Below are 144,179 nucleotides of genomic sequence, written 5' to 3' on the forward strand. Positions count from 1 at the left end.
GAAAGGGAAAGGTTGGTATCATTGCTGCTGGGTCTGAGAAGAGGGCAATTGGAGTAGGGTTTTGGCGGCTAGGTTTGGGAAGACTTAGGGTTTTATTTTCAAAAGTTAGGGTTAGGGGCATTATGGTAATTTTCGATAAAATTGTGGACAATATAGTAATCGAAACCCAAATTAAATCCAACACTAATTATATATAGAAAATACTATTTGCTCATCAATTTCACAAATTATTTTCCACAAAATGTCCCAACCAAATTAATTAGAAGTAATATACTTAATTTCTTCATTTTCCAAAATGACAGTATTAATATTTAAAATATTAATTACTTAGTCCAAATCATATAAAATTCTTATTATTTCATAAATATCAACTTTATAATTAAATATAGAAAATAATCTAATAATTATAAAATTGGATAATAATCATAACTTGTCTCAAATCCAATAAATCAAAACTTGTCTTAATTATCTTTAATAAAATAATTTCTGAAATTAAGGCTATAAATAACGATATGATTTAAGACTTAATAATAAAAAGACTTTTCAAAGGTTCTGAGTCTTACACTTGTTCTTTTTTTTTTTTTACGAGCTATTCAGAAATTAAACCCTCTTCATGCACGTTCTTCGATGGTCAATGATCGCTTTTTTATGCTCGCTGTTAGTGCTAGTGCTAGTGCTCACTGCTAATGTTTTGTGTTTTTATTGATTAATGATTAAGTGATGTGATGTGTTGTTGTTGTTGTTTTTTTTTTTTTTTTTTTTTGAGTTCATTATGCTTAGATTAATTGTGCTTTGATTATTGATTGATTATTAATTAAATGTTTCTTTGATTCTTTCTTTCTTGAATTCTACTTAGTGAGTACTTATTGCTTGTTTTTAGTTAATTGGCTTTGCTCACTATTCGTGCTTAATGATAAATTTTAAATTGATAATTTTATTATTACTGGTTTACTGCTTGATGAAAAATTACATTACTTGTGTTATTGAATTACTGCTCATTCTATTATTGTGTCTTGTATTTTAATTTAAAATAATATTGGTGCTATTTTTTTGTGATGTGCTTTGATTATTGATTGATTATTTGATTAAATATTCCTTTAATTCTTTTTTTTTTCTCGAATGCTCAGTGAGTCTTTAATATTTGTTCTTGGTTAATTGGCTTTATTTATTGTTTATGCTTAATGATAAATTTTAAATTAATAGCTCGATTACTGGCTTACTGCTTGATGAAAAATTGTACTGCCTATGTTACTATTTTATTGCTCATTCTGTATTGTATCTTGCTTTTTTGTTTAAAATAATATTGGTGCTAGTTTTGTGATGTGATTTGATTATTGATTGATTATTGATTCAATATTCCTTTAATTCTTTTTTTTTTCTCGAATGCTCAATGAGTCTTTAGTGTTTGTTCTTGGTTGATTGGCTTTACTTACTATTTGTGCTTAATGATAAATTTTAAATTTATAACTCTATTACTGACTTACTGTTTGATGAAAAATTACACTGCTTATGTTGTTGATTCACTGCTCATTCTATTATTGTATCTTGCATTTTTGTTTAAAATAATATTGGTGCTATTTTTGTACATGTTGCTTCAAAATTTTGTAGAATCTTCAAGAACAATTCATTGATTGCCTTGCACTCGAATTTGGGTTGTTGTTAATTGTTCCTGTTATTAACAGTTGGGTTTTGTATTGTTGTAGTCATTCAAAGGCTAAAGACACTATAATCCTTTTGTTTCACGTACACAATATATTGTTGTATTATATATGAATCTCATTTTGCTTCATTTATTTGTAGTTTTTTTTTTGTTGTTTGACTTGTTTGCTAACTACTTCCTTCTAATTATGATATAAGGCATGAAATTATTGCCAAGTTGACTATAAAAAGTTGTTTGGCTTATTGTATGTGGATCTATTACGACTTTTAACTAAAAATTTATAGACAAATTATTATAAATTTTGTTAGTTTAGAAATTATTAAATTTAAATATTTAAAATTATATATTGAATTCTCAAATAAATTTTAAAAAATTAAAATTTAAGTTTATTGTCGGTTAAATCCGCTGGTAACTATTAATTTAATTATTAATAATAAATAATATATTATTATCGGATTTATCGGAAAAATAAATCCGACGGTAACAAGCTCTAGAATTTTGTCAACTAAATGTTTACATCTGCCGCTAAATCCATCGATAATTAGCGGCGGATAAAAAAATTTGTCGGTAAATAATTACCAACAAGATTGATACCATCGGATTTATTCTGCCGCTAAATCCAACGGTATCCAGCGACTTTCTTGTAGTGGATGCGCAACAAATGACCGATAGACTAAAAATGACTGTTGACTAATAAATGAACTACTGCCAATCGCTGACTGACTGACGGTATAAATCCAATGACTGAAGTTGGCAAACCAACTAACAGATTGACCATCAACTGACGGGATGGCCATCGAGCAATCTCCCATCAACTGATTGAACAACTAACTAATCAATCATAAACTAATTCACTACTCGACCGACTAATCGTTGACCTACTCCAAGCCATCACAATCCATGCTGCCAACCAATCAGCTGCCCAGTGATCGACATGACGACACTGACCAATTAACCAAATGCTTGCTAACCCACCCTAACCAACCAACTGCTTACCTACCATGATTGCTGGACGACACACACCAATCAACTATAGCTAACCACAGAATGACCCTGAATTATGCAAGCTAACCACCACCGTGGCTAGTCATTCCTAGACGTCCATCGGCCAACTTTGGATGAACCGTTTGTCCCAAGGAAGGTTTTAGATTTGGTCCCTCGGGCCATGGGAGGCTTTTGGCGGTTCATTTTTATAGATATTGGGAAATGTTTGGTGTAATACTTTAATATTGGAAGTTATAGTGTTTTGCAAAATTTTAGCGGTTGTAGAATTTGCAGAAGACAAATTGTCAGAGTAAATTTTTTTTTCTTTAATCATCAACAACAATACGCAGAGGACAGATTTCGTTTTTAAATATTTATAAAGAGAATACATATTGTATTACTTAAATATTAAAGTAGTCACACCTCACCATACATAAACCGTGTATTGTCAATACACAAACTGTATTTTTAAATTTATTATATTTAAATATTTATAAAAAATATAAAATATATTTAAATTAAAAAACGTTTGAAATCAAAGCTAAATATATATTTAAATTCATATTTAAATATATATTAAACTAACAATTAAAAGTATTTTTAGTTTTAAATATATATTTAAATTAAAAATATATTTAAATTCAAACTTAGATATATAGTTAAATTCGAAAAATGTTTAATTCATATCTAAATTCAAATTATAAATATATATTTAAATATATCTAAATTCAAATTTAAATATATAATTAAAATCAAAATATATTTCAAATTTAAATATATATTTAAATTCAAAAAATATTTAATTTTAAATTATAAATATGTATTTTCAGATATTTAAATTTTATTTAAATTCAAGTTTAAATATTTAATTAAAACTGAAATATATTTAAAGTCAAATTTAAATATATATTTAAATTTGAAATATATTTAAATTTCAATTTAAATTTATAAATAAAACCAAAATATTTAACGTCAAATTTAAATATATATCTAAATTTGAAATATATTTAAATTCAAATTTAAATATATAATAAAACTGAAATATATTTAAATATCTATTTAATTTAAATTTTTTAAATATAAATTAAATTCACAATTATATTTATTCTCATATTTAAATAACTTAAATTAAAATAAAAATATATTCGCATTTTTGTATCCAAGTTCAATCAAACAGGTCCAAACTCAACAAAAACCACTTTCATTACACCAACGTGTACACGCACGTGTTTCAATAACGCTTCTTCGTCTTCATCTTCGCGTTCTTTCTTCTTCGTGTTCCCCCTCCTCCTCCTCCTCCTCCGCCTTTCTCCTTCTTCTTCTTCGCGTTCCTTCTTCTTCTTCTTCGCGTGTTTTCTCTCAATCATCATTCTTTTATTGTTGCTACATTTTTTCTTTTTCTCTTTTTAATTAAGGTTCATTTGGATTCAAAAATGAATTCGATGTATTTTTGTTGATGATTAAGTCTTTTTGATTGCTTGTTCAAAATTGAACTAATTTCGATTCATTTGTGAATTAATTGAGGTTCACTTGATGCTGCTGATAAGTATTGACTAAATTTTTTTATTTCTTAAGTAATTTTGGTTCATTTTTTAATTTAATTGAGGTTCATTTGGATCCAAAAATAAATTGTATGTATTTTTGTTGATGATTGAGTCAAAACTAAACTAATTTCGATTTATTTGTGTGTTAATTGAGGTTCAGTTGATGCTACGGTTAAGTTTTGATCAAGTTTTTTATTCCTTAAATAATTTCAATTTATTTATTAGTTTATTTGAGGTTCATTTGGATCCAGAAATAAATTCGATGTGTTTTGCTTGATGATTGAGTCTTTTTTACTGCTTTTTCAAAATTGAACTATTTGAATGGAATAGAGTGGAATCTAATGTCATTGAATAAAGTGATAATGAATAGTTTCATTCTTCTTTGCTTAAAAATTTGGTCAATACTTATCAACAGCAGCAAGTGAACCTCAATTAGTACACAAATGACTCGAAATTAGTTCAAATTTGAACAAACAGTTAAAAAGACTCAATCATTAATAAAAACACATCGAATTTATTTTTGGATTCAAATGAACCTCAATTAAACTAAGAAATAAATCAAAATTACTTAAAAAATAAAAAATTTGGTCAATACTTATCAATAGTATCAAGTGAACTTCAATTAACACATAAATGAACCGAAATAAACTAAAAAATAAACCAAAATTATTTAATGATGACATCAGAGAAAATAAAAGCTAATAAAGATATTAGTAAAATGTTAGTGTTATTGATGATGACAATAACAAAAAAGGAAAAGAAAAAGAAGAAGACACAATATTGGGAAAGAAGAAGAAGAACCTGCGTGTGCAAATTTGGAAGAAGAAGAAGGAGAAAGAGGAGGAAGAAGAACTTGCGTGCACTATAAAACCCGAATTTTGAAAAGTTATTAATAAATTATTTATAATTTTTTATATTTTACTTGAGATTATATTTTTGAGATTTTGTATATAAACAGGGCAAATTCTTATTTATAATTTAGAGTTTTCATAATTTAAAAATAATGAGTATTTTATATGCTTTAATTTTAACATATATATTTTTATTCTTATTTTATAAATAAAGGAGAATTAATTTACTTATCTCCAATTTTTATTAAAATAGTATTTAACGGAAAATAATTTACAAATTGGTAATTAAAAGGTATTTTAAAGATGGATATTTTACATTTAATTTAGTTTTTAATTATTATTTTATTCTTTTTATTTATTTTATAAAATTACACTACTACCCCTATTTTTAATAAAAATACCTAAACTAACCCACACCATCCTAAATCCTAACACACTACACTCATCTCTCTCACACTCACCCTCACCAACACACACACAGTTCTGAAAGGAAAAGAAAGAAAGAAAGAAAGAAAGAAAGAAAGAAAGAAAGGGGAAGGAAGAAGAGGGAGACCCGAGAGATAGGGAGGGCGCCGGGAGAAGAGGAGCCGTCGCACCACCGCCGCGCTGCTCAGAACCGCCACCTCGCCACAGCCGCACTGTCATGTCGCCATTGCGGTCGTCAGAGAGCAGAGACGCGCACAGGAGAGAAGCTGCCACTGAACTCGCGTCCGTCGTCATCTCCGTGGGGGCTCATGTCGCCGTCGTCGCCCTCCCCGTGAAGTCCGTCGCCACCGAGCACGAGCCAATGAGAGGGGAAGACGTCGCCGCCGTTCATGCATGTTTCTACCGCCGTGGAGTGTGTCGCCATCGGGAGTCCGAATGCGAAAGAGAAGAGGAGTTGCATTCTGCCGCCACTGAAGGACCCGTCATCGCTAGATTCGCCGCTGCTGGAGCCTCTGGCACCCGGGTATGCCTCTGTTGCCGGTGAACGAAGCTGTTGTCGCCGAGATCCACTGTCGATACGGGTGTTTTTAGTTTTTGTTTCTGTTTTGAATTTCTGTAATGTTATAGTCACTGCATGTTGTTACAGCCGCCGCCACCGGAGTTCTGATCGCTGCTGGAGCTCATCAGAGCTGCTGCGGCTTCGTTCCCCCACTTATTCTCGATTTCAGTAAGTTGCTTCCGAAAACTAGTTTAGTCTCTTTTCTGCTATACGTTATTGAGGAATTTATGGCGTTATTGCTTTAGGGGTGAATTTTGGTTATTTCATATCGCGATTAAAGTTGCGGCTATTGTTGTGGAAGCAGTAAGGAACTGTGGTTGATGCTGTGTTGTTGCGGGCTGAGAAAAAAAGAGTTTTTGTCACGTGGTTAAGTCGCAATCGAGGTAGGAGCTTTTTTTAAAATAACTAATTTATTTTAAATCGGAATTGTAATAAATTGATATGATGTACGAAATTCATTTCTGGTGATTATGTAAGTCTTATGAATTGTCTGGTTTGTCTTGCATGAATATGGTTGTCTGTTTGATTGCATTATTGATTGATTTTGTTAAATTGGACATTTTTGACTTGGTTGATTTGAAGTGATTTCGATATTTTGAAAGTCTGAATTCTGTTTTATTAGAAACTAATTTGGTTTTGAACCCATTGAAAGGGGTTACGGAATGTTTTGGTTTGGACCAAAAAAGGTAGCAAAGTCTAAGTTTTAGAGGAGGTGCTGCCGAAATTTCTATAAAATCTGAAATTTTATTTGAAATGTTATTTAGAAAATCTGATTGAGCTTTGTTTCTTAAGAAAAGTATTATATTTTGGATGCAAGTCACTTAAAAAAGTCATATGTTTTGAGGCTGTTTTGAATGGGAGAAAGGTTTATGTTTTGAATTTTGATTTAAGAATTTCATTCGGAGGAGTTTTAGTGAATTTAAAAGAAAATAGACTTTGATCGAATGAATCCGTTACGATGTTTTGGAAAAGTCAAGGAATTGGTTTTAAGGAACAAAATTGAAGATTGTTTCTGGTTCAAACGGATTTTTTTTTGTTCTAAATGATTTGGTTTTATTTGGATTTCACTTGATTTAATTCAAACCAAGAAAACATGAGTTTTAAGAATTTTAATGAACTTAAGGAAGGGGATTTGGTTGTTCTCCCTTAAAGTCTTGAAACTTTGCCGAAATAGTTGATTGACAATGTAAGACCCAGAGCTTTTGAAAAAGGGCTATCATTAGCTAATTTCAAATTCAGTATTTCTGTAGCCTTAATTTCAGAAATTATTTTATTGAAGATAATTAAGGCAAGTTTTGATTTATTGAATTTGAGATAAGTTATGATTATTATCCAATTTTACAATTATTGGATTATTTTCTATATTTGAATTATAAAGTTGATAGTTATGAAATAATAAGGATTTTATATGATTTGGATTAGATAAGTAATATTTTAAATATTAATACTGCTATTTTGGAAAATGAAGAAATTAAGTATATTATTTCTGATTATTTGATTCGGGCATTTTATTGAAAGTAATTTGTAAAAATTGATGATCAAATAGTATTTTCTATATACAATTAGTGTTGGATTTAATTTGGATTTCAATTACTATATTATTCCCAATTTTATTAGAAATTACCAAAATGTCCCTAACCCTAATTTGGATACACCATCCCCTAAAACCCTTCTCCTCACGCTGCGCAGCCACCAGCCTCTCATTCATCCTCTTTGCTGTGAAAACACACACACAGCCGCAGCAGCAGACTCTTCCCCCTTTCGCCCTCAGCAAACTCACAGGCATGAAACCCTAATCCTTCCCAACCCAGCCGCCACACTCAACCTGTTTCCCTTCCTCCTTCCATTCACACAAACGCAACACAATCAGAAGCAGCAGCAACGCTGCAATGAGAAAGAAGAGAAGCTGAAAGGGAGGTCTGAGAGACGATGGGCTCAGAGGGGAGGGAGACGCCGTCCTCCCTGTCGCCGGAACCGCGAGGAGCGTCGCCGCCAAAGACATGTCGTCGTTCCTGCCCAGTCGTGGTTCTGCCATCCATCACCTCGTTCCGTCACCTGAAGAGAATCGCGACGACGAGAGGGAGAGCTCGTGCGCAAAGGGAGCGCAAGAAGGAAGGAAGGTCACGCGAGGAGGAGCGTGAACCACCACGCGGAGCTGCGCCGCTGTGTGCTATCGCCATTGCGTCAGAATGCTGCCGTCGTCGAGCTTCGAGGAGAGAGAAGGAGGTTGCAGGGAAGATGAGGCGCTATGGTGGTAAGAGGTTCTGCCACCCCTCTGCTGTTGCTAAGCTGTCGCCGCCGCTGTGAAGGCTCTGCCACTGCCTTGTTGCTGCTGGGGAGAAGGAGACCGGAATGGGTAAGTAGGAGGGGTTTCTGCCACCGTTGGAGCTCAGTTGCCGTTGTTGTCATGGCCACCGCGCCCTTGGCTGCCGGGAGCAGTATCATGGCCGCCAGAACCAGTCTTTCTTGGTAAGCATTTTTGCTTCCGAAACCCCTTCAATTGAGTACTCTGTTATAATCCGTTAGAAATTCTGAGACGTTGGTTACACAAGGTTGAGTCCCGGTATTTGCGCGTCGGAATTAAAGCTGCTGTTGGGCCACCGGAGCTTCTGGCCTCTCACGGATCTTTTGTCGGGGCAATTCGAAGTCGTAGCTACTTCGCTTGTTAGTATAGTAAGTATTTCGCGTTGTGAAAACCCCTGCTTTAGCGTTCGGTTATGTTTGGCTAAAGACCTTGAGGCTTGGTAATGTAGGTTTGAGTTCCGGTGATTTTGTGTTGCATAAGTGTTGCGGAGGCTGCCGTGTCATTCCTTTTATTTCAGTAAGTGTTTTATCTCGGAGATCCTCGCCATTTGTTTTCAGTCATGAGTTTTAAGATTTCCGCGATATTGATGTGTTAGGAAGTAGTAGCTGAGCTTATATGTGGCGCTGAGGCTGTTTCTTATATTGAGAAAAACACGCAGAGCTGGGATTTTGATTGTGATTTCGAGATGAGGTGAAAAGGACTCTGAGAGACGTTTGGGTTATGGAATTTGCGTTTTGAGGTAGGGGCTCTTTCCAAAAATTATATTTTATATATTGGAATTATTACATATGGATACTGATGTGAGTGAACGTGTATTTGGTGATTGTATCGGCCTTATGTATGGCTTGATTTGCCTTGGTTGGTTATGAACGTCTGTTGGTTGAATTGTTGTGTGGTTTTGTGAAACGAAATACTTTTCAAGTTGATTCTTTTAAAGCTTTGAGATTGAGTTTAACCCGTTGAGAATTGATTTGAGTTAATTTTATTGAGAATGTGAAAAATAGAATTCACTCTTGAATTCAACCTGGCTTGCTTTAAATGATCTGGTTTGATAAATGATTGTTGCTGAACCATTTCTTTAAAGCTTTGGAAATGAGTTAATTTGGTTGATATTGGTGTGATTTTGAAACGGTTTTCTTGAGATATGCCAATGAGGCGACTGTTGGATTTAGCTTGATTTTGAATTGATTTTGGATTCTGGACTGTTGAAAAGGATTGTGGAACGGTTTAGTTGGGACCCGAACCGGGTGGCAAAGTCCAAGTTTTAGGGGAGATGCTGCCGAAATTTCTATAACATCCGAGTCTTTATTGAAATGTTGTTTGGAAAAACGATGAGTTAAAGACTTCTACTATTTTATTTGAATTATCAAAAAAAGGATGATTCATGCTTTTGAAATGAATTACTAAAGAGGAAATTGTGATTTAGTCTTGCTTCTTAAGAAAGGCATTGTATCTCTTTCAGGAGAAAGTTATTTAGATGAAACTTATGTTTTAAAGCTGTTTTAAATGTGACAAGGGCAATGCCTTTGAATTTGACTTGAGGGTTTCAATTAGAGGAGTTTCAATGACCTTGAAAGAACCTGAATGTCTATTGACAAGTTTCATTTTGAAATGTTTTGAACAAGGTTTTAAGTACTCTTTAAATTCTGAATTCTTGCAAGACTAAAACAATTTTGAACAGTTGAAACGTTCTAGAAATTATCATGGGGGTTGAAGTCGGTTTCGCCTAAGTAAAGGAAAGGGCTTTGAAAGAAGTAAATAATTACGTGACTCGTTTTGGCTTAGACCCTATTTTATTACTCAAATCGAAAAGCCAAGGTTTTAATGATTTTAAATGAATTTGGCAAATGAGTTATGTTATTCTCCCTTAAAGACTTGAGACTCTGCCGAGAAAATTTTGTTATAAATTCCATTGTTGGATGGATGGTTTTGAATATTTCAAAAGGAATCTTTAACTTTCCTTGGTTTTGGAAGTTTTGGAAAGAGGAAGCCGAGAGTGGCTTGTTTTAAAAGGGGAATTTTCCTTGAGTAAAAGTGGCTTATGAACCTGAGATAGTTTGAGAAATGAGATCTTTAAAGCTAAGGCTGAAAAGAGTTGAAATCTGATTTCAAAGTGAAATGAATTGAGAAAAGTTATTTATGGCTCAAATGCCGGTTTTATGAATTTGATGATGTTGAATGGTGGAAGTGCTATTTTGTTGTGAGCCGGAATGGCTGTGTATGATTATGAATAATGGCTGGTTCTTGATTGAACCGTGAGCCGGAATGGCTGTGTATGATATGAATATTGGCTGGTTCTGGATTGAACCGAGAGTCGGATGGCTGAGATGGATGTTGATCCATGGCTGAGAATGAAAGTATATATGCTGAGATATTGATAATTGTGATTTGCACTTTCACTATCGGAAATTTGAGTTTTCCTAGGAGAAAGCAGTGGCTAGCCACCACGTGCTCCAGGTGGAGACTCGAAGCTCTTTTGACCCTATGTCGTCAGGGTGGCCGGGCACTGTGAAATTTTCGGACGAGCTCACCCCCATAAATATTCACCAGTGAGAGTGATGGATATGGATCATGATTATGATCAAGTTTATATTGAGTATAACTCGAGTTAGGAGACACGACAAAGGGACAGTCCAATGGTTAGCTACCAGGACTTGTCGGGTTGGCTCTATAACCAACAGGTGATATCATCAGCCACTAGGGACAGGCATGCATCATATGCATCTATGTGACATTGTTTGGGTGTGCATATTGTACTTGGTTTGCCTATGTGATTAACTGCTAATTTTTTTACTTGCTGTAACTGTCTGTTTGTGCTTGAACTTCCTATTTGTGTTTGCAACTGGGACTCTGTTGGATTGTTTGGGCCTAGGGCCGTGGTTGAAATAAGATGGACCGATGGTTGGTTTCGGTTTTGTGTGTTTATGGTTTGGAAAAATATGAAAGGCTATTTTGGTTCAGCATAGATAAACCTTTTTGAAAGGATTTTGATGTTTTTGAGAATTGAACGGTTCCTCTTTCAGAAAAGATTTCCGACTTTACTTTTATTGAAAACCGTTGTTTTTGAAAAGAGGCATAAGACGGTTATTAATCACTAGTATGGTTTATCTTCACGTATCCTATTACAGTAATTCCCAAAAACCCTCTACTGAGAACCTTTTCGAGGATGATGTTCTCACCCCCTATATTTTTCCCCCTTTCAGGATATGGGCGCAGAAGCCACGAAGAGTTATTTAGTTGTTGTTGAGATGCTTTGTATTGTTTTAGTTATGGTTTATTGTACACTCGCCTTTATCTTGATATATTCTGTAAGAGGGATAGGGACTGTATTGGATAATGCTTGTAATATTATCTATGTATATAAGTGTATATATGTATGTACTCTTTATGAGTTTTTGTAAGATGTATGGTATTTATGGATGTACGTTATCGAATGAAAGTATTTTTGGGAGCGGTATTACGGTTTAAAGTTTTAAACAGGCTCATATTTTAGTATTAAATAGTATGAGTGTCATCGTAATGTCCAAGCTATCAGAGTCGCGCAGCCGGAAGCGTGAGCTTTGGTAGTTAGGGTGTTACAGACAACTCCGATTTAAAGTAGTTAAACAAATGATTTTAAAGTGAAGAATTTTGAATCTTTTCAAAGAAAATTACCACTTGATATGATTTTGAAATTATTTGAAAGTTTTGAGAAAATGTTACATAAAGTAAAGTGGTTTATGAGCTTGAAATAATTTGAGATATGAGAATTTTGAAAATTGAGACAAATATGAGTTTGATTTTGGTTTCAAAGTAAAATGATTTGAGAAAATGTGAGATATGGCATGAATGATGTTTGACTTGATATGGATTGTTAAGGAAGTACAAAAATGATCATGAATTAATGATTATGCAATGATTATGAATTAATATGAATGACAATGAGGCTTTTGCACTTATTTTATCTGATATACGAGTTTTTATGGGTAAAATACCGTGGCTTGCCACTACGTATTTCAGGTTGAGACTCGATACTCTATTGACTCTACGTCGTAAGGGTGACCGGGCACGTATAAATTCTCGGGAAGGATACCCCCATTAAGCAAATTTTATATATGAGAAAAAGCTATGCATAGACTCTCGGGAATACGCAACAGGGGACAGTCCAAGGTTTAGCAACCGAACTTATTGGTGCGTGGCAGAAGTTAGGCCAATTAAGAGATTTCTAATAAGAGAACAGCATTACAAGTATAGCTCTTAACCAGCTAAAATTCGCCTCACTAATTTAAAAAGGGTGTCACAAAAATTTAGAATAAAAATACTGGGAGTATGAATCCCATGTCGTCTCCTAACGAGTTGCAAGGAAGGGTGCTATTTTATTAATTAGGAATTTCCACGAGAGTTTGAGAGTTGAATAACGAGCAATTAAATAATTGTAAATTAAAGCAACAAAAACTAAGAATGATTATTAATATTCTAAATAAAAAGCCTTGACTAGGGGAATGATTAATTGGAAGTTCTATCCTTATTGGGATCTCTTAAGTGTAGAATTAAAAAGGTTGTCGTTTTCACTTAGTTAACCCTTACTAAATAAAGAAAAGTCAAGTGATTGAGCTAACTCTTATTCGCAAATCTTAGTCCTCTTCTTTGGGAAGGTCTAGCGTTAGTAAATACAGAACTAGCCAACAACTTACATATTAATCAACACCTAAGCCTTCCAACTCAAGTGTCTCCTTCTAATCAACCCCATGTCAAGTATGGAATCTACTCTATTGACATGAATATAACGCTCATAAAAATAATAGAAGACGTGATGAATTAAATTAAATTAATTAAAGGTAAAGGTAATCCTTTGCATTAACAATCCATGAAAATAATCTAATTACTACTTTAAACAATAATTAAGAATATGGAATAAATAAAAGATTAAGTAAGAAAACAAACTAGAATAGTATCTTCAACGAAGGTAATGACTTCTTCAATATCCAAAAGCATAAAACTAATTAACTATGAATGTAAAGGGAACCTAGATGGGAAGTAATCCTCTCTAAATTCAGATCTAAAAACCTAAAACTATCCTAATGAGAATATGTGAATGTGTGTCTTTGTGTCGTGTTGAGTCTCTGCATGTTCCCTGGCTTTATTCTGTGTTTCTGGGCCAAAAACTGGGTCAAAATGCGGCCCGAAATCGCCCCCAGCGTTTTCTGTTAATTCTGCAGATCGCGCAGGTCACGCGTACGCGTCGTCCACGCGTTCGCGTCATTCAGTGATTTTCATTGTCACACGTACGCATCGCCCACACGTTTGTGTCATTCGTTCAGACTCCGATCCACGCGTACGCGTCAGGCACGCGCACGCGTCGCTGCAATTTTTCCATTCCGCGCGCTCGCGTGAGCCATGCGCGCGCGTCGGTGTTCGCTAGTCATCTCCTTAGTTTCTTGTGTTCCTTCCATTTTTACAAGCTTCCTCTCCATTTTCTAAGTCATTCCTGCTCTATAAAGCCTGAAACACTTAACACACAGATCACGGCATCGAATGGTATAAAGGAGAATTAAAATACATAAATTAAAGATCTCTAGGAAGTAAGTTTTCAATCATAAAACAATACTAGGAAGGAAAATGTAAAATCATGCAATTAGTATGAATAAGTGGGTGATGACTTGATAAAAACCACTCAATTAAACACAAGATAAACCATAAAATAGTGGTTTATCAACCTCCCCACACTTAAACATTAGCATGTCCTCATGCTTAGCTTAAGGAGATAAAATAAATGAGTAGGGAAAAAGTAAGACTCATGTAATGCAATGAAACCTATGTATATGAATGCAACTATATGATAAAATGATTTTGTCTACTTAGTTAAAAAAATAAATAAGTTCTTTTAAGACAAAAATAAATCAAATTCCACTAATTTCAAATTATACAGTAAAAGCAATTAAACTTGTAAGAAGACAGCTCATGAAAGTAGGGAACACAGAATTAAGCATTAAACCCTCACTGATGATGTATATGCACTCTATTCACTCTAGTGTATAGGATAATCACTCTGCTCTTCTCTAATCATTCTTTCTAAACCTTGTTCTTCACCTAAGCAATCAACAAGTATTTAATGTACCAATGCAAACATCATGAGGTCTTTTTAAGGTTGTAATGGGGCCAAGGTAAAGGTGAGGGTATATATATGGCTGAGTGAGCTATAAATTGAATCCTTGATTAACCTAAGCTCTTACCTATACATACACTCTATACTTTTAAATTCATGCCTGGTTACCCAAAGTTTTTCCACTTTTGTATTACATACTCATGCATCAACTCTTCTTTTAACTTGTATCACATGTGCATTGATTTTTCATTAGGCTTAACATTGGAGTAATTTTGCCCCCTTATTCATTTATCTAATTACTTATTTAATTGAATATTTTTGGGATTTTATTTATTTATTTATTTATTTTTGCAGCATAAAAATAACATTGCCAATGCACATGGATTTATAATTTTTCTTTGTTTCACATGAGTAGGTACCCAAATTCCTAATATTTTATCATGACACATTCCCTTATTAAGCCATGTTCCCACAATTTTTCCATACTTAATTGACACACAATTTCTATCTTAAGCTAACCAAAGATTCAATTTGGAGTATTACTTATTTTTCTGCTTAAGGCTAGTAATGTGGTAAAATATAGAACAAATGGGATTAAAAGGCTCAAAGTGGCTAACAAAGGTAATTGAAAGGGTAGGCTATTTAGGATAAGTGAGTTAATAATCAATTGATGGCCTCAATCATATGCATGCATATAACACATTAAATATTGGACATATAGGATGGAACAAAATATAGATCACAATTATAGAGAAGTAAACATACAAGAATAAAATTTTATGGTTAAATATTGTAACCATGTCATTAGGCTCAAGTCTCACAGGTTGTGTGTTCTAGCTTTTAACTATGTTCCAAATACAATTTCCAAACAAGTTTAACACAAAAGTTTTGATTTAAATTAGTGAATTTTTTCAAAAATAGGGTCTTAAAAAGAAACTTATTATTTTCTAACCAAATAGAATATGCATGCAATTACTTATTATTATGCTATCTATACTATCCTAATAAAAGAAAAATAATTAAATATCCTATTTTATTGGTGTTAAGAAAGAGAAATTACCTCCGGAAGTCAGGTACTGACCGACGTTCCCACACCTAAAACTTGGCACTGTCCTCAGTGCCATTAGTCAGGAACAAAGGGGGCTGGTAGCAGCATCTCCACAATCGGGACCATCATGGCTCCCTGTGCTGGTAAATGAAGTGGAATCTGGGGTGTCTGGGTCTTCTTCAGGTGGGTGGTGACCAACAAGTAGCTCCTTGAGATATGTAAATCGGTGCTTGTTACAGTGCTCCCTTTGCTTTCCTTTCTGGTCAATTTGGTCTAGCCTCTCAATTATCTGATGGAGCAGTTGGTTTGTTGAAGGTGCTTGTGATATGGAAGGAGTAGGAATATCTTCGGCCGGTTCTGCAGGCCGGCTAGTAGTGGCTGCTGGAGGTCTGATATACTTCCCGTTAGGGACGTATTGATAATCTCGTGGAATCATGGCCTTGGTGTCCCCAGCTCTGTAGGAGACTCTGGCTGCTAAGACTAGATCTGAAACCAAGGCGGGAAAAGGTAGGTTGCCCGTAATCTGTACGTGTCCCATAGCATGCCGAATATGTCTTGGTAAATTGAGGTGCTGATCTGTAAGGATACACCAGAGTAGAACAGCCATGTTTGCAGTGAAGGAGGACTCGTGAGTGCTTAGAAAGACGTAATGGGACATAATCTGTACCCAAACTCGAGCCTCCAAGGTGAGTGCTGAAGCCAATATACTCTTAGGTCGAGATCGATGGTATCCATAGGTCCATCTGCTGCCAGGTTGTGCTATTACTCTGAGAACGGCGTCCCAGTCAAATTGGTATGTCTGGCGTTTGGATTAGACTTCTTAGAATGCGTCCAATCCTTCTGGTGCAGGGGGAAAATCTAAAGCTCGTTGAATGGCCTCTTCTGTTATGGGAACTTGCTTCTGATGGACATAGACAGACTGCATGGTTGGCATGTGAAAATTGGAGTAGAATTCAACTACCCATGAAAGGTTAACCTACCGTGACTATCTCCGTAGGAATCCCCATTGTCTTCTTTCAATTCGCGGCTCAACAAATTTAACAATGTTGGTCGGGAGGATGAGAAGGTATTCGTTATTATAATTCCTCTCTGCCAGGATAGGGAACATCTGCTCACAGTAGCGGTTAGTGAACCGCGTAGTGTCCTTTGTTGGGAAAGCATTCTCATTTTTATCGACTTTGATGATCCTCTTGATTCACTTTGTTGAGGGCTTTACTGCAGTTGAAGATGGCTCTGCCACTAGTGCTCTTTTTGTTCCTTTCCTTGCTGGTGGTTTTGGAGTAGCTTTCTCTTTACCTTTCTTGGTGGCCATCCTGAAAAGGGAAAGAGAGATTAATATGTAAAGCTAAGGGTTCGAGCAAGGTAGAGGATAGTATAGGTGATAATCAATGCACGGTAAAGAAGGATGTCGTTAACACATGGTCATGACTACATATGAAAAGTTCATCAATGGAAATATAGCAAGTGCATTTGATGGCTATTTAATGCAAGATGTTTATTGGCATGCCGGCAAAGACATGAGTAGCATAGATCAAGCATTAAATGTCCAAGTTAGATTATCAACCCTTTCAAACTAACAATCTGTTTGTATTGACAATTATATTTAATTAATAAAATAAAAAAGGGGTTTTGTGAAAAATAGGCATTAGAGTAATAGAGTAATATAAAAATAACGCACAATGCCATACGGGCTTTTTCACAAACACATATCATGCATGGTGAATATGTTATTGAAAGTATTAAATTGGACATGCAAGCAACCCTTGAAAAAGTAATATTAATTGTCAAACAATTCCACAATAATTCACAAGCAAAATATAAGGGAAAATAATCACCCAATTAAATTTTTAACACCAATTAAAGGAATAAAAAGAAAAAGAAAGAAAAAAGAAACATAGATAATGAAAGTAAAAAAGAAAAAGAAGAAAAACCTTGATAATGGATGTGAAAAATAAGGGAGGAGAAAGCAAAGAGTGAGAAAGAATAAAGAAGGAAGAAGAGAGAAGAAAGAAATAAGAAGGAAAAGAAAAGATTTAGATTTGGGAAGAAAAGATAAGATAATTGGCGCTGATCTGGATAAGCTGTGCGCCGCATGCGACGCGGACGCATGGAGCACGCGATCGCGTGGTGTGTGATAAGTTCAGGTGACGCGGACGCGTGGGTCACGCGATCGCGTGGCCTGATTTGTGCTATTGGCACGAGTGCAGCCTCGCGTACGCATAACTCTCTGTTTTATACGCATATTGCCAAAAATTTCGGTGATGCGTTCGCGTGGGTGACGTGATCGCGTGAATGGCCATACTTTGAAAAACGACGTGGACGCGTGGGGCACGCGTTCGCGTGGTAGGGCTTGTGCTTCCAGCATCATTCCAGCCCACTCCACCATAACTCTCTGCCATACACCTCTTTACGTCGATTTCGCAGGAGCACACGGTCGCGTGGGTCACGCGGACGCGTGGGGAGGCTATTTTTCAAAATGACGCAGACGCGTCAGCGACGCGGTCACATGGGCATGGTTGTGCCTAAGGCACGCCTCCAGCCACGCTTTCGCGTGACTCTCTGCTTCTTTACTTCCTGTTTCGAAAGCACCTATGACGCGGACGCGTCAGCGACGCTTGCGCGTCACGTGCTTTTTTTATGCATAATGCAAATGCAAATGTAGGCTATATGCAGAGGTTATAAGAAGAGTCATTAACAAAAACAAAAATAAAACTAAGACTGAAACTGAAACTGAACGATCATACCATGGTGGGTTGTCTCTCACCTAGCACTTTGCTTTTACGTCCTTAAGTTGGACGTTTTTCAGGCTCATTCTGCTTCTGTTGGTGGGTCTTCCAAGAGGAAAACCTCTAGCTCTTTGTGATCCTTCGTCTTCTCTCCATGATAAAGCTTTAGGCGATGTCTGTTGACCTTGATGAATTTTAAACTAGAAGGATGACGCAGGTGAAAAACTTCGTATGACTCTGCCTTTTCTACTCTGTAGGGACCTTCCCATCTTGATCTTAGTTTACCTGGCATATACCTCAGTCTGGAGTTATAAAGAAGAACTAACTCCCCTGGTCTGAAGTCTCTCCTTTTTATATGCTTGTCATGGACAACCTTCATCTTCTCTTTGTATCTCCTGGAATTGTCATATGCTTCTAGGCGAAGATTCTCTAATTCTGCTAGTTGCAATTTTCTTTCAGCACCAGATTCTTCAAAATTCATATTACATTCCCTTACAGCCCAAAAAGCCTTGTGTTCCACCTCTACTGGAAGGTGGCGAGCCTTTTCGTATTCTAAGTGGAAGGGGCTCATCCCAATGGGTGTCTTGTATGCTGTTCTATATGCCCAGAGTGCATCTTGTAGCCTGGCACTCCAGTCCTTCCTATGAGGCTTTACTATTTTTTTCAAAATGCATTTAATTTCTCTGTTAGATACTTTTTCTTGTCCATTGGTCTGAGGATGATAAGCTGTTGCTACTTTATGAACAATCCCATGCTTCTTCAGTAATCCTGTCAGTTTCCTGTTACAAAAGTGAGTGCCTTGATCGCTCACGATTGCTTGTGGTGATCCAAAGCGGCAAATAATATGGTTTCTAACAAAGGAAACAACAGTGTTAGCATCATCAGTATGGGTAGGAATTGCTTCCACCCATTTAAAAACATAATCTACAACTAACAGTATATAAAGGTAACCATTAGAGTTTGGAAATGGACCCATGAAGTCAATGCCCCAAACATAAAAAATTTCACAGAAAAGTATAATTTGTTGAGGCATTTCATCCCTCTTGGATATATTACCAAACCTTTGGCATGGGGAACAAGATTTACAAAATTCAGCAACATCTTTAAAAAGAGTAGACCACCAGAATCCACAGTCTAAAATTTTTATAGCTATTCTTTGAGGGCCAAAGTGTCCTCCACTCTCAGAAGAGTGGCATGCCTCTAAAATAGACTGAAATTCTTATTGGGGCACACACTTTCTAATTACCTGGTCAGCATCATATCTCCACAAATATGGGTCATCCCATATATAATATTTAGACTCGCTTTTCATCTTGTCTCTTTTATGTTTAGTAAAATTGGGAGGAAAAGTATGACTAACTAGATAATTAGCTACAGGTGCATACCAAGGAACTACTTCAGATACTGCATGCAAGCTATCAAACGGGAAAGCATCATTGATAGGAGTGGAGTCATCCTTAATGTGCTCAAGGCGACTCAAGTGGTCTGCCACTAAATTCTGGTTACCACTCCTATCCTTAATTTCTAAATCAAATTCTTGTAGCAGTAGTATCCAACGTATCAATCTTGGTTTAGACTCTTTTTTAGCTAATAAATATTTTAAAGCTGCATGGTCCGAGTACACTACTACCTTAGTACCAATTAAATAGGCTCGAAATTTATCCAGAGCAAAAACAATAGCTAGAAGCTATTTTTCAGTGGTAGTGTAATTAGACTGAGCAGCATCTAAGGTCTTAGATGCATAAGCGATTACGAAAGGATCCTTACCTTCGCGCTGAGCCAGCGCCGCTCCTACTGCATGGTTGGAGGCATCACACATAATTTCAAATTGCTGGCTCCAGTCTGGTCCTCTCACAATTGGAGCTTGAGTCAGGGCGATCTTCAGCTTATCAAACGCTTTCATGCAATGCTCACTGAATTCGAACTCAATATCTTTCTGTAATAGTCTGGATAAAGGTAATGCTACCATACTGAAGTCTTTAATGAATCTCCTGTAAAAACCTGCATGGCCAAGGAACGAACGGACTTCCCTCACGGAGGAGGGGTAAGGTAAACTAGAAATGACATCTACCTTTGCTGGATCTACAGAAATACCAGTATTAGAAACAATATGTCCTAGAACAATCTCTTGTTTTACCATAAAGTGACATTTTTCAAAATTCAATACAAGGTTTGAACTGACACATCTGTCTAATACTCTAGTTAAACTATCCAAGCAGAGGTTAAATGAATCACCATATACACTAAAATCATCCATAAATACTTCCATACAGTTCTCAATAAGATCTGAAAAGATACTCTTCATGCATCTTTGGAAAGTAGCAGGTGCATTACATAAGCCAAAAGGCATTCTTTTATAAGCATATGTTCCAAAGGAACATGTAAAAGTGGTCTTTTTTTGATCCTCAGGAGCTATATGAATTCAAAAGTAACATGTATAACCATCTAAAAAGCAATAATGGGATTTACCTGACAGGCGATCGAGCATCTGATCAATGAATGGCAAGGGGTAATGATCCTTGCGAGTAGCTTGGTTGAGACGCCTATAGTCAATGCAAACCCTCCATGAATTCTGCACTCTAGTTGTTAGGAGCTCTCCATACTCATTCTTGACTGTTGTGACTCCAGACTTCTTGGGCACCACTTGTACTGGACTGACCCATTCATTGTCTGAGATGGGGTAAATGATATCTGTTTCAAGTAGTCTGGTCACTTCTTTCTTGACAACTTCTAAGATGGTAGGATTCAATCTTCTTTGGGGTTGACGGACGGGTTTTGATTCCTCTTGTAAATATATTCTGTACTCACAAACTTGAGGGCTAATGCCTACTATATCTACCAAGCTCCATCCAATTGCTTTCTTGTGCTTTCTTAGTACACTAAGCAGTTGTTGCTCTTGTTGAGAAGTGAGTTCTCTTGCAATGATAACTGGGAACTTTTGATTATCCTCAAGGTAAGCATACTTGAGGTGTGGAGGAAGGGGCTTCAATTCCAGTTTCTGCTCATAACTAGGTTCTGGATCATCCGGGGCTAGTGATAATGGTAAAGTGTCTTCATTATGTTCAGAGGGTGTCCCCACACTTGGACCTTGCTCCATGTGCTTCTCTTCTAATTCTTCTTGGTGAACTTCAGCTATAGTTTCATCAATGATGTCGCACTGGAAGATAGAATGATCTTCCGAAGGGTGCTTCATAGCTTCATTTAAATTGAAACTTACTGTTCTGCCATCTATCTCAAAGGAGTAAGTTCCTGAGAATGCATCCAGCTTGAATTTTGAAGTCTTCAGGAATGGTCTTCCAAGTAGGATTGATGATGGTCTTCCTGAGTCATTAGGGGGCATTTCTAGGATATAGAAGTCAATGGAAAATGTGAGCCCCTTAATGCTCACTAATACATCTTCAGCAATTTCAACTACTGTAATAATGCTTTTATCTGCTAACACAAAATGAGCTGCCGACCTTTTTAAGGGAGGGAGCCTTAGAGTATCATATATAAACAATGGCATTATACTAACACACACTCCTAAGTCACACATGCAATCAGAAAATATTACACCTTCAATGGTACAGTTTACCATACATGGACCTGGATCACTACATTTTTCAGGTATACCTCCAATTAAAGCAGATATAGAACTACCTAAAGGAATAGTTTCTAATTCATTAATTTTTTATTTATGAATGCATAAATCTTTCAGAAACTTTGCATATTTAGGTACTTGCTGAATAACATCAAAAAGGGAAACAGTTACCTCAATCTTTTTGAAAATTTCTACCATTTTGGGATCAAGTTCCATGTGCTTTTTGGACTTCCTTGCAAGGTGTGAGAATGGGATAGGGATGGCGCTACTTGCAGCCTCTGTATCCTTTGGTGCTCCATTCCTTGGCTAAGCTAATTCTTCTTCAACATTGTCTTGTACTATATCTTCTTCTTCAGCATCTTCCATTTCAGCATCTTCTACTTCTATCACATCCTCAGCTGGGGCGGTACTATTGGGCTTGGCTCCTCCTGATTTCTCTCTGGCAATGTGGTTTCGGACCTTAAAGTGATGGCATTGATGCCACCCTTGGGGTTAGGTAAGGGTTGAGAAGGAATTCCACTGGAGCTTGAAGGCTGGTTAGTGGAAGTAGGTAATGAATCTATCCGGGTGGCAAGAGCTTGTAAAGTGGCATTCAGACCATTTAGAGTAGAGTTTAGTGTGGTCTGCATGTCTTGTTGTCCTTGTGCAAGAGAACGAAGCATCTCGTCATTTGATGAGGAAGTGGGATAAGTAATCTGAGGTACTTGTTGTTGGTTATGCTGGGGTCCTTGTGACTGTCTTAGGTGAGGAGCTCTGTAAGGTTAGTTCTGATTCTGCTGTCTGTTGTTGTTACTCCATCTCTGGTTTCCATTGTTATCTCGACCTCCTCTATTATAGTTGTCCCTCCAGCCATGGTTTGAATTATCTCTCCAACTTTGGTTGGAGTTGTCCTGCCATCATTGGTTATAGTTTCCTCCTAGGTTGTAGTTGCCACCTTGTTAATTGTATCCTTGATTCGGGCGGTCATAGAAGTTATGAGTAGCTGCCACAGTATTGTCTTCTTGTTGGAGCTGCAGGCATTCATCAGTATAATAACTATAATCAGCACATATTCCGCATACTCTTTGTGGAACTAACTGTTGATTTTATTGTGGTGTGGCAGGCTGAGCTTGTTGTTGTTGGTTCAACTGCATTTGCTTCAGTAGGTTGGTCATTTCACATATAATCTGTGTAAGAGCAGAAGTCTCAATGCTGGAAGAAACTTCTGCAACGGCTTTTGAGTGGGTTCTCCTGTGCCTGTGATTCCTAGTAGACTCAGTTAAGTCGCTGATCAGTTACCATGCTTCATCTGCGGTCTTGTACTTCTTCAGAGATCCATTACTAGCACTATCTAGCGTAGTTTTATCCTGAGGCTTCATGCCTTAAGTGAAATAACTGATCAACACTAGTCTATCAATCATATGATGAGGGCATGCGTCCAGAAGGTTCTTAAAACGCTCCCAGTACTCATAGAGAGTTTCTGATTCACCTTGAACAATGCATGAGATCTCTTTCCTTAGTCTGTCAGTAACTTCAGATGGAAAGTTATTTTCCAGAAATTCTCTCCTGAGCGTATCCCAGTTGGTAATAGTCACTTTAGGTTAGGATTAGTACCACTCCCTTGCCTTTCCCTCAAGAGAAAACGGGAAGGCAGTTAACATAATAGAAGTTTCATTCGCACCGTGATGTCTAACAGTAGAACAGGCTGTCTGGAAATCCCTTAGGTGCTTGATAGGTTTCTGAGCAGGGAAACCATGAAACTTGGGCATCAAGTTGATAAGTGCAGTCTTCAGTTCGAAATCTACAGCCAGAGTTGGATGATGCACTTGATATAGCTGTAGTGTAAAATCTGGGGCTCCAGCTTCCTGAAGAGTAATCCTCCTAGGTGCTGCCATTCTATCTGCACATAAATTAACTAAATCAGTAGTAAAGGAGCTTGTTTCGCTCTCAGATGGCGGTTCAGATTTGCCCTCAGATGAGACTGGTGAATCGATAACAATCATTTCACCACCCTCAGAAGCTAACCTGCGTCGAGCTCGCCTAATACATGAAATAGTTCTTTCAATTTCAGGATCAAATGCAGCTAAGCTCGGATCAGGCAGTGAACGCGTCATTCAATGAAAGAAACATATAGCCCATCGTAATAAAATAAAAATATGTACACTAATTAATAATTTAGCACACAATTGCAACTCCCCGGCAACGGCGCCAAAAACTGGTGCGTGGCAGAAGTTAGGCCAATTAAGAGATTTTTAATAAGAGAACAGCGTTGCAAGTATAGCTCTTAACCAGCTAAAATCCGCCTCACCAATTTAAAAAGGGTGTCACAAAAATTTAGAATAAAAATACTGGGAGTATGAATCCCAGGTCGTCTCCCAACGAGTTGCAAGGAAGGATACTATTTTATTAATTAGGAATTTTCACAAGAGTTTGAGAGTTGAATAACGAGCAATTAAATAATTGTAAATTAAAGCAACAAAAACTAAGAATGATTATTAATATTCTAAATAAAAGCCTTGACTGGGGGAATGATTAATTGGAAGTTCTATCCTTGTTGGGATCTCTTAAGTGTAGAATTAAAAAGATTGTTGTTTTCACTTAGTTAACCCTTACTAAATAAAGAAAAGTCAAGTGATTGAGCTAACTCTTATTCGCAAATCCTAGTCCTCTCCATTGGAAAGGTCTAACGTTAGTAAATACAGAACTAGCCAACAACTTCCAGATTAATCAACACCTAAGCCTTCCAACTCAAGTGTCTCCTCCTAATCAACCCTCATGTCAAGTATGGAATCTACTCTATTGACATGAATATAACGCTCATAAAAATAATAGAAGACATTATGAATTAAATTAAATTAATTAAAGGTAAAGGTAATCCTTTGCATTAACAATCCATGAAAATAATCCAATTACTACTTTAAACAAGAATTAAGAATATGGAATAAATAAAAGAGTAAGTAAGAAAATAAACTAGAATAGTATCTTTGTAAGACCCAGGACTTTGAAAAGTCTTTTTATGATCAAGTCTCAAATCATATAGTTATTTACAGCCTCAATTTCAGAAATTATTTTATTAAAGATAATTAAGGCAAGTTTTGATTTATTGGATTTGAGATAAGTTATGATTATTATCCAATTTTATAATTATTGGATTATTTTCTATATTTAAAGTATAAGGTTGATAGTTATGAAATAATAAGGATTTTATATGATTTGGATTAGATAAGTAATATTTTAAATATTATTACTACTATTTTAAAAAATGAAGAAATTAAGTATATTACTTCTAATTATTTGATTTGGACATTTTATTGAAAATAATTTGTGAAATTGATGAGCAAATTGTATTTCCTATATACAATTAGTGTTGGACTTAATTTGGGTTTCAATTACTATATTATTCCCAATTTTATGTGAAATTACCATAATGCCCTTAACCCTAATTTTTACTCTAAAAGCTAACCCTGAAACCTTAGCCACTTGACCCCTACCCAGCGCCGTTCTTTTCCCCAAGGTTTGAAACGCGTTGCCACCCAAAACCCCTCCAACGGAAATAGAAACAGAAAGGGAAGTGGGGTGAGGGATACACGGAGAAGGAAGGTAGGAAGAGGGGAGGGAGGAGCGTCGCCGGTGCGTCAGGCCTCACCACTGCCGTCGCGCCGCCTTGGAGTCCGCAGTCAGAGTCGTGTCGCGCAGAGAAGAGGAGAAGAGGAACTCATCGCGTCGCCGCCACCCACGGAGCTGCGAGCTGCGCCCAGTTGCCGTCGGGGTCACCGCGCCATCGTCCTTGCCAGCTCCGAACGAGAAGCACGATGGAGCTCCGCTTTTGCTTCCCTGGTTCGCCGTGAGTGAGCATCGTGGGAGAGAGGACGACGCGAGTTGGAGGCTCGGTTGCCGCTGTGCTATGGAGCAGACTGAACCGCGCCGCGCTGTTGGGGTTCTCACCGTCGCCGGAAAAGGATTCAGGCCGCCGCAGGTGTCGCGGTCGGAAGAGAAAGCTGTGCCCCTGTGTTTTGACCGCCTGGAGTGGTTCTGTCACTTCTGGGATCACCGCCGGAGCTCCGGGCTGAGCCTCTGCCGCTTGAGACCCTGCTGTCGTCGCCGGAAAAGGCTGCCGGTAAGGCTTTTAAGTTGAGTTTCCCTTCTGTTGAGTTTCCTGGAACTTCATCGTCGCTGCGTGTGGTTCAGATCGCCGCTGCTGCTTGGGGCTGACTGCCGGGTTGCCACCGAACCGGTTCGGAGACCGCCGCTGTTTCGGTTCAACCGTTCCTTCTTCGGTTCGGTAAGCGTTTCGGTTTGAAAGCCCTTTAGTTACTGTCCTGTTATCATACGCTGAGGTTTGTGGCATTAATCGCTATACGATTGAGTTCTGGTTGTTGTATGTTGCGATTAGTGTTGCTATGGTTATTGTGAACGTGGCTGGGAGCTGAGGTTTTGGTTGCCGTCAGTTCGGGTTGAGGCGGAAATGGGCTTGATGAGGCGTTTGGATTATGGAATTGCGTTTTGAGGTAGGGGCGCTTTTCGAAAACTATAGTTTATTATTGGAATTATTACATATGGGTACTGATGTGAGATATTGTGTATTTGGTGATTGTATCTGCCTTATGATTTATTTGATTGACTCGAATGACTATGGATGTTGGTTTGGCTGAATTGTTGTGTGGCTTGTGAAATGTAATGTTTGAAGTTGATTCTTTAAAGATTTGAAATGAGTTTAATCCGTTGAGGATTGGTTTGAATGGAGTCAATTATTTTGATGATGTGAAAGATAGAATACTTTTGAAATTCAGCTTGGGTTGCTTTAATTGATTTGGTTTTGATAAATGATTTATTGTTGAACCGATTCTTTAAAGCTTTAGAAATGAGTTAAATCGGTTGGTATTGAGTTGATTTTTGAAATGGTTTCCTTGAGATATGCCACTGAGGCGACTGTTGGATTTAGCTTGCTTTTGAATTGATTTCTGGATTGAGCTGTTGAAAAGGAATGAGAAACGGTTTAGTTGGGACCCGAACCGGGTGGCAAAAGTCCAAGTTTTAGGGGAGGTGCTGCCGAAATTTCTATAAAATCCGAGTCTTTATTGAAATATTGTCTGGAAAATGATGAGTTAAAGACTTCTGCTATTTTATTTGAATTATCAAGAAAAGGATGATTCATGCTTTCGAAATGAGTTAGTAAAGATGAAATTGTGATTTAGTCTTGCTTCTTAAGAAAGGTATTGTATCTCTTTCAAGAGAAGGTTATTTAGATGAAACTTGTGTTTTAAAGCTGTTTGAATGCAAAAAGGGTTTATGCCTTTGAATTTGACTTGGGGGTTTCAATTAAAGAAGTTTCAATGACTTTGAAAGAACCTGAATGTCTATTGACAAGTTTTATTTTGAAATGTTTTGAGAAAGGTTTTAAGTACACTTTGAACTCTAAACTTTTGCAAGACTAAAACAATTTTGAACAGTTGAAACGCTTTAGAATTTATCATGGGGGTTGAAGCTGGTTTTGCCTAAGTAAAGGAAACGGCTTTGAAAGAAGTAAATGATTACGTGACTCGGTTCGGCTTAGATCCTATTTTATTACTCAAATCGGAAAGCCAAGGTTTTAATGATTTTAAATGAATTCGGCGAAATGAGTTATGCTATTCTCCCCTAAAGACTTGGGACTCTGCCGAAAAACTTTGTTATAAAATCCCATTGTGGGATGGGTGATTTTGAATGTTCCCAAAATGAATCTTTAACTTTCCATGGTTTTGGAAGTTTCGGAAAGAGGATGCCGAGAGCGGCTTTGTTTTAAAAAGGGAACTCACTTTGAGTAAATTTAGCTTATGAGCCTGAGATGATTTGAGAAACGAGATTTCTAAAAGCCAAGGCTAAAAAGAGTTGAAGTTTGATTTCAAAGTGAAATGGCTTGAGAAAAGTGATTTGTGGCTAAAATGCCGGTTTTATGAATTTGATGATGTTGAATGGTGGAAGTGCTGTTTTGTTTTGGGCCGGAATGGCTGTGTATGATTATGGATATTGGCTGGTTCTGGATTGAACCGTGAGCCGGAATGGCTATGTATGATATTGATTTATGGCTGATTGCCGAATGAGTTATGGGCCGTATGGCTGACTATGAATTATGAATTTAAGCCGGATGGCTAAGATGGATGTTGATCCATGGCTGGGACTGAATGAATATATGCTTGAGATACCTGGGTAGTAGCAAGGGTTGTGGTTCGTCCCACTTGCTCCAGGTCAGAGACTGTGACGCTTGGGTAGTAGCGGTAGTAGTGGTGATTCCACTCGCTCCAGGTTGAGCTGTTAAACACCCGCCTAGGTAGTAGCCGCAGTAGTGGTTATTACACTGGCTCTGGGTTGAGCGGGTAGTAGCAATGGGGTTGTAGCTCAAACCTACTTGCTCCGCGATGGGTGTTTCTGTCCATGGTTAGCTACCAGGATGTGTCGGGTTGGCTATATAACCGACAGATGATATCATCAGCCACTAGGGACAGGCATGCATCATATGCATCTATGTGACATTATTTGGGTGTGCATATTGTACTTGGTTTGTCTATATGATTAACTGCAAATTGTTCTACTTGCTGTAACTGTTGTTTGTGCTTGAACTTCCTATCTGTGTTTGCAACTGGGACTCTGTTGGATTGTGGTGATTTGGTTGATGGTTGGATTGTTTGGGCCTAGGGCCGTGGTTGGAATGAGATGAACCGATGGTTGATTTCAGTTTTATGTTTCTGATTTGGAATAAAATATGAAATGCTATTTTGTTTCAGCATAGATAAACCGTTTTGAAAGACTTTTGAGTTTTTGAGAATTGAATGGTTCCTCTTTCAAAAAAGATTTCCGACTTTACTTTTATTGTAAACCGATGTTTCTGAAAAGAGGCATGAGACGGTTATTAATCACTGGTACGGTTTATCTTCAAGTATCCTATTACAGTAATTCTTAAAAACCCTCTACTGAGAACCCTTTCGAGGATGATGTCCTCACCCCCCTACATTTTTTCCCTTTCAGGATATGGGCACAGAAGTTACGAAGAGCTTATTTAATTGTTGTTGTGATGCTCTGTATTGTTTTAGTTATGATTTACTGCACCCTCGCCTTTATCTTGATATAATCTGTAAGAGGGATAGGAATTTTATTGGATTATGTTTGTAATATTATTTATATATATTTATGTATATATATGGATGTACTCTTTATGAGTTGTTGTAAGTTGAATGGTATTTATGGAAGTACGTTATCAAACGAAAGTATTTTTGGGAGCGGTATTATGGTTTAAAGTTTTAAACAGGCTCATATTTTAGTATTAAGTAGTATAAGTGTCGTCGTAATGTCCGAGCTATCAGAGTCGTGCAGCCGGAAGTGTGAACTTTGGTAGTTAGGGTGTTACAATCTTCAACGGAGGTAATGACTTTTTCAATATCCAAAAGCATAAAACTAATTAACTATGAATGTAAAGGGAACCTAGAGGGGAAGTAATCCTCTCTAAATTCAGATCTAAAAACCTAAAACTATCCTAATGAGAATATGTAAATGTGTGTCTTTGTGTCGTGTTGAGTCTCTGCATGTTCCCTGGCTTTATTTTGTCTTTTTGGGCCGAAAACTGGGTCAAAACGCGGCCCGAAATCGCCCCCAGTATTTCTGTTAATTCTGCAAATTGCACAGGTCACGCGTACGCGTCGTCCACGCGTTCGCGTCATTCAGTGATTTTTCTTGTCACCCGTACGCGTCATTCGTGCAGACTCCAATCCACGCGTACGCGTCAGGCACGCGCCGCGTCGCTGCAATTTTTCCACTCCGCGCGCTCGCGTGAGCCATGCGCGCGCGTCGGTGTTCGCTGGTCATCTCCTTAGTTTCTTGTGTTCCTCTCCATTTTCTAAGCCATTCCTGCTCTATAAAGTCTAAAATACTTAACACACGGATCACGGCATCGAATGGTATAAAGGAGAATTAAAATACATAGATTAAAGATCTCTAGGAAGCAAGTTTTCAATCATAAAACAATACTAGGAAGGAAAATGTAAAATCATGCAATTAGTATGAATAAGTGGGTGATGACTTGATAAAAACCACTCAATTAAACACAAGATAAACCATAAAATAGTGGTTTATAACTTGTCGGGTTGGCTTGATAACCGACAGATGAAACACATCAGCCATAGGGCAAGCATTCGTCATATGCATCTATATGACGTTGTTTGGGTGTGCATATTGTAATTGGTTTGTCTATGTGAATAATTATGTTTAAATGCTAATTGCTCTACTTGATGTAACTGCTTGTTTGTATTTGAACCTTTTTACCCTTGTGTTTGTGACTAAAATTGGGTGGATTGTGGTGAATTAGTTGTTGATTGAGATGTTTGGGCCTAGGACTATGATTGATTATGTGATGGGCCGAAGGCCGTGAGTGGTTTATGTTTTTGGTTTAGTAAAGTATGAAAAATCAAAATGGTTCAACATAGACTTAATGAACATATGCTTGGAACAACTTGGTCATTCATACTGTCTAAGAAAAATTTTTAATAATTGATACAAAAGGAAAATGTTTTGGATTTTTAAAGAATCGATGGATTTCTCTTTGAAAAAGGATTTCTGATTTTTGAAAGAATACATAAGGCGGGCAACGATCACTGTATATTGAAAATAGATTTATTTTTACATATCTTATTATAGCAATTTCTCTAATCCTATAGTGAGAACCAGCGAAGACGATGTTCTCACTCTCCTATAGGTTTTTTCCCTTTTAAGAATATGAATGACGGAGTTTGGAAGAGTATGTTTCGTTTCCGTTCATACGCTGTTTTGTGATGTATTAATTATGTTTTCCCTCGCCTTTAACTTTACAAATTTGTAAGAGGGATAAGATATGTTTTTTGTAATGCTTGTAAGTTAACACTATGTATATGTATGTATATGGTTGTAAGTATGGATTTACGTTTTGTTTTATATGGTCTTTAAAAAATACGGTTCAAAGTTTTAAACAGGCTCCTATTTTAGTATTAAATATTTTAAGAATCGTCGTAATACTCGAGCTATCAAAGTGGCGCAGTCAGATGCGTGACATTTTGATAGCTAGGGTATTACATGTGCATTAAATATTTTAAGAGGTATCGAAATACTAGAATTTTATGCACATGACGCATGTCAACCATGCAAGCAATATGCGCTTTGTGTATTATCGGAGTAATACACCCTCTGCGAATTGTGCATTTCTAAAATCACGCTTTCAGATCTCTACGAAACACCCTTTCTTCTAATAATCACGTAAATTTCACCTTCTTTTTCAATAGTGAAATAAAAAAATCCACTTTTAGGCCTATGGCCTTTTTATTTCTCTCAAATTTCTATCAGGTTAGATATGTCATTTTGTTATAATTCACCAAATCAAGGACAAATCCTCATATATTTAGTGCTGTTGAAAAAATTACTGATGTTCTCTTTTTGCTAATTTGATAGATTTTTTAATTATTTATATAATTATAAAATTAGTTTTATAATGACGTAATAAGTTTAATTACAAAAATGTTAAATATTATTTAATTTTATTATTTCATAATAAAAATTAAATACTAAAATATATTTTATTTAAAACATTAACGATAAATAAATAAATAAATTAGTATGTAATATTATTGTGATCAATAAAGAGGACTATGCAACGATAAATAAGACAAGTTAGCCGGAAGAAGGTATCATTATTTCATTTACGTCTAAGATTATCCCACCCCACCCAATTTCATCGTATTCTATCCTTTCTTGCAAAAATCATCTCAACACACATTCGTGAATGCTATGTGAAAATGATCGACTACCCCACACAACTCTACGTAGAATTGTGAATATTATTCATAATTACTCGATCATATATTAATCTGTAATTCTTCTTTTTTTTCCCTTTTTTTTTTCTGTCTATGGTGAGAAAAATTAACATGTAAATTAGCTAGATGTTACTCAATTATCAGATTGTTTGAAACAACTTTTGGTTTTACTATGCATGGTATTAGACTTTTATAATCTTAAAACTTTCGAATGTGAAGGCGAATTTCATTCATTTAATTATTGATCGTGTTGTATTCTTCATATATATGAAATTTTTACATTAATAGAACATTACTGTAATGAACAAACAAAATATTCAAACATTTTTAAAACAATTTTTTGATATTTATATGTATATAAAATTGTTTAGTTTGGTAATATTTTTTTTGAAAAGGTGTTTGTGCTTTTAAAAATTACAAATTCTTCATTTTGTGTTTAGAAAATCAGAAACAACATATGCTTATATTTGGTATTTCAATAATACTATTTAGAAACATAGACCGATCAAATGACCTATATAATACACAACTAAATGTTATGAGACTTGAAAATCACTTGGTTGAATACAAAAAATTAACACAGACTAAAATAGGAGGAGTTACATTAATTTCCATAATAAATATGATATCATTGATAGTGTCTTTTGATATGACAATTAACAAGGGTCAAGAACAGGCGTTGAAAGTTGTGGGTTTGTAATTATCGAGATCGATTTTTATGCATAGATAATTATATATGGCACTTTTAAGAGTTAAGAGTAAGTAAAAGATAAAAGTTTTAATTTAGAATCATGCGAAGGCCTATAAAAATTGCACGATTAATATTGTGTATATAGAGAAATCTTTAATAAATTGAAATGCTTAGGTAGTGATTTAATCAATTAGTATCTCTTTGTTGTTAATCGTGTTGCTTCATATTTTCTTTTGGTGTAACAATCAATTTTTTGGTATTTTTCAAAATGATAGAGACGAGATAATATGTTCCACACATATTAAAATATACAATACGCGAGATATATTGTCTCATCTCTAAAATTAAAAAAAAACACTATAAAATTTAATAATTAAATATTACACCAAAGTTTTTTTTAGGTTTAATTACTCTGTTGGTCCCTATAGTTTCGCGAAATTTTCAATTAGGTCCCTATACTTTTTTTCCTTTTAATTGAGTCCTTGCACAAAATTTTTTTTTTTAATTGGGTCCCTACACTTTTTTTTTTCCTTTTATTTAGGTCCCTATACCAATTCTCTTTTTTTAGTTGGGTCCCTATAAAATTAAGCCAATTACTACTAAGAGGAACTTAATTGAAAAAAAAAATTAGTGCAGGAACCCAATTAAAAAGAAAAAAAGTATAAGGACCTAATTGAAAATTTCACGAAACGATAGGGACTAACACAGTAATTAAACCTTTTTTTTATGTTAAAAAAAAATTAACCTCATATATAGATATATCTTGTAGATATACAATGATCAATGTTAAAAACATAAACTAAAATTTTAGATTTTACAAAAAAATATATATGTCTATTTTCTCATAAAAATTAAAATATTAATTTATTACATAATTATATACGATATTTTTTTAATTAATTTAATTATTTTTGTGATTCTTTTGTTATGTACTTTTATTTAATATTGACATAAATAAAAATATATATAAATTTAATTTAAAATTAAATATATCAAAATATATCTTTTATTAAATATTTTAAATGTAAATAAAAATTTAAATATTTTTTATGCATTGCACGAATATATACACTAATACTTATGAAAATGAAATTGTTTCCATATGGTCGCGATTTTTTTTCCCCTAATTTGCGGGTCAGCACCACCTCTGGTATATGATGCTATATATGACTACGTCAAACGAAATTTCTAATAATCTCAATAAATGTGAGTTGGGTAAAAAAGAGATCTTTTCAATTATATTGTTGTTATAAAATATATTTTATTATATATTTTTAAATAAAATTATAAAATATGTAGAAAAATATTAAATAATATAAGATCATTTGACAATATCAATTTAAAAAAAATTGAGATGATTTATTCTTGTGCGAATATGATTAATCATTTTTTATGTTTCTCTTTTTATCGAAGAAAATAAATCATATATTCGCAAGTTCAAGAATTCAGAATTTGCTTTAATTTGATATCAAATTGTCCTTAGCAATAGGAGAAAACATTATGCAAGTGAAATCCTTGTAACTTGTAAGTTTCACATACACAAGTGGACGGCATTGTAGACCTCCAATTTACTTTTCTTTCTTTATTTTTTCTTTGGCTATATGTATAAGTTTGATTTATTTGAACATATAAGATTAATCCCCAATCAGTTATTATAAGTATAATTTTAAGAGAGACAGGGGCTGTGTTCTACTGGTTCAGTGTTTAAAAAATAGGAGAAGAAGGAGAAGATAGTTGCGGTGGTTAGGGTGGCCGGCGATGGCGCTGTGAGTGAGGAAAGGAGAAGAAGAAGCTCGTCGATGGAGAGAGAAATGCTAGGTTTAGCTCGTTTGATTTGTGTGCTGTGAAGGAATGGAGCTCGGACACAAACTTGACCACAACGATCATAAACACAGAATATCAACATTTTCGATGGAATATTTTAAATTACAGACAGATTTTCTGTCTGTAATAATTTAATAAAACGCAGCATTTTTATTCATTTAATTATAGAGGGATTTTCCGTTGGTAACCATTTCCCACCAAAAAAAATTAATTTTTTCGACAGAATTATTGACGGATTCTCTTTCCGTTTGTAATTTATGCTAATTCATTTTTTTTTGTTTCCGACAAAAAATTCCTCGCAAATTCTGTCTGTATTTCTGTGGGATAAAATCTGTCGGAAATATCTGTCTGTAATAACTAGTTTTCTAATAGTGTCATGAGTATACACATGTTGAAATTGAGCTTCTATCGATGATTTGTTACACAAGGTATAACAGTATGAAAATCTGCAATATTGGATTCTCTCTCTTTTTGCTATCTTCTTCCTTGGCAATTGTCATATTGTTTCACAAATTAGATCAATGAGCTACTGCACATAATAAATTTGTTAAAAAAAAGCACACATGCTCTCACTTTTTTGTGTGTTTCTAATCGTCCCAGCCCAAAAGTGGTGATCAAGCTAAATTGGAATCCATAAATGACGATCTTCAAAAAACTCTACAAAAGAAATAGAATAGGTAAATCAGAAACCAAATGCACTAAAACGTATATAGGTTTGCATCATTATTATAGAAGCAAAACACATAAATATCCAAACAATAAAAATAATAACATCAATTAATTTTAATAAAAGTTATCGTTACCTGAAAGCCATTTATTGTCTCCAACACCATACTTCATAAGAAAATCATTCCAATTTTCATCAAATGCATCTTTTGTAAAAGAGTTCCAAATAACATGACTCATCTCTTGTTCAATTTCTTCATGTCTCTTGTAGCGCTTTAATTTATGTTGAAAAATATTCATAATATGCCAAATATATTACCTATAAATTGTTGTTAGCATACAAGTCTCGATAGCCCTTTGTATCGATGCACATTGATCGATAAGAATGCCTTTTAGAGCCTTTCCTCCCATGCAACGAAGCTAACATTCAAATAGTCATTTGAATGGTTTAATATTCTCATTTTTCATTAAAGCACAACCAAAAAGTATAGAATAACCATGGTGATTCGCACCAATAAAGGAACCAAAAACCAAATTATACTGAAGTTTACAATGCAGAAACATAATCAAATAAGCACCAAAAAAAGAATCTGATATGCACCGAAACTTGTTTCACAAAGCACAGAAACCAAAATAGAAAATTACCTATTTGTATTGTAAGTGATATCGAATGAAACAACATCTTTAAAATACTCACAAGCAATCTTACTTCTTGCATCAGCCCGAAAAGCATTTTTGATTGAATGATCAACCTCAAGTTCAAGCTCATAAAAGAAGTTCTGTTTCTTCTCTTTCATTCTTAATAAGTATTTTCCAAATTTTTTGGCATCATCTAATTCAGAAACATTATGGACTTCCCTTGTACGACTTCTCTGATGCTGCGACAAATGATTGATATGTCATACTTGGTCTAATTCCAATTTCATCACTATTCTCAATTGTACGACATACAAACATACTTAACTCCTTATGCTGTTTAAGCTTCTCCGTTAGATTTAGATAACAAGGAAGTGAATGATAATTTAATCCAGCTGAGGGATTTGTCTTCTGAATTGGAGATATGTTCGATTTCCATTTTCCCTTTCTTTTCTATTACATGTAATCAATTGGTTCTTAATTTCATTTTCTTTCTGGTTTGTGTTCCTTATTTTGGTAGAAAAACCTACAAGTTTAGAATAATTTTTGTTAAATTTTTTAGCTTTTTCAAGTGTGTTAAAAGTCATCCTAACATTTGGTACAAAATGCTCATCAACATCACATAGAAATTGAAAAAATGCCGAAAGCTTATAAGTACAACACCGAAAATAGTTCTAGATTACACCAAAATGTGTTTTAAAATACACCGAAACTATCATTAGAATTAACATAAATAGATTCATTGAAAAAACAATTCAAAACTCCTACATTCCGTTCAAATTCAAAATTTTAACCATGAAAACTGATTTGCACAAAGAAAAATAAAATAATTCAACTTGAAAACAACTACACAAGCATCAACTAATAACAAACTACATTAATAGAAACAAATCAAACCTCGTCGACTTGATTCAATTCAGAAGAATGATCCAATTCACCATGGTTTAACTTATCTGAACTTGAATTATTCATCGTTTTCGAAAATAAAAAATCTATTCAAATCTGATTTCATTACTTGATTTAAAAAAATTGATCTCAATCTTCAATTCAGATCAAACAACATTGAACGTAATCATAGAGAACGCAGAAAATACAGAGAATGCAGAGAAATTGGGAAAAAATAAAATCCGCAGAGAAAGAAGCCGTTTACATCCAAAGACAGTTATATATAATGGCGCATTTAGTCAAAAGGCAGTTACATATAGTAGCGCGTGGATGTTAAATAGGTTATACTAACTTGGTTGGATTTAGTTGGATAATTAACTTGGTTGTAGAGTATTTCTGTCAAATTTAATCAAAACTGGTGGGATTTTATTTCCAAATATTCACAATGAATTAAATTAAAGGAAACGAATTTTAAAATAAGATAAATATCTGATTCCCTGTCATAAATGTTTAAAATATATATAGAAATAAATTTTATACAAAATCCTTCAGAATCTTAAGCTTTTATAAAATTTCCAAATATTAGAATACGTAATTTTTTAGTCTAACTCCTAAAATTTATTTCCTTTTCCCTTAACCTTATCGTTAGTAAGCTAACTGCATCTATATAAACTATATTCTTACATCAAATTTCATACAAGTTATCAAATCCCTTCCAAAAAAAAATATTAGCTCTTGAAAGAAAAAAATGGTCGATGATGATGATAAAGATGAATGCACGTATGTTCATATGAAGATGTGAGAAATCAACTCAATAATATATCAAAACATTCTACTGTTGGCACAATCTTGGTGACATTTCTAACGCACCCACTAAATTGGGTGCATTGAAATGCCATATTATCCCAAACGCTAGGATAGAACCTATGCATTGTTCTCTCCCTTTCAGGGAGTTTTTCCTTGTGAAACCTTGTTATTAATTCCAACAAGGTTAGCTTGGTTCAACTCATCATGAGTGGGTTAAGAATAATTAGGTTTGGTCTAGAACTTTAGGGATGATGCCTTGGGTTCATCAAGATTAAGAAGAGGGCATACGAAATAAGAGCCTTTACATATGAAATAATTATTTTTTTATTTAATAATATTTATTCTAATATTTTATCATTTAATCTCTCAGATATGAAGTGTAAAAGATTAAATGGTAAAAAATTTGAACAAATACTTAAGTGCCCTGATATATGTTGTGGGTCAATGTTGGGTTCAGGTTTCAGATATGCACAGCTACCATAAGTTTCTGAACATTATATGTATACTCTTTAGTTTGCTAGAAATAAAGATAATATATCCTATTATGTCTTGTCAGATCAAATAATATCTCCTAGGATAGTTTGATATTTTATTTATTGCTTGACTATACTTTGTTATAGGATTCGAGTTTTACTATAATAATCACAAATAAAAGATGTTGTTGTAATCTTGTAAAACACTACAATATAAAATATACACTAAAAATATGTTAAATTATAGTATATTCATATACAATTATATAATAGTTGATTTTAGTAGTTTGTTGTAGTGTGTATTTTTGTTTTCTAATTATTCATAATTTATGTTCTTCTCTTCCTCTTCAATCTAAAATTCCAATATCAACATGGTATTTATTACAGCATAACTAACTTCCATTTTAATTTTCACCCCAAGGTTGCCACTGCACTACTGTATACTTAACTTTTATTAATATCTAAAAAATATTACCAAATCATATTAAAATATTACTTATGTATATTAGTAATATTTTAACAAATATTAAATATCAGATCCCTCCCTCTCCATCAAATTAACATCCAAGTCCATTACCTACATAGAGCCCATTTGTAAAGTGACAAAAGCTACTTTTTTTTACTTTTGAATTATAAAAAGTTACGATAAGCGTGTTTGGCACCACTTTAAAAAAGAGCTTTTAACTTCTCGAAAAGTTAATTTGCAGCTTTTGGAAGAAGTAGAAATAGATGACTTATCTCCTTTTTGATAAGTCATTTTATCACTTCTGTGAAAAAAAATTGATTTCAAAACAAAAGAATCTACTTTCGTTCTTGATTCTGTGAAAAAATATTTCCTATTTCTGCTGAAAATACTGGCCCTCCACCACCATTTTCACGCAAGGTTCCATCTTCTAGAAGCACTGGCTTTCCACCATCATTTTCACGCAATGATTCATCTGCTGGAAGTATTGACCCTTCACCACCATCTTCTGTTCCATCTAAACCAGCATATATTCCTTTCAGGTATTTTTTTATCATTTTATCATTCTATTTTTATTATTAAATTTGTATTGAACATTGTGTATGCTATGAGATCTCAGTTTTAATTTTTTTTATATGTGATTTTATTTTTATACAACTTGCTATTATTTTTATAATTAGTTTTATAATTTTCTTTTTTTATGTTCTTTCCTAACAAATTCATGAAAGTGGCAAGTCCGGAAGAAAATTTAAAGCTGATTGGAATGAACGAAATACTGTTATATTCATGAAAATATGTAAAGAAGAGATGGTGGCTGGAAATAGACCTGGAACATATTTTAACAAAGTTGGTTGGGCAAATTTAAAAACAAAATTCTTGAAAGAGACTGGTTTAAATTATGAGTCTAAACAATTTAAAAACAAGTGGGAGGCTATGAAAAGAGAATGGGGACTATGGGCTAAACTAAAAGGAAAAGAGACTGGTCTTGGTTGGGATCCTATTAAGAAGACCATACAAGCAAGTGATGATTGGTGGGATGCTAAGATTCAGGTATATTGCATTTTTTAAAAGCATTTCAGAAATATCAATTTTATCGAGAGATTTTTAATTGTCATTTTATCGTTTCATAGAAAAATTCTGATGTGACAAAATTTAGAGAGGAAGGTCCAAAACATCTTGATGAAATGGAGTTTCTTTTTAAAGATGTTGTAGCTACTGGTGTAGGTGCATGGGCACCTTCTGAAGATATAAATGATAGTTATGACGATAGATATAATGACAAAGATAATAGTAATGAGGAAGAAGGTTTAGAAGATGAGTTAAATGATGAATCAACGCCTCCTAGTGCAATGAGACAAAAGAGAAGAAAGGTTAGAAAAGGGTCTGGAGCCTCTCAACTTTCAACTCAACTAGAACATATAATTAATGTGTTTGAAGAAGAAAAGGCCAACGAAATAGCTCATAGAAATAACGTACCAAGTATATCTACTTGTTTAGCTGTTCTCAAACAATTACCTGGGCTAGAAGTGGGGAGTGATATATTCTTTATAGCTACAAGACTAATGGCAAAAAGGTCGAATAGAAAGATTTTTATGGGGCTAGAAAATTCTGCCTTACAACTTGGTTGGTTGAAGACTCATAGTTTAGCAGATGTGTCTAGTTCTTAAAGTTTTTTTTGCTAGAATATCTCTTTTTAATATATTTATGTGTTGTTCAAAAAATATTTTCTATGATTATATTTTTTTATTATTTTCTATGGTTGTTTGCTATTTTATATTTAATATGTGAACTAGTGTTTATTTGATATTAGTTTAAAATATTTGTATAACAGGATATCTAACAGCTCAACTGAAAGTTTGTCAACTGAAAGTTTGATGTCAAATACAAATGTGTCAGACGAAGAATTTGAAAACAAACAAAAGGTCACAGCTAAACGTAAGAAGAAGACAATGACTTTAATAACAATCGCAACTTGTGTTGATTATTTTCTAAAGTACGTTGTGAAAAATCCACGAAGAACTTCAAGATTGACAGGAAGTGGTTGGGTAAATGAACTTTTAAATGGGCATCCTATTCGTTGCTACCAGCAATTTAGGATGAAAAAGCTTGTGTTCCTTCATCTCTATGATGTTTTACAAAGTACTTACAATCTAAAGACAACAAAAGGGACTGGAATTCATGAACAAGTAGGTATATTTTTATATATCATTGGACAACCAGGTTCAATATGTAATGCAGAAGAGAGATTCCAACATTCAGGGGAAAATATTTCTAGACAATTTCATTGTGTATTGGATGCTGTTTGCAAGCTTGCTCAACATATTATTCAACCAACTGATCCACAATTCACAGATACTCCAGTGGAAATTAAAAAATGATGAAAGATATTTTTCATATTTTAAAAATTGCATTGGTGCAATAAATGGAACTCATATACCTGTTGTTGTTCCTGCCGACAAGAAAATTCCATACATTGGTAGAAAGGGATTACAACTACAAATGTGATGGTAGTATGTGATTTTAACATGTGTTTCACATTTGTATGGGCAGGTTGGGAAGGATCTGCACACGATACTAAAATTTTTAATCAAGCTGTGCGTAGACAAAGTCTTCATTTCCCTCTTCCTCCTAAAGGTTAGCATATGAGACTGATATTATTTATATTAGATTAAACTCTTTATTTTTATTAACTGATTTTGTGGTGCACTAAATTTTTGCTAGATAAGTACTACTTGGTAGATTCTGGCTATCCGTGTTTTATGGGGTTCTTAGGTCCTTATAAAGGTCATAGATAACATCTTCCGCATTTTAGATTGGGTCTCAGAGCAAGAGGAAGAAATGAAGTATTCAACTATTATCATTCTAGCCTTAGATGTACAATTGAACGCCCATTTGGATGTTGTAAAGCAAGATGGAAAATCTTAGGTGCCATGCCATCGTTTTTCTTAAAACACACAAGTTAGAATTATTGGTGCTTGTATGGCTTTACATAAATTTATTCGATGTTAAAAGTGAGCTTAGAGAGGTGTTTCTTTGTGTATCCTCATAGAGCTGAGAGAGAGATGAACAAGAGAAGAAGAAGGAATTTGGTAAAGGTGATTTTGATGAATAAAACCCTAAAGGAATATACAAGCTACAGTACCTATTTATACAATGTACAATTACAGCTGTAATCCTATAATTACAAATCTACCCTCTAACAATATCAAGTTTGTTACAATCAGAATTAATAGTAGAATTAGTTATGTGATATCCCCCCGCAAGCTGGGAATGAAAAAGGATGAAAAATGATCAATGATTACTAGTCATGTGATATCCTCCCACAATCCAGGAATGCCATGAATATCTGTCAGTCCCAGCTTGAGATAGAATTTGGAGAAAGGTCCAGGGGGCAAGGGTTTAGTAAGAACATCTGCAAGTTGTTCTTCACTCTTAATGGGCAACAATCTGGTTAGTCCCATTTGAGCTTTCTCCCATGTAATATGGTGATCAACCTCGATGTGCTTAGTTCTTTCATGAAAGATAGGATTAGCAGCTAAGTAAAGGGCAGATTGATTATCACAGTAGAGGTTTATAGATTTTGTAAGAGACAATTTCAATTCAGTGAATAAATTAAATAACCATTGGGCCTCACAAGTTGCAGAAGCAAGAGCTCTATATTCAGCTTCAGTGGACGATTTCGCCACTGTTGCTTGTTTCTTACTCTTCCATGAGACGAGTGCTGATCCATAGAAAAAACAATATTCAGAGACTGATTTTCTGGAATCACTGCAAGACGCCCAATCAGAGTCGGTGAATTCAATCACACTATTGTCCGAATGAGAAGGAAATAGGAGACCAGTTGCTGGACAGCCCTTGAGATACTTCAAAATTCTAATGGCAGCACTCATATAATTCTTCCTGGGCTGGTCAAGGTACTGACTTAATTTTCCCACAGCAAAGCAAATATCCGGTCTTGTGTTGGTTAGGTATAAAAGCCTTCAATTAATTTTTTGTATTCAACAGAATCAGCTAAATCATCACCATTGTCTTTGCACAATTTGGTAGTATAGTCCATAAGAGTTGAGCTCGGTTTATAATCAAGCAATCCGTGATCCTTCAACATGTCTAACACATATTTCTTTTGGTAAATAGCAATCCCTTTGGAAGATCTAGCTACCTCCATACCAAGGAAATACTTTAAATCCCCCAAATCCTTGATTTTGAACTTGCTGTCAAGAATGTGTTTGATCCTGTTGATTTCTGTCAAATTATCCCCTGTTAAGACTAGATCATCTACGTACACCAAGATGATGGCAATACCTTCATTGTTATGCTTTGTAAATAGAGAGTGATCAAGTCTTGATTGAGTGAAACCTGCCTCATGAAGAACTGAACTCAGTTTGGTGTGCCATTGCCGACTAGCTTGTTTTAAGCCATACAACGATTTCTTCAATTTGCAAACCAAGCCATTACCATTTACCTCAAGAACAGGGGGAAACGTCATGTACATTTCTTCATCTAAATCTCCATGCAAGAAGGTTGTGTTTACATCAAGTTGTTTGAGAAACCAGTCTTTTGCAGCAGCAAGTGACAGAACTACTCTAAATGTAGTCATCTTGACAACTGGACTAAATGTGTCAAGATAATCTACTCCAGAAACTTGGGTGAATCCTTTTACAACAAGCCTAGCCTTATGCCTTTCAATTGTACCATCAGAATGGAATTTGTTTCGAAACACCCATTTGCAACCAATTGGAAACTTCCCTGCTGGCAAAGAAGTGAGTTTCTAAGTTTGGTTCTGCTCAAGAGCATCTATCTCAGCTTTAATAGCACTTCTCCAACACTATTGAGTTACAGCATCCCTATAGTGTTTTGGCTCAGGTGTTTTTGTGATGGCTAGAGAGAGGTGTTTGAAACTGTCACTCAAATTGGAAAGAGGCACATGTACTGAATATCTGGGGTGAGTAGCTGGAGCAGCAACTGAGTTTATGCAATGATAATCTGCTAAATATGCAGGTGCATGCCTAGTTCGAGTGGATCTTCTAAGGACTGGGCTAGAAGTATCTACTGTGACATTAGCATTATCTTGAATGTTTGAGGAAGATGCAGATGAAGATGTATGATAATTATCATTATTTTGAGTGTTTGAGGAAGATGCAGATGGCGATGCATGATTGACACCATGAGATGAAATGCTAAAGTCAGAATCATTTATTTCAAGTCCTAATTGTGGAGCATTCTCAGGTGGATCTATGCTATCAGTCCCAAAATGTGTATAATTATCAACAGGAGGTGCAGATATATGAGTGATATATTGATAATTTGGTGATAAATGATGGCTGTAATTAAATAAATCTTCAGATCTATGAGGATTGTTTGTGTGATTTAAGTTCTTGTCAATGAAAGGGAAATGATTTTCATAGAAAATAACATTTCTTGAAAGAAATATTTTTCTCGATGGTAATTCTAATAAAAGATAGCCCTTAGTTCCTGCTTGATAGCCCAGAAAATAGCATTTTGAAGCCCTAGCATCCAGCTTAGTCCTTTTTGAGGTTAGAGTACTTGCATAGGCAAAACAGCCAAAGGTTTTCAAATGTGAAATATCAGGTAATTTTGAATAAAGAACTTCATATGGAGAAGCATTTTTGAGAATAACACTAAGAAAACGGTTGATGAGGTGTACTGCATGCTTAATAGCATAGCTCCAAAAATACTTTGGAATGTTTGAATGAAACATAATGCTGTGGCTAATTTGTAATATGTGTTGATGTTTTCGTTCTACAATTCTATTTTGTTGAGGTGTCTCAACACAAGAGGTTTGATGTTCAATTCCATTAGAATTGTAAAAAGAAAGCATCTTAAATTCTGGTCCATTATCTGATCTGATAGCCTTAACAGATTTTTCAAATTGGGTTTTAACCAGTTGAACAAAAGATTTAATTAAATTTGATGTTTCAGCCTTATGTTTCATCAGAAAAATCCATGTGAATCTACTTTTATCATCAACAACCGTTAAAAAATATTTATGACCATTAGTAGATGGAGTTTCCAAAGGCCCCCAAATATCCATATGAAGCAAATCAAAACCATTGGCTGCCTTACTAGAGCTTAAAGGAAACGGAAGCTTCTTTTGTTTACCAAAATGATAAGCATCACAAGGAATTTTATTGAAATTCAAATCACACTCTGTAAGATTGTATTTTTGTTTCATTACAGCAAGCCTATCCTCTGGTATATGACCTAATCTAGTATGCCAAATGTATGTAAAATCTACGGCATTCAAGCTAATAATAGAATTCATTGAAGATGCAAATGAAAATGCATGTTGTGTTGAGATATCCAATGCATAAAGTCCTTCTGCTGTTCTAGCTACTCAAATCCTCGTCTTTGATGAATCCTGTATCTCACACATTGTGTCAATTATTTCCAATTTGCATTTTAAATTTGACGTAAGTGATGAAACAGAAATAAGTTTATAGTTAAAGCTAAGTATGTATAATGTGTTGGTAAGATAAAGTAAATCAGAAAATCTAACTGTTCCTATGATGTTGCTTGTGGTGTAGGAGCCATTTGGAAGCTTAACTATAATTGTAGGAATATGATGGTAAGTTTTAAAATCTTGAAGATAATATGATACATGGTTAGTGGCTCCTATATCAATGATCCAAGATTTTGACTTTTCTGTTTCATCACCACTTCTCTCAGCCAAAACATGTGACTTAAAATGCAATAGTTGAATCACTTGGTTAGTGTTACCTCTCATTGCTGGAGTTTGGCCAACTATTTGGTTGGTGCTGTGGATGGACTGTAACTCATTGCGCTGAAGAAGAGCTAGTAAAGCAATCTTCTGATCTTGAGTGAATTCCAAGCATTGCTCGTCACTTCTTTGCTGCTTCTGATCTGCACTGTCTTCATCAGCATGTTCATCAGTGGCTGCATAATTGAATGTTGCAGCACCACCACTATTATATCTCTCCTTCAGATGTGGTGGCAGACCATGTTTCCTATAGCAAACATCTATTGTGTGTCCAAGCTTTCCACAATATGTGCAAACAATTTTTCCTCTACCCGATCCTTTACCTCTATATGTTCTGCTCTTTCCTCTGCCTTGTCGATTAGCAGCAACAATATCACTCTTAGTAGAATCTGATCCTTTGTTGGAATTGGTTCCTTGTGGAGATTTGTGTTGTGCAATATTGAGAAGTATTTGAGATTCTTCTCCATGAAAGCCAAGTTGCCTTTCTTGTTGTGTGAGCAAGGCAAAAGTAGAATCAAGATTGGGTAGTGGCTCCATCATCATGACCTGTGAACGTATAGTTGAGAATTGATCATTTAACCCCCGTAGAAATTTCACCACACATCCCTCAGATCTATATGATCGAATAACTCCAAGACCACAGGAGCATTTTGGACTGCATTCACAAGCAGGTATTGGCTAAAAACTCTCTAATTCCTCCCATAATGATCTTAATTTTGTGAAATAAGCGGTAATAGAAAGTTCTCCTTGCTTGACAGCATACAATTCTTCCTTCAATTTAGCTATTCTGAACCTATCACCATGATAGTATCTTCTTCGCAATTCACTCCATATCTCATAAGCTAGATTATTCCACATTATACTTCGTGAAATATCTGAACTCAGAGACAAGTTAATCCAACCTACAGCATAAGTGTTGCAACGTTTCCATTGCCTAAACAAAGGATCAGATTCAAGTGGTTTCTTAATCGTTTAATCAACAAAGTCAAATTTATTTTTAGATTGCAGAGCTAAAGTCAATGTTCTACTCCAGTCACCATAATTTGAGCCATTCATAACTATAGGAGTTATAGGAATACCAGGGTTTTCAGACGGATGAATGAAGTAAGGACTGATCTGATCAATGCTTGGGTTTGAGGTTCCATTGTTGCGTCCAAGTTGAGCAGAGAGTTGGTTGAGAAGAGCAGTTACAGATTCGGCACTAAAAGTGCCTGGGTTTGCTGTAGATTCGGCACTAAGAGCGCCTGGGTTCATTCCTGATTCTGGATTGTTAGTATCCATGTTTTAGGATTCGTAGATTTGAGAGTCAATCTACGAGCAACCAAAAAAATTGAAAAATCACGTCTTGGATCTTCGATCTTCGAGCACTCTCGTCACACACCACCTCGATCCATTCCACGCTCACCGCACCATGTTAAAAGTGAGCTTAGAGAGGTGTTTCTTTGTGTGTTCTCATAGAGCTGAGAGAGAGATGAACAAGAGAAGAAGAAGGAATTTGGTAAAGGTGATTTTGATGATTAAAACCCTAAAGGAATATACAAGCTACAGTACCTATTTATACAATGTACAATTACAGCTGTAATCCTATAATTACAAATCTACCCTCTAACAATATCAAGTTTGTTACAATCAGAATTAATAGCAGAATTAGTTATGTGATAGACGAAATGACATAAGCGATGAACAATTTGAAGAATTCTATGAAAATTTTGATCTTATGGGTGAAGGTGAAGGTGAAGCTAGAAGAACCAGTTTCTAATGATATTACGTGGAAAGAACCGAATGCTGAAAGTGCTAGAAAAATGGAATTAATTAGAGAACAAATAAAGAATCAATTGCCTGATCGATTGTAATCTTAGTAATTTGGTTATGTAAAATCAACCTTCAATAATGGAAAGTATTTGTTATCATCGTTATTTTAATATCCATTCTCTTATGTTAAAAAATTGTATTTTTTGAGTTATTTATTCAAACGCTACAACTTTAAAATAAGTACTTTTATAGTTAAAAATTCAAACACAAAATAACTTATTTATAAGCTACTATTAATAAAAGTCCTTATACTTTAAGCTCTTTTTTCAAAAGAACTTATTTAAGTTATTTAGCCAAAGTGGGTCATACTCATGTATGTAGATGATATGCTTGTCACGGAAAGTGATGATCAAGAGATTCAAGAGACTATGAACCAGCTACACTCCATTTTTCTTTTAAAAGATCTTGGTGACCTGAACTTCTTCCTCGAAATTGAAGTCAATCATCACACTGACTTTTTTATCTCCCTGAACCAGTCCAAGTACGTTTTCAAGAATTGCTATCCAAAGTAGAAATGCTCGAATATAAAGCCATGAATACTCCTATGTATTTCTCGTGCCGCTTGACATCTTCAGGGAGCATGCCATTTGAAGATCCGACCATGTTTAGGTCGTTGGTTGGAATATTACAGTATGTGACGATAATGCAACCTAACATCACATTCACAGTAAATATGCTCAGTCAGTTCCTCTCAAATCCATTACAAGATCAATGGACTGCGTTAAAGCGCTTAATTCAATACTTGGCAAGTACCATTTTTCTTAATCTTCAATTCCATAAATCTAATGACCTTCGCTTGATTGGTTTTGCAGACTCCGATTGGGCCTCGAATCTGGAAGATAGAAAATCAACATCAGGAGATTGCATCTCATGAAAATGTACAAAACAAACCACTGTTAGTCGAAGCTCAACAGAGGCAGAGTTCAGAGCGCTTGCTGCAATCTTTGCTGAGTTGATATGGGTCCGAACGCTCTTCACTGAAATGCATCAACCTTGTATGAATGCCCCCCACTTATGTATACTATGATATCATGTCGCTGTGCTTCTTGCTTAGTACTACATAACGGCACGAAACACTTCGAGCTTGATCTATACTTTGTTCGTGATAGAGTTAATCAAGGCTTGGTTCTGGTTACACACATCCCTGCATCAAAACAGATCGTGAATGTCCTAACAAAACCTCTTTCAAGCCATTTTTTCGAAAAGTTCAGAGACAAACTCAGGCTTGTGCTTCACCCGCCTTGAGTTTGTGGGAGTTGTAAAGACATCAAAATAGTCATTTAAGATTCTATTAGCTTAGCAACGATTATAATGCAAAAGCTGTTATTGAATATAGTAGTGCTGAGATTAGTATATAAATAAACCGGCACTTGTATTTTGATGATATGCAATAATAATAATTCTTTTCATTCATTTAGTGCTCGATTCTTTATATTACCCTTTCTATACATTGTTAGTTGCCATATATATATATATATACCTTATGTGAGATAGTTGCAAATTTTAAAATTTTTCAATAACTTCTAGTAACTTGATCCACATATAGGATATTATTTGTACGTTGTGCTATGATTGAGAGCTCTTCTAGAAATTATCTTTTAGAACTTAAAGTGTCTTTTTTTTTTCTTCTTCTGTATAGTATTTGTATGTATATCTAAATTATTCATTAATAATCTTCCTTAATTTATATTGGTGTACTTTAATTTCTAAGTTGAATGTACAATAATAATATCAAATTTTTAACTTATATAAAGTGTATTTTTTCTTGACTTATAAAATGGAGTGTAACTTTCAACCAATTCCACCTAATGGATAAGGTTTAGTTATTGTATTAATTTTCGTTCTTTTTTTTTTTTTAAATGATAGTCTTTAGCGAGCAGATTTTGAATGGAAAGGAAAGAAAAATATTAAATTGCAAAAATATTATGTAGAAATTTAGTAGTTAATTTTTTATGTATATATAATATAATTGATATGTATTCAATTTTATATTTTGAATTATGATTTGCAATGCTTGGCGAAAAAATAAATAAAAGATGATGTAACAAGATGAATCCATGTCTACGAGAGCTTTTTATTAATGTTTTGGAATAATTGACAAGCTACTTTTGAACTTTCTCTTATTGGTACAATTTATTTTATAAGATTATTGAAACTACAGAAAGGTAAACTCATTAGTATTTGAGTTAAAACTAGAAGGAATGAACTAAATTTACATGTGATTGTTGTTATTCCATGTGAATATACGATCCAGATTCTGTAAGAAGTAATGAAGGATGAACAAAGATCCAATCATGCCAATCCACCAACTTAAGCGATTCCTTGTCCCTAAAATGCTACTCTCTTGAGGGGAAATTACTTCCTTACCCTCATCCCTGCAAATTAAAACCTACTTTGGTTAATAAAGGCTAGCAAATACAAAAGCTTATGACAAACTTGTAATCTTATTGATATCTTATTAATGTGTGTGTTTTTTGAGGTTTTAAAAACTGAACCAGTCATCAAACCATTCTAATTATTATTTGTCAATTTAGTGATTCAACTGATTTAATTATAATTCAACTAAAATAATCAAATTATAAAAAATAATATATATGAATTATAAGTAAATATACAAAAATATACGAATTAAAAATACAACATTCATAAATACTGAAAAAGATTATCCGGCAGTAATTCATAAAGTGATGTTTTATTCAAAAATATATTTTTGTTATAATAAATACTTATATGTCCCTTTATAAATGCATGAAATACATACCACCTAAACTGTTTTATGAATATGCAATAATTTCTCTTGTGATAAAATATTATAATTTAGTCCATTGAGTGTCCAGAGTTAAGACTTTGGTGTTATGAAAGATGAACATCATGATTAAAATGAAATTTAACTACTTGTACTATGTGACTTGCCTTGGAATCTGAGGTTCAATCCTGGAAGTTGGTGCTGCTGCAACATCAGGCTTCAAGATCTTAGGTGATGCTCCTTCTGGTGCAGATTTTTTTCCTACAGTTGTTGCCATTGGTGCAGGATCAAAGGATGCCTCACCAGGAATGGGAACTTTCCTTGCCTGCAATGCAAGGCAACTCAATTAAATCTATGTATATGTTTTTTTGAATAGTTATTAATCCTTGGTGAAAGGAATTAACCATGTCTGAAATAAGAAAATTACCAAGTTCCTGAATTGGAGATTATAGAGCATGTGGATGTATCTTTCCTTTGCCAACTTTTGTTCCTTATTTAGCCTTCTCCAGATCCCATAGATTGATCCCATGTTCAAGATTTTCTTTGCATATATCTTCCATGTGTAGCTACAAATAACACACAAGAACTCACATTAAGAAATCCATCCCTGACGCTGTGTTTGATAAGTGTTTCAAGACAGAAAAGTTTGGCTCGAGATAAAAACATTGTTGCATTTTTCTCCAAACACATTTTTATGAATGTGGTTAAGAATTTTACCATTCATTGATGCGTTGAAGACCAGCTTTGGAGATTGTATTCCAGTGTTCAGGATCAGTCTTGCAGATTTCAAAGAAATCAGCAATCTTATTGCTTGATTCATCTCCATTGTAAGGATCAATATGAAATCCTGAGACTCCATCAACTATAATCTCTGCAGGGCCTCCTTGATTTGTAGCAAAAGTTGGTAATCCACAGTTCATAGCCTCAATCACTGTGAGACCAAAAGCCTCATACATTGCTGGCTGCACAAAAGCTCCCTTTGTATCTGCAATGCAGCGATACAGCTCGCTGTTTCGGTAGCGATCTGTTTGCGCTGCAATCCACCTGAACTGGCCCTTGAGTTTGTATTCTTCTATCAAGGAATGCATCTTCTTGATCTCTGAGATTTCCTCTCTGTCTTTTGATTTGCCTGGATTGAAGAACCCTCCAACAATCACAAGGTTCACCAAACTTCGCAGCCTCTTATTCTTCGCATACCACTCCACTAGGCCACTGAGATTCTTCACTTTGTCCAGCCGAGCCATCGAGAATATGATCGGTTTCTTTTTGTCCTCCAAATACCCTCTGTTCCAAACACATTTCAGGTTTGGAATTAGGCCATTAAAGTGACATGTTTCCAATAATACAGTAAATTCAGGGACAAACACTTACATGTGTTCTTCATTGTCATCCTTACTATAAAGTAGTTCCTCGATAGCCGGATGAAATTCGATCAATCGCTGTTGTTTTTCTGTAAAAGGGAAGTACACTGATTGATCAGCGCCAGGGGCGGCAATGTTGAACTTTGGATCAAAGACACTGATGCCAAACACGACACGACATAGCCCCGGCATGGTAAATGCAGTGTGAGCTTCATACTGTCCCGGCTTATTCGTGCTGATTACACAATAAAATGAAGTTACTTGTATTCCAAGTAATGTCAATCTGAGTTGAACTTATAAGAATGTATGATTCACAAGAAATTAAAATAAAACCTATATACCTTCCAGCAATCTCTTGGTATGTGCTAGTTATGATGAAATCAGCTGAATTCATTGAGATCATGTCAGCAGTGAATTGACTTGTAAAGTGGTATTTCTCATCAAATTCATTCCATTTGACATCTGAATCTTCATATTTGGTCTTTTCCAAAGCATGAGCAATGGTTGCCTTCATTTATACAAGGTTTTAAGTATTAGACTCTTAGTTAAAGTGTTAATAAGAGTCAATTAAGTTTTTGGTTCGTGTAAAATTCCATGAGTCCTTGTAAACTCTCTCTTTAGTCTCTACTGATGAATTTTCTTTGCTAATGTACATTATTAATTCTTATTTATATATGCATCAAGGTAGGTGACTGAATCAACCTGTGTTACTCCAAGTTTATTAGCCATTAAGGATGAGACCAAGTTTCCATCAGTGTAATTTCCAATGATGAGGTCAGGCTTTCCTTCCAAGTGATCAAGAATCTTGATAGTAGCATCCTGTTTATGATAAAAGATAACATGAACGGTAAAAAACATCACTGGATTGAAGAATGAAATAAAGATATGATTGGACATGCCTGCGCAAATCTTTCTAAGTAAGGGTATATATCGAAGCGCGACACCCATTGCCGGAGGATCCCCTTCTCCGTCCAAAAGGGGACCCTAAGAATGTGAGAGTGCTTAGTGTTGATGATAGGTTCCAGTTCCTGGTTACATTTGGTCCCTTTAGCATCTGGTATGAGCCTTGTAACCTGTGTGCATGGATCACAATTAGAAACAAAAAAGAAAATCAAGTGTTATTTGCATTTTTTGAACCATGATTAGTATTTTGTAATACTCTAGAGTTACTAGACCTCAGTAACTTACCACAAGAATCTGTGGTTTCACACTAAGGCCTTGTAGCTTAATCTTTTGCAGTAACTCTTCTTCTAAGGCCCTTACTTGATCAAGAATATAAACTACCTGTTGGAAAAAATAATCCCAACAAATCAAAAGATTATTCACTTCAATAAAATTTCTGGTTAGATATCAAAGAGTAATACTACAACTTCAAGGTTTTAATTGGATTTGTTATGTCGAAAAATCTAATAACAATATTCTTACACAGACATCTAATTACGTATTTTTATACTGTCATATCAACAAAAACAACTTAGCCAATAGTCAGTGCATTAAAATTGCACTCGTAACAAAATCATGTGAAAGGAAGGGATTTCTTACCTGGCCTCCGGTATCCGGCAATCCAAGAACATCTGCTTGTCCAAAGTAGCCATGAATGGAGAAAATAACAATGTTGAACATATTTGGAAGCCTGCTGAAAAGTGATTCCAACTTCAATGGATCTGCAGCTTCTAGAACCTCCGAAAGCATTCTCATTGTCTCTTTAACCCTCCCTGCAGTGTTCCCCCACCCCTTATCAAATCCCCACTCTCTGAACCTGCTCACAGAAAAAGAAATTCATATCTTAACAAATATACCCTTGAAAAGTTGAGTTTAATTTTGATGCATACACAGCCATTCAATCACATTCGTTCTTTCAGACGACCATTTACACGGTCAATGAAAAAAATAGTTATTTTTGTTGATGTGACGTTACATGATTAGATGCACGTCTAAAATTGTTTCATACTGACAATGTATCAAAATTAAATTCTAAAAAGTTACTAAAGAAATAAAATACAAGAGTTAGACGTTGACCTTTCTTCAAATCTCTGGTAAGGTGTATCTTTGCGGAGAGCAGAAACATATGTTTCAGCTACTTTCAGTGCTGTTTGAAGCTTTGTCAAGTTATTCAATTTGTCATTAATCATAAGGTTCTGCCATAATGGTAAAAGAAGAAAACATGAATTCAGCTTTCTCTTATTTATCTTGTTCAAGAATTTTTATAGTACCATGCTTTTCATTTTCACCTCTCCTTGATGATTAAGGCTTAACAAGTAATCAAGCAATGCATTTGAACTTTGGGACCTCTCATTCAACCTTGAGCTCAAGATCTTCGTGGTGAAGTTTAGTCCATTGCCAATCGAAGAAGAAAGCGCCAAGCGTGGCGTAGTGAAATCTATAGCCCCAAAATCTATCTCCAATGAATTTTCATCACTTGCCCTGCATCCATATTCAACTTAAGTTTCACTAAGCTGCTACATCTTGTGATTAAATTATAGGTATTGCTTTGGAGAGAATTTCAACACTTACCAATTCTCATCAAATATCATTTCCTTGCATTTCAAGTAATCTGTGGCCTCAATACCTTCCACTTGCAAATCATCTGCAGTCACTTTAACAAATTCCCAGAACCCTGGATTCGGCCGAACTGCGAAAGCAACATAAGGAGGAACAACAGCAGCTTCCTGCAACACAATTCAAAGTTTATAAATATGAACACCCTTTTGATCACTGAAAAGAGAGAAGTGAGATCATTGTTTCATGGAACCTGAGTGGAGCTGAGGATGTAACCTAACAAGCCCTCTAAAAGCTTGTTCCTCTCACCTCTGTCTTCAACTGCTTTCTCCAAATCTTCCATTATTTGTTGGTGTTTCAATAACCTTTTCCCTCTAGCAACAAACCTGTTTCATGTTTTTTCATCCCCAAAAAAAAAAAAATTGTTATAAAAGAAATGAAAGAGACAAATTACGGAAGTGGAACAAGACATATTATTTCCTTTTAAATTAAAAAAAAAAAAAAAAAAAAAAAAAAAAAAAAAAACTCATTTGCTAGTTATAACCATATCTCTAATACTTTCTAAACCTTCATTGTATACATTTTACGCTTAGGTCATTTATACTTTCTCATATTTTTTTTTCTACCACGTGTATTTGGACCTTATTATTATGAATTTAATAAATAAATCTGTGTTGAAGAATATACTATGACTTAAGATTATTGAAGAGAGATTAATTTCCCTACCACTCCTACCAATGACGAACCTAAAAATTTTGACATTGGAAGTATATATATATATATTATGACAATAAATTAATTTTTATAATAATTTAATATAATGAGATTAAATTTAATAATACAATAAAAACAAATAAATATAATTATCATGTACTACTAAAAAAAAATTTCAAATTTTATTAAGGCCCCCACAACATAACACACGAATTCATCCCTAACTCCGACCAATTGGATATCATATCAATATTTAAAAACACTCAAAAGTCAAAAATTACGAAATTATGTACAAAAAGTATTCTCTACATCCTTTTTTTTTTAACAATCTAATTCTAATGTTCACATCATGAGACTCGGAAATCGCTATATATAGAAAGTTTATTATTGATGCAATGATATTATAAAAAAATTTATATAGTTATTCAATGACATTTGTTTTTTTTTTAATGATTATCCATATAATAAATATAAAAAATAATTGTTTTCGTTGACATAGTATTACATAATTAGATATATGTTTAAAACTTCTTGATGCTACATGAATATTAAATTTTATACACTAATACTATATATTAGTACCTTGCAAAGCATTTCTTCATGTGAAAGCGGCTCTGCCTCAATGCATCAGGCATGCTATCAGCAATAGTGTCTGCCCTCTTCAACACAGGTCCCGAGCTAGAATCCATTCTAGTAAAAACTTGCAATAACTTTGAACCAAAGAGTAAAACACAAACGAACAACTAATCAAGTTCAATGAATTAGAAACTTCCTCACCGTGTTGTTTGGACCATGTTCTTATGATATTTATAGTATTGGATTTGACTTGTGGGGTGATCCCATTATTATTGAATAATAATATTCAGAAGGAATGAATTTTGGGGTTATGTTTTGTCTGAAAGAAAAGATTTAAATTGAAAGCAAGAAAGGAATATATGATAATTGCACCTATGTGTTTTTTCATTTGTTTTAAATATGGAGGCAAAGAATGTATAAACAACATGATGAACAAGTAGTTGTCCCTCTAAGGTAACGTTCTTTTGTTCTTTTCTTTATTCCATATCAAATCAAACATGTTCTCAATTCTCTTTTATATATATATATTCTAAATTGAGGACTAAGATCTAAGCAGCATAATTATTAAATCAGATACATAAGATGATTTTTCTAAAATGTAAGAACTAGGGAGTCAATTGCGTGTGGAATGGTTTTTCTAGAAACAAAAAGTAATATTTGGTTCATATTTGTTTACGTAATTTGTCTTTTTTTTTTTAAATAAGATTAAGGGAGCGATTAAGCCAAATAATTCGAATGCAAGTTTGGTTTATTGAAGTAACACCACTTTACCTCTCTAACTCGTACCTAAACGAACATGGAGAATATTTCTCTAGAAATACTATACTGTTCAGTTATTTATTTTAGGGACAAAGATAAGTGTAACTACTTTAACTCTTCCAATTAATAATTATATAGCCTAGTTCTTGAAATTTGAAAAGCATTTTCATGAACTATCTATGTAAAATAATTAATATTATGATTATCATATTATGATTGTCATTCAATCTCAAGTTTTTATTTATAAGAATTTAAGAAGAGCATAATTATATTCAAAAGACTTTTCAGACAATTGATAGTTTGATTGAATAGTTTATTGATATGACAAAACATAATTTGACATATATACAGAGTAGATTTATTTTATAATAACATATTATCAAATTAAATAATTTAGTAACATGATGATATATAATTAAACGTGTAAAACTATAAAAATGTCTCTCTCAACTCTTTCCATACTCGTTTAGAAAGTAAGATGCATTTAGTTTGCGTTTTTATTCAGTATTTTCTGTTTTTTTAATTTTATGAAAAAATTAAAAATAATAAAAATAATAAAATCCTATTTTCTATTTTTACCTTCTCTTTTTACCTTTTTTCATAAAATCCCAACAAAAAATAGTGAAAATAAAAAAATAAAAACACAAACCAAAACACACAAGAATTATATGATTCAAATAGTTCTTACAAAATTTAATAAAAGAATAAAATAATCAATAGAAAAAAATAATACTCAAACATTTTTATCTTTTTTTTAATTATTTATATTTTGAATAAAAACTAACTATCGTCATAAATATTGTGCATAAGTAAAAAATAAATAAATAACGAGATAATTTGAAATAGAAACGAGGTAGTAAGTAATGAAGAATAAACCTAGGACAGTAATAAATTATCAAATAAACTTATATAACTACACACTGCCCCAACAGTAATATAAACTCATTGTTTAGGGTTATTATAACTTAGAAGCCATTATGACTAATTACTAACTCATTTCTTGTAATTGACTAAAGTTTAAAGAACTTCACCAGTCAGTCCATTTGGGGTTAGGGAGCAGTTGTAAGAAATAAATTGCCTACAAATAGCGATAAAAGGGCCGAATTGGAACATTGTCAACACTAACTATAGGAAAATTTTTAAATATATATATCTATATATTAAATTGATCATAGGCTAAAAATCACTGGAAGAAGAATGCCTCAAATTCTTCCTTAACTATACAGTGTCAAGAATCCTATATATCTCAACTCATCTATTACAAGTTTATAACCCTACCACCACATGCATCCATAATATGTATACTTCACTACATGCAAAATCCATTTTACGAAGATATAAATAAATCTATCACCCCAAATAATTATGCATACTTTATATATTTCCCTGAATACAAAAGTGAAATGGCATACCCTTCTAAGTTCTAATCATCCTCCCAAGGAAATTACTAGTTAACCAAATGAGTTTAACTCCTTAAAACATCCCGAAAAAAACAAAAAACAAAATTTCAAATTGATAATAAAACACTAGGAGGAAGATGTTAAAATGATAATAAAGTTACGCAGATATCCAAACAGGGCTAGAGATCTTGCCAATCCACGACATGATAAGAGTCAACAAATTACTGCCATTTCAAGCTCAAATTCCAAAGTAGAAAGGTCTAGCATATGTAGGGTTGCCAACAACATATGTTTCAGAAAACAACAACAATATAATCAAAAGTACCACACAGCACTCACAATGTCTCAACAACTTCGGAACAAAACCAACAAACAAATAAAACATAGAGAAGGGGTCCTCCACATGACTTGAAATAATAATAGTCCTTGCCTTAAAATGTTACTCAGCAATAGAACATGACCCTCTTGACATTGTCCTTGAGGGATGGCAGGGGCCTCACAGCAGCGCTGGCACCAGGTGCACGCGTACTGCGTCCTGCACCCATACCGCGACCTGCAGCAGCACCACTTGTCATGGAGCCACTGTCGGATGTCTCGGGCTCCATGTAAAAACGGGCTCGGAATGCAGCCAAGTGCGCATAATATGCAGGAGGCACTGAAATTGCACCACACAAAAAACAAACACCAACTTGTTAGACACATGCAATACATTGATACAACATGAACATACACAAATCCCCCAAACTCAACATTTGCATTAAGAGAAGACTCACCAATTGAAACAGAACGGGTGCATCTGGCATAGCTGCAGAAATTACATTAAAGAACATCACACATCAAGTGTCAGGTAAAGATGGTACTAGAAGTCAAAAGGTGTGGCAAACACAACTTAAAAAAAAACAGATGGAAATTCCACTGTGTTTTTTACTACTTACGTGTAGCACAGGTTGTTTGTAAGCATCTGAAGAGCATCAGCTGTGAAATTGTTTTCATCCCACAGAACGTGATAATGAGCTGGACGACTAGTGCCCTGATAACATTTTCCAACATAAAAACCCAATTAAACATTTTTTAACACAAGGATCACACTTTAAACGTCAAATTGTGTATACACTAAAACAGTGATAAGCTATAAATCCACCTGAATTCCAGCATGACTACAGAGATAAAAGTCAAATTCAGTTGGGTGGCAGATTTTGGAGTCCACAACAGTACCTGCAAAAAATTTCAGTTTCCAGGTTATGTTTTTTTCATTTTGGCATCAAACTTATTATTTATTAAGGACAATTTATCAAAATTTTAGTAAATACCGGGCAGTATATTCCCACTCCGATCAATAGAGTTTCGATCATGATGGTTGCTGGCAAAAAGCCTAGTGTGATGGCGCTTTTGAACTACCACAAAGGTCACAGGAGGCTGATAATTGGGCTCGAGAGATGCACAGGCCTGGCAGGAACATTTAGACTGAAGAAAGTTACAAACAGCATCTAAAATTTCAGATACGTCAAACAATTTGGCAAAACTTTATACCTTTCTAATAGCATCAAGCTCAAACAATAGGACTTGATAAAATTGACCCTCACTCACACCATCCCTGCAAATAATAAACTTTAGAAGTGCCAGGTTCCATAAATATAAAAATCTGATCACAGGGTTGAAAACATCAAACTACCTGTAAAATATGATGCGCTGTGGCTTCTGCCCAGTTGCTCTCCGGAAAGATATAAGTAGTTCCCTGCCAAAAAGAATAAGAAATCACAACTAGTTAATCTTTCAAACCTACAAGAGCATGGAATCTATACATATGTGCTTTAACAAGCTAACATCACAAAATGGAGGGAAAGAGAGGATACTTAATCATTCCACCCGTGACCTGTCCTCTATTAGGATCTTGCCATTGCTTGAAGAGATCCTGAATGAGTTCCTGTCGATGTGCTTGTGCACAAACCAAACCAGCATACTTTGTAATCTCAGGCCAATCTTGGGAAGCCACAACCTACACAGCATACAAGATAATACTCAAGTGATCAAGGCAAAAATAATACCTTAAAAAATATATTTAAATAGAACAGGTTGGAATTTTAGACAAATTCAAGAACATACAGCTGCAATAGATGGGCTTGAATCCTCTCCAGGGTGTGGGTGAGTAACATCAGCTCCAAAAATTATTGTAGGCCTGTCGCTGACAAGGGGAATACGCCGTGAAAGGGCGTCAACAAGCACAGTGTTCCTTCCACCAACCTTAACATTAATTTTCAAAGCAACATTTGCAAGATACTGCTTGCTCATTTTGTATACATGCTTTGTTAAACAACATTGGGAAACAAGCCCAAGATCAGTCTCACATATTCGTTTCAGGTCACCTGCATCACCGAAAAAAACAGTTTGATATGAACGGTAGTATTACAAGTATAAAAAGGAAGGACACATGGTTTAGTCATCCAATCATTACCATAAAGAGAACCATTATTGTCAGGCAGGATAACAATAAGCAAATCAAGATCCTTTCCAGGCAGCTTGTTCTTGGCATCATAATACCGAGTTTTCAGAACCTTCTCAACTTGGTCAGGACGAGCACTAACTGGGGGAACTACTGGATCCAGATTGAATGCCTGATCATATTCAACAAAAGGATTACTTATGGCAAAAAAACTACAAACAAAATCATATTTTCAGAAGGATTTACAAAGGGAATCTATACCATGCCAGATACTTGACACATCTGAGCGAGCTCATAACAAAAGGTGCGGGCAACACTATCTTGAACATTTCTGGAAAAGTTAATGCAGAACCAATGGTTGACTGTTCCTCCATTAACCATTTTCTGAAATAAAAGCCATAGCAAAAGGTTATTTGATGTTTCAATCAACAAGGACAGTATCAAAAACAGTGTAAAATTTTGATCACATCACTCTGATCTGATTTAATAGTATATTAAAATGCCAATATACGCATAAAAGAGGGAAGGGCATCTCAATTCTCAAGTTCACAAGCATGCCACCTATTCCAGCTCAACATATTTTAAGACTAATAACATCACTACTTTAAAAATAAGGTGATTAGCTCGGTCTAATTTTTTAAATTTTCACACAAAAATAGCTTGGCACACACTCAAGATGGATTTTAGATGGATTTTATCTTTATCTCTGATGCAAGGCCCAAGAGACAACCCTGGAATAAAAATACTTGCACCATCACCACAACCAAAGCAGAGAAGTAAAATAAAATATGCAGATAAAATATTGAAAACAATTGACAAATCAAAAGGCAATAAAGTATGAAAAAAGAATATTGATAACAATAACAAATCAAAAGCATGAAGTCAACAGTGAGGGAATCATTTTATGCAATATCTCTAACCTTATTCATCATATTCCACTGGCCAACCTGAGGTAGGCAGTCCTTTTCTCTACCTGTATCATGATATTTGAGCTGCAGAACAAAATGTCAATAAACATTTAAAAAGACCAGTTACACACACACACACACACACACACACACACACATTTGCTCACTCACTCTCACTCGCACACATTTGATATGGATAGAAAATATATATACAAAGCATAATGTACAGAAAAATACCCAGGGTGGAGGAAGGATGCGAGCTTCAACTTGAGCAAGCTTTTCACTGATCTTGATTCCAAACTCTTTAGCATAAGGGTCTTGATCATAGGCATTGTGATGTACTGTCTGAACAAAAAAAAAAACAATGAATTAGGAGGGAAGCAACATGAACATACAGATTAAGTACATAGAATATATTCAATCAATAGATTGGGGAGAGTATTCAGAATGACAACAAAAGCCCACACCTCTTATAAAAAAAAATCATGCTATTGAATGAAATGCATTACTACACACTACACATGTAGATAGAATTAGAATATGATACTATTATGCTAAGAAGACATTCTGCAGACCTGCATTATATCACGCTCCCTTTCAACAGGTCGTTGGCATGTGACTTTGAGCAAAGCAGTAATCTGCCTTTCATTCAACCTCTTTGAGTACCTCTGCCCTTCTACAATCTTGCAAACCTGCAACCAAAACAAACCTTCAGTAGGTACATTCACATGAAAATAAAAAGCTTACTACTCATTAACTCGTTTACCTCCATTGGCAGATAATTTGGCCTCTGTGTATTTCCCACTTGCAAACAAGGCCACTGAGTATGTTGAATGTGAAACCCGTAGGTCTCAGAGAAGTACTCAACGACAGACTTCATTGTTCCCCTCTCGTCTACAGGGAATCTAAAATTATTGACAAACCAAAAAGTGAGCAATAGACTTGACCCATTCCATTAAGAATAACTGTTAGGTAACTACTACTCACGTCAACTCTCTAGTAGCCTGGGAAGTCAGACCAGAGATGCGATATTTTCTTCTCATGTTTCCACGATGAGTTACTTCAACCTTGATACCACGGAGAGCTTTTTTGATCTGTCATTCAAAAATAGAAAGAAAAAAGTCAATTTCTCATTCTTTTAAATCAAGGGGGAAAAGCAGTCTCCCAAAATCCAAGCCACATAAATGAATAACAACCAAATGCAAATGCAAATGCAAATGAAAGCACGTATAGCTTGTGTCAACCAAAATCTACCTTCACACGATCAGCATCTGACAGTGGTCGGCTGGATACATCCCTATTCAGTAGCTGAGTTACAAACTCAATCACCGGCAATGGCTCAATAAATGCAGTGGAAGACATATCTGCACATCCAAAAGTTAGCATTTATGGAATCTAAGATAGAAAATGAAGTGGGTATGTATAGACAGCGTAATGTACCAATGTTCAGAGAAAGTCCCATCTGTGTGGGACGAATACTCTGATAGAAACCACGCCAGCTTTCTAACCCCTCACCCAAAGGCTGTCTTCTTCCAAGATCGGGTGAATAAAATGATCTTCCTACAGGACAATACCTACAATAACAAAACTCCATTTATACCCCAATAGTTTTGGGTAGAACAACGAAACCAAATAAAGGAAGAGAGCTATATCAAAGACCTGGTAGTAGGGAGTTCACGCAACACAATATCGAGGACCTGCAATGCTTCCTGAGGTGCATCAGTTTGTCTCCCTTGCAAAAAGAGCCCTAAATGGTGAAGGTCTGCCCGAGCAGCCAATTTTATCACAACTTTGAATTCCCTCTCCCTCCTGCAATGATAAGCAAACAAAACAATCAGATAAAGTATGAAAGTTTTTATTTGAATATTAAGTTGGAAACAAACATGAAACTAACCTTTGAGCTCCAGTTCCATCATCTTCATCAATTAACATGATCCTAAACTCCTTTGACACGAAAGGCAGTGGACCAGCTGTATAGAGGCTCTTTCGCCCATCATAAGCAGGAAGTCTCTTCCCCAAATGGGATTCTCGGTAAAGCCTCACCAACTCCTCCATAACAGCACGGTTAACGCCTCTTGATGTAACTTCTGGAGTGATTGTTACCTAAGCAACCAACAACTGATATAAGTTACAAGTTACATACAAACTGGGATTTTCTCAACTACTGAAGGTGGAACTTACATCATACTGATGCAGATCTTTGTTTGGCAGCTCAGCAAAGAAATGGTTGGCCTTGACAATACATTTTGTGCCGTAGCTACCCTTCCCAGGGCGAAGGGGAAACCTCATGGATGACTTGCTAGCTGGTGGACCAGAAGGGGCAGCTTCTGTCTGAGTTACCATATGCCCCATTTGCTGTTCCAGTTGGGGCATCTCCTGTGGCTGGGATGAACTGGAACTAGCCTCAGAGGGAGGAGGCCGAGGAGATACCGCCGCTTGATACTGAACTGGGGGGGTAGCTTGGTGCAGCTCGGGAACTTGGGGCCGTGGTGGGCCACCATAAGAAGGTCCTACGCCTCGACCACCTCCTACACCACCACCACCGCGGCCACCGCCATATCCACCTCGTGGAGCATACCCTTGCTGGGGAGGTCCTCCCCGTCCCCTACCTTGATACTCAGGGGGGCCACCATACTGCTGTTGAGGCATTCCACGGCCACGTCCTCCTCCATAACCACCACGTCCTCCTTGGGGACCCCAACTCCTACCTCCCCCTTGTGGTCCAGGCCCACTGGTGGGAGCAACCTGTTGGGGTGGAGCACTCCTTTCTGCAGGGCGCTGTTGGCCCTCAGAGCTTTCACCCCCACTAGAACTAGCTGCTTCAGTTCTCTTCTTCCGAACCATGATGAACACTGCACACAAAGGGGAAAAAGCATTACAACTTTGTGACTAGTGATAAATAAGCACCTCAGTATAAGGCACGCCTAACATCTCAAAATATAATCACTTTATAGAGAGCTACATATGATCAAATTATCACACATGCCAACAACTTTATAACCAAAACATCAATCAAGTACAGCGCTCAACGGATTTCCATCAAGGATACTGTTCATTACAATAAACAAAACAACTCAAGATAAAAGCACAAAAAAACACCCAGAAAGCAGCTTCTACAAGTTGAAATACTTTAAGTATCGCATGGATAGAGAACAGCAAGCTACCTAAGCAGTCATTCACTGGTTTCCAGAAGGAGAAAATGACTATTACCAGATGGAGAGAATGTCAAAAAATAAATCAGTAAAATCATCATCCAGAGTACACACATTGCAACTAAAACCAAACCCAATATCACCACCATCAGCGATAACCACTAAACCCAACCATAATCAACAACACCAAACCCTAGAAAGTAACAACCAAAGAAAAACAACAGTACGATCTACAACACAAGCATCAAGTAACAAAAAAAAAGTATAATAAAAAAAGCCTTCAAAAAAGCTAACCCCGCAAGATAACAAACGGTAATCGTCAAAATCAGAAGCAGATCAGATCAGAAGCAAAATCACCAACAGCAACATCTACCACAGTCCACACACACTAGATCTAAAGAAGAGAAAAAAAATTAAATAAATTGTGATATTTTCACAAATACCGTGAAAATAAAACAACAAGTACCCCTACACATGAAGCAAAAACAGCGAAAAAAAAAAGAGAAAACGGCAAACTGAAAATCATACACTGAAATCAGAAGAACCAAACCCTAGGTGAAAAAAATAGAATAAAAAAAAAGAGTGATCGAGTTTCATATTTCAATTTTCACCTGAAAAATAAAAAGGCGCTGGAGCAGACGAAGGTGTTGGCGGAAGAAGCTGAGTGTGTATAATTAATAAAGAAGAATGAGAGAAAGAGAGTGCAGGAAATGGGAGTTTCTCTCACTATAAAGGGAATGGAGAAACATAAAACGGTTAGAGAGAGAAAGAGAAGAAGGAGAAGCAGTGCGAGCTATGGGCATTGTGAGTTTGTTATAAAGATGGGGTAGGTCTTTGAAAATGACCACTCCGTCCCTACGCCCTTTCAATCTTCTTTCTTCTCTCTTCTCGTGTTCTATTCTTCTCTTTTCTTCTCTTCACTAATTAGAGAGTAGATATGGTCAATTTAATAATATTTTTGTTATAAATATATTTTACATTAAAAATAAAATCTATTTAATATATTTTGGTATAAATATATTTTATTTTCTTATAAAATGGTATAATTACTTTCCTGTTCTTTTTATGAATTTCTCAAGATTCTATTATTAATTTCCATCATTAATTGACTCTTTTGGACAGTAATTAATTTACTGTAACATAAAAATTTAAAAGATGACGGCAACATTTTTGCTAGAAAAGCTTTCTTCCCAACAATAGCCAATAGGTATATGCGTATGTCTCTACTCATGTTGACTAAATTATTTGAGAACTGAGACATATGTCACTGTTTTGAAATATAATAAAATTGAAATCGATTTATTTTTATTTTAGAATTAAATTATTTTATTTTATTTGGGGTAGTTTCGTCACCTGTAGTGATAGTGAAAGATTGTATCGTAAAATAAATAATTAAATTATTAAATTATTATATTAATTTGTAAATCAAATTAATTATTATTTTAAGTAATTAATTATATGTAATAGTTTATTTCCAATTCAATTTATTTTAAATCAAATCAATTTTAAAAATAATTCTTAATAATCATAGATAATTTATTTGAATTATTATTAAGGTTAAAAGTGAATTTATCTAAAGTAATAAAATTTTACGAGAATATATTAGATTAGTAGCAGCGTTCGTCTTAATGGCGAGGATATGATAGGGATGGATTTGATTCTTCTAAATTTTGAATTTCACTTTAAAAGGTAAAATATGATTTATCACCATTTATTTTATAGGTGGGATCAAAAAAAACATATAAAAGAAAACATTTAATGGTAAGAAATCTTATTTTATTTTTTAAATTGAAAATCTAAAATTTAGAAGATCCAAATTCGATAGAAATAATAGCTGTGATGGTATAATGATCATGTCAAATGGTATTTTACCATATATTAATTCATTATGTGATGAATTAATCAAGGATAAGAATGATGATGTTATATTGTTATTCCAATTCATATTACCTAAACATAAAATCTTCACTCTTCTCTCCTCACACAAAATCAATCACTTTCTCTCTTTCTCTCTTTCTCTAACTTCTCATGTTTAAATTTTGCCTTATTAATCAAGTAAGAAAATTATGGATAAGATCAAGAATAAGAAAGAGAAAAAGAAATTAAATCTATTCCCCTTTATCATTTTTTGTCCACCACAACAAGATTAATTCACTATATGGTAAATTAACCTAAAGATAAAATTAAATGTTCATTAAATTAAGATCAAATAACACCTAAATTCACTCAAATTTCTTTTTATAAAGTTCGACCAAAATTTCATTTTTACCCATCACATGATAAAATTATGTTACTGATCACAAAAAAAAAGATTGAGATAATATTATATTTTTACCTTTGACAATTATTTTTCTCTCTCTTTATTTAATCTTATTCAGAATAATTCACTACGTGGTGAATTAACCAAGTTTGGATAATATCCAAACTAGAAAATGATAAAAATAAATGTATGACTCTTCTTATTTCTCCTCCAAAAAAATCATCTCCCACTCTATTTCTTCCACAACTCATTTGTCATTCATAAAATATAAACCACCCTTAACACCTTATGAAAGAAAAAGAGAGTAAGAAAAGAAAAGAAAAAACATAATGTATATTTAATCATCCCACTCAAATTCTAAGATATCATGTACTCATATTCAAGAATCAATCACACTCTCCACCTCCTCTCGTTCTCATATTCACTTTCATATAGCTTCTCCTAAGATTTGTGACTAAAACATCAATTTCCTTCTTTCTTCTATTATTGGTCATAAGGATTTTTAGGGAAGAATCATGTTCATATACTACAAAAAAAAAATGTTGAGTACCGTCGGAATTAGCGTCGACATGTACCGACAGATTTGGCGTTGGATTTTCCGACGAAATGGAGAAGAAATTCGTCGACATAAAAAGATACCGTTGAAAGATATTTTTCATCGCTAAATCTGACGGTAATTGTTGGCGCGAAGATGGAAGTCACGTGCGACAATTCTACCATCATAATAAATCACATCATTTTGGTGATTTACCATCGGATTAATTCAACGGTAAAATTGGAGCTAAATTCAAACACAAAGCTATTATCCCTCACTTGTATGACGTCGTTCTCTCTCTCTCTCTCTCTCTCTCTCTCTCTCTCTCTCTCTCTCTCTCTCTCTCTCTCTCATTTGTTATCACCGCCACTATGCAGCGCTCACCGTGGCCACCGCCGGAACTTTCCGTCGATGTCGCTGCGTATGCACAAGTCTGGGCGCGTGACTTCATTAAAAAGTCACGTGGCTTGCGATTTGGGGACCTTTTGGCCCAATTTTGGATGCCAGAAGCTAAATAGAAGCTCTTTCAAGGGGAAAAACATTCCAAGACAATACACAATCAATTTTATTTAGTTTTTAACATGTTTTAAGTGAGATTTAGAGTAGAATTATCAAAATCTAGTGTTGATTGGTAATTGAAGGTTGCTAGTTAGCTTGAACTCCACTAAATCTAGTCCTTCACTAGGAATTAACTAGGACTTGTGGATTAAAGTTAATTTTGCTTACTTAACTTTTCTTCAATTGTTAGAGGATAACTAAGTGAGAGCAAAATACACTTACCATCATATTTGAGGATGATAATGAGGATAAGAATTTCAACTCTCAACCATTGCCAAGACCTTTCTTAGTTGGTGTCTTTAATTGTCTTAGTTCAATTTACATTTCTCGTTCATCATTCCAAAATCCCAAAAATATGTCATAACCAATAACATGCACATTTTCCTGCAATTCCTTTGAAAGACGACCCGAGGTTTAAATACTTTCGGTTTTTATTGATTTGCATTGTGACAAACAAAATTAAACTTTGATTGAGAGTTGATTATTGGTTTGGATCTGTACTTCAACGGAATTATTTTGTGAAAATTTCTAACCGACGATTTTCCTACGTCAAGTTTTTGGCGCCGTTGTTGGGGATAAATGTCGGCTTAGAAATGTCCAAAGGATTTTCAACTCAATGTCGCAAGTATAGCCTAAACCGACAAATGATCCCAAACTAAAGTTTAGAAGAATGTCACAACAATCAAATCAATTACCAGGAATGGAATCCCGGATCATTATTCCTAGGAATTACAATAAGATGCACATCATTGGTTAGAAATATTTGGAGATTTTTTAGTTGAGTGCGAAAAAAGTAAAGTGGCTAGAATCTAAAAGTAATGAACAACTAACAACTAACTTAAAGCAACTAGAGTTATCAATCAAACAACTAATCAACTAACAAGTATGCAATAAAAGATGGCAACAATAATAACATATAACTAAATATAAAGAGTCAAGCTAAGAGAACCAAGAGAGCTAAGAGAACCAAGAGAGCAAAGTCAACAAGAGAAATGACAATCAATCAATATGAGAAATATTGGCTATGTGTGAGAATTAGAATTTTTATCCTCATTGCCTTCCTCAAGTATGATAGTAAATGCCTATTGCTCTCACTTAGTTATCCTCTAGCAATCGAAGGAAAGTTAAGTGAGAATAATTAACTCTAGTCCGCAAGTCCTGGCCAATTCCTAGTGAAAGACTAGATGTAGTGGAGTTCAAACTAACTAGCAACCTTCAATTACCAATCAACACTAGATTCTTACAATTCAAGAGGCTCTAATTACTCAACCCCAAGGCCAAGAGTGGAAATCTACTACATAATTATAAGTGACATTTTCTTAAACACTTGGTGAGCAATGATAAAAGACATAATAAAATTGAGAAAGCAATCTAAAATAAAGCTACCCACTATCAATAATCAACAATAACAAATCAAATAACACAAATGAAACATGAATAACCTCAATGCATTACTAGAATTTAAATCGAACAAGATCCAAAGTCATAACCCAAAATAACTAAAATTGCAAGAATGCTAAGTAAAATTAGAGAAGAAGAACTACAATTATAGTAATAAAAACTGAAATTAACAAAGGTCTAATCCATGGATTGAAGTAAAAGTGAATAAAGAACACTAAAACCTAGAAAGAATGAAGAGTTTCTCTCTCTAAAACTCAAAACTATGTAAAATCTAATTAATGGAATGTTGTTTCCAAGCTTCCTTCACCTCTCAGCCTCTAATCTTTGAATTGGGCTTGAAACTAGGCCAAAATGAGCTCAAAAATCGCCCCCAGTGTGTTTCCATTAATGAGGCACGTGCAAGCATTCCTGCGTATGCTGCAATGTGGTCCGCGTACGAGGACAAGGAGAAAATGGAAGATGCGTACGCGGTATCAACGATGCGTACGCATGTCTGCAAGAATCCTAAATCTTCATTTATTCATGATTTCCTATTCTTGCTTGCTCCCTTTTCCACTTCTTCCAATCTAACCTTGATTCCTAAGACCTAAAATCACTTAACAGATATATCAAGGCATCAAGTAGAATTTAAGAGAATTAAAATTAGTATTTTTAGAGCCTAAAAAGTATGTTTTTATAATTAAGTGCAATTTGGAAGGAAATCACAAAGGTGTGCTATTTAAGTGAATCAATGTGAGTTTATGTGATAAAATTCATTCAATTCATGCCAAAATTTATCATCAAATATGGATTCATCAATTCCTCCATATTTAGACAATAGCATGTCCTCATACTAATCAAAAAGAAAAAGTGAAAGGAGTGAACAACTTATCGAATAAAACTACTCATGAGTATGCAAATACACTAATGGATGATATCTATCTATATCTATGCTAATATGTCCTATGAAATTGGCAAAAATAAACAACCAAACTTCCAAGTAAGCATATAGGCACATAGGGCTAGAACAAGTCACAATTGCAACGCAATTTCAATCCAAAGAATTGATTCAACTTCATAATTGAGCAACTTGCAAGACAACAGAAAACAAGATATGGAGAATTAGAATTGAGCAATCGAACCCCTCACTGGATGTGTGTATACTCTAATCGCTCAGTGTTTAGGGTTTAATCACTCAATTCTCCTCTAATCATGCTTTCTAGAAGTACTTAAAATGAACTTTTTTATTCACTACCAATGTTTCCCAAAATTTTTCTCCACACTTAAATAACACACACCTTAACCTAAGCTAATCATAGATGCAATTCAAGGTTATTCATAATTTTTCACTTAGGTTTGGTGATGTGGTAACAAATAGAATAAAAGGAGGTTTAAAAGCTCAAAACTGGATACAATGGTAGATGGGTGTGGCCATATGGTTTAGTGAGTTTCAATTGAAATGATGGCATCAATCATCCTAAATGCATTAAAAATATCAAATATCAGAAATAAAGAATTAAGCAAATTCAAGATCACAATCATAGAAAGAGTATAGCACACAAGAATAAAGATTGTGGTTGAAAAATGCAACCATGCATTAAGGTCCAACAACTCACAAGGTTGCTTGTTCTACCTCTTTCCTATACTCCACAAAACATTTCAAACAAGTTCAAAAGTAATTTATCGAATCAATTCAATGGAATGCCCTTAGAAATCTTTCTTAGAGAATTTTTTTTTGTTATTTTTACCAATCTTATTCCTTATGTATGTACTTATGATGTGTTGGATGCAAACCAAAATTCTTAGCTCTTTCCTAGTTTCACTATCCAAAAATCAATCATGAGCATTTAGGAAAATAAACATGAGCTAGGTACTATCAGCTATTCACAATCATCCAATCACAACCACTATCCATAGAATATATACTAACTAAAATAAAAGGCCATATATACTAACTAAGATAAAAGAGCATGGCATACTAGAAATAAAACTAGAGATAAACTACGATATATACAACCAATCAAAATAAAAGTGTGCAATGTAAAATTCAAAAGTAGCAAATATCCACAAAGTTCTAATAACTCAAAGCAAAATAGAATATAACCAAAAACAAAACATAATGCAAAGTGTTTGGAAGTAGAAATTTATGGCCCAAAAGTGTTGCAAATCCTTCCCCTCCCCCCCTCCACACTCAAACTTAGCACGGTCCTCTGTGCTATCAAAAGTGTCAGCCAATGGGAGGGGTAGGTAGTGCTACCTCAGGCTACAGAGACGGAGGTACCTCAATGTCAGCCGCCTGCATGTCAACATATGCTGCCTATGTCTCAGCCTCGGCCTGCACCTCAGCTGCAATCTTAACATCCTCAGCCTCTGAGAGCTCATTAGGAGTGTCCAACTCTTCTATCATCAGGTCCCACTCTCTATTCTGCAACTTGATGTTTTTATATCTCTAGTTCATGCGCCTCTCTAAGCACTGCAGATGAGCTAAGATCTTAAGCATGAGCTCCTGAGTCATGGGGGCCTGAAGACTAGATGATGAGGCTTCTAGTGGTTGGCTCAGCTCTCTAACGGTTGCTTTTCTCTTCTTCTTTTTCACATCACTAGTGGCTAGGTAGTCCTTCAGCCAATCACCATGAGGGATATACAAGTTCTCGTTAGCTAAAGTAGGTGGATAATCATCTTGTTCCGACTCAAGGCCGGCTTTTGCAATCATTTTAGTGACCATAACCGGAAAAGCCGCCATTCGCTTGAGAGATACCGGCACCTTCCACATCGAATGCTTGATAATCTTGGTCAAATTCACCGGCTCTCTTTCTAATACAACCCAAACCGAAACAGCCATCTCCCATGTGATAGTCGTCTCATGAGTAGTTGATATGGCATAGTTAGTGAGGAGTTGTTGTCATATCCGAGCATCATGGGTAAGTTGCTTAACCGGAAGTCCTATTGGCTTGGGATCTTGCTCCACACTCATAACCCATGCCGAGCCAAGATAAGCTATCTTGTTCAGAACTCTATCCTAATCCAAGGTGCCTAATTGTCGGTTGCATTGAGCTTTTGCAAAAGCTCACTGCCCCTTTAACCTAGACAAGATGTTCAGAATTTCAGCAATTGTCGCTTTCGTGATAGGGATTTGTTTACCCCGGACAAGAACAGACTTGAGGTTGGCATTGTAATAGTTAGCATAAAACTCCAACACCCAAGGTTCATTTGCCTCCCTCAATTTCCTTTCCAAAAAGCTCCACCATCGGCTTTCAATGTGGGAGTTCACCAATTCCCTAAGCTCGGAAGGTAGCTTATGCATACGGAGTTGCCGCTCGACATGCAACTTCTTTTTCTCATAGAATTTTCCATATTGAGCTGGGTCTTGAGCCGGGATGGCTAAGTCAGGATTCCAAAGTACTATGATATTTTCAACCAGTTTCTTGGGTTTTGTGGCCAGTTTCTTAGATGTTGAGGTCGGTTTCTTTCCTTGGGTTCTTGTCATCCTAAAAAGAGGAGTTGAGACAAGTAATGAGTTCACAATCAAGCAACTATTAAATGCTTACAACAATTGAACCATATATAACGTGTATGCAAAAATAATAAAAAATTAATGGTTCAATATAATATAAAAGCATATGCATATTGTTCCAATTCATTCAAGACAAACCAAATTCAACCTATCATAATCAATAACTTAATTACATTCATCAATTGAATTCAAGCAAGGATTTGCAAAACACAAAATTAATCCCAGATGCATTTTAAATGAATTTTTGCAAATTACCAAATTTAATTCACAACTAGCTCAATGATGAATCTCAAGTAAAGTAACTCCAAAATCATCCAAGCGTACTCAATTCGTAGCTAAACTGCCTAATAACATCATAGTTGAAAGCATATGGTAGCCACACATATGAATCAAACCCAAATTTAACTCAGGCAATTCATCAAACACTTGGTATGTATGATTTAAAGTCATCAAAGTTAACCAACTTCAAGCAACAATTTAGCTAAGTTACAAACAATCCAACACTTGTAACATGTTTAATAACAATTACACTAACCTAAATCAACTAGTAATATCAAAAACAAAGAGTAAAAATAATTCAAATTACTTATGCATAAACTAGAAAAAAAAATAGAGGAAAACAGGGACCTGGATGAAGGGATGAAAGAATGTGAATGGGGATTGTGTGGTGGTAGTGAGGTGATGCCACAAACGAAAGTGGCAGAGTTGGTCGCCGGAAGGGAAATGTGGCAGCGTGACTAGGGTGCAGCGGCTCACCGATGGTGATGGTGGCATCGGACTGAGATGGGTGATAGTGGTAGTGTGTAGAGTGGTGGTGGTTGTGTGTAATTCTGAAATGGAGTGAAATGAAAGGGAGTAGGGAGCGTAGATGGTTGAAGGGTTCATGAAGGGGGGATTCAGAATTTTGAATCCCCGCATACTCATGGAGATGGATGCGTACGCGAGAGCAGGTAGTTGGGTGCAGAGGCTGCGTACGCGAGCAGCGTGTACACAGAGGGTGCTCTCTCCCTGGGTGTGATGCATACACGGATATTGACCACGCACGTGTAATGGTCCTAAAATTGCATGATGCGTACACATCAGAGTGGCCGCGTACGCGAGCATTTGCCCCTGGAACTTGCGTACGTGAAGGGTGTGCGTACGCGAGCAGTTGATTCGCGAAAGGTGGGGCGCGTACGCGAAGGGCTTGTACGGGGAGGGTGCTCTCTGTTTGAGGGTGATGCGTACGTGGACAGCAACTGCGTACGCGTAATGGTCCAATTTTGCAATGAAGTGTACGCGGGCATAGGGCTGCGTATGCGAGACCAGCAGGGAACAAAATCTTTGTTTCACCCTCCAAGAGGTCACCCCACACAAGATACTACTAATATCTACACTCTAAGGCCTAAAACAAGGAAAATACACTTCCTAAAGCAATTATCCTCATAGACAAAAGAAAAGTAGAAGGTCTAAAAGATCCAAAACAAGTCAAATTTCAACATCTCAAGCAAATATTCACATGAAAACAAAGAAAACTAGAAGATCTTATAGTGGTGGGGTGTCTCCCACCTAGCACTTTTCTTTAACGTCCTGAAGTTGGACGGTCATAAAGCTCAATTTTCTTTCTTGGGAGGATCCTTCAAAAGAAAGATCTCCAAATCCTTGTTGCTCTTGGACTTCACCCCATGATAAAGTTTGAGTTGGTGGCTGTTCACCTTGAGGAAACTAGGGCTTGAGGGATGGCTTAAGTGAACGACACCACAAGATTCAACCTTCTCTACCATATAAGGGTCCTCCCATCTTGACCTTAATTTTCGGGTATCAATCTCAATCTTGAGTTGTAGAGTAGCACTTAATCACCAATGCAAAACTCTTTCCTCTTGAGATGACGGTCATGTATCGCCTTGACTCTTTCCTTGAAAATCCTAGAGTTCTCTATGCCTCTAACCTCAAGCACTCCAATTCCTCCAATTGCAACCTCCTTTCAACCCCGGCCTTTTCCAAACCCGAATCGCACTCTTTTACGACCCAATATGCCTTGTGTTCAACTTCTACCAGAAGGTGGCACGCTTTTCCATAAACTAACCGGAACGAACTCATGCCTATTGGTGTTTTATAGGTTTTCTGGTAGGCCCACAAAGCATCTCCAAGCCTAGAACTCCAGTCCTTCTGATGAGGTTTCACTATCTTCTCCGAAATCCTCTTAATTTCCTGGTTAGAAACCTCGGTTTAGCCATTGGTTTAGGGATGATAAGTCGTAGCCACCTTATGGATAATGCCATACTTCTTCATTAATGTTGTCATTCTTTTGTTGCAAAAATGTGAACCATGATCGCTCACGATTGCTCGTGGCGATCCAAAATGGCAAATGAGATGATTTCTTACAAAAGAGACAACAGTGTTAGCATCATCAGTGTGGGTTAGAATTGCTTCTACCCACTTAGAAACATAATCAACCGCTAACAAGATATAGAGAAAACTTTTGGAGTTTGGAAATGGGCCCATAAAGTCAATGTCCCAAACATAAAAAATCTCACAAAACAACATAAGTTGGTGAGGCATTTCATCCTTCTTGGACATATTACTAAACCTTTGGCATTGATGGCAAGAGTTGCAAAAGATAGTTGCATCATTAAATATGATTGACCACCAAAATCCACAGTCTAACACTTTTCTTGCTGTCCTTTGAAGACCAAAGTGCCCACCACTTTCAGAAGAGTGGCACGCCTCTAATATAGACTGGAATTCTGATTGAGGCACACACCTCCTAATTACTTGATCGGCACCACATCTCCACAAGTAAGGGTCATCCCATATATAATACTTAGATTTGCTTTTCAACTTGTCCCTTTGGTGCTTAGAAAAATATGGAGGGAAGGTATGGTCAACTAAGTAATTGGCAATTGATACAAACCATGGAGTGACTTGGGAGATTGCTTGCAAGGTGTCTAAAGGAAAAACATCATTGATAGGGGTGGAATCAAACTTCAAGTGTTTAAGGTGGCTCAAGTGGTCCGCCACTAAATTTTGTGATCCACTCCTAACCTTGATTTCGAGATCAAACTCTTGCAAGAGCAATATCCATCGAATCAATCTAGGTTTAGACTCCTTTTTCGCTAAAAGATATTTTAAAGCCACATGATCCGAATATACTACCACCTTGGAACCAAGTAAATAGGCCCGGATTTTATCCAAAGCGAAAACAATCGCCAATAACTCTTTTTCGGTGGTAGTATAATTGGATTGTGCACTATCCAGAGTCTTAGAAGCATAGGCTATAACATATGGATCCTTACCATCACGCTGTGCAAGCGCGGCCCCACTGCATGGTTAAATGTATCACACATGATCTTAAATGGGCTACTCCAATTTGGTCCTCGCACTATGGGAGCTTTGGTCAAGGCATGCTTCAATGTGTCAAATGCTTCAATGTAAGCTTCATTGAAATCAAACTCTATGTCCTTTTGAAGCAAGTGGGAAAGAGGTAAAGCAACCTTACTAAAGTTCTTGATAAACCGCCGATAAAAACCTGCATGACTAAGAAATGTACAGACTTTCCTCACAAAAGAGGAGTAAGGTAAACCAAAAACAACCTCAACTTTAGCAGGATCAACAGATATACCGTTGCTAGAAACAATGAGGCATACGACAATACCTTGATTCACCATAAAATGGCATTTTTTCAAAATTGAGTACAAAGTTTGAACTAGCACATCTTTCTAATACTTTAGCTAAACTATCCAAGCAAAGATTAAATGAGTCTCCATACACACTAAAGTCATCCATGAAAAATTTCATACAATGCTCAAGAAAATCGAAAAAGATGCTAGTCATGCACCTTTGGAACGTCGTAGGTGCATTACATAAGCCAAAAGGCATCCTCTTATACGCATATGTTCTGAAGGGACATGTAAAAGTAGTCTTTTCTTAATCTTTAGGAGCTATATGAATTTGAAAATAACCAGTGTAACCATCTAGGAAATAATAGTGTGATTTACCTAATAACCGGTCAAGCATTTGATCAATGAACGAGAGTGGATAGTGATCCTTCTGGGTTGTTCAAGCGCTGGTAATCAATGCAAACTCTCCATGAATTTTGCACCCTAGTTGCCATGAGCTCTCCACTTTCACTCTTAACCATGGTAATACCCAACTTCTCAGGCACAACTTGTATCGGGCTAACCCATTCGCTATCCGAGATAGGATAGATGATATCGGCTTCTAATAATAGTCGAGTGACCTCCTTTTTGACAACCTCCATGATGGTGGGATTTAACCTCTTTTGGGGTTGACAAACGGGTTTGGCTCCATCTTCTAGGAAGATACGGTGCTCACAAGTGTGTGGACTTATACCCACAATGTCCGCCAAACTCCACCCTATGGCCTTCTTGTGCTTTCTCAAAACTTCAAGCAACCTCTCTTGTTGGGAGGTGAGCTCCCTTGCAATTATCACCGAGAAATTTTGATTCTCATCAAGAAAGACATACTTTAAATGGGGAGGTAGAGGTTTTAACACATCACTTAACTCATGACTTGGCACATTATTATCCGGCAACATTGGAGGTGGCAAAGTGTCTTCATCATGATCATTGAATTTTTCCACACTTACACCTATACCCAAATTCATCTCATCAAAAGCCTGATTGTGAACTTTGGCCACAACTTCATCAATCATATCATAAGGAGGAGAAAGATCATAGTCCAAGTATGGACGATTATGAAATGTCAGCAAATCCAAATTTTAATAAAGGGCAAGGAGCAGCTTTACACTCTGATGCTGGTTCAGCTAGCGGAAGGCATTCTGGAAAGAAGCAGAAGCAAAATGATATTCTGGAATGAATGAGAAGTTTAAGATCAATGAGAAGGCTAAACAACTTGGATTCAGTAATGATGAGGTAATGTAGATCATGTTGAAGCTTTCTGATAACCCACAGCTGGAGAATAGCTTATGGATTTAACAGATTCTCAAAAGAGTGCTTTAGTGAAATCCATTCTCAAGTAGAATGAGTGGTAATTGTCTTAAGTTTTGAAGGCATGTGTATTTGAGTATGTGGTCTAAGATTTTGTTTAGGAACTTAGGATGATTTAAGTATGCACAAAATCCAAGTACTTATTAGGTGAAACTTCTTAATACTTGTTAAGTATGCACAAGTTATTATTAGATTATGATATAAAACCAATTGTTAATGCTTTGTGAATTTAAATTGATGAGTTCAATATATTAAATTCGTAGTTTCCTACCATTTATGCTATTAGCAAGTTATTGCATCCATCTATATTAATGCTTTGTAAACTTATGTGAGTAAACTACTAAAACTGACCTTGAAAGATTGAAGCGTTGATAAAACTGACTAAACAAAAAAGAAAACTAACTTATACCCATCAACGATGCCCTCTACGTGCCAAATCTAACCATTCCCTAACCAGGATTGGATTTCGTTAGTTAAGCATCCCACGTGTAATCTCATTAGTGATTTCGCACTTGCTGACATGGAAGATTGAATCAAAAACTTAAATTAAATAAAAAATAAAGTATATTTTTGTTATCAACTCAATCAAATTCAAATCCAAATCCAAAACCCAACCCACCAAACCCCAAACCTTCTATCTTTATGCCACTTCCATCATTTTCAGTCCTTCTACCTCATCAGTCCTACCTTCCTCCTTCTCTACTATTACAACCATAATCACTTCATCCTTTAACAACAACAACTGCAAAGTAATCAAACCATAAAAGTATTCAGATTTAAAAAAAAAAAGACAAAAGAAAAAAATAGATCAAGACAAGGCTGATGGAGAGAGATCAATGGATCTTTGGTACCTTGAAAAATGTAGCGCCATTGACGACATTAGCATTGATAGAGGAGAGGTTGATGTCGATTGTGTCGTGGAGGACAAGGATAGTGATCAAGTCACAAAGGTTGGGGGTAACGAGCCACCGCCATTACCACCTCTCCCTCCCTTCTCATTCGGCACGTTCTCTCTCTCTCTCTCTCTCTCTCTCTCTCTCTCTCTCTCTCTCACTCTCACACACACACACACACACACACACACACACACACACACAAGCTCTGCCAATGTTTCTCTTTTTCCCTCTAATCTGATCTATTTCTAACTTCAATTTCCTTCTCTTTGTCTCTCTCGTCTCTGTTGTTATTGTTATTGAATGTGTGTGGGTTATGGTAGTGGTAACGGACCAGGGTTAGAGTAGTCGAAGCGCAATGTTCACCCATCTGCGTTATTGGAGATGGAGTAGGAAACATGTGGACCAAAATCTGCAAGTACCCAGTTGGATGTAGATGAAGATACCATGAACCAGACGATATTGGAAGTAGATTATGTTTTGTCTGACAAAAGCGATGCTTGGAAGATGATGGAGAAGGAAGAGAGTTGGGGATATGGCATTGTGAATCAAGTTCAAGGTGGTTAGACAGATAAAATTTGGGTCACAATAGCAAGGTTAGGTTGGGTCTCTAAACAATCCGGGGCGAATTAATCATGTAGGTTCAGGGTGTCCATATTTTTTATTTAATTTAAGTTTTTAATTCAATTTTTCACATCAGTGAGTGCCAAATCACCAATGAGATTACACGTAGTATTCTTAACTAACAAAATTCAACCATAGTAAGGGAATGGTTAGATTTGGCATATGGAGGGCATCATTGATGGGTACAAGTTAGTTTTCCTTCTTATATGGTTAGTTTTGTCAGCGCTTTAATCTTTTAGTGTTAATTTTGGTAGTTTACTCGCACATAATATCTCTGACTTCTTGATGTAATAATAATATGTATGAAATTATGTAACAAGAATTTATACACTTAAAATAGTCTCTGACTTTCTGCTATTGATTAGCTATGAAGTTTAACTAATTCAATAACCCCAAGCATGGGTACACTTATACTCATATAATTTCAAACATGTATCATCACTACTCTATTTGCTTTTAGCAATATCCAACCCACAAAATGGTTATTCAACATAGCCATAATATATAAGAACACAAAGCCATTTCATCGAAGAATCTAGCTTTTACAATAATGTTCATATGCTTAATATAATCTAAAGCACCTATTAGAATTTGAAAAACAAGACTATGATCAGAAACATACAAATTACAAAACTAAAAATAAGAAAATAATCTAACAATTTTTTAGTAATAGCATTTCATTCTCTATTTTTACAACCCGTTCATTCAACTTCATCTTATAAGTAGCATCACAAGAGCGATCTTTAGCACCTCTTTCAGTATAATTCACACTTTGACATTGATAAGACGGGCCAGCCCAACTAAACCATCCACATCGTATAACAGGACGTGAATAATACTCTCTACTCGGGTTTGCAACACTATTTGAGATTTGTAACGGAGCTATCAAACCATAATCGACAAAATGTTCTCCCATGATATTAGAACTGCCGCTACCATAGGAACCACTTGTCGATCTTTTATTTCTAGATGTCATTATTAAATAGATTGCTGTACTTGTAAGAGTAGACAAAACTCAGAACATCATTCAAGAAAGGGCAATATAAACATATTTAGTATCAACTAGTCCAAATACAAATTGTTTAATAGCTAACCACTTCTCAACTAGTCCTATCACACCTTTGATTATCAAATTTTGTTTAGTATATTACTATTCAACACAAATCAGTTCTCATAACTTTAATTTTGTTCAATTCTTCACTCCAACCAAATATATGAAATTCGAAAAGCTCTGCATGAAATAAGACAGCTTATTCTACTAACTTTAACTCCATTCAAATCTGTTGTGATAACTCAAACTCTATTCAAATATTCACTCCAGCCAAATATATGAAGTTGAAAAATATTACATGAAATAAGATAGATTGTTCTACTAACTTTTATACAATTCAAAATTGTTCTAATAACTTTAATTCCATTCAATTGTTCACTCCAACACAAACTTTGATTAACTAAATTCAGAAAATCAAATAAAAGCATACGAAAATTCTCAGCAACTCAAATTCTCAATAGTTCATAACACATAACTATAATCTCTTGTACAAAAGAACTCACCTGCAACATTCAATCTATCAATATTCAATAATTGCTTCAATGGATTCTCTCTTATCACCAGCAACCAACAAAAGAAACAAAAAAAAAACTATATGAAAAAAAAAGGACAAGTAAGAACAAAACAAAGAATGGATAAGAAATCAACAACTATATAGAGATTGACAGATTGCGATAGAGAACGCAAAAGAAAAGGTTAGAATATCATCTTTGCAGAAATGAAGAAATGATGGTAAGCCTTTCTTGTCGGAGGTAAACTCGATGCCGGAAAAGGTGAGAATTACCGGCGAGATGATTTTCTCCAATAGTGAAGCTCTACTCTGACACCTTTGAGTGAAAAGGGGAAAAAGGATGGGAGATGGAAAGGATTAGAAATTTTTGGTTCTATATTCATTTTAATAACTAAGGATAGTTTAGTCATTTCACTCATTTTAGTCTCTGTATTTATTTTGAATCAAACAAAATACTAAGACATAATTTAATCATGTACATCTTACACCAAAAATATAATATCAAGACTTAATTAAATTTCTATTTCTCAATATCTATTTCTTAATTTCTGTCTCTTAATATGAGTCTCTCTTCTAAATATTACCTTATGATTATACACCAAATGAAAAAATCATGCTAGGACCGAATCAGTTGAAATTAATTATATGAATAAATCAAAAGATTTAAAATGATGACAAAAGGATTATCATCAATGCTTGTCAGTCTCGGTATTTTTTTTGTATTTTTTAATTTTTGGGGATGTCTTTGTGTTCATATATTTTAAAAATATTTTTGTTGGTTACTAAATTTGTAAAGGATATTTTTGGTAGTTTAATTATTTATAATCATCATTTCAAGAGTAAATTATTAAATATTTAAAATTTCAAAAAAATCAATCATAAATTGGTTTTGTTTTTAAAAGTCCCGTCCTTTGACACTAATTATGGTGGCAAAAAAAATTAGCACTAGGAACAAAAATAATATTAAAAATAATAAAAAAATTACTGTGCATATATTTAGATATCTAAATTAAGTATATTAATCAAGTTTTTTAAAATTTAATTTAATATATCAAAAATTGTATTAATCTAATATTTTTTCTCATCTTGTATTTGCCAATTTATTAATAACAGCGTCTTGCATTATTCGGTACTTCGTGATTATCAAATCATATCTTTATTACCTATTTTTTATATAATACATAAAACAAATTATAATTCAATAGTTAAAAGTTTATATAGAATTTTACTCTAATTATGTAAGAAATATAAAAAAATAAATAAATAAAATAAAATTGTGATGTGAGACCAAAATTAATTTCTATAATATTTACGGTATAAAATTTTTCAATGAAAAAAGATAATTATATGTAAGAAAAAGTGGGGAAAAAATGAGAAAATGAAATATTTATAAGGATGTTATTTAAAGAAATTTATATCTGAATGTCTTGTCTTTCCGGTCTTTTGTTTTTTTGGTGACTGAACATAACACAAAGAAAAAAGACCTAAAAAAAAGAGTAGTACTCCTCTCTAATAATAATGTCTAAATTATTAGGAGGCAGTAATCACTCTAGATACACCTGCTTGTTTAAAACAGCAGTTTTAGCCATTAAATCAGCCGCTCTGTTTGTTGTTCGCTGGATGAGCACTAAAGTAGCTGTCCAATTGCGCTGGAGCATCTCTTTGATTTTGTCAAGCAGATCAGAGTCATTCCTAATTATGCTGGTTGTGCCTCGCGAAACAAGAAGAAACGCATCAAGATTATCAGTTTCACATATGACCTCTTTGTACTTGCAATCCCAAGCCATAACAAGCCCTCTCCAAATAGCATGAAGCTCACAACAGATAACACTAGAAAGAGGTATACTGGCAGAACAACCTTTTATCCAAATTCTCATGCTGTCTCTAATAATACATCCAAAGCCAGCTAATTGCTCATTTTCAAAAACGCTTACATCGCAGTTCACTTTACAGACATTCATTGGAGGTGGTTCCCAGTTATATTTCAAAGAAGAAGGAATAATATGTTTTTGGTTGATAACAACATTAGAGAAATCTCGAGCAGCATGTTTAACTAAGTGAACAATTTTCTCCTTACTCCATGGATCATCTTGGTGGAAGATGTCATTGTTCCTATCCCTCCAAATTCACCAAAAGGCCGCTACAAAGAGAAACTCATTTTTGTTGAGGTTAGAACGAATCCAAGACACAAAATCCAAATTAGAGGCCTCCGCGGTCATTCCCAAATTTAAGCTAATCCAAATCTGACGAGCTTTTTGGCAAGTCCTAAATATCAGAAAATACATAAATTAATTATTTAAAAGAAATACTTTTCTTCTCTATGTACTACTTTCTTTTACTAAAATAAGTTTTATTATCTTCAATATTTTTGTATTTACGTTATAAAGACAACTTCTAAATATTACCTTATGTACCAGAAATCTAAACAACATCTAGAAGAACCTAATTCGAGTATTATTTTTTTAAAGGTTAGTGCATATAGCGCATATAATAGGTCAGAGATAACTTAAATTGTCCTTAACTATTTTTTTTCTTTTTAAAAAATACTGAAAAAACTATGTTTCTATTTACGAAAATTAAAAATATTGACATATCTACCTATAAAAAAAAATATTACCATTTGTACTTATAAAATATGGATTTCGCACAACAAAATTATCCAAACACTAAAAAATCACCTAAAACTCCTAAATTACCCTTAATTTCACCACCACTTTTCTAATCTTAAACCCTACCACCACCCAAACTCTTCTTCACCACCACTCTCATCCCTAACTACCACCATCACTTAAAACGCCTTCCGTGCTTCCGACGAACATTCCAGAAACAACAACGCTAACCCGCCGCCTCTATTCTTCCCTCATTCCGTATTTTCCTACGTTTTTTGTCAGAAATTCGATTACCCCGCTGCGTGAAACTCCTCCAGTGACGCCCACGACCGGCTCTTTTATAGCATACCTCAGCTTGGTCCAACCTATGCTGGGAATTCCGAGTTCAAAGGCAGACCGAGGCCGTCCAAGAAGCGATTGAACAAGTTCTGAAAATTCTCGAATATTTTCAAAACCAGATCAGAAAAATTTTGATACCAATAATTGACTCATTAGAAACTGAAAAAGCTTCACCGAATTGAATTTAGACAACAAAAATGCGAAATGGATGAAATTAATACTGAAGCAGTATTCGCCCTTGATATAGCCTATACGGTTTGCCTTGGTCATCTTCCTCGACAGTGCCTAGAAGGCGTAGATTAGCAATAATCCTTCAATATCCATGTTGTTTGCTGATGTTGCTCAGGACTAGGGTATTGTTGGAATCAGAATAAAATTTTGCGAAATTTTGGGTTGGTGGTTGCAGAGTGAAAAATTTAGAGATCTGAGTGCAATAGTGGAGTAGTGCGATAGGATAAGAAACTAACAGCAATGGTGAAAGACTGAAAGTTAGGGTTTTGGATTTGGGAATGGAGAAGAAGAAGGAATTAGACACCACCAACAATGCTAATGATGTTCTTCACCCACTCAAGCTTCTTCTATCTCGCTCTACTGATCCAATTTTACATTTTCATTGATCTATTTACTTTAGTTTGCATTCCTGATTGAATTTCTAATTTTTATGATGCAGCACAAATTCGTACTATGGTACACTTGTAGAACACGTGGAGTTCAAAATCACAAAAGCTTGCCCTCAGAGATGGTAGCGGCTGTTGAGGTTAAGTGGCGGTGGCGGCAAAAATGCACCTCTCCGCCGCAGCGTCATTTTGCACTAACCGGTCCAAGAAGCTTGCGGATTTTGGATGGCGCCAGTGATGGTGGTTGTTGGAGATGAGAGTGGTGGTGAATAAGAGTTTGGGTGATGGTGAGATTTGAGATTAAAAAAGTAGATAGAAAATAAGAATAATTTAAAATTTTTAAGTAATTTTTTAATATTTAAATAATTTTATTGTACAAAATCTATATTTTATGGATACAAATGATAATTTTCTTCTTTTATAAATAAATATATCAGCATTTTCAACTATCGAAAATTAACTCAAATACTGTTTGTCATCCAAAATAAATTTGTCTCGAGGTTCATAACCACAAAAATTGTCGAACTCATTAGTCTTTTTAGTTAATAAACTCACCACAAGCCTAAGAAACAGTTGGACACTTATTATTACTTATATCGCATTTTCCACGAGATATTAGATAGGTTAATACAGATTATACTTTTATTGGACAGACCTATTTTCAATAATTTTTTTATTTATTTTATTTGTAAATATCTCATAGGACTTCTAACAAATTATACTTTTAGTTAATAACAAGAATTGTTGTTGTTAATAACAAATTATACTTTTAGTTCATGAATCAATTTAAATAAATATTAAAAATTTAAATTTCGATTTATGCATACAACAATTCACACTGATTGACCCTTGCATTAGTGAAGTCCTTTTAAATTTAGTAGAAATTATCGACATACGTAGCACGTTAACTTGTTTATATAGGAATTAAATGTCAATGTAGTTTGACACAAGTTATACAATGATTACAATCATCTCACTCCTATCAAAAGTTATGCCATCCACATTGACACTATTTATATACCAAATTTTGCACACTTTTTATTTTTATTTTTATTTTTATTAAACAAATTAGTCTCGCTTCTTTCTATATGTCAGACACTAGTATTATTCTTTTTTCCATACCAAAAATCTATATATAACTACGAGAAATGTTGTTTAGTAAATATAAGGGTTCATATCTTAATAAATCAGAAAAAATTATAGAGAACAATTTGATTAAGTGTGTGTTTAGATTTTAATTTGTAAACGAAAATTTGCATAAAATTAATTTTGTAAACTTGATTTTGATGAAAAATAAGTTTGTGTTAAAATAATTTATGTTTGGTAATCTTTATATCAAATGGATTGAAAGTAAATATTGTTTGGATTACACTACTTAAAATTACTTTTAGATAAAAAATTACTAAAATAGAGATCAATTTAAATAAATTTTTTATATTATTCTATCATTTTAATTTAGATATTTAAATAGATATTATTAATTAATTTTATAATAAAATTAATATTTATTTACTAAAATAAAAATAATATATAAAAATTGACAAAATATATTTTTATATCAAAAGCAAAAATAATATATGAAAAATATATCAAAATATATTTTATTAAATTATATTACTTATAATTTTTTTAATACTCTCAGTACTCTTTTATTTAATACTATTTTAAACTATAAATTTTAATTATTTATGACTTTATTCTTAGTTATAATTAGTTTTTTATTTACTTTGTTCTTTTTAATGGGATCAATAATTTATATTATAATAAAATTATAATAATAAATTAATATACAAGAATTATATATACTTACAAATTTTAACAAAGTCAAACAAAAATATTTTTTTATACAAAATCAAAAGTAAAAATTTAATAAAAAAATATAATTATATATTTGAAATATTTGAATACTAAAGGTACTACAAGTAAGGAAGTAAAGAGTAGAATTGATAAAACAAAATAAATTCAATCCTAACGTGATTTTCTAGACGCAGAAGTTACAATTTCTAACTTCTTATAAACGCACGTTAAGAACGTAAAATCACCTTGGCATTTAGAGAAAAAAAAAGCATCTAAACAAAAAGAGAAAGCATTCAATGCACTCAAACTAACGTGCTTTTCTTCTTTCTAAAGCGAAACCAAACACACCCTATTTATTAAATTAAAAAGTGTCTAATAAAAAAGTTCTAACTAATTTGTTATAATAATCTAAAAGAAAAAAAAAATAGCAGATATTTGTTTAACAGAAAAAATATTCTCAAATAACACAAAAAAATAAATTCATTATATACGTGTACAATATCTCACTGAAAAAAAATCTAAAATCGTAGTGCAAAACACAAAAAAAATTAATCCAACAATAAAGAAAATCATTCATAAAGAAATAATAAAGATGTGATAGGCAATCTAATTAGTGAGTATTATTTTCTCTTCTTTTTTATTTAAGTATTTTTTTTAATTAATTGAAAAAAAAAAGTCGTTTTCTTTTCTTTTTCATTTAAGCATCATAGTTGCATTTTTCTTTTCTTTTGTTTCTCTACATTTTTTTATTTTTCTCTTTTTGGTTTATATTATTTTTCAAAAATTTAAAAAAATAAAAAATAAAATATTAATATTATTATATTTGCTTTCATAATTTTTTTATTGATTTTAATTTTTAAAATTAATTTTCAAAAATTTTGCAGGCATATTTTTACTTTATAACTATTACTATTTTTCGGTTTTTTTGTCCAACAAATGTATACACCCTCGTACCACTTAAAATATTTAAATTTAAAAATTTAATAAATCTCTAAGTTTGGTGTTAATGGTTAGAGGAGAAACAAGGGTTTTACAACGCAGCAAGAAAATAACAAAAAAAAAAAAGCCTACAGTGATGAGAAAGATTGAAAGTGGTAATCTTTTTTGGTGGTTAGTTATTTCTTTTTCCCCTTGTTTTCGTTTTTTTTTTGTTTTGTTTTCTTTTTTTTTCGTGCATGTATTGCATATTCTATTTTTTTTTTTTTAAGTTTAAACTTGAATGTTTGCTCCTCCAGTGATCAGTTATATAGAGGATATCTTCATAAAAAAAATTGAATAATAAATTCAAAACAAAAGTAGTGGTGTTTAAAGATATATGTGGTTATATTTGATGAACTTAAGATATTTGAATCTCTTGAAAACGAAAGGATAATCTTCAAAAACAAAAATTTGAAGACATATTATGAATTCAAATTAATTCCTTGAAGTAGTTTAAAAAAAAGTCTGGAAAGATAAAAAAAAATCAAAAGTTATAAGACTCTGAGCACTAATGACTAGAGTCTAGTTATGTACCTATGGTGTTTTTGTTTTAATGAGAGACTTGGGCAAGTAATTTGAGGGATGTCTTATCATCTGGTAACTTGGACTAATTGGTCTGAAATTATCGATTAAAAACCCACATTAAGAGTTGCCTTGAGACAAAATATTTAGAGTCCAAAGAAGCTCTGGACATCGATGCCTGGATCAATAATTTTCTAGTTATGTGCTTGGGGTGTAATTGTACCAAGGAGAGGCTTGAGTAATTAGATCCGATGGATGTTTTATCACCCGATAACATGGGCTAACTGGCCCAAGATTATCGATTGAAAGCCCATTAAGAGTTGTCTTATGACAGAACACTTAGGTAGCGTTTGTTTTCGGGGGCAGGACACGGAGACATGGACAACACTTGTTTAAAAAGTGTTTGGAAGCAGAGACATGGACAGTGGACATATTGTCTCTGAGACAGTTTTTTATAATTTTGTGTCCACTCTTTCACGAAGGACAATGATGGACACGGAATTTGGAAGAGTGGACACGGACAATTTTATAAATTTTGTTTTCTTTTTTTTTTTTCCACTATTACCCCTTCTTATTTTTCCTATTGCGTTGTTCAGAGATATTTTTTTCTTCCTGTTCTTCCTCTATCTCTTTCTTTTCCAGGTACTCTTTCTTTTCTGTAGAATTTTTTATTGGAGGTAGATAATTCTTTTCTTTTTATCGTTTTACTTCAATACCATTTTAACCTTATATTATATTATTTGATTTGTAATAAAATAATAACAAAAATAATTAATCTTAAAACTTTTGAAAGATAAATATTAGCAAAAGTAAAATTGATCTTTTAAAATGCTAAAAAATAATTTATAAATTGTAATTGATTTTATATAATTTAAAGAAAAATCAGTTTTTTATAAAGAAAAATCAGTTTTTAGATAAAAAAAATAGTTTTTTTTAAATAAAAATAGATTTTTATATGCAAAAATTAATTTTTTTTCATGTAAAAATGGATTTTTTTAAAATTAATTTTTTATTTAAAATTAATTTAGCTTATTAACTTAAACAAAATTTTTTATTAATCAAACTCAAATTTATTTTTTTGGTTAATCTTAACCATATGTATTCCTACATATTAATAATAAATTTTAAAATAAAATAATTATATTTATAAATTTTATTTTAATATAAATACTAATATATTTTTTTATTAAAATTTTTTGCCTCTTCAAATATTTTTTTCAAGTTCCGTCTGTACTCCTACGTACTCTCATTTTTTATTAAATTAATTTGTATTGATGTAGAAAATTTGGAATCACAGGGCTATTTTAGTCTTGTCCATGTGTATCCAAACATAATACTAGACATTACATTAGTGTCTTGTCCATCGTATCCAAACACAATACACAAAAGATAATTTTTAGTGTCTCCGTCCTATTGTCTCCATTTCAGTGTCATGTTCTGTCCTGTCTCTAAAAACAAACGCAGCCTTAGAGTCAAAAGTCTCAAAGATTTTTTTTTTGAATTAAATGTGAAGTAACTGTCTTCAAGTCATATAAGCCCAAAAGAATTCTCATAATATAATTCGGGTCTAAGTTTTGGGAAATTCTCAAATCCTAAGTATGCAAGATTCATCAAAGATAAGAGAAGCTCGAATGTAACCATAAGGATTATTATAAATCCCACTTTTTGAAATTAAATTTGCAAACCTTTCAATTCTTTTCACTTAAGATAAACTCTGTTTACTTTTCTTTTTTTGCTCGAGGACAAGCAAAGTTTTAAGTTTGGTGTTGTGATGACACGCATCTTGAGAAGATTTTAGGGTTCTTTTTCATTTATTTTTTTAGATTTTAATCAAATTTCTTATGTTTTCTAGTGGAATTTCATAACTAATCAAGTATTTGGAGTCGTGTTAGTATTTTTGTATTTTCATGAGTTTTTGTCTCAAATAACTAAGAATTAAAGCCTTTTTAACAAGAAAACACAAATACAGTTCAAGAAAAATCCAACCAAGCCCAAAAGCATCAAACCAGACGTTCAGCCTTCAAGACATAGACGTCCAACGGCTCAACACACAAGCCCGCGACCATACATGCGTGCCCGGCATGCCTCCTAGAAGCCCAATGGCTAGCTCTCCCTGTAAGGAAATTGGGCCACGTCCAAATTTGATGATGCAAGCCCGGTGTTCCTAAGGATTTAACTCCCAGGATGCAACACTATAACATTATTAAGGCCCAATCTCAATTATATAAATCATAAGAAGGCTTAATCTCATCCAAAGATTTAAGATTCAAGAGATTAGTTATCATTAATTCCTTCTAGAAAGATAAAGATTTAGTTGTTAGAATATGTTTCTAGATTAGATTTGAATTATTATTAAGATTTAATTTGAATTTAAGTAGGTAGTTATCTTATCTTTCCTAAAGATAAGATTATAGTTAGTTTTTGAATTTGAATTTTAGATAGAACTTAGGATATAAATAAGTGAACAAGGTTCACAAGAGGAAGGCATCGGGAGGAGGATCTTCGGATCCCAATCCATTGGTGGATCACACACCTCTCTCATAATTACGATTAGTTTTTTTTTTCTATCATGAGTCACTAAACCTCCCTTGTTGAAGGTTAAGAGCTATGTTTGGTTTAAGAATCAATAATGTAAGTGTTTTTTTTATTTCAATTCATGCTTATTTACTTTTTCAAGATTGAGTTTTGTTCTTCATCACTAATGGTTAGAACTATTAGGAAATATTCTAATTATATCTTAGATTTTGATTTTATATTTGGAAAAATTAATTTCAGAATTAGCTTAAAACTCATCTCATAATCTTCACTTATCTAGAGCTAGTTCGAATAAGTGACATATAATTCAGCTAGTGATAATTCTTGAAGATTGTGTGCTTAAAATCAAAATTGTTCTTCACTTATTCTCTCGATTAGTTGACCAAGGGATTTGCGAATAATTGGGTTTAGAAAAATTAAACCACCAAGGGATTGGGGTTTGATTATAAATGATTTGTTGTGTAAAGATTTTTGTACGAATTAAATAAGAAAGTATAAGTATTGTTCTTCCAAGAATCAAACATCTCCGAGGCCTTCAACATTCTCATTTATTGATTTTCTTCCAACTTCAAAGCATCCTCTCATTCTCTTCTTCTCTGTTTCTTATCTTCTTTAAGATTCACAATTCATCATCCGAGGTTTGATCGATCTAATTAGAGATTTAATTAGATGTGCTTGCCTCAATCCGTTAATCCTCATGAAAATGATATCCACTCACCGTGGTACTACTTGAACGATCCAGTGCACTTGCCGGTATCCGTGAGAATTAATTTTTGCTCATCACCTTCCTCCAATAATATTTATAATACTACCTCAAGGCTTTGTAAGATTTTCTGTCTTTCCATCTTCTCAAATATTACATCTCTCATTAATCCTCTTAACTCACCTTTTGCATTTTTCAGATATCTTCCAGCCATATATGCTCCCAAATTAGGCTTATATTCCACACATACCCACCACCACCACTCTCCTTCTATTCTCACCTCCTTCTCATCCACAACCATCTTGATTTTTTTTCTTTTTAATCACATTCCATTGTCTAACAAGTGCGTAAATTTGCTCCCAACTTATTCTTACTAACATTATGAAATTCTTGTTGCATCCAATTTTCAAACCATGCTCTAACATCCTCTATGTCTATCCATAATACCCGATCCCAATTCAAGGCCAACCACCACAATTTTGATACAAAAGCACAATGTATAAAGATATGATTTACCATTTTAGTCATTGAACCATAGCGCACACACTTTATCTCTTCTTGTCTGATGATTTCCTTTTTAAAAAGCTTTTTTTTAGTGTTCAATCGATCTGATATAACAAACCAGGTCAGCATCTCAACCCTTGGTGGAACAAGTCCTCTCCAAATATCATTAAGATGTGTTTCATAGTTGGCAAACCATGCCTTTTGCCCATGGATGCTTCATAGAATGATTTGACATTAAATACTTCATCTTCACTATATGTCCATGCCATGTTATCTTTATAACCTGCACAAAGAAAAATAGATTCTAGAATATTTTGTAACTCCTCTGAAAGTTTTCAATGGCCTAGAGAGGAGGGTTGAATCTATGACCTCTTTTAATTTCTTGTAAGCTTTGCCACCAAAAATAGTTTCTGCTAAGTCTGCAAAGTGATTATGCAGGAGACAAAATATTTTTGTCTCACAATAAGTAGAAAGAAAATAGAGCAGAGAAGAAAGAAGTACACAACCATATATCCTGGTTCAGCACCTTGTGTGATGGGACCTACATCTAATCTCCACCACAATCATGGTAGAAATTCTACTATCTTTTTAAAGATTTACATACACCAATTCCCTAGGATTCTTTCTAATCCTATCCGGGATATACCAAACTTCTATCCAAGCTTGATTTGGCTAGGTTCACTGATGAGCGGATAATTTATACGCTTTTTGACATTGTTTTTAGTATGTTTTTAGTAGGATCTAGTTACTTTTAGGGATGTTTTCATTAATTTTTATGTTAAATTCATATTTCTGAACTTTACTATGAGATTATATGTTTTTATGTGATTTCAGATATTTTCTGACTGAAATTGAGGGACTTGAGCAGAAATCAGATTCAGAGGTTGAAGAAGGACTGCTGATGCTGTTGGATTCTGACATCCCTGCACTCAAAGTAAATTTTCTGGAGCTACAGAACTCGAAATGGCGCGCTTCCAGTAGCGTTGGAAAGTAGACATCCAGGGCTTTCCAGCAATATATAATAGTCCATACTTTGGCCAATAATAGATGACATAAACTGGCGTTCAACGCCAGCTTTCTGCCCAAATCTGGCGTCCAGCGCCAGAAAAGGAGCCAAAACCAGAGTTGAACGCCCAAACTGGCACAAAAACTGGCGTTCAACTCCAAGAAAGACCTCTACACGTGCAACACTCAAGCTCAGCCCAAACACACACCAAGTGGGCCCCGATAGTGGATTTATGCATCAATTACTTACTCATGTAAAACCTAGTAGCTAGTTTACTATAAATAGGACCTTTTACTAGTCTTTTTGACCATCTTTGGTCTCAGTTTTAATCCATTGTTCATCTTAGGAGACTATTGATCACGTTTTAGGGGGCTGGCCATCTCGGCCATGCCTGGACCTCTCACTTATGTATTTTTAACGGTAGAGTTTCTACACTCCATAGATTAAGGTGTGGAGCTCTGCTGTTCCTCAAAGATTAATGCAAAGTACTACTATTTTCTATTCAATTCATCTTATTTCGCTTCTAAGATATCCATTCGTACCCAAGAACATGATGAAGGTGATGATTATGTGACGTTCATCACCATTCTCCCCTATGAACACGTGCCTGACAAACACTTCCGTTCTACATGAAATAAGCTAGAATGAATATCTCTTAGATCTCTTAATCAGAATCTTCGTGGCGTAAGCTAGAATGATGGCGGCATTCAAGAGAATCCGAAAAGTCTAAACCTTGTCTGTGGTATTCCGAGTAGGATTCAATGATTGAATGACTGTGACGAGCTTCAAACTCGCGATTGCTGGGCGTTAGTGACAAACGCAAAAGGAGGGTGAATCCTATTCCAGCATGATCGAGAACCGACAGATGATTAGCCGTGCTGTAACAGAGCATGTGAGCATATTTTTCACTGAGAGGAGGGGATGTAGCCACTGACAACGGTGATGCCCTTGCATAAAACCAGCCATGGAAGGGAGTAAGACTGATTGGATGAAGATAGCAGGAATGCAGAGGTTCAGAGGAACGAAAAGCATCTCCATTCGCTTATCTGAAATTCTCACCAATAAATTACATAAGTATTTCTATCCCTACTTTATTATATTAAATTCGAAAACACCATTATCAATTTATATCTGCCTAACTGAGATTTGCAAGGTGACCATAGCTTGCTTCATACCAACAATCTCCGTGGGATTCGACCCTTACTCACGTAAGGTATTACTTGGACGACCCAGTGCACTTGCTGGTTAGTTGTATCGAAGTTGTGAACCATGGTATTGGCACCATGTTCTTGGCGCCATTGCCAGGGAAAGAAAGAGCCATGAATTTTACATAATCAAAGTGTAATCACGATTGCGCGTACCAAGTTGCTCACGTTGCCAGGGATTGTTTGAGCCTGGACATCACAATTTCGTGCACCAAGTTTTTGGCACCGTTGCCGGGGATTGTTTGAGTTTGGACAACTAACGGTTCATCTTGTTGCTCAGATTAGGTAATTTTCTTTTTGTTTTGTTTTCAAAAATTTTTCAAAAATCTTTCAAAAATTTTCTCATCTGTTTTTGAAAAAAAAAATGTTTTCAAAAATAAATTATTCTATGGCTTCAGAATTTTTAAGAATGAATTCTAGTGTTTCATGAAGCATGTTGAAGCCTGGCTGGCTGTAAAGCCATGTCTCAATTCTTATACTCAAGAGAAGAGCTTCTTTATCTTTCTTAGCCAACTGGCTGTTGAATGTAAGGAATGTCAGGCGTGTCATGTCTGAGTTACATACTAAAGCTTGGCTGGCTATGAAGCCAAGCCTGGCCCTTTGATTGGAGCTTTAGAGCATAATATTCCTAGAATTCATATTAAAAATTTTGGAATCCTTATTTTTCTTTCTTTCTAAATAATTTTCGAAAAATATAAAATAAAAAATCCAAAAAAATTAGAAAATCATAAAAATAAAAAAAAATATTTTGTGTTTCTTGTTTGAGTCTTGAGTCATATCATAAGTTTGGTGTCACTTGCATATGCATCTTGCATTTTTCGAAAATATCATGCATTCATAGTGTTCTTCATGATCTTCAAGTTGTTCTTGGTAAGTCTTCTTGTTTGATCTTGATGTTTTCATGTTTTGTGTCTTTTCTTGTTTTACATGTGCATTTTTCGTTTCTTAGAGTCTAAACATGAAAGATTTCTAAGTTTGGTGTCTTACATGTTTTCTTTGCATCAAAAATTTTTCAAAAATATGTTCTTAATGTTCATCTTGACATTCAAAGTGTTCTTGGTGTTCATCTTGACATTCATATCATTCATGCATGCATTCATTGTTTTGATTCAAAATTTTCATGCATTAAGTCTTTTTGTTGTTTTTCTCTCTCATCATAAAAATTCAAAAATCAAAAAATATCTTTCCCTTTTTCTCTCATCAAATTCGAAAATTTGGATTGACTTTTTCAAAAATTTTTAAAATCAAATTGTTTCTCATGAGTCAAATCAAATTTTCAATTTGAAAATCTTATCTTTTTCAAAATCTTTTTCAAAAAAATCAAATCTTTTTCAAAATTCTTAGTCATTTTCGAAAATTCCAAAAATATTTTTCAAAAAATTTTTTTTCTTATTTTTATACCAAATTTTCGAAAATAACAATAACAATTAATGTTTTGATTCAAAAATTTCAAGTTTGTTACTTGCTTGTTAAGAAAGATTCAAACTTTAAGTTCTAGAATCATATCTTGTGATTTCTTGTGAATCAAGTCATTAATTATGATTTTAAAAATCAAATCTTTTTCAAAAACTAATTTCTATCATATCTTTTCAAAAATATCTTCTCATCTTATCTTTTTCAAAAATCTAATTTCAAAATATCTTCTCTAACTTCCTAACCTCTTATCTTTTCAAAATTGATTTTCAAATTTGTTTCAACTAACTAACTAACTTTTTGTTTGTTTCTTAACTTTTTCAAAACTACCTAACTAACTCCCTCTCTAATTTTCGAAAATATCTTCCCTCTTTTTCAAAAATTCTTTTTAATTAACTAATTATTTTAATTTTTATTTTAATTTTCGAAAAAAAAAATTTTTTAACCTTTTTCAAAAACTATTTTCGAAAAATTACTACCCTTTTTCAAAAATTATTTTTGAAAATTCTCTTTCTCTCTCATCTCCTTCTTTTCTTCTATTCACACAGGGACCTCTATACTGTGGTAAAAAGGACCCCTATTATTATTATTTTTCTGTCCCTCTTTTTCATTTGAGCAGGAGCAAGGACAAGTAAATTACAACTATCCAGCAAGCACCTGTCAGAAATTTTCGAACAGGAAGAGGAGATGGCAGCCGAAAATAATAATAATGTAAGGAAGATGCTTGGTGACTTTACTGCACCTAATTCCAATTTACATGGAAGAAGCATCTCCATTCCTGCCATTGGAGCAAACAACTTTGAGCTGAAACCTCAATTAGTTTCTCTGATGCAGCAGAAATGCAAGTTTCATGGACTTCCATCTAAAGATCATTTTCAGTTCTTAACTGAATTCTTGCAGATATGTGATACTGTTAAGACTAATGGAGTAGATCCTGAAGTCTACAGGCTCATGCTTTTCCCTTTTGCTGTAAGAGACAGAGCTAGATTATGGTTGGATTCTCAACCCAAAGACAGCCTGAACTCTTGGGATAAGCTGGTCACGGCTTTCTTAGCCAAGTACTTTCCTCCTCAAAAGCTGAGCAAGCTTAGAGCTGATGTTCAAACCTTCAGACAGAAAGAAGGTGAATCCCTCTATGAAGCTTGGGAAAGATACAAACAGTTGACCAAAAAGTGTCCTTCTGACATACTTTCAGAATGGACCATCCTGGATATATTCTATGATGGTTTATCTGAGCTATCAAAGATGTCACTGGACACTTCTGCAGGTGGATCCATTCACCTAAAGAAAACGCCTGCAGAAGCTCAAGAACTCATTGACATGGTTGCTAATAACCAGTTCATGTACACTTCTGAAAGGAATCCTGTGAGCAATGGGACACCTATGAAGAAGGGAGTTCTTGAAGTTGATACTCTGAATGCCATATTGGCTCAAAATAGAATATTGACTCAGCAAGTCAATATGATCTCTCAGAGTCTGCATGGAATGCAAGCTGCATCCAACAGTACTCAAGAGGCATCTTCTGAAGAAGAAGCTTATGATCCTGAAAACCCTGCAATACAGAGGTAAATTATTTAGGTGAACCTTATGGAAACACCTATAACTCAATATGGAGAAATCATCCAAATTTCTCATGGAAGGATCAAAAGCCTCAACAAGGCTTTAATAATGGTGGAAGAAATAGGTTTAACAATAATAAACCTTTTCCATCATCCACTCAGCAACAGACAGAGAACTCTGAACAAAATACTTTCAATTTATCAAATCTAGTCTCTGATCTATCCAAGGCCACTGTAAGTTTCATGAATGAAACAAGGTCTTCCATAAGAAATTTGAAAGCACAAGTGGGCCAGCTGAGTAAAAGGATCACTGAAATCCCTCCTAGTACTCTCCCAAGCAATACAGAAGAGAATCCAAAAGGAGAGTGCAAGGCCATTGACATTAGCACCATGGCCGAACCTGTAAGGGAAGGAGAGGACGTGAATCCCAAGGAGGAAGACCTCCTGGGACGTCCAGTGATCAATAAGGAGTTTCCCTCTGAGGAACCAAAGAACTCTGAGGCTCATCTAGAGACCATTGAGATTCCATTGAACCTCCTTATGCCCTTCATGAGCTCTGATGAGTATTCCTCTTCTGAAGAGAATGAGGATGTTACTGAAGAGCAAATTGCCAAGTTCCTTGGTGCAATCATGAAGCTAAATGCCAAATTATTTGGCATTGATACTTGGGAAGTTGAACCTCCCTTGTTCATCAATGAACTAAGTGATCTGGATCAACTGACATTGCCTCAGAAGAGACAGGATCCTGGAAAGTTCATAATACCCTGTACTATAGGCACCATGATCTTTAAGGCTCTGTGTGACCTTGGTTCAGGGATAAACCTCATGCCACTCTCTGTAATAGAGAAACTGGGAATCTATGGGGTGCAAGCTGCTAAAATCTCATTAGAGATGGCAGACAATTCAAGAAAACAGGCATATGGACAAGTAGAGGACGTGTTAGTAAAGGTTGAAGACCTTTACATCCCTGCTGATTTCATAGTCCTGGATACTGGGAAGGAAGAGGATGAATCCATCATCCTAGGAATACCTTTCCTAGCCACAGCAAGAGCTGTGATTGATGTGGACAGAGGAGAATTGATCCTTCAATTGAATGAGGACAACCTTGTGTTTACAACTCAAGGATCTCTCTCTGCATCCATGGAGAGGAAGCAGAAAAAGCTTCTCTCAAAGCAGAGTCAAACAAAGCCCCCACAGTCAAACTCTAAGTTTGGTGTTGGGAGGCCACAACCAAACTCTAAGTTTGTTGTTGAACTCCCATATCCAAACTCTAAGTTTGGTGTTGGAGAGTCTCAACAATGCTCTGAACATCCGTGAGGCTCCATGAGAGCCCACTGTCAAGCTATTGACATTAAAGAAGCGCTTGTTAGGAGGCAACCCAATTTTTATTTATCTAACTATATTTTTCTTAGTTATATGTCTTTATAGGTTCATGATCATGTGGAGTCACAAAACAAACAAAAAAATCAAAAACGGAATCAAAAACAGCAGAAGAAAAATCACACCCTGGAGGAGCATCTGTCTGGCGTTCAAACGCCAGAACAGAGCATGGTTCTGGCGCTGAACGCCCAGAATGGGCAGCATCCTGGCGCTGAACACCCAGAACAAGCATGGTTCTGGCGTTCAACGCCAGAAATGGTAGCAAATGGGCATTGAACGCCCAAAATGGGCACCAACCTGGCGCTGAACGCCCAGAGTTGTGTGCAAAGGCATTTTTACATGCCTAATGGGTGCAGGGATGTAAATCCTTGAACACCTCAGGATCTGTGGACCCCACAGGATCCACTCAAGATCTGTGGACCCCACAGGATCCCCACCTACCTCATCATCTCTCTTTCCATTCATGATCATCCCTTCTGTTTTCCATTTACCACTCACATCCATACACCCACTACCTTCCAAATTCAACATCTCTCCCCCACCCAATCCCACCCATATGGCCGAATACACACTCCCATCCATATCCTCCATATCTTCTTCTTATTCTTCTATTCTTTCTTCTTTTGCTCGAGGGCGAGCAACATTCTAAGTTTGGTGTGGTAAAAGCATAGCTTTTTTGTTTTTTCCATAACCATTGATGGCACCTAAGGCCAGAGAAACCTCTAGAAAGAGGAAAGGGAAGACAAAAGCTTCCATCAAGGGTCTATAGCTCAGTGGTAGAATATTTGACTGCAAATCAAGAGATCCCTGAGATACCTCAGGGGATACATTTTCTTCCACACAATTATTGGAAGCAACTAAGGGTGGAACATCAAGAGCACTCCGTCATCCTTCATGAAATCAGAGAAGATCTAAAAGCAATGAAGGAGGAGCAACAAAGACAAGGAAGAGACATAGAAGAGCTCAAGGACATCATTGGTTCCTCAAGAAGGAAACGCCACCATCACTAAGGTGGATTCATTCCTTGTTCTTATTTCTTCTGTTTTTCATTTTCTATGTTATGTGCCTAATTGTGTTTGTGTCTTCATTACATGATCATTAGTAGTTAGTAACTTTGTCTTAAAGTTATGAATGTCCTATGAATCCATCACCTGTCTTAAAATAAAAACTGTTTTAATTTAAAAGAACAAGAAGTACATGAGTTTCAAATTTATCCTTGAACTTAGCTTAATTATATTGATGTGGTGACAATGCTTCTTGTTTTCTGAATGTATGCTTGAACAGTGCATATGTCTTTTGAAGTTGTTGTTTAAGAATGTTAAATATGTTGGCTCTTGAAAGAATGATGACTAGGAGACATGTTATTTGATAATCTGAAAAATCATAAAAATGATTCTTGAAGCAAGAAAAAGCAGCAAAGAACAAAGCTTGCAGAAAAAAAAAGAGAAAAGAAAGAAAAATAGGCAAAAAAAAAAATAGAAAGAAAAAGAAAAAGCAAGCAGAAAAAGCCAAAAGCTCTTAAAACCAAGAGGCAAGAGCAAAAAGCCAATAACCCTTAAAACGAAAAGGCAAGGGTAAATAAAAAGGATCCCAAGGCTTTGAGCATCAGTGGATAGGAGGGCCTAAAGGAATAAAATCCTGGTCTAAGCGGCTAAACCAAGCTGTCCCTAACCATGTGCTTGTGGCGTGTAGGTGTCAAGTGAAAACTTGAGACTGAGCGGTTAAAGTCAAGGTCCAAAGCAAAAAAAAGAGTGTGCTTAAGAACCCTGGACACCTCTAATTGGGGACTTTAGCAAAGCTGAGTCACAATCTGAAAAGGTTCACCCAATTATGTGTCTGTGGCATTTATGTATCCGGTGGTAATACTGGAAAACAAAGTGCTTAGGGCCACGGCCAAGACTCATAAAATAGCTGTGTTCAAGAATCATCATAATGAACTAGGAGAATCAATAACATTATCTGAACTCTGAGTTCCTATAGATGCCAATCATTCTGAACCTCAATGGATAGAGTGAGATGCCAAAACTATTCAAGAGACAAAAAGCTATAAGTCCCGCTCATATGATTGAAGCTATGTTTCATTGATAGTTTGGAATTTATAGTATATTCTCTTCTTTTTATCCTATTTGATTTTAAGTTGCTTGGGGACAAGCAACAATTTAAGTTTGGTGTTGTGATGAGCGGATAATTTATACGCTTTTTGGCATTGTTTTTAGTATGTTTTTAGTAGGATCTAGTTACTTTTAGGGATGTTTTCATTAGTTTTTATGTTAAATTTACATTTCTGGACTTTACTATGAGATTGTGTGTTTTTCTGTGATTTCAGGTATTTTCTGACTGAAATTGAGGGACTTGAGCAGAAATCAGATTCAGGGGTTGAAGAAGGACTGCTGATGCTGTTGAATTCTGACCTTCCTGCACTCAAAGTGGATTTTATGGAGCTACAGAACTCGAAATGGCGCGCTTCCAATTGTGTTAGAAAGTAGACATCCAGGGCTTTCCAGCAATATATAATAGTCCATACTTTGGCCAAGAATAGACGATGTAAACTGGCGTTCAACGCCAGCTTTCTGCCCAAATCTGGCGTCCAGCGCCAGAAAAGGAGCCAAAACCAGAGTTGAACGCCCAAACTAGCACAAAAACTGGCGTTCAACTCCAAGAAAGACCTCTACACGTGCAACACTCAAGCTCAGCCCAAACACACACCAAGTGGGCCCCGGAAGTGGATTTATGCATCAATTACTTACTCATGTAAACCCTAGTAGCTAGTTTACTATAAATAGGACCTTTTACTAGTCTTTTTGACCATCTTTGGTCTCAGTTTTAATCCATTGTTCATCTTAGGAGACTATTGATCACATTTTAGGGGGCTGGCCATCTCGGCCATGCCTGGACCTCTCACTTATGTATTTTTAACGGTAGAGTTTCTACACTCCATAGATTAAGGTGTGGAGCTCTGCTGTTCCTCAAAGATTAATGCAAAGTACTACTATTTTCTATTCAATTCATCTTATTTCGCTTCTAAGATATCCATTTGTACCCAAGAACATGATGAAGGTGATGATTATGTGACGCTCATCACCATTCTCCCCTATGAACACGTGCCTGACAAACACTTCCGTTCTACATGAAATAAGTTAGAATGAATATCTCTTAGATCTCTTAATCAGAATCTTCGTGGCGTAAGCTAGAATGATGGCGGCATTCAAGAGAATTCGAAAAGTCTAAACCTTGTCTGTGGTATTTCGAGTAGGATTCAATGATTGAATGACTGTGACGAGCTTCAAACTCGCGATTACTGGGCGTTAGTGACAAACGCAAAAGGAGGGTGAATCCTATTCCAGCATGATCGAGAACCGACAGATGATTAGCCGTGCTGTGACAGAGCATGTGAGCATATTTTTCACTGAGAGGAGGGGATGTAGCCACTGACAACGGTGATGCCCTTGCATAAAGCCAGTCATGGAAGGGAGTAAGACTGATTGGATGAAGATAGCAGGAAAGCAGAGGTTCAGAGGAACGAAAAGCATCTCCATTTGCTTATCTGAAATTCTCACCAATGAATTACATAAGTATTTCTATCCCTACTTTATTATATTAATTTCGAAAACACCATTATCAATTTATATCTGCCTAACTGAGATTTGCAAGGTGACCATAGCTTGCTTCATACCAATAATCTCCGTGGGATTCGACCCTTACTCACGTAAGGTATTACTTGGACGACCCAGTGCACTTGCTGGTTAGTTGTATCGAAGTTGTGAACCATGGTATTGGCACCATGTTCTTGGCGCCATTGCCAGGGAAAGAAAGAGCCATGAATTTTACATAATCAAAGTGTAATCACGATTGCGCGTACCAAGTTGCTCACGTTGCCAGGGATTGTTTGAGCCTGGACATCACAATTTCGTGCACCATTCACTTCCTAGACTTTCAACCACTAAGTGCTCATTCAACTTAGCAAGAGAAACCTCTCAGGCTCATGATACAACCACTAAGTGCTCACCCAACTTAGCAAGGAAAAGTTCTTAGGCTTATTATACAAAAACAGAATAAATTTCAAAAGAGATTAAAATAATATTTGGCTTTTCTCCAAGCTAACTCTCTTTGTCTTTTCTCTCAATGATTGTTCTAGTTTCTCACATATGTACCTTTTTCCATTGAAGAAATAAAGAAAGATAAATTGAGAAAGCAAGATATTCAATGTAACAACATGAAAGAGAAGAAATATGATAACTTGAAAGCTACGAAAAGAACCAGATTCAAGCACTCTCTATTGTTGCTTTCTATCTTGGCGGAATGCCCCTTTAGTATAGGTGCATTGTCCAAAACATCAAGCTTGAACTGTGATTGAATTGCTATAAAAACTCAAAATGTTGGGTTCACTCTCCTTGCTTCATTTCTTGACTGATTACCCCTTTTGTTTTGGAGTAATACCTCTAAAACTTGAACTTGTGTAAAGTTAACTTCTGGAAGATTGGACCAGATGAGTTTTTCTTCTTCTCCCAAGAAATCAGACCAAAAAATCTGAGATTTAGTACAGAATAATGTCGCGCAGAAGTGAGATAGGCAGCAGTAGTTTCATAGGTATCAAATCCTCAATATGTTTTCCAAATCAACACCCTTAATCTTGTGTTTTGACCCCAAGTTTCATTTTCGGCCTTTGGATGTGATTCAGAAAAAGCAACCTCCATTTCTTCTTCTTACCCGAATGGTGCATGCAGAGAAAAGATAGCTTTGTCAAGCCATTTGACTTGTACAAGAGTAGAAACAATACAACCCTTTTTCTTCTAAAATAAATCAGTCCTTTGATTTGATTTAAATCTCCATTAATTTGACCTAGCCTCCAATCTTTTGCTTTTCCCTCTAATATTTGTTTGATGATTACATTTGGTTCCATCAAAAGATGAACCATTCTCTCTTTGATTTGCTTTACCACTTTCGGGTAAAGCTTCAGCAGCAGCTCCAAGAAGTTTTTCTATAAGAATGAACTATGTTGCTGGACTTGTTAGCATTTGGGCTTCTCTAACAAATATTAACTTGGGCCTGAGATGGTTAAGCTCTAGCTTCAATAACTTATGGAAATCTTATTTCCTTTGGTAAAAGATCAGTAACTTTGTTTCACAAAATTACCACTATCCGAACTGATTTGGACATCAATGAGTCTCAATATATATTTTTGTTGAATCAGAAAAGGCAACAACTTGTGGCTCCATTCAATGTTCAATTAGCCCAAAATAGTTTAGCTCATTTTGTTAATTTCAACTATCATATGGGCCTACATAATAAAAGACATATCAAACAAATTTGAGCTTTTAAACCCAATCAAATATACGTTTGTCATTACCAAAAATATAATTATTATTTTCTAAACTCAACATCCTCTATTTGTGCCTCCCTCTCTCTCTCTCTCAAAGAATTCTCTCCGCTGTTGAAGTTATCAGACCAATGAGGCACCCATTTAAACATCGCACTCACTAATGGTACAATTCTTTTGATTGGAGACTCTATACAAGCTCAAGAATCTCTCCTCAAGGAATTTATTACCTACCCATACATCTTTTCAGAACTTTGTTTTGCACCCATTTCTAACACATATCTTCCATCCCTCTATGCTGAACTTTTTGTATAGCTCACATCCATTTGTACGACTTGTTATGTCTTTTCACTGCCCATTAGAACTGTTACAAATTTGTTCTCTAACCGGTCTATGTTCATCACAGTTATAACAAGAGATTATAATTCTTTTTTATAGTGGTTCACTTTCTTCTACAAACCACAACTACTTGAATAACATTGTTGTATTCTTCATTTCTAAGTTCCCCACTCCTAAATCAACGTGCTCCTTTAGCTTCTAGAAAATACTCCATTTTATCGTTGGCATCACTTTCTTATCTCCTTTAAACCCCCAAAAGAATTTGGTTTGTATGGATATGATACTTGACTTTCTCCTAGCAATTTGATACCCTCTTCAGGAAGATGATCACATCCAGGCTATTTCGGATGGTCTCAATGAAGACTATCAAGTAGGAGTGACAAACAGGTCGAACCCGTCGGGTCGACCCGCCGAACCCACTAAAAAAGGCAGTCGGATTAGATTTCGGAACCCGCCAAATTAAAAAAATCTGCCAAACCCGCACCGTCAAATTTGCGGGTTTTGTCAGGCGGGGCGGGCCGGCCCACCGAGCCAAGGATTTTTATATTTTTTTATTAAATAAAAGAGTGATTACTACTACAAAATTAATAATTATATAATTTTCAAATACTTTTTTATTTTTATTTTTATTCATCTTTTAGTTATTAACTTTATTTATTTTATTTTACAATTTCGTATATATATTTGTGTCTTATTTTTTAAAATAAAGATGGTTCTATTGATAAATATGATTTTGAACAATTTTATTGAAGTTAAAAGTTAAAAAATAATATAGTAAAAAAATTTATATTATAATTTCACTATTTTTTATTTGTATTTAATTTTTTAATTATTATTTTTTTTATTAATTTTAATGAATTTATTTTTCAAAAAAAAAAAAAGAGTCAAGCGGGCTAGCCCGCCAGCCCGCCAATCCGCCATAAAGCGGGACGGGCTAGCATTTTGAACCCACTTTAGTTGGCGGGGCGGGCTGGTCTGCCCTGTTTATGGTACGGGTCTAGGCGGGGCGGGACGGGTTGGGGCGGACCTACTCGCTTTGCCACCCCTACTATCAAGGATACATAACTTCAGTTATGTCTATAATGACCTCTTTTACAATTCATGAAGCTAAGTCTTTTTCCTTGCATATGAAGATATGCTGGAGAAATTCAACAAACCTGATTAAGAGCTTGCTCTAGCAAATATGGCACAATTTCCATCCCCTTAGAATGCAAATTTTGGAAGAGGAACTACTGGAAGAAGAGGAAGACCTGGGAGATTCAATCAAGGAGGCAGATTCATTAATGCTCGATTTCAATGCCAACTATGTGGGAAAGTAGGTCATGTCATTCAAAACTACTATCACAAATTTGATTCTCACACTACAAGAAAAATGTTGAGTACAGTCAGATTCTTCAAATATATTCGACGGTACTCAATTTATCGTCAAATTTACCATCGGAAACAATCAGACGGTATAAATCTCGTTAGTAAATGTTTACCGTCGGGTTTTGTGACGGATTACCAGCTCAGGAAACTAATTGGTTACTAGAGGATTTTTCCGAGGATAATGTCAATTTTTTTAGAATTTGAAATAAATGGTCAATTTTAATTTTAAATTTAAATTTTTTCACATAATTAGTGGTTAATTCATAAATAATGAAGAATTTTTATTTAAAATAAATAAATAATACAATGTACAAATTAAATAAAAGTCAAGTACACCAAATAAATGTATGAAATAATAAAACAAAAACCTAATATCTACAGATCTAGGTAGTCATCGACGTTGTCGTCAGTCCCGTGGCTCAGAGTCGGCGGTGTAGGAAGTGGTGACGATGTTTGTGTGCCACCAGTGCTACCGTTGCCACCTGCAGCAGGACCGCTGCCACCAGCAGGGTCGATGCCATCGGCGCGCATCTGGGCCTAGTACACTTCCATCTGAGCCTTTATACCATGGTTCTGAAAATCAAACCGGACCGACCGGGTCAACCGAAAACCGGTCATCTAGCCGGTCCGGGTAACGTCAAAAATCGCATGGAAAAAACCGATGAAAAAACCGGTCAAACCGACGGTTAACTGGTGAATCAAAAGAACCGTCCGGTTTTTTAGCGGTTTTTGGTTTGAAAGATGAGATGCTAAACGACGTCGTTTTGGCTTAAAAAAAAGAAAAGAGAAAACGCGTAAAAATGGAAGGAAGCCCTAATCAGTTTCCACTCTCCAGACACCATTCACCCAAGCTCCAGAAATCACCAGCACCCAGCCACCCACAGCCATCAGTGAAGCCCACCGCCACTGCCATCGCCACCGCATCCCGTAGCCAGCCATCCACAGCAGCGACGACGTTGACCACCGCAACTACCACCGCGTCCTGCTTCTCGCCGAGTCCGCCTCCTCTGTCGTCGTCGCCGAGCGTCGCTGAGCTCGCCTACTCGTTGGGGCGTCACCGACACCGCGTCCTCTTTCCTCGCCGTTACTCGCCGCCGGTAATACTTTGTTCTTGATTTATTTGCTGCCTTCTGTTTATGATTTATGAGCTCGCCTCCTTCTGAGGTTCTGTGCTTGATTTTGTTTGCGATTTTGCTGCCTTCTGATTTATGATTTATTTGTTTGTGATTTCAATTTATTTGCTGCCTTCTGATTTTGATTTTCTGATCTCGCCTCCTTCTGAGGTTCTGTGCTTGATTTTGTTTGCGATTTTGCTGCCTTCTGATTTCTGATTTATTTGTTTGTGATTTTGATTTATTTGCTGCCTTATGATTTTGATTTTCTGTGCTTGATTTTGTTTTTTTATTTGCTGAGGTTATTTGTTCATCAGTGAATTTGTTTGCAGCTTCATGATTTTTGTTTTTGATTTTCTGAGGTTATTTGTTCATGATGAATATGTTTGCTCTTTCATGATTCTGGTTGTTGAATTATTTATTTGTTCATGGTTTTCTGAAGTTATTTTTTGGTCTTTCCTTCCTTCTATTTTTCCTTTATGTATTGTTTTCTAAATTGCATATTTCCTGTTTAATGGAATTTTTCCTAGATGAAGATGAAAAGTCAAATGGTAGATCTGATATCCCAAAGATGCAGATTATTGTTTGTAGCTCAGTCTTATTTATAGGAATGATGATGATCCTCTGCATTTCCTTGATCCTGTATAGAAGAAAGAAAAACCAGAAAAACTATAGTAAGTCATTTCTTTATATTCTTGATTCTTCTATTTTAAGTAAAAGCTTTTAGAATTTCAAGTGTCTGTTGTTTGGTCCTTCACCGATTAAGTCGGATTCAATAAATAGAATGTATGTTTTGAACCTGCTTTATTTTGGTCTCTCTTAAACTGTTCAAACCTTGTATTAACCTATAGATTTTGTGATTTTTGTTTCATTTGGTCTTTGCACAATGCTTCTTTTGCAGGGAACATGAGAGGCAACCCAGAAGAGCATCAGGAGGAAGAACTAGATCTACCATATTTTGATATGGCTACACTTATTTTTGCAACCAACAACTTCTCGACCAATAACATATTGGGAAAAGGTAGTTTTGGAGCTGTTTACAAGGTTAATACTTAGTCATATAATGCTCAAATCTGGATATTAGCAATATGGTAGGGAATTTTGATTTGTTGAGATAGGTGCTATGGCCAAATAAGTACATTATTTGAAAGAGTCACTATTTTGTGCCTGTAGAACATTATGGGTTTGTCATTATGTGCGTTTTTTTTGTTTAGTTATAAACTTTGATGTTTGAAGTTTTTTGTGAACCTCTAATATTAAGTTATGGATAATTTATTATATGAAATTTTAAATTTTATTAAGTTAAAAATTATTGAATTTATATATTTAAAATTATTTTTAGGTTTTTTAATAATTTTATTTAATATTTAATTAAACCGGTTGAACCCCGGTCGAACCAGTAAACCATTGAACCAGTAACCTCACCGGTTTATTGACCGGTCCGGTTCTCGCAACTGCTTTATACACTTCATCCACTCCAGCGAGTCCCTAAATTTCAGAATGAGCTCATCTGTAGACATCGCACGGGTGATGATCTCCTGATACCTCTCCCAATAATCGTTAAACTCCTGAGCCTGCTGGTGAATGCTGCGTTAGAGCTCCTGCATCTGGAGCCTCAAATTCACGCCTTCCTCAGGCTAGATGGCTCGACTGGTGGCGGAGCCTAACGACGGTCTCAACGTCGAGGTGCGGAAGCTGCTGGCAAAGAACGATCCCATCCCGTATACTAGGGGTGTTCAAATCCAAACCGATCCAAATTAAACTGCTCATCCAATCCAAACTGAAAACCAATTAAAACCGCACTAATTTGGATTTGATTGGATTCTATTTTTAGCAAACCACTGGATCGGATTGGATTTCGGATCTACTTATCATAACCGATCCAATCCAATCCAAACGACACAATGTGCTATAATATTATTATTTTATTATATTTACAATTTTACTTATAACATGTTCAATTTGTTATACATTTTTATATTATTCATGTATTATTATTATTTATAAATATTTTATGTTCAAAATGTGATTTATTTATTTATTTATTTTAACTAACCAATAATTTTATTTCTATTATTATGTTATCGTTGGTTTTTCAAGATATTGTTGAGACTTGTTATGTCATTGTTGGTTACTTAAAATTTGATGTTGAGACTTGTTATACATATTTAATTATTTTAATTTATAAAACCACAAATCCAATCCAAACTGCTTGAAAGTGGATAGGTGGATCGGATTTTTTACAAAAAAAAAAAATCATCCAATCAAAATCGCACCGCAAGTAAAATTAGTGTTCGGATTGGATGAGTCTTCTACTTAAAATTGACCCAAACCGCACCGCGAACACTCCTACCGTATACGCGGTTCTTGTACAGGGCTGAGGCGGTCTCGCGCCAACCACATCAGGATTGACGACTGACGCCAGAGATCTATTAGCGCGTCTTTTCCACTTTACTGAGACTGCTGAGTTGCGGCCTCTAGTCTCAGTGTGTAGGACTCCTGTGCAATTAACACAAGTTACTATGATTAGTAAGATAGATATATAGTTAATCTCTAATTATTTCGTAGTAGAAGAAAATCAGATGTATGTTTACTCACATAATGGTCCTGAGACCGTTGATAAACAAATCTCGCTTTGTTCTCCTTTAGCGTGTGGGTGTACTTGAACGTCTCCGCCAATGTAGCCTTGCGTTCCAATGACTTCAACTACACCAGTTACATTGAAGTACAAAATTATTATAATGCCTAATAATGATATGCAAAATAGATAACATAACAAAGTTATTAACAATATTAAAGGAACTACATACTAACCTGGCGTTCGTCTTCATGAAGGTCGTCGAGCCGTTGGTATACTCGGATGACCTGATCGATGCCCTATTAGCTTGGTTGGTGAGACGCTGATGCCTAAACTCCGCATCGGTCTCCCAATGAACTAACAGGCTAGTGCGTCTGCTGGTCTTGCCCATGACGAACATTATCCAGCATCTGCTAGAGCCGCCGACCAATCCTATAGTCGAATATTTTTCGGATGGCCAGGTCATGCTCAGCATCCTAAATGAAGTGCAGCTGCAACAAAGAAGCTTTAAATTTAGGTACACAAGATAGAGGAAATAAATTAGCTAAAAAAACTTTAAAATAGAAACAATGAAAGAAATTACCACCAATTTCTCAAACCAGCGCTACCTGGTCTCAGCGAGGATCTTCGTGTAGCTGGGCCAGGGCTGGTCGTACATCAGCTTGATGACATTTGTCATCTTTTGAGTACACGCATTCGTGTTCGTAAAAAACCTAACAACAACCCACAAACAAGAATTAACCATAATCATTAAATCTAGAAAATAGGAATTAGGAATCATAATCATGAAAACTAGAAAATAATAACCAACAATCCAAATCAACCTAAATTCACTAAACAGGAATCAGTTTTCAGAAACTTTCAGCAATAATAGGAATCATAATCATGAAAACTAGAAAACAAGAACCAGTAATCTAAATAAACCTAAATCTATTAAACAGGAATTAGGTTTCAGGAACTTTCAGCAATAACAGGAATCATAATTATGAACACTAGAAAACAATAACTGGCAATACAAATCAACCTAAAACCACTAAACAGGAATCAGGTTTTAGGAACTTTCAGCAATAACAAGAATCATAATCATGAAAACTAGAAAACAATAACCAACAATTAACACTTAAATCAACTAAACTATAAATAACTCAGGCACTTTCAGCGATAACCATAAACAGGAAAAACATGAGCATTGAATGTGTTACTTACCCTGTACTGCCATCAGGCCAAATGCACAACTGTGTGGTGGGAAGTGGTGGAGGGGCATCAGCTGCTGCCTTACTTCCGTGATTGGACTCCGGGGCCATGGCATCCGTCGCTCGAGTCGGCGTCGCCGTGGATGCTGCCTGCTGAACGATTGGAGGCGACGTCATTGCCATGGACAGAGGCACGTAGTTAGGGTTAGGATCATGATGAACGACTGGTCTACCAAACCTGCAACCTGTGGCATCACTGGTGTGGTTAGAGTATAGGGAGAGGATCCAGAAGTCCTGGGGTACTGGAAGAAATCATCCCTCTACACCGACCACGGCTATGACCATGACCAGTAGCCTAATCTGCAGCACCTCTGCCTGTCAACATGTCTGCAAATAACAATCATCAACGCAACAATTAACATAATTAGACAATTTCAAACACATCAATAATTCAAGACCTAATGTATTGAATCTAATCTAACTTAATCAACCTAAATTTACTAAGATTAGAAAACTAACCCTAAACTAACTTTGAAACTGATTCAAAATTAAAAGTAAAATTCTAATCAAACCTAAACTAAATTAAACAATTAGCAAACAATCTCAGCAATAATTTCTCAGCAAAACAGTCATCAATGCAGCAATTAATACAATTAGACAATTTCAAACACTTCAACAATTCAAAACCTAATGTATTGAATCTAACATAACTTAATCGACCTAAATCCACTAAGATTAGAAAACTAACCCTGAACTAAATTTGAAATTGATTCAAAATTGAAATTGAAATTCTAACCAAACCAAAATAAAATTAAAGTAAAATTAAACAATTAGCAAATAATCTCAGCAATAATTTCTCAGGAAAATAGTCATCAATGCAGGAAATAACAAAATTAGTGAATTCCAAACTCTTCAACAATTCAAAACCTAATATATTGAATCTAACCTAAATTAATCAAACTAAATTCAAACCCGAAACAAATTCAAATTACAAACCCAAGAATCATAATAGCATGCTTAATTACCTATAAACTAAGAGAAATCCTAATAAAAAAAAATTCTTATTTTACTCTAAATAAACCTAACAGCAAAAAGTAGTTTAACTAAACTAAATTTGTAACACCCTAATTACCCCAAGCCTTACCTAATGCCATAAAGCAAAGGTTAATCGAGGGTTACGATAAATCTAAGGCTCATACATAAATATATATAGAAGGAATAATAATTCTAGAAGCCCGATGAAGAACATAAGCTCAAATACGGATTTACAAATCGCGAACGTTCACACGAAGCTACAAGCGTAAAAGATAAGATCCACTATGTAAGGTAACAAGATATATGTAGTTATATAAGAGTATAATAATCATAAGATACTAGCCACGGCCCGCGGAGTTTAGGTCGACTAGTTAAATACTGACATACAGAGTTTCGAAAGTAAACAGCTTATACAGAATATCACTCTCAAAGTAAGCCTCTAAGGCAAAAGTAAATACAAAAGTGAGAGTACTAATCAAAATAACCAAAATGACAACAAAATAGAAGATCCTCCACTTTGCTACCATCAAGCAACTCCCTAAGGTGGGTTGCGACCTGCATCTGAAAAACAACAACGTATGGAATGAAGACTGGAGGTTCTCAGTATGGTAACAGTACCCAGTAATGTAAGATGTAAGACCCCGGGATGCCAGAGACAATCCTAGAGCTTCATACCAAACAGATATTCAAGCTTAACGAAAATAAATAACTTAAACCGTAAATAATAAACAAGGTATCTAATCTTAGGGGATTTCTAACTAAAACTAGTCATCGATGTCCCACAGCCTTTACCAACCTACCCTCCGTGCGATTCCTTCGCCACCTCCTACCTAACCTCCTCAGCACCAGACAAACACAGATAATGCAAGCAAGTAAAACACAGATAGTATTCATATATAACAAGTAATTCAAGAAGCAAGTAGGCATATTATACAATTAGGCAAACTCAAATAATCAAAGCAAGCAAATATATAGAAGATTCATATGATGAATGTCTGTCCTATTGGCTGTTATATCACATGTCGGTTATAGTGCCAAGCCCGACACAAAATTCGGACGGCAACTCCCGGATTAGTCTCTCTGTTGTGCATACTCAGGAGGAACAATTCCGAGGGATGAGTGCCCTACCACCTTCTCCTTTCAGAGGAAAATATTTCGAGGGAGAGTGCCCTTCCACCTTCCTCTGGATGCCGCATGGTTCCGTGGGTTAGTGCCCTACCACCTTGCAACCAGAGAGAAACCCATGCTCAGGAGGAAAAATTCCGAGGGATGAGTGCCTTACCACCTTCTCCTTTAAGAGGAATACATTCCGAGGGAGAGTGCCCTACCACCGTCCTCTTGAGCGATAAATATGAGTGAGAAGCCCAGCTTTAAGCCTCACATTCGAACGTAGGCGGGAGACTGCCACAGCCCCTACGACAGAGAACAATGCATATCGTAATCACATATTCAGTCTCAAAAGCCACTCCTCATATCACACTTCCACTCATACTCATTCCATGAACCATAATCATTCATAATTTCCATCAGTTACTCAATTCGTTGTTAGTAATCACCAAATTCACTACTCTTCCTTCTCTCTCAACCCAACTCATCATCAATACATCAGAAACCTAAACCTCTGTTCTCTAACTTTTCACAACAATACCAAATTAAATCTCCTAGGACCTTTTCCCATGTTTTAATACCCAAAAATAAGCCAAAGAATCTTAAAAAGGTGTCACAGAAGTTTACAAGCTTGTTGGGAAGGTGAAATAGATCAAAACAGAATTTTAGTTGAAAAACAAGGCATGTGCGTACACACAGGGGTGTGCGTGCGCACGCCCAGGGAAATTTTTAAAAAGTGTGCCTACGCATAGAGGTGTGCGTACACACAAGTACCAAATTTTATAATTCTGTTCGCTCGCACAAGGTGTGCTAGTGCCCCCAACAGAATATCCTTCCCAACGTGTGCGTGCGCACAGAGCTGTGCGTGCGCACAGGTTGTAAATCTTTATTGGTTGTGTGCGTGCACAGGTTGTGCTAGCACTCCCAACAGAAGGTCTTCCCCTGTGTGTGCATACGTGCGTGCACACAGGTTCGAAAAATCACAGGGGTGTGCGTGCGCACACAAACCAGAAATCACAAAATTCTGCAACATTGCAGAATTTCAGATTTTGACGCCAAATTTTGAATGATCATAACTTCCTCTACAAAAATTCAAATTTTACAAACTTTATATCAATTTGAAAACCTTCTAATGAACTTTAATTGTAAATAAGTTTCAACAAATTTTAAAAACTGAGGCACAAGTTATGACCCGTCAAAGTTTACTAAAAACCAGTTTTTACCAAAATCCACCAATTGCTCAATTCCTTGCAATACATAACCAAAACCAAAACAAACCATTCCAAACTCCAAATTACATCATAACTTACCCTTTTTGTCACATTCCACCATTCATACCAAAGTTTCCTTCACATTTCATTATTCTCAACTACCAAACATCAATTATATAACACTATAATCAATCCTCCACCAACACATTCATCAATCATAAATCTATCAATACCAATCACCATAATCAATCTCATTTCATCTCAATCTATATATTTCACACCATCTTTATCAGTTCCACATCATAATTCACCAACATATATCATCACACATCATAATCATTATCCAACAACATCTAAAATAATCATAAAGACTCATAATTCTCCCCATTCACCAATAACATTCTCATTAATCATCATTAATCATCAACAATACTAACAATTCTCAACATTCATCATCAAATCATTAAACTCCCAAATATTTCACAACAACATTACACATCAATAATTTCTCATTCATAGATCCATCATGTACCACCCATCATTATCATAATAATCACCCAACCCCTATCTCAACAAAACATCAATAATCTATCATCATGCTACATATACTCAAAGTCATCATACATCATATTTATCAACATCTAATTTCAATCCTATCCTATGGTCCACTAGCCTAAGTGTCCAGAGATATTATATATTACATAGAAGAGACTGAAACCATACCTTGGCCGCTCCCCAAAATGCACACCGCACAAAGATTGGAGTCCAACAAGCTTTCAACTCACCAACAAGCCACCAAAGCTCAAACTAACATCATATATATATATATATCAAAATCAAAACCTAAGATACACAAAACAACTAAACACAGGGTTTAGCGAAACCTTACCTTACCCAATGAGATTAGGTGTAAAATCCAATAATTACCCGCTACTAGAGATCACCTAAACAAGCAAAACCACAAAATCTACTCAAAACTATAACCCCAAAAATGTAGAATTCTAGGGCTGGAAACTGGAGCTTTAGACACGACTTCTTACCAGATTTTCTTAGATATAAATGAAGAGCTTGAAGAGAGCTTCGCGTGGCCGCAAACAGCTCGTCAATCGGAGTTTCGTAGCTCAAGTTATGGTCAAATGAAGGAGAGGATAAAAAGTAACTTCTCTTCTCTTCTCCCTTCACCACCATCAGAGCCCCTCTTCCCAAAATAAAATGGAATGGGCTGAAATGCTCATTAAATGAGCATATATATATTGGGCCTTGGACCCGATTTGGGCCTGGTCCAATTTGTTAGCGTTTTTGGTCCGGTTGGCCCACTTTGGGCCAAAACCTTTAAAATTAGTCCCCCGGTTTTCGATTCTAAATTATTTTATCCTTTCAAAACAATAAATCAACATTCAAAATCTTATTTTCCAAAATACACGGTACTGGACAGACTAGAGCCAGTACTGCCAACTTAAGTGTCAGTACGCATTTTTACAAAACTTTTTGAAAGAGATACATTTTCCAACTCTTAAAAATTCATCAAAATCGAATTTCACCTTTATATTTTCAAATTAAAACTTCTAAATTTTGAATCTATTCCGGGCACTAAAATTATTTTATTAAAACGAAATTACGTGAAAACTCCGGTTCTTACAAAATTACTAATAAAAAATTAAAATCTAATTAAACCATAATAAATTTAAAACAGAGAAGATTAAATTGGAAATTGACAAAATTCCAAAACTAACCTCTGAGCAAAAAGAGTGGAGCAATGGTGGAGGTGGAGGTTGCGGCGGTGGAGGTGGCTCGCTGGAGTGCGACTCAGTGGAGAGAGCGGCAAACGTCACGGTGGTGGAGGCTTGGCTCGTGGTGGAGGTTCTCCTTCCCCAAATCCACATAGAGCATTGAGTGCGGCCAGCGGCAGACGTTCTAGCTCACCAAGAATGGTAGAATGGTCACGGAATTCAAAGTCCACAAACTAACCAGCAAGTGTACCGGGTTGTACCAAATAATACCCCAGGTGAGTGAGAGTCGATCCCACGAGAATTGATGGACTGAGCAACAATAGTCGAATGAATCACTTAGTCAGGCAAGCAGAAAGTGGTGTTTTGAGGGTTGTAAATCGCATTAAACAGTACTTCAGAGAGTAGAAAAGTAAACAGTAGAATCTGTGTGAAGTATATGTGAGAAGATAGTTAAGGTTTCGAAGTTATTTATGATTCCGGATTAAGTTTTCTTACCAACTATTTTAATCATGCAAGATTCATTTCATGGCAAACTGTAATTGACTATACCCTAATTTCTTAGTGATTTAGTCTCCTCTAACCTAATCAACCGCCAATTCCTTGGTCACTTAATATAGATTAGAGGGTTAAGTTCAATTCTAGTTTATTGGCCACAAAAACCCTAATTACCCAAATATAAGAGGATTATATGTCACGTATCCTGATAAATCCAAGCAATTAGCAGTTTAGGAGGAATTTACTTTCAAGCTAGTATTCAAGTGAGATAACTTTTCCAAGAATTACAAGAATTCATATAGAATAAGGGTTGTTCTTCTGATATACCCAGATTCATAAGATGAAGAACGAAAGTAATCCTTGAAACTAAATCAATACATAAATTAAAATAGAATAATAACAGTCTTAATCCATAGAAATAAACAGAGCTCCTAACCTTAACCAAGGAGGTTTAGTGGCTCATGACTCAGAGAGAAGACTAGGATTCAGAAAATGTGAAAGTGCGTAAGTCCGAGGATCCCTTGAAGGGCTGAATCTTTTTTCTTTTATATCTAATTTAATTTTATTTGAAACTAAAGTAAAATAATAAATTCTAAAGCTAGAATGTTTTGTTTGTAAATAAAAATAACTAAAATACAATAAGATATAATAATTAAAAGCTAAATCCAAATAAAGATGCTCTTTTGGTGAAGTGTGATCCAGATCATTGGCGCTAAACGCCAGATTCGGCGTTTAGCGCTTAGTGGGTAGAAGCTCCTCCTTTGATTCTGTCTTCCTGGAGCTAAACACCAGGCTTGGCATTAGCGCCCTAATGGGCAGAGAGCTTCCTCGCATTTTTGAGGAATTGAAATTAGCAAGTGCCAATTTCAGGAATTGAAATTGTCCTTCCACTAATTGTACAAACCACATCCTCTCCTACTCATCCTATGCATAATACCCACTCAATGGTCACTAGAATCAATCTGGTTCTATTAGATTAGGGGCCTTCACACTACTCTCAATCACACTATTGATTTAAAGAATAATCCTCCAAGAACTATACAGCAAGCTCTTTCTTGTAGTCACTGGAAGCTTGTTATAGATGACGAACTTAAAGCACTCTCTAGATGTAGAACTTGGACTTTAATTGACCCCCTCCTGATGCCACGATTGTATACTGTAAATGGGTATATGCATTTAAAAGAAAATCAAATGGAGATGTTATGAGATATAAGTCTCGCCTTGTTGCAAAGGGCTCCCATCAAATAGAAAGGATAGATTATGAAGAGATATTCAGCCCTGTGGTGTGCCCTACTACAATCAGAGTTATATTGACTGTTCCTCTCACTCAAGGATGGGAGTTGAGACAGTTTAATTTCGATAATACCTTCCTAAATGGGATTCTTCAAGACAAAGTTTATATGAAACAACCCCAAGCTACTAATCTTTAGATTCGGCGAAAGTGTGTAAGCTTCATAAAGCTCTGTATGTGTTAAAACAAGCATCAAGGGCTTAGTATACAACTTTAGCTAACACCCTTAAACAATTTGAGTTCTATAACATTGCTGCTGCTGTTGCTTTATTTATTAAGAAAACTTCAAATTCTATTATATATATGTTAATATAGGTTGATAACATTGTTGTTATAGGTTCAAATCCTAAAGAAATTGAGCATTTGTTCAAGATTCTTAATAATGTATTTTCATTAAAAGACCTTGGCAAATTCAACTACTTGTTGGGAATAGAAGTAGATTACCTAGAGAACAATAAACTGTTATTAACTCAGTCCAAATACACTAGCAATTTGCTTGTGAAAGCAAGAATGCTTGATGCCAAGCCTATGCTTACACCAATGGTGGCATCTCTCAAGCTGTGTAAGGGTGATTCAGAGCAATTTGAAGACCCTAAGAAATATCGTTCAATATTAAAAGCATTACAATATCTAAATGTAACGCGTATAGTATTTCTTATGCAGTGAATCAATGCTTTCAATTCATGCACTGCTCTACTCCAGATCAATAGAAGTTAGAAGGCAGTGAAAAAAAATCATGAGATACTTGCAAGGCACTAAAACTCAAGGCATGATTTTTAGTAAATGTGCTAATTATCGCATTTTGTCATTCGTAGATGCAGATTGGGCCTTAGTCTTGGATGATTGAAGGTCAATTTCAGGATATTGCATGTACCTAGGGATAAATTTGGTATCATTGAAGTGTTCTAAGCAGACCAAAGTTAGTAGAACAAGCACCGATGTGGAATATAGAGCCATTACATCTACACAAATGGAAATCATGTTAATTCAAAAATTGCTACAAGAACTACAAGTTCCTCAAAGCATACCTCCAACAATATATTGTGATAATCTTAGTATGTACCATCTCACTGCCAACCAAATTTTGCATAATCGCTGTAAATATTTTGAGACAGACTTACATTTCATCAAAGACCCTGTCAACCAAAGACAACTATATGTAGTTCACATAATAGCCCAAGATCAGATAGCTAATCTTATCACTAAACCTCCTTTTATTCCACTATTTGAGAAGTTCAAGTCCAAGATTCGATTGGGAATGAAATCTCGACAAAGCTTGAGGGAGGTGTTGAAGGAAGAAAGCTAAGTCAGTTTGCTTGTGGAACTAGTCAAAAAGAGAATCAATCAAAGCATTATGTTACTCATTCCTTAGAACGTTAGGCAAGCTAGTTAGAGTCTTGGGGATGATCTTATTTGGAATATTTAGCCACTATATGTGTATAAATAGTGATTAATTAGTAGCTCTCTTATAAACACACTATTCTAAATTCTATATTGAAAATTATGCATCTTCTAATTTCTCTCAGCTGCTACTAGTCTTCTTCTATTATTCTGATTCTATAGTTCAAAGCTTTGAGCTTTCTTTAGGCTTGTAGTGCAAACACTCACATCCACCATCAAAACCTACCCTTGTTTTAGTCGTTGGAAACAAACCACCACCGTCAACCACCACAAACTAACATCTAACCACCCACAATGTCATGAAATACGCAAGTTTTGATAGATTTTCAAAATTAGGAATATTGATACTAATACTTGTTGTATAAGAAATTATTATCTATGAATGAAACAATTTGTCAAGAGTCGTTTGTGACATTAGCATGATGCTAGTGTTTCATCAGTAGTTGTCGGAGTTGTTTATGAAGTGGTAGATGTCTTCCACGTACACTTTTTTAGCTTACTCTATATATCTGCTAATAAACAACTAACAGCGAATCAAGACATGCATAGCACCGCCAAGATCAGACATGGATAGCACCACTTATTAGAATCAATAGTTAGTATTAGAATGATATTTATTTACTAAGTCATGTCAGGTGTACAATTAATAGATTAGTTAGGTCACTAGTTATGCATCCAGCTGTACATATATATACAAACATCATATTTAATGAGAAGTAAGTCATTCATTTTTTCCCAAATCAAATTCAATATGGTATCAGATGGAATAATCTCTCACTAATTTTTCTTCCGCAATGCCACACTCTACGATCCCTTTCTCTTTCCAAATTTTTCTGAGAAAACCTCTTTCTTGCTGTTCTTTACCCTTTTTCTTTCCGCTTTTTTTGTTCACTTTCCAATTTCAAGTGAGCCATGGAAGTTCCTCAATCGATGAAAGTCTCTCAATCAGTGAAATTCTCTGTTTAAGATCCCTGTGCACTATAACCTGATGATCATTCCGGTTTGGTGCTGACCTCTCAACCATTATAAGAAGATAACTATGCATCTTGGAGTCGTTTAATGCGCCTAGTGTTAAGTGAAAAGAGAAAATTGGATTTCATAGATGGATCCATCACTAAACCAGATTCAACAATCGATCCTGTGCTTGCTGAATCGTGACAATGCACGAATGATATTGTTACAACTTGGCTTCTAAACTCTATTTCAAAGGATATTGCTACTAGTTCGATCTATGCTGGATCTGCAGCTTTGTTATGGCAAGACCTAGAAACAAGGTTCTCTCAAAGCAACGGTCCAAGAATCTTTGAGCTGAAAAAGGCTTTAGTTACCCTAACTCAAGGTAATCTCTCTGTTTCTCAACACTTTACCAAATTGAAAATAATTTGGGAAGAACTTAACACATTTCGGCCGCTTGCAACGTGCACATGTGGAGGAGCAAAAGCCTTCTAATTTCATCTAGATCAAGAACACGTCTGTTCTTTCTAATGGACATGAATGATTTCTTCTCCAATATAAGAGGTCAAATTCTGTTATCGGACCCCCTCCCCCTATCTTGAAGATTTTCTCTTTGGTTCTTCAAAAAGAGTGACAACGTGCTATTGGCATGGCCAATTCGATTGCAATACCTCAACAAGTCACTTTTGCTATAAAGTCCACTCCTACAGCACATCGAGGCCATTCAGTGAATCAATACAGAGGAAAAAAAGTGAGACTATCCGCTCTGCACCTACTGTGGTCACACACAATATAAATGCTATAAACTCTATAGGTATCCACCAGGGTACAATCAGAACAAGTAATGGAATTAGGTGAATCTTGTTGCTGAAACAATACCTGGGCAAGAGAAGGAGTATAGAGCTGACAAAGACTCTAGGTTTTCTCTCACGGCATCTTAGTACCAACAACTCATGAGTCTATTGCAGTCTTAACTAACTCTTTCTATTAATGACAATCCTGAGATATGTGCAGGTGAAAATTTCTCAACTAGTTACTTGGATCCAAATCTTTTGACACATTCATGGGTAACTGACTCAGGTGCTACCACCCACATAACCAATGTCTATGCCTTACTTAATAATCCAAAATCATTGTCAAACTATTATGTCTCATTACCTGACCATACTAGAATACGTGATGTTACTACGGGTACCATTCATATAAATAAGTCTTTGGTTCTTCATAATGTCATTTACATTCTTTCTTTTCGAGTCAATTTCATATCAGTAAGTAGTTTAATAAAATCTTTTAAATATAATGTCCATTTTTCTGACATTTCTTTCACAATATAGGACCAGATTTTTAAGAGGGTGATTAGCAAAGATGATAAATGTGGAGGTCTATTCTTGTTGGAATCTCCTCACCATCAACTCTTCAATTCTGTTAAACACTCTAATTTTTTTATTTGTCATGTAGATAGTTGTACTTGGCATACAAGATTAGGTCATGTGTCAAAAAATGTGTTTATAAAATTGAGTCAGTTTCTTTCAAATAATCTCTTGAAATTTGATCACTCAAGATGTGAAGTATGTCCCTTAGCAAAATTTAAATATTTATCTTTTCATGCAAATAACAACTTGTGTGAATCTCCATTTAATTTGATCCATTGTGACATTTGGGGTCACATCAGACTCCTACACACAATAAAATGAAATATTTTTTTATAATTGTTGATGATTATTCACGGTTCACTTGGACTTGCCTACTCAAGTATAAATTTGATGCAACAAATTCTTTGATCAATTTTATTTATCTGGTTGAGACACAATTCAAATCACAGGTGAAACAGATCCGTTCAGACAATGCTAAGGAGTTAGCTCTCACTGATTTTCTGCAATTCAAAAGAATACTCCACCAATTTTCTTGTGTTGAAATACCTGAACAGAACTCTGTTGTGGAGCGCAAGTATCAACATTTATTAAATGTAGTCCACACCTTATTTTTCCTGTCCAAGGTACCAATTCAATTTTAGGGAGAATATATTCTCACAGCTACATTCCTCATCAACAGATTGTCCAGTCCTATTATTAATTTTTAAACTCCATATGAGAGAATTTTCCAAAAGCATCCAGATTACCAAGCTTTGAGAGTGTTTGGCTGCCTCTGCTATGCATGCATCCTATTATCTCAATGAAACAATTTTTTTCCAAGAGTTATAAAGGCTATTTTTTTGGGCTGCTCGATTGGCTATAAAAGGTACAAGTTGTATGATACAGAAAAGAAGAAGATTTTCATTTCTAGAGATATAAGTTTCTCAGAAAATATATCCCCATTTCACTCTATCAACACTTTAAACTATTCTCTCATTCAAAAATTTTCTGACATAGTGTTATTCTTATCCATCCCCCTAATCCACACATATCTACACTCATTGACCCTACCCTAACACACACTAATATCAAATCAATTCCAATAAAAATTATTGAAATAGCAAATTCTAAGACTGTCCTAACCACCACAATTACTCACATTTTTCAAAAGCAAACAACAACTACTACTAAAAGATCACGACATGACTTCTAAAATAAATATTATTCTAATATTGACTATTAATTCTAATACCACTAAAATCAGACATGATGATTTTTTTAACTTATTAATAATTATGATGGTATACAAAATATTGATTAAAACATGAAGGAGAGAACCAAAGACAAAATTGATATTTAAAATATTAAAATACAAAATATATGAATGACTATTTAGAGAATATATATAATAAATTGGAAAAAAAAAATATTTTTTAGACTTTTTTATTTTAAAAATTCAAAAAAATCTATTTAAAAATCATCAAGTTTCAGGTATACAATATATATTTGATTATTTTGTTAATTTTTTATTTTTTTTAGTACATTTTCACGGTGATCTTTTAAAATATTTTTAACATCATCTAATTTTGTGAAGATATTTTTTGTGATTTATTCAATTAATAAAAAATAAAGTAGTTTTATAATATACATTGTGAAAAATATTTTTAAAAAATTATATACCAAACTCTTTCTAATGTGTATTATATAAAATGGATATTTAGAAGTCAATGATGCCAATAATTATACCTTAATTATTATCATTAATATTATATATTAGATACGTTAACAATTACTAATTTATTCTAAAAGATGTAACTCATATACACAGATACGTGTATACTAAAATTTTATTTTATTGATAATTAGATAAAATTTTGCTTTTCAATTTTAATGGGGAACATTCCATGTGGGAAGATGACGTATTCATTTGAGAGTGGGTAACGAAATCCTTCGTGGAATATGACGTGTCAATGATGACGTGTCCATCTTATTGGACCCACATGCGTACGACGAGTGCAACGAGGGGGCCAGTCACATGGTTAACCACGACGAGCCTCGATTCCACCACAAAAGCTGAAAGAAAGCGATGTTTACTCACACGCTTCGGCGCTGCATAAGATCCACTCGCTTCCTCAAGTGATATCTGTGCTTCTCCTTGTGCTGTAGCGGCGCGTGAGCAAGCGTGCGTGGGTATTGTTTGATGAAAGAGGATTGTAAGAAAAAAGGTCAAAATGGATAGGAAATTATCGACAATAACTAAATAATTAACGAATTAAGGCGAATTTTAAATGGTACTATCACAATTAGCAGTAGGCTAGTAGTATTTCGTCGCCATTATAATTTCTAGAACTTTCCTCCCTTCTTTGTTGGATTTTATATTTCTGTGTAGAAACGGAAACTAATATTTAATGTATTTATTTAAAAAAAAAACAAATAATTTTTGGAGTTTTTTATTATTATTTAATTAGTATAAATATTAAATTATTTTTAATAAATAAATTTTATTAATTTATATATATATATTTTAAAAAATATGAATATAAATTATATTAATTTATGTGAATAAAATTTTAATAAATATAAATATAAATTATTATTAATTAAATATTAATTAAAAATAATAATATTTATTAATTATGTAACATTGTTTTTATTTTAATATTATACTATTATGTGGTATCTGTCATTTACTCATTTTCCACTTTCCCGTAACTATTCTATCATATACTCATTTTCCTTCCGTAACGAGATTATCGTGTATGAGATAAAATCGGAATTAATGTGATAATTATATAATTGTATCATTTTTTTAAATGTAAAAATAATATATAAAATACCGTAAACAATTATTTGATCAAACACTCAAACCTGATATATTATGATTAGAATGTACACCAAAAAAATATTATAATTAGAATATAATTTTTGTCGCTCAATTTTATTAATTTATTATTAAAGTTTTAATTTGGACATAGTTATAGATTTAACATAACATCAGTCAATTTAAACATAAACATTATATGTGCTATAAAATATGATAGATGATCTTTAATTTGTCAATTCTATGTTTTGCATTAATGTAAGAGTAAAATACACTAATAAATTATTTTAGTCTCAAAATTATATTATTATCCTATTTTAATATTTTTACAAGTATATTTTGAATAATTCTAAGTAAATCAAATTCAATAAATCGAATCTAATTGATTTGATTTAGTTTGTATATGTTGTACCCTAATTGATTCGATTTATTACTAAATAACACATATATAGTAAATAGAATCAGTTTGATTCAATTTTCAGAGTCAGAAGTAACAAAATCAAACTGATTCGATTTACTATATATGTGTTGTTCATTAGTGAATCGAATCAATTATATTCAATTTACATATTGTTTCGAGAATTATCTGATGCGTTGATTTAGGTATGAACGTGAGGTTCATATTCATTATAGGGAAGTGTCAGACTTGTTCTTGGGTCAGGGTGCCGCCAAGGTGTGGGTGATACCTGCAAGAAGAGACTCCGATACTTAAATTAGCAAGGGTTTTAAGTAGGGTTTAATATAATAGAACGTGTATATACCTAAGGAATGTCAGTGTATTTATAGTAGAGTTGTTAACTACTTTTGTTGGAGTAATTCCACCTTTATTAGTGGATAATCGTTCCTTTTATTTTAAAGTTTATTAGGATTTATCTTTTAAGAATATAAAGATAGTAGAAAAGATTCGGAGAAACAATTACTTATAAGTACTTAACCAATTTTTTTCACCGTATCCAACCTCTCTAAAGAGGCCGAGTATGCGGCAAAGACCATCTTTTTTAGGGTGAGTTTTTCATTCTTGCTGAGTTTGACTTTATATTTTGGGATAGAATATCAATATATATATATATATATATATATATATATATATATATATATATATATATATATATATATAATTTTTTTACCGTATCCAACCTCTCTAAGGAGGCCGAGTATGCGGTAAAGACCATCTTTTTTAGGGTGAATCTTTCATTCTTGTTGAGTTTGATTTTATATTCTGGGATATGATATCAATATATATATATATATATATATTATTGTATTTTCTATGTAATAATATGCAAAAGTCTACCTATATATATTGAATTGAATTAAAAAAACATATGGTTTTAAGTTAGAAAATTTTTTAATTTGATTACGACGTGCATGTATAATAACAATGATAAAATTATATTTTTTTAATATCTCCATTTACAATTTGTTTAAGGTAATAAGAAATGTTCAAATATTCGATACTAACGAGTTATAAAACCACAAATTATTTATTAATGAACTACAGTTTAATAATATATATAGTTTCCAAATTTAGACGTAATTTAAAATTTAATAGAAAATATTTCAAAGATTATGATCCAAAGATGTAATTTAAAATTTAGACGAAAATTGAGATAATTAAGTATTTTTTAATTATCTTTTTATTTTACAAAATTTAAAAATAATAAAATTATGATAAATAAATAATAATAATAAGGAAATTGTAACAACATACACGATCGTCAGCAATAACAATAATCATAAAAACTATCTAATAAAGTCATCAATTTAAATAAACTATAGTTTAGCAACATACATATATTATTCAATAGAAAATGTCTTCGTTTTTTTTTTTTTTTTGGGTGTCTAGAAAATGTCTTCATCATCATGATCATAATTCGAAAATATATTAGAAATAAATATATTATCAAATAATAAGCACATGAAATCATCAGTATTTGTTACGAAATTAAAAAATTAATTACCACATTAATAATATTTATAAAAAATACAATTTAAATTTATATTTACCTATAAGATACCTAAAAATTGGAATAACTAAGTGATTTTAATTCTATTTTTAATTTAAAAACTTAAGAAAATAATAAAATACTATATAAAAAGAATAAGAAGAATAACATCGAAAGAAAACGTCTTGAGATCCAAAGAAGTGTATAACTAAATATAGTCTTATACTACAAAACATTATACTAATTTAAACCATATAACAATTATTTATATTTATCTATTGTTATTATATTTGTTATCTAAGTTTTATTCCTAAAATACCTCTAACCTATTAGTTACCCTTGTATATTTAAGTTCTAAATAGAATAATATGTTTTTCAAATTAGTAAGTATTTTTAGTTTATTAATTAGATTTTGAGTCACTACAAAAAAAATTCGAAAATCGTTGGAATTACTAGTAGAATCAACTAATTAAAAAATTTGACGATAATATTATTATTGTTAAAAATAATATGATAGTATAAACGTCGTAGATAATGTTTTATTATCGGATTTTGTCTTTCCGACACTAATTATTGTTGAAAAAATCTGATGGTTAATGGCCAATTTTTGGGTGACGCTACTGTTAAAAAAATTTCGACGGCGTCATGATTATTGTCGAAACTTTTTTTGTAATTTCGATGGTAATATTTTTTGAATTAAAAAATAAATTCTATTTAATATTTTTTATTATAATTATAACCTGTTTAAAATTAAATAAAAATTAATGAAAACTAAATATGCCATTAAAATAAAAACTACAATGTAATAAAGTATTCTCGTGAAAAGAAAACTATACATTAATCAAAACTCTAGACCCGACGAGTCCTCATAGTCGTCGTCATTGTCCTCCTCCTCCGGAAGGTTTCGCTGCTGATCTCGATGCGATGATATGATGCTACTGTGGGTGCTGGTATATGGGCTGGTGTGAGTGTAGATGAGGATGTGTCGCCTCCAGCACCACTACCCCATGCACGCATCTGTTCGTAATAGATGTCCAGACAGATAACTTAGTGTGGACACAACCTTCGAACAGTGGTTGTGCAACAAACTCTAATAGATGATAAAATCTAACTGCATCCGGATTAGGCTTTTATTCGACACTTTCCGTAACTTGAACCCCAACTTCATCGAAGATAATCTCATTGTATCTCTCATAGTTACCCTCCCAATTCACATCTTTCATAGTTGCTTTTCTAACCAAGTTACCCTTCCTTGATCGACCTTCAGCCCAATTCACTACAACAATTCCGGAAGATATCAGCGGTTATGGGGGCATATTGCGACGGTTAAACCAAACGCTGGAAGATAGGCCGCGGGTAAACGGTTAGCGACGGTTTTAGCTAAACCCCGCTAAATAGCAAATAAACGAAAATAGCATTTATTTTGCGGCGATTCTAAACCGCCACCAAATTTTAGTATTTTCATTCATAGTTATTAGAATCGGACCGGACCGTCCGGTGGTCCAACCGACTCAATCGTTAAACCCGCGCTTTCACCAATAGACCCACAACGTGTGGATCACTGTAGAATATCAACTATGTAAAGCCTTCCACAAACGAAGAAGGTAGGGCTCGAACTTGAAACCTGGAAGAAGGAAAAGGTTTAACAATAATGTCATGTTACCACCAAGCGAAATGTCTCTTCGATGTATATAGCGCTAATAATTATATATATCATATGAACACATTTGATTGCCACACAATTTTTTGTTGTATACTTTATATCTAATCATAGTTGTTATAGGCACCTTATATATTGGGTAAAATGCACAATTAAATCAAATGGAGGACCAAATTACACAATTCTACCAAATTGAAAAACATTACCAAGATCTCCCAAAAGCACATTCTTATGTAATTCGAATCAGTCTCAAATTAGACAAACCAACACTAATTCAAATTAGTCCTATTCGAATTAGTAGTAATGCTTGTAATTCGAATTTGTCCAATTTAAATTATACTTGCATGTAGTCTTAGGGTAGTTCGAATCAGGATGATTCGAATTATGCATGCTAGGACGTCCCTAGTAATTCGAATGGATCAGCTTCGAATTAATTTTTTACCATAGTAGAAATTTTTTACCATAGTAAATCGAATTAATTTACATATATTTATATATGATCCAAGTGTATATAAAGAGTACAATAAAGAGTACATTTAATAATATTCATAATGAATTCAATAAAGAGTACATTCAATCATAAATAAAAAAATAATTATAAATTATTAAAATCAAATATTTTCTAAAAATATTTATTAAGATTTAGAATTTAGTCTTTAATATTTAAAATTAGTGAAATATTTGCAAAAAATATTATATTTTGTTGGCCAGTTAGCACTATTGAATCTATTAACCACGATAATATGAAGATCATTGATTGGTTTTCATATAAAAATATTTTTATTCTATTTAATATTTGATTCTGCTAAAATATTAATTAATTTTGAATTTAGTTATTATGAATTCTTATATCTAAGAATATAAGTTAAGATTGTTATTTAAAAAAATTTTAAATTTTTTATTTTAATAAATGCTCAACAAATCATTAAAATAAAAAAATTATAATTTAAAATTATAATTTTGGTAAAATTATAAAGTTTTGAATTTTTAATGACTTGTAAAAAATATTTTTAATTATTATTTTTAATATTTTATAGAAAATATTTATAATTATTATTTTTAGAAAATATTTGATTTTTAATTAGTTCAGAGTATGATTTTATTTTCTTTTTTTACATCCATGTTTGAATATAAATTTAAGTGCCAATAAAGTAAACAAGAAAATCTTATTGGTAAATTTGTTCACATGAGTTAACATATATAGCTTATTTAACTTGTGAATTTTTTTTACGTAAAACGAATGTAGAAAAAGTGTTACGAGTTTAAGTAACAATGATTTAAACATATGTAGCTTAAGATAGCAGTGTTTACTTAATTAGATTATACCCAGATGGTTATTACTAAAGAAAACATTGCAATATGTGGTAATACGCATTTTGCGGCGGTTTAAACAAAACTGCCGCAAAATGTAAAACAATAATTTACCTTACGGTACATATAGCGGCAGTTCGAGAAAAACTGCCGCTAAATGTAGTCCTGATTGCAGCTCCAACCAATAACCGCCACTATATGTGCCGCAGATTGCCGTTTTGCGGCGATTTTATAAAACCCGCAAAATTTTCACCGTTATCTGCTGAAATTGTTGTAGTGATTGGCAATAAGTGCAGACTAATTGATTTCTTTCCCATCAACTTCTCCGTATTCAGTCCACACCTATATATTAAAATAAAGAAGCATTCAAGCCAACATAAAATCCTAACCCTTCTAGTGCACATCTCCTTATCACCCCGCAATTTTTTAACAAACAAGGATTTCGAAAAGGTGCCATTAAGCAATCTTCTCCCACTTCTATCCTAAAATTTTATCCTAGAAAAAGTAAGTACAGTATAAAATTTAAACAATTTAAGATATCTAGAGACGGAAAATTAACCTCGATTATGCACGAATAACTCACGTATATAACCAGCACGAACAACCCACGATAACTTCACACAAAGATAAAAAAAAAAAAAAAAAAAAATCCTAAAACAGAGACAAAATTAAAATTTAATATTCAAAATTAATAAAATTTCTGAAAATAAACTGTAAATCAATAAATCCACATAATTAACTACTTAAAGTTAACCAAAAATCCTAATTAACTTAACTTCAACCGTAGACTAACTTCAACCTTATTTAATAAAAATTTAATAAAAAATAAAAAACTAATTTATCTACATAATTTCCTTAGTTGACAAATTTAGAGTGCCTAATCCTATTTAATTTTTAATTAGACTAAAATAATATAACAAATTCAATGTAACTCTAATCACACATTTAACAAAAAATTGAATAAAAATTTAATAAAAATTTTAATAAAACTCTAAATTAATAAAAAATAAAAAAATTAATTTAGCTACATAATTATCTTAATTGACAAATTTAGAGTGTCTAATCCTATTTAATTTCTAATTAAATTTAAATAATATAACAAGCAACACAATGTAACCTTAATCACGCATCTAATAAAAAATTTAATAAAAATTGTAATAAAACTCTAAATTAATAAAAAATTTCTTTAAAGAAAACTGATTTATTAACTTAATTTAAAATTTACCTAGTCTAACTTTACTTTTAAATCCTAACCACACTTGGCATGAAAAAAATTAAATAAAATTATAATAATACCTTAAGTTAGAAAAAAAATCTGCAAAAATTAAGATTAAATGAAAATTTATCTATGGTGATGGCAGCACAGTAATGGCGTGGAGTGGTGGCAAAATCTATTTTAGTAAAAAAATTATATAATATTTTTTTTTTTTGCGAAAATCAAACAAATTAAAATGAAGACAATACTTATTACCTCTGGTGCGGTGGACCTTGGCGGTGACAATAGCGGCACAATATGGACTCCCAACGACGATGACACAGTGATGGCAGTGGGTAGAGATGCGGGAGACACAGTTCTGTGTGACTCCCCCAGTAGCGGCGACCACCAAATGCAGTGCTGCGACAATGGAGTGTACAACTTGCATCTGACATCGACGGAGGTGGGTTTCAGAGGAGAGGGAGAGAGAAGAGAGAGACCGGATTTGCAGAATGGGGGAAAGGGGCTCGCATTTCAAATTTAATCCAAATTTACTGTCGGATTACCAGCGAAAAAATTCGAGGGTAATGACCTACCAGCAATCAAAATGATGCGTTTCATTTTTTGGAGTTATCGTCGGATTTTTCTGCCTGTAATTCCGATGGTGATGTTGGCACCAATAAATTAGTCATTCGCACCAAAACTTATCAGCAGATTTTGGAGCAGGTTACAAAATTCAACGATAACATTTTGGCTAGACAAAATATTCACTAACTTTCATGCAAAATTCAATAGTAAATCCAAGGATAATAAGTGAATTTCTTGTAATGAGTTAGAATTTTTCAAATAATAATATAAAAATTCTTGTAAAGATGTTGATGTTATTGATGTTCTATTTATTGGAAATAGATGTTAGTATATGAACGAATTAAAATAAACAACCACATGAAGTAAATACAAAAAATTAACCAATATATAAAAAGCAGTGTAATTAGGTATTTTTTAAAAATGATTCATTATTCATCTTTTAGAAAAAAGAAACTAAAAAATAAGTAATTTTTTATAAAAAAAGTAACTTTCTATAAAAATGATATTTAAATTAATTAAATAATATTATTTAAATAAAAAACTGACTAAAACCTAAAAATTTAAAGGACAAGTAATATTTTTCATATAAAAATACATATTCATTGTTTAAGGAAGAATTTAATTGTATTATTATCAAAATTTTGATTATTCTATCATAAAAATTTAATTATTTTATTATAAAATATTTAATTATGTTGGTAGTTAATTATTTCATTTAAAAAGTATTTGAAATAATATTATTTATTTTTATTGTAATTTGTATAATAAAATATAATTATTATTCAAACATAAAAGAATATTTAAATATATTTTTTTTTCACTATAAAAAGAAGCTCTTGATAAAAGTTTCCTGTGCTGAAAAGAAGTGTGGATAAATGACGATTGATGGGGGGATGGTGATGACGCTGACAATTAAGACTAACGGTTGCGAAATCCCAAATGGGATGTTTGTGTTCGTTTGACTCCTTTGACCAGACGGGTGCAAACAAAAATAACAGCTATAATAGAAAATTTGATAAGAATTTTACTAGAAAGATAATAAAAAATTTTGATAATGTGTACAATGAGTTAGTTATTTAGTTTAACAGAGATAAATAATAAATTTTTTTATAAATTATTCTAAATTCAAAAATTTTTATTTAGTTATTTTACATCAAATTTTAATTTTTTAATTTTAAATTTTAAATTTTAAAAAATCTAATTAATTATTTTAAAAAAAATAACCATCCCAAAATCCTAATTTTCCAAAATATTTCACTCTAATACCCTCTTCTTTTTCAACCGGCGCCCACTCCTACCTTCCTCAATAATCATTCCACTTCACATTTGCTACTTGACTTGTCAAGCCACTTACCCTTAGTAAAAATAATCATCCACTTAAGAATAAAAATAATTATTCACATAGCTAATGAATTGAACATACAACATATTTTAATTGTATATAACTAAACCCAATCCAGTCAAAATAATCATCTACATAAAAATTAAAATAGCCATCCGCATACCTATTAAAATGACCATCCTAAATTGACCATTAAATACATTAAAATATCTCATTTACATTAAGAATAAACATCTCATTTATTACATGAAAAATAAACATCTACATATCTCGTTGCCAACAATGTTGCAGCGGCAACAATGGCGCTCCTTCTTCTCATCACCACCATATCCTCATCATCGCAAGACCCACGTCATAATCAGATACCACTTGACTCAGCTCTTTATCCAACTACTCAGCCCACTGCATGGCTTTCCCCTTCTGGCCTCTTTGCATTTGGCTTCTGCCAGCAGCAGGCCAATGATAATGGCAGAAGGTGCAGCAGCAACATTACCACATGCATCTCGTCGCCGCCATCATGCCTGTCGTCGTTTCATACCGATGATGCGTCTGGCTGAAGGTGCAGAAAATTCTGCTGCCGGACGTTGTTCAGCCACGTCGAAGCTGGTCCTCCATCGCCGGCAATAGAGAGAGTTAGCATCTCGGTCCCGTCGCCATCCTCAGACTCGGCGTCTCCATCCTCACTAAAATCCTTCCATTTGCTGCGGTATTTTCAGGCTTTGGCGACCCGATCCTATGGCTCGTCTGCCTCGCCTTCTTCTTCGCCAAGGGTTCATCAAGCCCGGCTTCGGGAACCGCATCGCGTACGAGTTCGTCTCACTCTTCGGAAGCTCCTCACTTGGGTTAGGGTACAGTTTGGTCTTCAGCGAAGCGCTTCTCGTGCTAACCAAAACACACAAGAATTATATGATTCAAATAGTTCTTACAAAATTTAATAAAAGAATAAAATAATCAATAGAAAAAAATAATACTCAAACATTTTTATCTTTTTTTTAATTATTTATATTTTGAATAAAAACTAACTATCGTCATAAATATTGTGCATAAGTAAAAAATAAATAAATAACGAGATAATTTGAAATAGAAACGAGGTAGTAAGTAATGAAGAATAAACCTAGGACAGTAATAAATTATCAAATAAACTTATATAACTACACACTGCCCCAACAGTAATATAAACTCATTGTTTAGGGTTATTATTTAGAAGCCATTATGACTAATTACTAACTCATTTCTTGTAATTGACTAAAGTTTAAAGAACTTCACCAGTCAGTCCATTTGGGGTTAGGGAGCAGTTGTAAGAAATAAATTGCCTACAAATAGCGATAAAAGGGCCGAATTGGAACATTGTCAACACTAACTATAGGAAAATTTTTAAATATATATATCTATATATTAAATTGATCATAGGCTAAAAATCACTGGAAGAAGAATGCCTCAAATTCTTCCTTAACTATACAGTGTCAAGAATCCTATATATCTCAACTCATCTATTACAAGTTTATAACCCTACCACCACATGCATCCATAATATGTATACTTCACTACATGCAAAATCCATTTTACGAAGATATAAATAAATCTATCACCCCAAATAATTATGCATACTTTATATATTTCCCTGAATACAAAAGTGAAATGGCATACCCTTCTAAGTTCTAATCATCCTCCCAAGGAAATTACTAGTTAACCAAATGAGTTTAACTCCTTAAAACATCCCGAAAAAAACAAAAAACAAAATTTCAAATTGATAATAAAACACTAGGAGGAAGATGTTAAAATGATAATAAAGTTACGCAGATATCCAAACAGGGCTAGAGATCTTGCCAATCCACGACATGATAAGAGTCAACAAATTACTGCCATTTCAAGCTCAAATTCCAAAGTAGAAAGGTCTAGCATATGTAGGGTTGCCAACAACATATGTTTCAGAAAACAACAACAATATAATCAAAAGTACCACACAGCACTCACAATGTCTCAACAACTTCGGAACAAAACCAACAAACAAATAAAACATAGAGAAGGGGTCCTCCACATGACTTGAAATAATAATAGTCCTTGCCTTAAAATGTTACTCAGCAATAGAACATGACCCTCTTGACATTGTCCTTGAGGGATGGCAGGGGCCTCACAGCAGCGCTGGCACCAGGTGCACGCGTACTGCGTCCTGCACCCATACCGCGACCTGCAGCAGCACCACTTGTCATGGAGCCACTGTCGGATGTCTCGGGCTCCATGTAAAAACGGGCTCGGAATGCAGCCAAGTGCGCATAATATGCAGGAGGCACTGAAATTGCACCACACAAAAAACAAACACCAACTTGTTAGACACATGCAATACATTGATACAACATGAACATACACAAATCCCCCAAACTCAACATTTGCATTAAGAGAAGACTCACCAATTGAAACAGAACGGGTGCATCTGGCATAGCTGCAGAAATTACATTAAAGAACATCACACATCAAGTGTCAGGTAAAGATGGTACTAGAAGTCAAAAGGTGTGGCAAACACAACTTAAAAAAAAACAGATGGAAATTCCACTGTGTTTTTTACTACTTACGTGTAGCACAGGTTGTTTGTAAGCATCTGAAGAGCATCAGCTGTGAAATTGTTTTCATCCCACAGAACGTGATAATGAGCTGGACGACTAGTGCCCTGATAACATTTTCCAACATAAAAACCCAATTAAACATTTTTTAACACAAGGATCACACTTTAAACGTCAAATTGTGTATACACTAAAACAGTGATAAGCTATAAATCCACCTGAATTCCAGCATGACTACAGAGATAAAAGTCAAATTCAGTTGGGTGGCAGATTTTGGAGTCCACAACAGTACCTGCAAAAAATTTCAGTTTCCAGGTTATGTTTTTTTCATTTTGGCATCAAACTTATTATTTATTAAGGACAATTTATCAAAATTTTAGTAAATACCGGGCAGTATATTCCCACTCCGATCAATAGAGTTTCGATCATGATGGTTGCTGGCAAAAAGCCTAGTGTGATGGCGCTTTTGAACTACCACAAAGGTCACAGGAGGCTGATAATTGGGCTCGAGAGATGCACAGGCCTGGCAGGAACATTTAGACTGAAGAAAGTTACAAACAGCATCTAAAATTTCAGATACGTCAAACAATTTGGCAAAACTTTATACCTTTCTAATAGCATCAAGCTCAAACAATAGGACTTGATAAAATTGACCCTCACTCACACCATCCCTGCAAATAATAAACTTTAGAAGTGCCAGGTTCCATAAATATAAAAATCTGATCACAGGGTTGAAAACATCAAACTACCTGTAAAATATGATGCGCTGTGGCTTCTGCCCAGTTGCTCTCCGGAAAGATATAAGTAGTTCCCTGCCAAAAAGAATAAGAAATCACAACTAGTTAATCTTTCAAACCTACAAGAGCATGGAATCTATACATATGTGCTTTAACAAGCTAACATCACAAAATGGAGGGAAAGAGAGGATACTTAATCATTCCACCCGTGACCTGTCCTCTATTAGGATCTTGCCATTGCTTGAAGAGATCCTGAATGAGTTCCTGTCGATGTGCTTGTGCACAAACCAAACCAGCATACTTTGTAATCTCAGGCCAATCTTGGGAAGCCACAACCTACACAGCATACAAGATAATACTCAAGTGATCAAGGCAAAAATAATACCTTAAAAAATATATTTAAATAGAACAGGTTGGAATTTTAGACAAATTCAAGAACATACAGCTGCAATAGATGGGCTTGAATCCTCTCCAGGGTGTGGGTGAGTAACATCAGCTCCAAAAATTATTGTAGGCCTGTCGCTGACAAGGGGAATACGCCGTGAAAGGGCGTCAACAAGCACAGTGTTCCTTCCACCAACCTTAACATTAATTTTCAAAGCAACATTTGCAAGATACTGCTTGCTCATTTTGTATACATGCTTTGTTAAACAACATTGGGAAACAAGCCCAAGATCAGTCTCACATATTCGTTTCAGGTCACCTGCATCACCGAAAAAAACAGTTTGATATGAACGGTAGTATTACAAGTATAAAAAGGAAGGACACATGGTTTAGTCATCCAATCATTACCATAAAGAGAACCATTATTGTCAGGCAGGATAACAATAAGCAAATCAAGATCCTTTCCAGGCAGCTTGTTCTTGGCATCATAATACCGAGTTTTCAGAACCTTCTCAACTTGGTCAGGACGAGCACTAACTGGGGGAACTACTGGATCCAGATTGAATGCCTGATCATATTCAACAAAAGGATTACTTATGGCAAAAAAACTACAAACAAAATCATATTTTCAGAAGGATTTACAAAGGGAATCTATACCATGCCAGATACTTGACACATCTGAGCGAGCTCATAACAAAAGGTGCGGGCAACACTATCTTGAACATTTCTGGAAAAGTTAATGCAGAACCAATGGTTGACTGTTCCTCCATTAACCATTTTCTGAAATAAAAGCCATAGCAAAAGGTTATTTGATGTTTCAATCAACAAGGACAGTATCAAAAACAGTGTAAAATTTTGATCACATCACTCTGATCTGATTTAATAGTATATTAAAATGCCAATATACGCATAAAAGAGGGAAGGGCATCTCAATTCTCAAGTTCACAAGCATGCCACCTATTCCAGCTCAACATATTTTAAGACTAATAACATCACTACTTTAAAAATAAGGTGATTAGCTCGGTCTAATTTTTTAAATTTTCACACAAAAATAGCTTGGCACACACTCAAGATGGATTTTAGATGGATTTTATCTTTATCTCTGATGCAAGGCCCAAGAGACAACCCTGGAATAAAAATACTTGCACCATCACCACAACCAAAGCAGAGAAGTAAAATAAAATATGCAGATAAAATATTGAAAACAATTGACAAATCAAAAGGCAATAAAGTATGAAAAAAGAATATTGATAACAATAACAAATCAAAAGCATGAAGTCAACAGTGAGGGAATCATTTTATGCAATATCTCTAACCTTATTCATCATATTCCACTGGCCAACCTGAGGTAGGCAGTCCTTTTCTCTACCTGTATCATGATATTTGAGCTGCAGAACAAAATGTCAATAAACATTTAAAAAGACCAGTTACACACACACACACACACACACACACACACATTTGCTCACTCACTCTCACTCACACACATTTGATATGGATAGAAAATATATATACAAAGCATAATGTACAGAAAAATACCCAGGGTGGAGGAAGGATGCGAGCTTCAACTTGAGCAAGCTTTTCACTGATCTTGATTCCAAACTCTTTAGCATAAGGGTCTTGATCATAGGCATTGTGATGTACTGTCTGAACAAAAAAAAAAACAATGAATTAGGAGGGAAGCAACATGAACATACAGATTAAGTACATAGAATATATTCAATCAATAGATTGGGGAGAGTATTCAGAATGACAACAAAAGCCCACACCTCTTATAAAAAAAAATCATGCTATTGAATGAAATGCATTACTACACACTACACATGTAGATAGAATTAGAATATGATACTATTATGCTAAGAAGACATTCTGCAGACCTGCATTATATCACGCTCCCTTTCAACAGGTCGTTGGCATGTGACTTTGAGCAAAGCAGTAATCTGCCTTTCATTCAACCTCTTTGAGTACCTCTGCCCTTCTACAATCTTGCAAACCTGCAACCAAAACAAACCTTCAGTAGGTACATTCACATGAAAATAAAAAGCTTACTACTCATTAACTCGTTTACCTCCATTGGCAGATAATTTGGCCTCTGTGTATTTCCCACTTGCAAACAAGGCCACTGAGTATGTTGAATGTGAAACCCGTAGGTCTCAGAGAAGTACTCAACGACAGACTTCATTGTTCCCCTCTCGTCTACAGGGAATCTAAAATTATTGACAAACCAAAAAGTGAGCAATAGACTTGACCCATTCCATTAAGAATAACTGTTAGGTAACTACTACTCACGTCAACTCTCTAGTAGCCTGGGAAGTCAGACCAGAGATGCGATATTTTCTTCTCATGTTTCCACGATGAGTTACTTCAACCTTGATACCACGGAGAGCTTTTTTGATCTGTCATTCAAAAATAGAAAGAAAAAAGTCAATTTCTCATTCTTTTAAATCAAGGGGGAAAAGCAGTCTCCCAAAATCCAAGCCACATAAATGAATAACAACCAAATGCAAATGCAAATGCAAATGAAAGCACGTATAGCTTGTGTCAACCAAAATCTACCTTCACACGATCAGCATCTGACAGTGGTCGGCTGGATACATCCCTATTCAGTAGCTGAGTTACAAACTCAATCACCGGCAATGGCTCAATAAATGCAGTGGAAGACATATCTGCACATCCAAAAGTTAGCATTTATGGAATCTAAGATAGAAAATGAAGTGGGTATGTATAGACAGCGTAATGTACCAATGTTCAGAGAAAGTCCCATCTGTGTGGGACGAATACTCTGATAGAAACCACGCCAGCTTTCTAACCCCTCACCCAAAGGCTGTCTTCTTCCAAGATCGGGTGAATAAAATGATCTTCCTACAGGACAATACCTACAATAACAAAACTCCATTTATACCCCAATAGTTTTGGGTAGAACAACGAAACCAAATAAAGGAAGAGAGCTATATCAAAGACCTGGTAGTAGGGAGTTCACGCAACACAATATCGAGGACCTGCAATGCTTCCTGAGGTGCATCAGTTTGTCTCCCTTGCAAAAAGAGCCCTAAATGGTGAAGGTCTGCCCGAGCAGCCAATTTTATCACAACTTTGAATTCCCTCTCCCTCCTGCAATGATAAGCAAACAAAACAATCAGATAAAGTATGAAAGTTTTTATTTGAATATTAAGTTGGAAACAAACATGAAACTAACCTTTGAGCTCCAGTTCCATCATCTTCATCAATTAACATGATCCTAAACTCCTTTGACACGAAAGGCAGTGGACCAGCTGTATAGAGGCTCTTTCGCCCATCATAAGCAGGAAGTCTCTTCCCCAAATGGGATTCTCGGTAAAGCCTCACCAACTCCTCCATAACAGCACGGTTAACGCCTCTTGATGTAACTTCTGGAGTGATTGTTACCTAAGAAAACTATACATTAATCAAAACTCTAGACCCGACGAGTCCTCATAGTCGTCGTCATTGTCCTCCTCCTCCGGAAGGTTTCGCTGCTGATCTCGATGCGATGATATGATGCTACTGTGGGTGCTGGTATATGGGCTGGTGTGAGTGTAGATGAGGATGTGTCGCCTCCAGCACCACTACCCCATGCACGCATCTGTTCGTAATAGATGTCCAGACAGATAACTTAGTGTGGACACAACCTTCGAACAGTGGTTGTGCAACAAACTCTAATAGATGATAAAATCTAACTGCATCCGGATTAGGCTTTTATTCGACACTTTCCGTAACTTGAACCCCAACTTCATCGAAGATAATCTCATTGTATCTCTCATAGTTACCCTCCCAATTCACATCTTTCATAGTTGCTTTTCTAACCAAGTTACCCTTCCTTGATCGACCTTCAGCCCAATTCACTACAACAATTCCGGAAGATATCAGCGGTTATGGGGGCATATTGCGACGGTTAAACCAAACGCTGGAAGATAGGCCGCGGGTAAACGGTTAGCGACGGTTTTAGCTAAACCCCGCTAAATAGCAAATAAACGAAAATAGCATTTATTTTGCGGCGATTCTAAACCGCCACCAAATTTTAGTATTTTCATTCATAGTTATTAGAATCGGACCGGACCGTCCGGTGGTCCAACCGACTCAATCGTTAAACCCGCGCTTTCACCAATAGACCCACAACGTGTGGATCACTGTAGAATATCAACTATGTAAAGCCTTCCACAAACGAAGAAGGTAGGGCTCGAACTTGAAACCTGGAAGAAGGAAAAGGTTTAACAATAATGTCATGTTACCACCAAGCGAAATGTCTCTTCGATGTATATAGCGCTAATAATTATATATATCATATGAACACATTTGATTGCCACACAATTTTTTGTTGTATACTTTATATCTAATCATAGTTGTTATAGGCACCTTATATATTGGGTAAAATGCACAATTAAATCAAATGGAGGACCAAATTACACAATTCTACCAAATTGAAAAACATTACCAAGATCTCCCAAAAGCACATTCTTATGTAATTCGAATCAGTCTCAAATTAGACAAACCAACACTAATTCAAATTAGTCCTATTCGAATTAGTAGTAATGCTTGTAATTCGAATTTGTCCAATTTAAATTATACTTGCATGTAGTCTTAGGGTAGTTCGAATCAGGATGATTCGAATTATGCATGCTAGGACGTCCCTAGTAATTCGAATGGATCAGCTTCGAATTAATTTTTTACCATAGTAGAAATTTTTTACCATAGTAAATCGAATTAATTTACATATATTTATATATGATCCAAGTGTATATAAAGAGTACAATAAAGAGTACATTTAATAATATTCATAATGAATTCAATAAAGAGTACATTCAATCATAAATAAAAAAATAATTATAAATTATTAAAATCAAATATTTTCTAAAAATATTTATTAAGATTTAGAATTTAGTCTTTAATATTTAAAATTAGTGAAATATTTGCAAAAAATATTATATTTTGTTGGCCAGTTAGCACTATTGAATCTATTAACCACGATAATATGAAGATCATTGATTGGTTTTCATATAAAAATATTTTTATTCTATTTAATATTTGATTCTGCTAAAATATTAATTAATTTTGAATTTAGTTATTATGAATTCTTATATCTAAGAATATAAGTTAAGATTGTTATTTAAAAAAATTTTAAATTTTTTATTTTAATAAATGCTCAACAAATCATTAAAATAAAAAAATTATAATTTAAAATTATAATTTTGGTAAAATTATAAAGTTTTGAATTTTTAATGACTTGTAAAAAATATTTTTAATTATTATTTTTAATATTTTATAGAAAATATTTATAATTATTATTTTTAGAAAATATTTGATTTTTAATTAGTTCAGAGTATGATTTTATTTTCTTTTTTTACATCCATGTTTGAATATAAATTTAAGTGCCAATAAAGTAAACAAGAAAATCTTATTGGTAAATTTGTTCACATGAGTTAACATATATAGCTTATTTAACTTGTGAATTTTTTTTACGTAAAACGAATGTAGAAAAAGTGTTACGAGTTTAAGTAACAATGATTTAAACATATGTAGCTTAAGATAGCAGTGTTTACTTAATTAGATTATACCCAGATGGTTATTACTAAAGAAAACATTGCAATATGTGGTAATACGCATTTTGCGGCGGTTTAAACAAAACTGCCGCAAAATGTAAAACAATAATTTACCTTACGGTACATATAGCGGCAGTTCGAGAAAAACTGCCGCTAAATGTAGTCCTGATTGCAGCTCCAACCAATAACCGCCACTATATGTGCCGCAGATTGCCGTTTTGCGGCGATTTTATAAAACCCGCAAAATTTTCACCGTTATCTGCTGAAATTGTTGTAGTGATTGGCAATAAGTGCAGACTAATTGATTTCTTTCCCATCAACTTCTCCGTATTCAGTCCACACCTATATATTAAAATAAAGAAGCATTCAAGCCAACATAAAATCCTAACCCTTCTAGTGCACATCTCCTTATCACCCCGCAATTTTTTAACAAACAAGGATTTCGAAAAGGTGCCATTAAGCAATCTTCTCCCACTTCTATCCTAAAATTTTATCCTAGAAAAAGTAAGTACAGTATAAAATTTAAACAATTTAAGATATCTAGAGACGGAAAATTAACCTCGATTATGCACGAATAACTCACGTATATAACCAGCACGAACAACCCACGATAACTTCACACAAAGATAAAAAAAAAAAAAAAAAAAAATCCTAAAACAGAGACAAAATTAAAATTTAATATTCAAAATTAATAAAATTTCTGAAAATAAACTGTAAATCAATAAATCCACATAATTAACTACTTAAAGTTAACCAAAAATCCTAATTAACTTAACTTCAACCGTAGACTAACTTCAACCTTATTTAATAAAAATTTAATAAAAAATAAAAAACTAATTTATCTACATAATTTCCTTAGTTGACAAATTTAGAGTGCCTAATCCTATTTAATTTTTAATTAGACTAAAATAATATAACAAATTCAATGTAACTCTAATCACACATTTAACAAAAAATTGAATAAAAATTTAATAAAAATTTTAATAAAACTCTAAATTAATAAAAAATAAAAAAATTAATTTAGCTACATAATTATCTTAATTGACAAATTTAGAGTGTCTAATCCTATTTAATTTCTAATTAAATTTAAATAATATAACAAGCAACACAATGTAACCTTAATCACGCATCTAATAAAAAATTTAATAAAAATTGTAATAAAACTCTAAATTAATAAAAAATTTCTTTAAAGAAAACTGATTTATTAACTTAATTTAAAATTTACCTAGTCTAACTTTACTTTTAAATCCTAACCACACTTGGCATGAAAAAAATTAAATAAAATTATAATAATACCTTAAGTTAGAAAAAAAATCTGCAAAAATTAAGATTAAATGAAAATTTATCTATGGTGATGGCAGCACAGTAATGGCGTGGAGTGGTGGCAAAATCTATTTTAGTAAAAAAATTATATAATATTTTTTTTTTTTGCGAAAATCAAACAAATTAAAATGAAGACAATACTTATTACCTCTGGTGCGGTGGACCTTGGCGGTGACAATAGCGGCACAATATGGACTCCCAACGACGATGACACAGTGATGGCAGTGGGTAGAGATGCGGGAGACACAGTTCTGTGTGACTCCCCCAGTAGCGGCGACCACCAAATGCAGTGCTGCGACAATGGAGTGTACAACTTGCATCTGACATCGACGGAGGTGGGTTTCAGAGGAGAGGGAGAGAGAAGAGAGAGACCGGATTTGCAGAATGGGGGAAAGGGGCTCGCATTTCAAATTTAATCCAAATTTACTGTCGGATTACCAGCGAAAAAATTCGAGGGTAATGACCTACCAGCAATCAAAATGATGCGTTTCATTTTTTGGAGTTATCGTCGGATTTTTCTGCCTGTAATTCCGATGGTGATGTTGGCACCAATAAATTAGTCATTCGCACCAAAACTTATCAGCAGATTTTGGAGCAGGTTACAAAATTCAACGATAACATTTTGGCTAGACAAAATATTCACTAACTTTCATGCAAAATTCAATAGTAAATCCAAGGATAATAAGTGAATTTCTTGTAATGAGTTAGAATTTTTCAAATAATAATATAAAAATTCTTGTAAAGATGTTGATGTTATTGATGTTCTATTTATTGGAAATAGATGTTAGTATATGAACGAATTAAAATAAACAACCACATGAAGTAAATACAAAAAATTAACCAATATATAAAAAGCAGTGTAATTAGGTATTTTTTAAAAATGATTCATTATTCATCTTTTAGAAAAAAGAAACTAAAAAATAAGTAATTTTTTATAAAAAAAGTAACTTTCTATAAAAATGATATTTAAATTAATTAAATAATATTATTTAAATAAAAAACTGACTAAAACCTAAAAATTTAAAGGACAAGTAATATTTTTCATATAAAAATACATATTCATTGTTTAAGGAAGAATTTAATTGTATTATTATCAAAATTTTGATTATTCTATCATAAAAATTTAATTATTTTATTATAAAATATTTAATTATGTTGGTAGTTAATTATTTCATTTAAAAAGTATTTGAAATAATATTATTTATTTTTATTGTAATTTGTATAATAAAATATAATTATTATTCAAACATAAAAGAATATTTAAATATATTTTTTTTTCACTATAAAAAGAAGCTCTTGATAAAAGTTTCCTGTGCTGAAAAGAAGTGTGGATAAATGACGATTGATGGGGGGATGGTGATGACGCTGACAATTAAGACTAACGGTTGCGAAATCCCAAATGGGATGTTTGTGTTCGTTTGACTCCTTTGACCAGACGGGTGCAAACAAAAATAACAGCTATAATAGAAAATTTGATAAGAATTTTACTAGAAAGATAATAAAAAATTTTGATAATGTGTACAATGAGTTAGTTATTTAGTTTAACAGAGATAAATAATAAATTTTTTTATAAATTATTCTAAATTCAAAAATTTTTATTTAGTTATTTTACATCAAATTTTAATTTTTTAATTTTAAATTTTAAATTTTAAAAAATCTAATTAATTATTTTAAAAAAAATAACCATCCCAAAATCCTAATTTTCCAAAATATTTCACTCTAATACCCTCTTCTTTTTCAACCGGCGCCCACTCCTACCTTCCTCAATAATCATTCCACTTCACATTTGCTACTTGACTTGTCAAGCCACTTACCCTTAGTAAAAATAATCATCCACTTAAGAATAAAAATAATTATTCACATAGCTAATGAATTGAACATACAACATATTTTAATTGTATATAACTAAACCCAATCCAGTCAAAATAATCATCTACATAAAAATTAAAATAGCCATCCGCATACCTATTAAAATGACCATCCTAAATTGACCATTAAATACATTAAAATATCTCATTTACATTAAGAATAAACATCTCATTTATTACATGAAAAATAAACATCTACATATCTCGTTGCCAACAATGTTGCAGCGGCAACAATGGCGCTCCTTCTTCTCATCACCACCATATCCTCATCATCGCAAGACCCACGTCATAATCAGATACCACTTGACTCAGCTCTTTATCCAACTACTCAGCCCACTGCATGGCTTTCCCCTTCTGGCCTCTTTGCATTTGGCTTCTGCCAGCAGCAGGCCAATGATAATGGCAGAAGGTGCAGCAGCAACATTACCACATGCATCTCGTCGCCGCCATCATGCCTGTCGTCGTTTCATACCGATGATGCGTCTGGCTGAAGGTGCAGAAAATTCTGCTGCCGGACGTTGTTCAGCCACGTCGAAGCTGGTCCTCCATCGCCGGCAATAGAGAGAGTTAGCATCTCGGTCCCGTCGCCATCCTCAGACTCGGCGTCTCCATCCTCACTAAAATCCTTCCATTTGCTGCGGTATTTTCAGGCTTTGGCGACCCGATCCTATGGCTCGTCTGCCTCGCCTTCTTCTTCGCCAAGGGTTCATCAAGCCCGGCTTCGGGAACCGCATCGCGTACGAGTTCGTCTCACTCTTCGGAAGCTCCTCACTTGGGTTAGGGTACAGTTTGGTCTTCAGCGAAGCGCTTCTCGTGCTAACGATTCTGTCAGTTTCAGCGGCACCGATGAGAGAGAATGGAGAGGAAGAGAGGGAGAGGGAGAGAGAGACCAATTAGAGGTGTTCGTAACTATTTGAAATCTTTATTTGCTTTGTATTTAAAATTAAAAATAATTTTGTAATTAATTAATTTAATTATTATTTAATGTTAATTTCAAAAATACTTTTATTGTACACTAATTACATTGGCTCGTCATACTTTCTTATTTTATAAAAAATAAAATAGCCCAGAATTTTTTTTTAAAAAGAATTATATAAACAATGTTATTATCAATTTTAAAAATGAAAAATAATTTTTATTTATTTATTTATATTTTTTTGTTGTTGTATTTATTTAGATTTTGGTCCAGGAGACTAAATTGGCAGAGAAAGCTAAAAAAAAATACAGCGAACTAAAATAATAATAGACACATGATAACCAAAGACAAAAAAAAATTATGAAATTTACTTATATATTTGCTAGAAATCAGTTCTTATTAATCAATATTTATATATTTTAAAATATGAATATACATTAAAAAATATATAAAAATATTATATATTTATAAACATATAATACTGAATTTAATAACTCATTTTTACTATCTACAATTCTACATAATTTATTCTTTTATATTTATCATTAAAATATGATTGTTTTTTATAAACAGTAATATCCAATGGTTGGCTCACAAATTTATATTATCAATGTATAAAATTATAAATTTAATTTTGATGTATTATCAGTATAAAATAATTTTATACGTGTATTTAATTACGTAATATCACATCACTAAAAATAACTATTTTTTTTATATTAACCACGTGAATAATCATAAAAAAAAAGCATGTAATTGCACAACTATATAAAATATTTTATATTATCAATGTATTAAAATTAAACTAAAAAATTATTCATGACGTGAAATTATTTTAACTTCAAATTGTTTTAACGATGTCTATAGTGTCACATAATTTTCAACTATGCTTTTATTGTTTAAGAATTCATAAAGTATTTAATATCATATAAGAATTTTTATT

General features: G+C 34.4%; 5 protein-coding genes and 2 non-coding genes across 7 annotated transcripts; 3 read left to right on the plus strand and 4 right to left on the minus strand.

The window, feature by feature from the left end:
• The first annotated feature begins 5,507 nt into the window (after positions 1-5,507).
• On the plus strand, positions 5,508-30,718 carry LOC148565886 (uncharacterized). Its single transcript, XM_088486252.1, has 3 exons — positions 5,508-5,988; positions 6,112-6,192; positions 30,470-30,718. The coding sequence occupies exons 1-2, from the start codon at positions 5,683-5,685 to the stop codon at positions 6,130-6,132; spliced, it is 327 nt and encodes a 108-aa protein (XP_088342378.1). The 5' UTR covers positions 5,508-5,682; the 3' UTR covers positions 6,133-6,192; positions 30,470-30,718.
• On the plus strand, positions 23,163-23,270 carry LOC148565887 (small nucleolar RNA R71). The gene has a single exon (XR_015884316.1). It is a non-coding gene; the product is annotated as a small nucleolar RNA R71 (small nucleolar RNA).
• Positions 30,719-38,808: 8,090 nt separating the features above from the next.
• On the plus strand, positions 38,809-39,668 carry LOC148565888 (L10-interacting MYB domain-containing protein-like). The gene is made up of 2 exons (XM_088487283.1): positions 38,809-39,051; positions 39,132-39,668. Exons 1-2 carry the CDS (start codon positions 38,809-38,811, stop codon positions 39,666-39,668), a joined length of 780 nt encoding a protein of 259 aa, XP_088343409.1.
• An 8,926-nt stretch (positions 39,669-48,594) lies between these two features.
• Positions 48,595-54,729, minus strand: LOC107644054 (sucrose synthase 7). Its single transcript, XM_016347838.3, has 15 exons — positions 54,455-54,729; positions 53,412-53,544; positions 53,174-53,328; positions 52,891-53,083; positions 52,679-52,797; positions 52,202-52,418; positions 51,848-51,943; positions 51,559-51,732; positions 51,362-51,478; positions 51,001-51,167; positions 50,670-50,894; positions 50,016-50,582; positions 49,726-49,864; positions 49,466-49,623; positions 48,595-48,927 (listed from the first exon to the last, which is right to left on the minus strand). Exons 1-15 carry the CDS (start codon positions 54,559-54,561, stop codon positions 48,765-48,767), a joined length of 2,730 nt encoding a protein of 909 aa, XP_016203324.1. The 5' UTR covers positions 54,562-54,729; the 3' UTR covers positions 48,595-48,764.
• Positions 54,730-56,814: 2,085 nt separating this feature from the next.
• LOC107644055 (protein argonaute 1) lies at positions 56,815-64,038 on the minus strand. The gene is made up of 22 exons (XM_016347839.3): positions 63,719-64,038; positions 62,137-62,807; positions 61,850-62,058; positions 61,615-61,764; positions 61,396-61,529; positions 61,210-61,319; positions 60,943-61,049; positions 60,722-60,860; positions 60,531-60,647; positions 60,193-60,300; positions 59,968-60,039; positions 59,309-59,431; positions 59,060-59,219; positions 58,711-58,970; positions 58,461-58,603; positions 58,280-58,342; positions 58,138-58,201; positions 57,918-58,053; positions 57,749-57,822; positions 57,543-57,637; positions 57,381-57,412; positions 56,815-57,262 (listed from the first exon to the last, which is right to left on the minus strand). The coding sequence occupies exons 2-22, from the start codon at positions 62,797-62,799 to the stop codon at positions 57,051-57,053; spliced, it is 3,171 nt and encodes a 1,056-aa protein (XP_016203325.1). The 5' UTR covers positions 62,800-62,807; positions 63,719-64,038; the 3' UTR covers positions 56,815-57,050.
• A 30,655-nt stretch (positions 64,039-94,693) lies between these two features.
• Positions 94,694-94,797, minus strand: LOC148565889 (small nucleolar RNA R71). Its single transcript, XR_015884563.1, has one exon. It is a non-coding gene; the product is annotated as a small nucleolar RNA R71 (small nucleolar RNA).
• A 36,937-nt stretch (positions 94,798-131,734) lies between these two features.
• Positions 131,735-137,000, minus strand: LOC148565890 (protein argonaute 1). The gene is made up of 20 exons (XM_088486144.1): positions 136,771-137,000; positions 136,536-136,685; positions 136,317-136,450; positions 136,131-136,240; positions 135,864-135,970; positions 135,643-135,781; positions 135,452-135,568; positions 135,114-135,221; positions 134,891-134,962; positions 134,232-134,354; positions 133,983-134,142; positions 133,634-133,893; positions 133,384-133,526; positions 133,203-133,265; positions 133,061-133,124; positions 132,841-132,976; positions 132,672-132,745; positions 132,466-132,560; positions 132,304-132,335; positions 131,735-132,185 (listed from the first exon to the last, which is right to left on the minus strand). Exons 1-20 carry the CDS (start codon positions 136,929-136,931, stop codon positions 131,974-131,976), a joined length of 2,460 nt encoding a protein of 819 aa, XP_088342270.1. The 5' UTR covers positions 136,932-137,000; the 3' UTR covers positions 131,735-131,973.
• Between the last annotated feature and the right edge of the window lie 7,179 nt (positions 137,001-144,179).

Source organism: Arachis ipaensis, chromosome B5 (genome assembly GCF_059453495.1).
Source record: "Arachis ipaensis isolate K30076 ecotype BB chromosome B5, ASM5945349v1, whole genome shotgun sequence".
NCBI lineage: Eukaryota > Viridiplantae > Streptophyta > Magnoliopsida > Fabales > Fabaceae > Arachis > Arachis ipaensis.

Coding starts and splice junctions, on each gene's coding strand:
- LOC107644054 (XM_016347838.3), bottom strand. CDS start 54,561: ATGGATTCTAGCTCGGGACCTGTGTTGAAGAGGGCAGACACTATTGCT. Junction 53,084..53,173: donor ATGATATTTGATGAGAATTG/GTAAGTGTTGAA, acceptor ATATGGATGCAG/GGCAAGTGATGAAAATTCAT. Junction 50,583..50,669: donor GATGACAATGAAGAACACAT/GTAAGTGTTTGT, acceptor TGTTTGGAACAG/AGGGTATTTGGAGGACAAAA.
- LOC148565890 (XM_088486144.1), bottom strand. CDS start 136,931: ATGGAGGAGTTGGTGAGGCTTTACCGAGAATCCCATTTGGGGAAGAGA. Junction 135,569..135,642: donor CAAATTATCTGCCAATGGAG/GTAAACGAGTTA, acceptor TTTTGGTTGCAG/GTTTGCAAGATTGTAGAAGG. Junction 132,561..132,671: donor GTAGTCATGCTGGAATTCAG/GTGGATTTATAG, acceptor AAATGTTATCAG/GGCACTAGTCGTCCAGCTCA.
- LOC107644055 (XM_016347839.3), bottom strand. CDS start 62,799: ATGGTTCGGAAGAAGAGAACTGAAGCAGCTAGTTCTAGTGGGGGTGAA. Junction 62,059..62,136: donor AAGATCTGCATCAGTATGAT/GTAAGTTCCACC, acceptor TTGGTTGCTTAG/GTAACAATCACTCCAGAAGT. Junction 57,823..57,917: donor GAGTGGGAATATACTGCCCG/GTATTTACTAAA, acceptor AATTTTTTGCAG/GTACTGTTGTGGACTCCAAA.
- LOC148565888 (XM_088487283.1), top strand. CDS start 38,809: ATGGTGGCTGGAAATAGACCTGGAACATATTTTAACAAAGTTGGTTGG. Junction 39,052..39,131: donor GGTGGGATGCTAAGATTCAG/GTATATTGCATT, acceptor ATCGTTTCATAG/AAAAATTCTGATGTGACAAA.
- LOC148565886 (XM_088486252.1), top strand. CDS start 5,683: ATGTCGCCATTGCGGTCGTCAGAGAGCAGAGACGCGCACAGGAGAGAA. Junction 5,989..6,111: donor CTGGAGCCTCTGGCACCCGG/GTATGCCTCTGT, acceptor ATGTTGTTACAG/CCGCCGCCACCGGAGTTCTG.